At 39.3% G+C, this 112,395-nt stretch overlaps 1 protein-coding gene across 1 annotated transcript; it reads right to left on the bottom strand.

The window, feature by feature from the left end:
* Positions 1-17,512: 17,512 nt before the first annotated feature.
* Positions 17,513-110,040, bottom strand: pmfbp1 (polyamine modulated factor 1 binding protein 1; the record flags this gene model as incomplete). Its single annotated transcript, XM_084404346.1, is given in 29 exon segments — positions 17,513-17,610; positions 19,302-19,331; positions 19,334-19,383; positions 19,531-19,605; positions 20,637-20,809; positions 20,882-21,049; positions 26,068-26,235; positions 26,314-26,481; positions 29,239-29,394; positions 31,446-31,599; positions 38,031-38,220; positions 39,986-40,211; positions 40,295-40,464; positions 40,967-41,063; positions 42,265-42,387; positions 45,990-46,220; positions 47,717-47,947; positions 48,024-48,194; positions 54,952-55,119; positions 59,183-59,263; positions 59,339-59,476; positions 63,473-63,661; positions 66,633-66,689; positions 68,446-68,535; positions 71,823-71,936; positions 98,612-98,683; positions 105,954-106,100; positions 109,019-109,069; positions 109,984-110,040. Coding segments are annotated over 29 exon segments (3,843 nt in total).
* Positions 110,041-112,395: the final 2,355 nt, after the last annotated feature.

The following is a 112,395-nucleotide window of genomic DNA, read 5'->3' as shown; positions in this document are numbered from 1 at the left end:
TTGAAAATTTCCTCTGAAAATATGACAACCGGCAAATCTAATGAACAATCCAGTTATCAGTGGACTGGGAAGCCTGAAGTAGCCCAGCATGGCACATTTTGGATGGCTCCCTGATTTAAAACACATGATCCATATCATCAGTTATTCATCTTCATAGAAACCAAGGTGTCAATCCTTCCACATTTCTGCAGACTTGATCTTCTATCCTAATTAAGCACACAAGAGATTTCTGTTGAAGGTCGCCAGGATTACTCCAATTACAGGCAGGTGTGTTGAGTTAAACTCTGCAGACGCGACTTTACAGAGCTATAACCCCATAATCCAGAATGAGCAATGCTGGGAAACTGAGTTATTACCAGTGCTCGAAGTGTGCCTGTGCGCACCGGTGTTGTTCCGATGTTGCGCGATGTCAACCCTCAGAAGTACCCGCACTTTTTTCTCTTCCACTTCGAGCACTGGTTATTAGCCGACTGATAGCTTTACTATTAAAGATCATTCTAATTTCTTATGGAATATTGCAGTATTTATAATAAATGTTTTTGTAAATTCATGTGCCCTGCCCTCATAATCTTTAACTCTTTCCGCCACTGATGCATTTTCCCCCCCTGTCATTTATAACAACGTTTCCCTTCCATTGAAGGAATTCTCTGCATTCCATGTTTTCACAGTTATGTGGTAGGGGGCGCTATTACACTTCTGAAAGATTAAAGAATCCCAGCATCAAAACCTATAAACACGAGGCAGCAGAAACAAGCGATAGAAGCGTTGCTTATGCACGTGTGAGCTAACGCAATCATCAAACAATAAAGCATAAATAAAAACTGCCTAATGTTACCAAATGAAATGTCTTAAATAAACATTTGGAACAAAAATCTTTTGTTAATGAAACTTACCCACATTGAAGCTCCCGCAGAAATGCATTTTTATGGCATTTTCAGCAGGATAATGTTTTTTTTTTTTTTCAAAGACCAGCATAATAAAAAATAAAAAAAGTTTTCGATGGGAGCACATTAGTAACACTTCTGCGGATATTTTGCATCATAGCAATCAACGCTCTCAAGCTAGGCATTTTCAGCTGGCTAAAAGCGCTTTGCTGGACACATACGCTTCCTTAATCAAAATATTGAATATATCGCTGAGTGATATAACAATCAAGCAGAGGTGATTTTTTTATTTTGTGCAAATCGCTTAATGTGAGTGTAGGTGACTGTATGTATCCGAGTCAGGTTGGATATACTTATAGTAAATGTTATTAATGCGTTAATTAATTTGAGTTATTCGCATGTTCAATGTTCACTAATGAAATCACATTGCAGTATTTATTTATAATTATTATATATAACCATTTTATTTATTTATAAATGATTTATCCATGCACATCATTTTTTTATTATTATTCATGCGCCATTTCTTCTCTTCTCTTCTCTTCTCTTCTCTTCTCTTCTCTTCTCTTCTCTTCTCTTCTCTTCTCTTCTCTAATGATGAGGGCGGGGCAACCTGTCACTCACACGAGATCCACCAATAGCAAACCACAACCTTCCAATCAACCTATCAAGTCCCGCCCTACATATTTTCTCTTTCGAGAAGCCATTTCACTTGGATAACATTATACCTCACAATAAGGAAGACAATCGCAAATTCGTTTACATACCGACTTTAACGTGAATGCACTGAATGTGTTTGGGTAAGGTTGGATAATACAGTTGTATAGTTCGTTATTAATTATTAATTTGAGTACTTAATTCATATGTTCAGTTTATATTGTTACAGTTATGGTTAGGCACTGATGAACATTTCAATTTAGGCCGTAAGGTCAGTGATAAACAATGCTTGTTGTTCAGATTCTCTTTTATTTCCTGCAGATGATCTTTGCTGCAGAATAAAATGAGTAGGAACAGCTCATAACTCTCCCAGAGCGGTCAAGCTGTCTTCAGGCTACATTAACTTTGGTCAGTGAAAACACTGACACCTGCAGGGCTGATCTGAGAACAGCAGTGGACTGAACTGTGCTCATAACTGAAGCACTGAGCTCTCTGTAACCTCTATAAACATGCTTTCATAAGATTTGCTGCTATCCTTTGATCAAAAATTCATTTTAAGTGTCATAAGTTATTTTCCTATTAATTGGTGTTTTTTTTCCTTTCCAATTACATCTGATATTCCAGAGTGCTGTAAAATACCCGGTGAGCTCAAAGAGAAGCCGAAAGATCAACTCTGTATCACTATTAGTGTGATCTCACCAGACAGACTTCCCAGAATTCAATTATTCACCACAGCCAGGGGACATTTAATCAGACATCCATCAGGCAGAGGTGAGGTAATACACTCTGATTATAATTATGATTGATGACCCTGTGTGAGAAAATGTCCTTCGATTCAGAGAGTTTGGCTTTTTATGCATTTTGCAAGGCATTATCATGAACAACACAAGAGGAGCATAATATGTTACATATTACATGATGTTAACCGATTATAATGTTTGTTTTAAGGCTAGACACTACAGCCTAGTAGAATACAGAAATTTTACAAAAGAAATCATAGTTTAATACTACCAGTTGTTTGAGTTTTAGGTCATTGTTTAATGAGTGACATGTTATGTTATGTAATGTTATGGTAGAATGACTTGATTTGAGACACGTACCCCCGGTTTCACAGACAAGGTTTAAGCCAGTCCCAGACTAAAATGCATGTTTGAGCTGTTTTAACTGAAAGCATCTTGCACTGATGTATCTTAAAACATGTCAGTGCCATTGTTTTGTCTCAAAATGCACATCAGTAATGTTTTTTTCTAAGGCACGTTTATAAAAGCTACTTAAATGCCCTTATTGAACTAAGGCCTAATGCTGGCTTAATCTAAGCCCTGTCTGTGAAACTGGGCTGTAGTGTTTTGGTAGTTTTAGGGGATTTTGAGCGTAAAATGAACTGCTGTGTCAAGCTGAAAGTTGGTCATGAGAACCAACTGTGTTTGAAAAGTTTTGAAAAAGTGACCCAAGTAGTGAAGAAATGTGTCCTAGCACAGTGTTTCTCAACTAGTGGATCGCAAGACCAAGTGTGCAGTCAAAGAAACATCAACAACAAAAAACGCAATTCTGAATGTTTTCCTGATGCGAGACTTTTATTTTGAAAGACGAGCATGCGTTGTTGACACTTGTCACTTCTTAGTGCTTTAGGAAAACGCGTTGTACCGAGAATGAGATGTTGTCAGGCTATATGTCAGTCTCATTATTCTATCGTAATTTTCATAACTTGTTACGAAATAAAAAGTCTCTCACCTCAGAAAAAAGAACTTTCCTGTCCTGTCAGTCAGACGTTATACTGTCCTTGTAGCGCGCATTGCGCAATCTTCAATTGCACGCGCAAATGCGACGGGGCGCACTGTATCACTTCAGGCAAAAGAAACTACGAGCATATACACTTTATTGCCAAAGGTGTTGGTACGTCTACTTTTACATGCACATGAACTTTAATGACATACTGTTCTTAATCCGTAGGGTTTTATATGGACTTGGCCCACCCTTTGCAGCTATAACAGCTTCAACTCTTCTGGGAAGGCTTTCCACTAGGTTTAGGAGTGTGTTTATGGGATTTTTTTACCATTCTTCTAGAAGCGCATTTGTGAGGTCAAGACTCTTCATGGACCGGTCAAGGTTTGTGCACTGGTGCGCAGTCATGTTGGAACAGGAAGGGGCCATCCTCAAACTGTGCCCACAACGTTGGGAGCATGAAATTGTCCAAAATGTCTTTGTATGCTGAAGCATTAAGAGTTTCTCTCACTGGAACTAAGGGGCCAAGCCCAACCCCTGAAAAACAGCCCCGCACCATAATCCCCCCTCCACCAAACTTTACACTTGGCAAAATGCAGTCAGGCAAATACTTTTCTCCTGGCAACCGCCAAACCCAGACTCGTCCATCGATTGCCAGACAGAGAAGCGTGATTCGTCACTCCAGAGAACACGTCTCCACTGATCTTGAGTCCAGTGGCGGCGTGCTTTACACCACTGCATCCCACGCATTGCATTGCACTTGGTGATGTAAGGCTTGGATGCAGATGCTCGGCCATGAAAACCCATGCCATGAAGCTCTCTACGCACTGTTCTTGAGCTAATCTGAAGGTCACACAATGTTTGGAGGTCTATAGCTATTGACTCTGCAGAAAGTTGGGCGCCTCAGCATGCGCGGACCCCGCTCTGTGATTTTACGTGGCCTACCTCTTCGTGGCTGAGTTGCTGTTGTTACCAATTGCTTCCTTTTTGTTATAATACCACTAACAGTTGACCGTGGAATATTTAGTAGTGAGGAAATTTCATGAATGGACGAATGCACAGGTGGCAACCTATCACGGTACTGGCAATATAGTGTGTGTGTATATATATATATATATATTGCTTGATGACCATGGGAAAACGTGGGTCACATGGCCATACCAGTTGAGAACCACTGTCCTAGCAATTATAAAACACACAAAAAAACACTGTAATCAACTGAGTAAGATTGGAGATATCTGTTAGTTAAAATTTTTACCTTATTTCCCCTGAAAATAAACCGAGTTTATGGTATTTTTGTGTTTTTAGCAATAAAATAATAGACAGACCACCATACACTATTTTTCTCTCCCCTCTCATGATGGTCTCAGGGAGACGCTCCCCTCACCCTCTTTAATGAGGCAAATCTCTGATATTGGCTGACATTTTAAAATCCTCTTCCTGAATGGCAGTGCCAGCAGTCATCTTTACAAGAGATTTCCGCTGAAGGTCTTTGTGATGATGGAGTGAATTATAATGGCCTTGGTGTCTGTGCGAAGAGGAGCCAGTGGCTTAAGAGTTAAACCTCACCTCACAGATGAGCTCTGGGATCCCAAGATGCTTTGGGTCTTGAAGCCTGTTCATTTTACAAAGGGGTTTAGACCATATGTCCTCCGCTCTGCTCTGAGATTTAGGGTGACTGAAGAGTGAAGGATCATGTCATGTATTTGTCAACAAAGAGAAAAGCAATAAATAGTGAGTCTCCACAAAGACTTTCAATGGGAAAGCCTAATGCCTAAAACATTCAGTTCTGCTTTGTTAACTGACACAGGCAGTTTCAAACAAAGACGCAGATCTTCCAGCAACGCTCGGTAGTGGTGTTTTGTTCCTGAATGAATCAATGGCTGTATCCGAAAACTAAGGGGCTGTTTACACGACACCGTTTTCAACTAAAAAACTTAAGGGTACGTTTACAAGACAACGATATGCTTAAAACTGAGGTTTTTCCTTTGAGTTTTTCGCTTACAGACGACACCATTATCAAAACGATCACCATTCACACGGAGCCGCGAAAACGACTAAAAACGCTGCATTCTGCTGCCAGGCCATTAGATGGCGATGAAACACTATAGATTGAACACGTAATACGCATGTGCATGATGCGTTTTCAGAGATTGGCGTTTTTGATGTTCACGGAGACCGTTTTCAAAAACGTGCACTTTGAATCGTGTCAACAACAAAAACGCAAATCTCTGAAAACTATGATGTCATGCACATGCGTATTAAATGTTCAATCTATAGTCGCCATCTAATGGCCTGGCAGCAGAATACAATGTTTTTAGTCGTTTTCACGGATCCGTGTGAATGGGGATCGTTTTGACAATGTTTGTCAAAAAACTCAGATGTTTTTTCATCTCTATGCAAAAAACTCAAAGTAAAAACATCTCCGTTTTAAGCATATCGTTGTCGTGTGAACGTACCCTTAAGGCCTGTTCACACCGGGACGAATTTCGCGCGCGATATTCGCCGACGTTTAACGCCTCGTGACTAAACAAAGGGCGCCAATGTGAGTGTGCACACCGGCGCGAAAAACGGCACACGTAAAAGCGTAATTTTTTAAAAAACGCCTCGGGTTCGTTTTTTTTGGTTTGACGCGCCGCGTCAAAAACTATCCGACCAATGAGATTGGCGCTTTTGCTCACGTGTCTGGAGCTTCTGAAGTTACAGTAAAACACAACTTGGGGGCGCTCAAACACAAACGGTCTTGCCGTGCACACGTACGTAACGGCAAAGAAGATATACACCAAGTAGCGTCTACACTGCCGGGAAGAAATAAGACGAGGAAGATGCAAGGCAAGATGAGTGTAGAGCTGCTGGTCTCGTTGGTGTCGGAACATAAAGAACTATATGACAAACGCGACAGCGACTACAAAAATCTTGATAAAAGAGAATTGTTATGGAGTGGTTTCTGTTTTACATTAAGCGCCATCTAATCTCAGGGAATGAATTTGCATGTTCACTTGGCTCATCGTCAGCGAAAATCGCTTGGGTGTGAACACAAAAAACGCATTGAAAAACGCTGGCGAATAACGCGCGCCGATATTCGTCCCGGTGTGTAGGGCCCTTTAGGCAGCTGACTTGTTGCCTCGCTGCCCTATAAGGCAATGACTTTGCAGGCAGCGTTTGCGCACAAAGGTTTGTCACGAAACTGATTTTGGACAGATTTATGAGGCAGCGTAACAGTTTAATGATCTACGGCAAAATAGAGAGAATTTTGGTGATAACTAAGAGAATATTTAATTTCTACAATAGTATTACATGTTGCAAATTACATCAAAAGTGGAAAATGTTGGTTTAGGTCAAAAACATCCATTTACTCACAAACTGACCACCAACCGCCAACTTTCAGACGCTATCTTTATTTTTTAGCTCAATTGTCACAGAATGGAAAGCACAGGATTGTGGGATATCAAAGGCAGCAAAGGATACATCTATGCTGGCTTCAAAAATCAATCAAATGAAGGTATCTCAAGAGATTTAAAGTGAAACTAACATTACATTCGGACATGCTTTGATGCCTTCATTTGTCAGGTTTTCCGGATGCAACTAATGTTATTGAACTAGTCGGATTGGAGTGAATGATTCAAAGACTTAGTCATAGCTATTTGTCGCCATCTATTGGCGTAACAATGTAACTTGCTGAAAAATCCTCACTATGCAGACTGACAGGCTGCGTCTGAAATCGAATACTCTGAGTAGGGACTTCTTGTAAATAAACTAACCTCACGACCGTTATATGTTCTATATAGTGCGATTGTAATCCGGACTTAAAACATTCATCATCATATTGCGTTTGACCGCCATTAACAAATCCATTCCCGTGGCCTCATTGGATGCGCACTTTAGAATCTCACCGGAAGTAGTAGGTCTGGTACTTTTGGTCTATTGTTTTGTTTATGATAGTACTATACTAGGCAATAGTATAGTAGTATACTGAGAATTTGGACATACAGTGGGGAGTAATATGTATATGCAATAAAATGCAAATTAATTACTTAAAAATCATACAATGTGATTTTCTGGATTTTTGTTTTAGATTCCGTCATTCACAGTTGAAGAGTACCTATGATAAAAATGACAGACTTCTACATGCTTTCTAAGTGGAAAAACCTGCAAAATCGGCAGTGTATCAAATACTTGTTCTCCTCACTGTAATACTCTTCATATAGGCTACTGGGGAATATGCATATTCAAACGCAGCCACCGCATGTCTTCGGAATAAATAATGTAGGCTGCACTCAAAAAATGGAGGATTTATTTGACAAGTAACACATTGGATTAAATGTGATTTTTTTTTTTTAAGTAGAAAGCCTGAAATAGCAGTTTCTTGTAAACCCTACTCCAATAATCTTTGTTTACCAATTCAAAATATCTTTTTTTTATTTATTTTTTTACAGTGTATACAAGTGATTCAAACTGAAAAGTCCTATATTGGATAACATATTGTGTAAATAAGATATTATTAATAAAGTTTAAGTACCTTCAGCCCTTATTTAAAATATGTAAATATGTCACTGCCTAATTGGAATAATCATAAATGAGTCGTCTATAACGCTGCGTGAATAAAGTAGCATTATTTCCTTTTTTTGGGGGGGGGACACAACCCACTCATATGAGCTTGAAAATGAGATGTGTGTAGATCAACAGTACTACACAAATGCATATGACCCGCATTTTATTTACGCTATTGTTCACAGTCCTTTATTTTATGACATAATCACAACCTTGTTTTGCATGCGATTATGGTTGTGTAGCTTCAGGGCACCAATGTGTTTGTGAAGTCTTTTTCACAAGGATTGGCCTTAAACACAGTGCGCAGGGAAATTCGGAGTATTAATAACATTTATTGGTGTCCCATTAGTTTCTACAGGCACCTTTAGTGTTGGATATAGACCGTTGCCTATTGATTTCGCTGCTTGTCACTTGTGTTCAACTTTCATTGACTCAGAACACTTCAAACAAGCCCTCTCATTCACTGACACGCTCTCCACACACACTCTGCATATTGTGAGCGCAACACAAGTATCAGTACAACTCGAGCAGGAGGATATTATTCTAAATAGCATCATGATCTGAAATAGAAAATGAAAGCATGTGCTTGACATGTTAGGAAAATAGATCGTTTGCTGCTGTCTTCCATGGCATCCACTGAAACGCTTTCATTTAATCCTTACTAGTTACGAAAGCAGCCGAATACAAACATGTATCACTTTTATTGACTGATTTGTGTTTATAGGAAATGCATGATGACAGCAAATAAGGCATGACATTATTTAATAATTTAAAAATGCTATTAATGTCGCTGGCTGACTGATATGACATCACTGAAATCTTTTCATTGCCTCTTCTATGTAAAATCCAATAAAATATTATATATTAGGCCATCACTCATTCAAGGCATTATTATGTGATTGATTAATGTACAAATATGAGTATTACTTTTAACTTTTCTAAACCACAAACTATGACAGAAGCAGCATTGAAACTTTACCTACCATTAGAATGTACACTCACATTCATCTCTGTAAACTATAATGTAATTAGGAAAACAATTCACAGTAGAATGTTCATTAAATATGAGGTATTGTATGTCAACAAATTTCATTTGAAATGCAAAAATAAATCAGCAGCTAATGTCCGTATATAAATGAACACGCGGGGAATCAGATACTTAGCGCAGAGCTATTCAGAAATGAATCAAGTTGTATCAACATAGATGAGATTTTCTCATGTCGAAGATGAGTACATGGATTCTCATGCTGTTCCAGGTTTATTTGTGTTGCTCAGATGCTGGTGAAGCTGGTTGACCAAGAAAGTCTTGCTGGTTATGGCAGTAAAGCGACCAGGGAAAAATCTTAAGCAGCGTAAGATGGTTTGCTGCTCTTCCAATGTGGTTTTCAGTCTTTTTTGACTGGTCAGGCTGGAAGAGATCAGATAAAGACCAGCTTGGTCAGCCTGGGAGGTCATCCTAAACCGGCTTAGACCAGCAAACCATCTTAGATGCTGCCCACTGCTTTTCTAGCACTTGCTGATGTACCTGATTGGAATAAATTACCTCAAATACAGTTGATCATAGAGAAAAACAAAACAAAACTGAATGCTTTTATATCAGGTTATGCTGAAACACTAAGGGGCTGTTTACACGACACCGTTTTCAATTAAAAATGTAAAACTTTTTATGCACTTTGGCCGTTAATTTACACAACAACAGCGTTTTGCGAGCCTGAAAACGCAAACTTTTAAAAACGGGGTTCAAAGTGCAAGTTTTTGAAAACTGTCTCCGTTTAAACAATAAAAACGAATCTCTGAAGACAATGACGTCATGCACATGCGAAAAAGTTTTTCCTTTGAGTTTTCCGCGTTTAGACGACACCACTGTCAAAGCGATCCCAATTCACACGGATCCGCGAAAACGCTGTATTCTGCTGCCACGCCATTAGATGGCGATGAAACACTATAGATTGAACACGTAATACGCATGTGCATGACGTCATTGTCTTCAGAGATTCGTTTTTATTCGGTGGGATCTCAGTTTTAAGTATATCGTTGTCGTGTAAATGTACCCTAAATATAAAGGTAGATGATGAGAGTACAGAATAGAGTATGAGAATATAGTACAATTACATGAGGAAATGTGCTCAAGTGTGAAGTCGTCAGACAGCTGACATACAAATATCAACATTTACAAAAGAAAAAGGAAAAATGTGTAATGGACACTTTCAGCAGATGTAAATAAAGTGTTTTTCTTAAAATAAAGGTAACTTTGGCTGCATACATGTAGTCTTTGTATTTAATTTGGTAAACAAGTGTAAACTGAACACAATGAATGACTGTCATCAGTGCGTTTCGTAAGTCTCTGCAGAGTTGTAGACAGACAGTCAGCGAGAGCCACAAACAAACAGCAGTTTTACAGTTCCTCCTGAACCAAAACAACGAGCTTACGCTGTGACGTTCTACCCGGAGCTGTTCACGTAGACTCGGATTGATGGATTTCTGTGTCAACACTATCAACGAGTAAATGAATCTGAAGCAGTCAGGTGGTACAACTAGAGCTCTGTAAGATGTTTGTGTTCATTAGGGGTTCCTATTGTAATTGTAAGGATTTGTAAAACTGATCCTGCAGGCCAAACCGTAAGGCCTAGAGACTTGAAACCTGGCCAGATGGTAGGCCTCAATTTGGGGACAACCTATCAGAGTATGACCCCGATTGGCCCATAGGTGGCGCTACAGCAACCAAAAGTACAAATCGCTCATAACTCTTAGACCGTTTGTCCTAGGCCCGTTTATCCCTGGCTCGAGGCGGACAAAATGGGTATCTCCAATTTTGATTTAGGCAGGAAAAAATGTCTGCTATGTCGAATTTTGTCCAAAACCTACGTTTGCGAACTAGTCCCTGGTTTTTCGCCCGATCGGAACCAGACCAGTCTAGGACAATTCTCTGGACTCTCTAGATCAATAGTTATCGAAAAAAAGTTTAGCATTTTTCGCATGGCTATAATAGGGTCATTTAGAAAATGGGCGTGGCAAAATGCACTCAAAAGCCTATAAATCCTAAACGAAAACTCAGAACTTCACGAAAATTGGTGGCGCTATAACTGTCAAAAAGCTTTGAAAACCATATATTTCCTATGGTAAATTGCCTGTATTGGCTGTAAATGGACTTTTCCATCTATGATGTCACTGGTTAAAAGTTTGCTAAATAAAACTTAATGTCTTTTGATGCTTGTGTGCTTAAAGGCCTTAACTGCTTGAACCCCGATAAAAGCTGCTTGCGGCTTTAATTATTATTGTAACGCTATAGTCTTTGAGACGCGAGGTAATTTAGCGCTGTCCTTCGTCTCGTAACGCTTTGCAGACTCTGCTGTGCGCGTTGATGTGTTTTGATGGAGGCGTGGCTTTGGAGACGCTCTGAAGGGAGGGTGGGATCTCATGCTTTCAAAGCTAGCTTGCTATAGCTAGCCTCTCCGAAATTGCCTACCCTACCTTTATACCAGTATTGTTGTGGGGCAAATTGAAATAAATGATTCCCCTTTCTAAAAACATCCACCATACTGTATTCCCAGCCCGATCTCATCCCAAGGCGTCATATACTGACGCTTTTGACATTTCGTCTACATCCAACGCACATGGCACCCTTCAGCGTCAATATGAGACGCAGATAGATATGGCCAGAAGACGCCTCCTAGCGGTCTAACCCTAACCCTACCCCAGACCTAAACCTACCCATAACCGAACAAAGCTCTCTGCGTGTCATATTGACGCTAAAGGATGCCATGTGCGTTGGATGTAGACGAAATGTCAAAAGTGTCAGTATATGACGCCCTAGGATGAGAATGCGTTGGTATTCCACAATTTCTTTCCTTAATGCGAATGTAGAGAGTTTAGTTTAAATTTGCAAGTTTAGTAGTTCATGAGGTCTACAGCAGAGCCTGATCCAACGCTTGCATTTTTTGAGATTACCGTGTGGCTTCCGAACAGAGCAAACGAAACTCCATTCACTAGCCTCTCTGAATTACATGTACCATAACAACACCATTTTAACATAAGGTTGGGAATTTGCCCAAAAAGAAGGTTTGTGTGTCACAGACAGTTGAGAAAAATCATGTTTTCCTAGAACTCATCGAGTCAGAAAGGATCCAAGAGATCCGTCCATTGTTGTTCCAGGCACTTGCGTTGCAGGTGATCAGGAAGTGCTTTCTTCTTCCTCTGACGCTTTCTTCACTGTAAGAAGCAAACAACATTGAAATGTATTTACAGCCAACTCATGAACAAGGTCATTACTGATTTAATGGGCTTCCCAATTAACTAAACAGCCATTATGCACATCATAATAACATTTGTGTTGTGTATATGGCATCGGCAAATACATTTTCAAATGCAAACGAGCTTTCATGCTTATATTCTATTCAAACGGCGTCTCTCTGTTTCTCTTGGCTGGCTTTTGTTTCTTCCTACCTCTGCTTTTCATTTCTGAGAGCACTGAGGGTCTGAACACTATTGCATGGAAGACGAAAGGTCAAAGGCTACTGATGATATCTACGCCATGTTCCCTAAATATAATGAGCACTCTCATTCTTGAACAGCTCATCAAGGTTTTTAGTCAAGCCTTTTGCTCTCTGTGGAAAACAAATTCAGCTTATTAGCCAAATACGCATCTCTTTTTTCGCCTTGTCTCTGTGGCTGCATGTAAATTTCACCCTTTATTTAAGGAGAAAATCACCGTTGCACGTATTCCCCGAACTCTTCGCTGTCTCCGTCGGACAGCTTAACATATACAATGGGTTTGTCTGCGATTTCAGCGGCATGGCTAATGCGAGACCTTTTGTGCTGTTTAATTCCGGAAGGATAAACAGGCTTGCGCATGCAAAATTATTCAAACACAGATAATTAACCGGGGAAACAATCAGCTGTATGAATAATAATCCACAGTGGTAGACATTATAACTTTTGAGCATGAGAATAAGATGGATGCGAGTACCTTGGGCATGAGCTTATCAAATAAAGCTCGGTAAATGTACCCTGAATGAAATGAGTCAATCATTTTAATGTGTGAGAGAAGCCCTGAGGAGAACAAATAAGCAATCACTGCATCACGCAGGGCGAGCAAATGAACCTGCTGCACAATTAGGCAGGGTCACATTCAGCAAGGGCTGCAAGCACTCCATGTGCTAATGAGATCCGTGCGTGTCAGAGAGAGAGAGAGAGAGAGACAGTTACCGCCTGAATAAAGAGCTTACAACCAGAGCACTTACGGTGGTATAGATAGCACTTCATTAAGGACACTTTCACACCACAGCTTCTGGTGTGAACGGAAGTCGATTTGACGTCAAGAGTTCGTTTTTCTTTCTTTCTTGGTTATAAAGTGCAACCGTCGAGTTCTCTTCAAAAGGTGGTCTGGGGTGTAATGTATTTGAACTGAGGTACACAGTTGGCAGGAACAGTCTGTTCCAAGTCACAGAAGTGAACTACTAATTCAAGTGCTGCTTTGTTCATTTAAAGATTTGGTGATGAATACAAAGTGACAAAAAACGGAAAATTGTTACAGTGGAAAAACGTGGGCTTTAGTACTCGCAGCGCTAGTGACGCCAATATACTGGGGTTTGGTCAACATTTTATTCAGTAACATAAGGCAGTTTTGATTTATATGCTGTTTAATGTTGATGATCGTGTTATTTTACAAATGCATATGATAACATATGAGATCACTCGTTTCTGCATCTTTTTCACCTGTGTTTTGATCAGGAGATTCTGTACTCGTTTACAAGATGTGTAATAGTGCCCCCTACCGTATAACAGTAAAAACACGTACAGCCGGAAAATGACGTCAATGGCGGGGAAAGAGTTAAACAAAAGCTTGGTAAAAAGTGACAAACTTCAGGATTTGTAAAGGATTTGTTTTGTCGCAGGGCAGCATTTGATCACTTTGACTACCAAAGTAGTCTATAGTTTTGACACGAACGCTTAGTGTGAAGTATATGCTTAGCATGCGCGAACACAGTCAGATTACACACACACATTGGAATGTTTCAAGTTTGTCTAGTGTTATTTCTCTCAAGAAGTTATGAGCGATAAAAATGGTTTTGTATCATTTAAACTACACTAAAAATAATTTTTCGAAGTTGTACATAAAAAAAAGAAATTAATAATAATAATAATAATAATAATAATAATTCGCTCGTCGACGCAGGCTTCTGTTGTTGTTGTTGCATCTCCATTTGTTTGATCGAGTTTTTTGACTGTGAAACAACAGCCCGAGCCAGTGTTGCCACCTTGTGGTCCAAATAATTAGGGCAAATAAAAAAAAGGAAGAAAATCATAGAGCATATATGAGCTAATGAAATGAACATAATAATAATAATAATGCGTTACATTTATATAGCGCTTTTCTGGGTACTCAAAGTGCTTTTACATAGAAGGGGGAATCTCCTCAACCACCACCAATGTGCAGCCTCCACCTGGATGATGCGACGGCAGCCATATTGTGCCAGAACGCCCACCACACACCAGCTTACTGGTGGAGAGGAGACAGTGATGAAGCCAATCAGTATGGGGATGATTAGGAGGCCAAGATGGATAGAGGCCAATGGGCTAATTTGGCCAGGATGCCGGGGTTACACCCCTACTCTTTTTCGAAGGACATCCTGGGATTTTTAATGACCACAGAGAGTCAGGACCTCGGTTTAACGTCTCATCCGAAGGACGGTGCTCTTTGACAGTATAGTGTCCCTGTCACTCTACTGGGGCGTTAGGACCCACACAGACCACAGGTTAGCACCCAATGCTGGCCTCACTAACACCTCTTCCAGCTGCAACCTAGTTTTCCTAGGAGGTCTCCCATCCAGGTACTGACCAGGCTCAACCCTGCTTAGCTTCAGTGGGCAACCAGTCTTGGGCTACAGGGTGATGTGGCTTCTGGCTAACATAACACATGCACTGTACGCACACCCTAGTGTACAGCAAAAAATTACGTTTCGGTATATTTACGGTACTGCAGTGGAACAAAACAAGCCATGTAGGTTTATGATTTAGTTTGAAGTGCAACACTGAGTTTGAGATTACGTTCCGCACACAGAAAAGTTCTGCATGTGCAGCAGTTAAAACAATACTGTATTTTTTCGGTACACATGAATGCTGAAACGATAAGGATGTCAGAACATCACGTGATTGATCACCTAGGGAACGCTGTCAATTGTGACCAGACTAGTCTGAAAAACAAACCGTTGATTTTGCAAAGTCTGCCTAGGCTTTTACCCAAGATCTCACTGGGGTCACATTGTACAATGTGACAAGCAACAATCATAAGAGACACAAAAAAAGCAGCTTAAGAGTGAAAACAGCCTAAAACTCAGACTGATATTAAGATAAAGAGTGGGAGGTGATGTGCAGAGGACACAAATGACTCTGGATGAGCTGTGGGCAAAAGGCTGACAGACAGCCGGTAATAAGAGCAGTTAGCAGCAGACAAACACTCAGGTACACCATGAGGAACCCCAACAGGCCCCATGGCGCAGGCTTTCAAAGCAAAGTCAAAGTTATTAAGTATTCAATCATATAAAAGGGAGAGGAAGGCGTGAAAGGTTGCGGACCAAAGCACTTTTGCTCCAGTGCATTAAGAGGCTATGCAGCCGCTCCAAGTCTGCGTGAAAAGAAATAGATTACCTCCCCAGAAGATGGCAGCTTCTCTGTATCCCCCTCCTTTTCTGCTCTTTAATAACTGCAATCTGCTGTGAAAATCTAATCCCAAGTACCATTTACGCTGCACCCAGATAACTTCTGCTTGGAAAAGCGTACAATATGAATATTTCATTCCCTGATATCCAAATAAACATGACAGGCTTTCCATCAATCAGGGGACGCTGCAAGAAGTGAACTGGAAAGTGGAAATTGCTAATGAATAGCAGGGTTTGGGGGGGAAAGGATGTCTTGTAAAAGCGTCTGTTTTAGTTCTCTTCAAAATGTATACATTAGAGAGAAAAAAAAGCTCAGAGCGCACTGATAAACATCCCTCCCGATGCTATTGATCAAGGCCAGCCATTAAACACGTCCATATATGCCCTCCTCCTCAACGGAATAAACACGGCCATCTTTCTGATGGAGCGACTGAGGCTATTATAAGTTATTTATCACAACAAATCAAGCAGTGATACTGTTCTGTATTTACTAACAGCCAAATCTGCTCATGCAAAGGCCCCTCTTCCCTTCTAGCAAGAGTCCATCCATATACATGTGACCCCGTCCCGGGCTGGATGTCAGGTCTCAGCAGATTTGTAAGGCCACACCTGGCCTAAGAGCTCTAGTAATGACACTTAATGAAAGCTGGGAATCCATGCATGCAGAAGGAGCCTGGCATGTCATAAATAATCCACATGCCTACAAGCCATTTCCTCTCCTATCTATTTATTTGTATTTACTCTGTCTCTCTTAGAGTCCAGAAGGAACTTGGGGTGTCCTAGAAGAACATTAGTTGAGCTTCACTTTGCTACTCAACTTGGCAAATGGGCAGTGTGCTTGGTGTTTGTCCTTTCGAGTGGTTTCACATTTATCAACAAGAATGTGGGATAGTTCAAAAGGTAAATTCAAAATTCCAAACTTTTATCATTATTTACCCTCATGTTAATACAAATCATACTTTTTTTTCTGTAAACCATAAAATAGGTTACACTTTATTTTAAGGTGACGTAGTTACATTGAACTTACTCAAGTACTCAGTAATATTATTATTTTGTAACAGTGTAAATAAGATAACACTGTTACAAAATACTTGGTATTGATTCCATGTGGTGTGACCATCAAGTGCAAAATATTCATTATACCTTAAATACACACAAGTGCACACATCCTTAATATTTTCATAAAAAGTAAATATCATGAAAGAAGACATTTTTGGGAGTCGCACCACATGACATTTTTAACTGAACTAACCTAGAAATTGAAACAAAATGTGACTCTGGATCACAAAACCAGTCACATGTCGCACATGTATATTTGTGGCAATAGCCAAAAATACATTATGGGTCAAAATTATAGATTTTTCTTTTATGCCAAAAATCATTAGGATATTAAGTAAAGATCATGTTCCATGAAGATATTTTGTAAATTTCCTACCATAAATATATAAAACATTTATTTTTGTGAGTGAATGCAGCACAATTGCAAACATAAATGGACAACTTGAAAGGCCATTTTTCTCAATGTTTCGATTTTTTTGCACCCTCAGATTCCAGATTTTCAATAGTTGTTTCTCAGCCAAATATTGTCCTATCCTAACAAACCATACATCAATGGAAAGCTTATTTATTCAACTTTCATATGATGTATAAATCTCAATTTAAAAAAAATGACCCATGTGACTGGTTTTGTGGTCCAGGGTCACATGAGCACTATAAAAATATTTATGTCGTTGGTGGCATTTCAATTAATGCCAAACTTAACTTGTTCTCAAGTGTCGCATGACCAAATATCACCGACATCAAACCTGACGGAGAACATGTAACACCTTTTGTGTTCCAAGGCAGTCATAGAGGTTTGGAACAACATGAGGAATATTTTGAGTGAGCTGTTTCCATACGGGAGAACGTGCGACCTACAACCATAGTATGCATTAAGACTCTTTCTGGGGTAACAAAACCAGCTCTTCAACTTCTCTTTGAATAAAACTTCTGAAGTAGTATAACTCTGTAAAGTCAGGCTCTGAGCAGGTCTCTGACTCTCTAGCTCTTGCTCTCTCTATCATCAATAATGGAATAAGGTGGCATGTGGAGCAGGTTCTGGACCTTCAGAACAAACAGGGAGCAGAATGGATTCCACCCTGCAGGACGGGCTCATCAGCACGGTCAACAATGCCTGGATGATTGGGTTCAGAGCCGCAGCTCCAGCCCTCGGCTTCTACCATGGCCAAAGTTCTCAATCATCTCTAAACTTTTCCTTTCCAATTTCACAAGTGTGAATCAGATCAGACCCTATTACAGAGGATAAGCCTGTACCTACAGAGCCGGATCATTCGGCAGCGAGAGGACAGGCACTCCAGAATGAGATGGCTAATGGTGACACGGACCTTCAACTGTGGTTATAGGACACCTTTTCTCTGCATCTGATAGAAATACCAACCTAATCACGACAAAGACGGTCTCGCTGATGCTATGCATGAGGATGGGATAACCGAGAATGGAGGAAGAGAGAAAAAATAATGAAAGGGAGAGGTGTAATAGGAAATGGCCAGCATTGGGTCATTCAGGAAATATAAGAGGAGGAGAAGAAAGATCAAACTGGACAGGCGATTCGAGGCAAAACCTGCATATAAGACCTGTTTATATGGAAGATTGGGGGCAGAATGTGATACGGCCTGTTAGCCACAAAGGTGAATGTTAATATTCACCCAGTGACGACTGTAACTATATGAGGTGCTGCGGTTAACATGAAATACACTTGATCATTGCAAATAAAATAAGATGAAAAATAAGAATGCTACAGGGCAGATGACAAAATATTTGTGGTAACACTTTACAATAAGGTTCATTAGTTAACTACATTAGTTAGCATGAACTAATAATGAACTTCACTTATACAGCATTTTATTAATGCTTTGTTAATGCTAATTTCAACATTTACTAATACTTTATTAAAATATTGTTAACATTAGTTAATGCACGGTGAACTAACATGAGCAAACAATGATTGTGAATGAAAAGTGACTGAAAATGGTGACCGAGATGTACACTTTCCCCTTACATATTACTATAACATTTAATATAAAAATTAAAGTTGGCATGAAATCAAAATTGATATTTATTAATAGCTATAGCTAGTTGTTACTAGTGTGCATTTATATAACTTTGGGGTTGGTAAAATCGGTACGATTTTCAATAAGGCTGCATTTAATTGATAAAAATACAGTGAAAATGTGTCAATATTTCTACAATTTAAAATATATTTTAAAAGGTAATTCATTTTTGTGATGGCAGAGCTGAAAACCGTGATACATTTTATTTTAGATCAAAAGATCAGAATTGATTTGAAATAGAAATATTTCGAATTTTAAATTTAATTTAACTTTTGAACTGTCTTAACCCATGCAATAATGAGCTGATGAATTGAATCAGGTGTGTTTGATTAGGGAGACAAAGAAAACGTGCAGTGTTGGGGGTCCTTCAGGAGCAGGGTTGTGTATATATTACTTTGTTGACAAATTGTAATAAATCTTTAATCAAAATGTCAAAACTTGCTCTTATGACTAGTTCGACACCCATGAGGTACGCAAGGCCACGCTGCAGTTAGGCCAATCGCATTCCTCTATGCAACGCTCACTTTACAGAAATTCATGCCCCCACCTGTTTTTTTCTTGCTCAAAACTTGTTTCACTCAGAAAATGCGTCGCAATATATACAATATGACTATGACTATGACAATACGGAGTCAAAACTTCCGTTTCATGCCGACTTCAACTTCAATTGAAAAAAATAATAATCTATGGACGTGCGCTGGAGTGTGTCAGGGCTTTACCTTCAGTCGCTCTGCTTCCATTCTCTCTGCTTTCAGCCTCCTGATTTCCCCATGTAAACCCTTCACATTCTCCTGAAGGTGACTGCATGAAAACAGGACAAACATTACAGCCAAATCCCATTTCACACATTTCTCCATATGTTTGCATGCACATTCCCTGCTACTTGGAGTCCATGTTTGTACACACTGGGAGCTGAGAGGAGCGTTGGACAGGGTGAGCGGGGCTTACTCTCTCTCAGCTGTCAGGTGGATGATCTTCCTGCTCTGGTCTTTGATCTTGAGTGCCAGTTTCTCATTAGTGTGCCTGGAGAGGAGCAGGGGCACAGATAATGGGCTGCAGTGAGGAAGCTGTGAGCTGCTGTCACAATCAACCATGATGCTGAATGATAATGATATAGCATTATAACACCGGATGCTAAAGTTCTGATGCGCCACAGACACGCTCTATATTCCGTAAATTTATATACTGGTTCCAACACTGTAACATGTGATACAATCTGTGACATGTTATGCAGTAAGAAGCCAGATTTGATGTTACGTAAGGGGAAACACGCAGCTAGGTCATTATTGCAAAACAAACACCAAAAGGGTAGGTATGATGGGAGTTTATTTTACAATACTGACTGTACAATATGCCATTAATTACACGGTTCCCTACAAAATAGATAATATTTACAAAATGAAATATTGAATTGAGTTAATAATGTGAGAAGATGGAGGTGGAGGGATACCAGAGACATTAAAATAGATACACTGTAAAAACTGATTTTCAAAGTTGTAAATAATGTGCTTTTGTTATTTTTATTCATTTTTTATATTTCTTGTATTTTTATTTTTAGTTGTAGTTTTAGTAATTTTAGTACAACTTCATCAAATTTTGTTGAGGCATATATATATATATATATATATATATATATATATATACACATATAAGACATTCACAATGTTACAAAATATTAATATTTTAAATAAATGCTGTTCAAAGAATCCTGAAAAAATGTAGTATGATGTCCACAAAAAGATTAAGCATCACAATTTTTATATATATTTATTCTTAACAATTAAAATAAATAAGTTGTATATCAGCTCAATTTCAATTACCGAAAATAATTCTTAATAGTTTTAGTTAACAATAACGACACTGCTTGGGATTATTAATTGTATACTTTAGTGGTCATTATGCTACAATATTTGCTTGTCGAATAATTGTTGAATAATCAGCCAATCAGAATCAAGTATTCCAGACACCTGTGTGTTTAGCTGTTTAGACTTACAGAAAGGTGCTGTGGTAAACCAGAAGGCAATATCATGGTACTGAATGATTACATGTCTTACTTTTGCTCCTTTACCCATTGGTTCACATTGGTCACGACTAGTTCACTTTCCCGGTGAAGTCGAGAGCTGTCACTCCGTGCGTCTCCTAAGCACTGCCGCAAAACATCCACCTCACACACAGCTGCGTTATATTTCTGATATACACTGTCCATCTGTGAGTGCAGAGCCTCAACCTGCACATGAAGAGATGAATGAACACAAACACAGCAGAATGATGTGAATGGTGTCAGGACACTGTGGCTGACCTGAGATACTTTATCAGTGTAGTTCTCTCTGAGAGCGGCCGTCTCCATCTTCAGCAGCAACACCTCCTCCTCTCTGTCCCGCAGGACGGTCATGTGCTCCTGTGTCCACTGCTGAGAGCGGGACAGCTGTGTGTGCAGCTCCGCCAGTCGCCTCTCACTCGCACGAGCCTGACGGGACAGACGGAGAGAGAAACTAGGACATCATTAAACGTAAAGTTCTGCTGATGTTAAAATCTCAAACATAATGTGTGTATATATATATATATATATGAGGGGAATATGACTACACATTAGCCATTTATTTGTTGACTTTTCCAAACAGCGTGGCTCTGTGTTAGTTTCAAAACACTGCTTTGGTTTTGGTTTTTTGAAAGAAATTAATACTTGCATTAGAATTCATCAGAAGTGACAATAGAGACATTCACAATGTTACAAAATATTTCGATTTCAAATAAATGTTGTTCTTTTGAACATTCTGTACATCGAAGAATCCTGAAAAACTGTCTCACGATTTCCACAAAAATATTAAGCAGCACAATTGTTTTGAACAATAATAATAAATGTTTCTTGAGCAGCAAATCAGAATATTAGAATGATTTCTGAAGGATCATGTGACACTGAAGACTGGAGTAATGATGCTGAAAATACAGATTTGCATCACAGGAATACGTTACATTTGAAAATATATTCAGATACAAGACAGTTATTTTAAATTGCAATAATATTTCACAATATTACTAAATAATACAAATAAATAAAAAAAATTCTGTATTTTTGATAAAATAAACATCTTGCTATAATATACTGTAGCATTATATATATAATCTCTATATAAATTTGGAATAATTAAGATTTTAAAAATACTACAATGAAAGCATCTTTATAGCAACTAAGTAAATAGTAATAATAATTCAATGTCATCTTTTTAATGTTTTTTTTTTTTTTTTTTTTATCAAATAAATGCAGCCTTTGTGAGCATAAGAGACTTATTTTAAAAACATAAAAAAAACAATAACTTTTGACCAGTTGTGTACACACTGTGTTTTCACGTTTCATGGGGACTTTCCATAGACATAATGATTTTTATACTGCACAAACTGTATATTCTGTCCCCTCACACTAACCCGTCACAGAAAGTATTCTGCATTTTCACATTTTTAAAAAGCTGTTTTCCTCAAGGGGTTAAAAAAATGTCCCACAAGGACAAGGATTTCAGATATTAGCATCTTTGCGGGGACATTTTATCCCCATAACATAGGGTTTACCAGGCCACGCACGCACACACACACACGCAAATTTGGGGTATATAATATGTTGATAATATTCTTCTGCAGGCAAAGAACACACTATATATAAGCGTTGACAATCTTCAGCTGCGTTAAAATCTCTATCCCTCAACAAATCATTGTTACACTCTTATGATGTGGCAAATCTACAGCAGCTCACACAATTTTACCTCATATGAGATCTCAGGTTTTCAGCATATGAGAATTCAGCTTAAATTAAAAGGCAGGCTAGTTTCATGGCTAGTAACGCTGTCAGTGTGCAAGATGGTGGAGCGCAGTGACCTTTACCCAGAGCGCACACACTGCAGACGAGAGCTAATAAAAGGTGGTAAAGAAAAGGAGAAAGACAATTAAAATGCTGTGCGAGAGTGTGTGTGTGTGTGTGTGTGTGTGTGTGTGTGTAAGTGGGTTATGATGTAGTCACCTGTGCAGCTTTATATCCAACTCTAATCCCTCTGTGATCCCACACACACACACACACACACTCAAATGAGATTCTCGACTCATCAGTTTCTTCAATTCACACCTGATTTATAAATGGGGGCTGGAGTATATTTGCAAACACACACACACCCACACACACACACACGCTTATGCAACCATAATTATGTGCCAGGCAGACAAACACACACACAGAAATGATAGCCGCCTTTATTCTGGCGTCTGTCTCGCCCCGCTTCCCCGCATGCTGCGTTCCACACGACTGGCGAGAATCATTACTGGCCTTCCTCTGATACGGCTGCAGAACCAACAGCAATTATTTTTAAAAGCCAGAGCTGAAAACAGACAACCGATGCACAACACGCGCATAATCATTATTTCTGCAGTCCGACCGGTGGCGCGGTGTGTGTATGTTTGTGTGCGCATGTATACATTAGGGCCTGGCCAGTGTGCAGACACCTTATTTTTTTATTTTTCAGTTTTATTGTTATCCTGCAGAGTTTGCTGACCATAAAATGACCAGGATGGTTATCCAAAACCAATTAGAGTTACCCTACAACACTGACAGCACTTAAAGAATGAGAGTGAGTGGTTTAAATAACTCTACTGTCTGCAGGAGCACTGCAGTTTTGCACACATTTCAGGTACTTCAGGATGAAGTGTCACAGAAGGGGTTTGACAAAGTCAGAGAACTCCATACTTATGAACATCATTGTTGGTTCTGGAACAACATTCTCATCAACGGATCAGGCTTTAGGATTAGGTTTGGGTTTGTGGATTCAAAAACATTATTATTAGCCAACCATTTCCCTATACATTTATGAGGTACTTAAAAAGATAGTTCACCCAAAAATTCTGTCATCATATACTCACCCTCATGTCATTCCAAACCCAGAAGACTTTAGACCTGAGAGGTTTCTCTCCCTCCTTTGAATTCCAGATAACCAAAACTTCGTATTGGATATGGATTCGCCGTGAAACAAATCCATATGAAATGAGCAGTTTCATCCAAATCTTGCGAAGAGATAATATCACTTTATATGATGATGACGACGGTTTGCGATGTGCTCTATGAATGTGTGTTTGGTTGATTGGTTCTTAATTAAATCTGTTCATCTTATAATGCAATCGCGACTCTTCTGAAGTCTTGGATTCGACTCTTATAAATTATTTTTGTCTTTATGAAAGTTTTGAAGCTTAAAAGTTTCAGTTGAGGGATAGAAATCTCTCAGTGAAAATATCTTAATTTGTGTTTAGAAGATGAAAATGAATAAAGTCTTATTGGGTTTTGGAATGACATGAGTAAATGATGACAGAATTATTAGTTATTAGTCATTATCTTGGAATGTATTTACAAATCCACATTGAATTTTGGTACACTAATCACCAGAGGTGGGAGTAAGTCACACATGTGCAAGTCACAAGCAAGTCTCAAGTCTTTAACCTTCAAGTCTCAAGCAAGTCCAAGTCAATTTTGAGAAAAGCAAGTCAAGTCAAGTCGTAGCTTGGGTCACAAGTCACTGGCAAGTCATACAAACGTTTGATGATTTCACTGAATTTATATATTAAATAAGTTTTTTTTTATTTTTTATATGCATTTCCACATACAGCTGAGTGGTTACTACAATAAAAAAATAAAAAAAATAAACTAAACCTAAAATGTAAATGTAAATGTAACTGAAATTAGGCCAACATTCAATCATGAAAAAATAAATTTGCCTGAAACATTGCAGAAGACCATTAAAAGGGATTAAAACAATTCACAAAAAGTATGCCACCAAATGGTATTCTTCAAACTGGCATCCCCTTTATATAAGTTATATATATTAAGTTAAATCCGCCTAGGCTAATTATAAAAATAACTCATACTATGGCAATTTTTCCACCACATTTTGAATTTTGGGTGCATATATTAATTCTGCTGGCATTTTGCCCCCAACCCCCTGATAACATCTAACCCTGCTTTAAGAGAAACATAAAACACGACAAAACATTAACATTTTTTATGTTGTTTTTTGTCATTGGAAAGAACGACATATTTGGCTTTAAAGCATGATTGGAAAGAAATGTGGCAAATGTTATACAAAACATATGCCATCATTAATTATCATTTGAATATTGACAACATTAAGCTACATTTGAAAACATAATTGTGTATAAAGAGGCATGCTGTTTTGACCAATATTCTCTCTAGATTTAAATATTTAGCTTTAAAGAAAGTCAAATTAACAAACAGGTTAAACAAGCCATATAGCTTACTTTTAGACGTGGTGAATGAAGTTCGACTGTTCGAGGTTGTGATGGTCGTCCGATATCCCTTGCCAGTTATTATGCGTACAGCAAATCTTCTTGTATGAATATTGTCAATTTTAGTCTTTATATCCAAAAAGAAACGATGCTGGCCTTGAGATGTTTTTGTATTAAGCGCGCGCTCACCGCGATGAGTTTTTTTCTGGGCTTGTGCAGCGTCACGCAATCGCGCAGAATCTGATGACCGGCGTCAATGGTTCCGTTGCTTTCATTTTGTTCATCAATTGATGTTGCGATGATTTATATAAAAATGTATATCAAGTCATTCTCGAGTCATACAGTTCAAGTCAAGTCAAGTCTCGAGTCATTGGATCTCAAGTCAAAGTCAAGTCGAGTCATTTTCTTAATTTAGTCAAGCAAGTCTCAAGTCCTTAAATTTGCGACTCGAGTCTGACTCGAGTCAAGTCATGTGACTCGAGTCCCCCATCTCTGCTAATCACACATAATAAAGATTAATATGGCCTGTAAATAAAAAATAAAAAAAGTGTCGTTGTTATACATGTTAGATGTAATTATACAGTAATAACATACATAATTGCAAGCAACTAACTCTAAACTGAAACCTACTAATCCTAACCCTATAGTAAGTACATGTACTTAATTACTATCGCTCAGTACTTAATTGTATAATTACACTGTAACAATAGTGTAACTTCATTATGAGTAAGGATTTAAATATAAAATAACCATTTTATATATATTTATATCTTATATGTTAATTTTATTTCTATTTTGATTTAGCTAATAATGCATTTAATTTTACGTTTAATTCAATGAATGAAAAGTTCATATGTATTCACATTAATTCATTTTAATTTTCACACCCATATGTGCAACATTTAATGAAAAATGACAATGTCAATTGAAATGCAGAAGTACATTGCCACTTTACATATTGCACCGGCATTTTTGCATATTCATTTTCTAATTAAATTAAGACCATACATATACATCTGCAATACAAAGCTGCAAAAAAACATCAGTAATTACACGAGTGGCTGATGTTCATGTAGATAAGAAAGTATAGCAATACTCGGGAGATAATGGCTTCGATTCCCAGGGAATGCATGAACTAATAATAAAAATGTATACAATGTTGAATGCAATGTAAATCGCTTTGGATTAAAAAAGTGTATCCCAATATCTCACCTCCTCCTGAGAGCTCCTGCTCTCACTGTGCACTCTCTGTAGATCTGCACTCATCTGTGTGACCCGCTCGTCCTGAGCCTTCTTCTCCTCCGTCAGCTGGATCAGGCACTGCTGCAGACGGGCCTGCTCACTCCTCTGGGACGCCACCTCTCTACTGTACTCCGCCAGCTACAACACGCAGAACGCATGTTAAGATTTGTGTGTTAGGAGCGATCACGTTGTCTGTGGCGGTGGAAGAGATCGTACCAGCTCCATATACTCTTTATGAGTGGCCTGTGCTGTGCCGAGCTCCAGTCTCAGCTCTCTGCCTCTCTGATCGGCCTTGGCTGCCTCTCGTACCCCTTGACGCCACTTCTCCCGCTCCTGCTCCAGATCCAGCTTCAGTCTGGACACTGTAGCCTGCAGACTGCTCATCTGAGCCAAAGAGCACTCATCATACACTAGCGCTCAAAAGTCTGGGGTCAGTACGAATTTCTACACATCAAGGATGCATTAAATTAATCAAAAGTGACAGTAAAGACATTTATCATTTCAAATGTTCATCAAAGTTCATAAATCCTGTTCATAAATCCGATTCATCGAGTGTTTTCAACATTGATAATAATGAAGCTAGAAAAGATTTCGATAGGACTTACAGTATTTAATTAATATTAAGTTAAGCATTAAGTTAATGTTAGTTAATGAAAAAACACTGTTCATTGTTAGTGCATGTTAGCTCAGGTCCAATAAAGAATACTAACAGATTCAACTTTTGATTTTATTAATGTATTAGTAAATGTTGAAAATAACACAAACTAAGATTAATAAATGCTTTAAAAGTTAGTAATAAATGTAGTTAAAGGTGCATTGCGCAACATTTCATGTTAAAAATACCCGTTTTTCTAACCCATACATGCTTAAACAATTGCCTGATGGGCTGAATGAGCCCTTCTATGATCACTGCGATTGCCTCTATAATCCTGTACAGTAAAATAAATAAGAGGGATTCGGGACGGAATCGACTGGGCGTGACGTCATGCGCGTTCACGCTCACCTGGCTATGTCTGGCAGATTTGTGTATTCGCCGCCATTATCCGCATCAGCGAAGACAACTCAAGCGACTTTTGCAAATGTAGAAGATGGATTCAAAGAGACCGGCTTCTAGTTCATCCCAAACCCCAACGCAAACTCCACGTAACCGCGTGCACAACTCTGGTTGCAGTTTCGCGTGTCGCCAGAAGGGGGCATAGTTCTGCAAAAACTCAGAGACTTGCGCAATGCACCTTTAACTAATGTTAACAAATGAAAATTTATTGTAAAGTGTTATAAACCAAGATTTCTTCACAGAATCCTGAAAAAAATGTACCATGGTTTCCACAAAAATATTAAGCAGCAACACTGTTTTCAACATTAATTATGATAATAATAATAATAATTATTTTTGTTGTTTCTTGAGCAGCAAATCAGCATATTAGAATGATTTCTGAAGGATCATGTGACACTGAAGACCAGAGCTTAATATCCTCAGTTCTCATCCTGCTGGATCTGTCTGCTGCCTTTGACACAGTTAACCACCAGATCCTCCTGTCAATCCTAAAGATGAAGGGCATCTCGGGAACCGCACTCCAATGGTTCAAGTCTTACCTCTCAGGTAGGTCCTTTAGGGTGTCATGGAGGGGTGAAGTGTCTAAGACCCAACATCTAGCTACTGGGGTGCCTCAGGGATCAGTGCTTGGACCACTTCTCTTCTCCATCTACATGACCATCACTAGCATCTGTGATTCATGGCTTTTCCTATCACTGCTACGCTTATGACACACAACTCTCATTCCAACCTGATGATCCAACGGTAGCTGCTCGCATCTCGGCCTGCCTGAAAGACATTTCTGGCTGGATGAAGGACAACCACCTTCAACTAAACCTTGCGAAGACAGAGCTGCTTGTGGTCCCGGCCAACCCAACACTTCACCACAACTTCTCCATTCAGCTTGGTTCGTCATCTATAACTCCATCAAGGTCAGCCAGGAACTTTGGAGTTGTGATTGATGATCAATTGAACTTCACAGACCACATTGCTACAACTCCCCGGTCCTGCAGATTTGCCTTATACAACATCAGGAGGATCAGCCCTTCCTATAAGAGCAGGCTACACACCACTTGTTCTATCCAGACTGGACTATTGTAATGCTCTCCTGGCAGGTCTTCCAGCTTGCACTGTCAAACCTCTGCAAATGATCAACTGAGACAAAATGCTGCAGCTAGAGTGGTCTTTAACAAGCCAAAGAGAGCACACGTCACTCCTCTCCTCCAAAATTGCACTGGTTGCCAGTTGCCGCTCGCATCGAATTCAAAACACTGACGTTTGCCAACAGAACAACCACTGGCTCTGCTCCCTCCTACCTAAACTCATTACTGCAGACTTACGTGCCATCCAGAAACTTGCGCTCTGCAAGTGAACGTCGTCTTGTGGTGCCATCTCAAAGAGGCACAAAATTTATTTTTCTGGTCTGTTCCCTGCTGGTGGAATAATCTGCCTAACTCAACCAGAGCGGCTGAGTGTGTAGCCATTTCCAAGAATCGGCAACACTTGATCCATTAATACTGACACTTTCTCTTCTATTCTATATCTATTTATAAAAATAAAAATAAATATTACATGTACTGCGTTAGATTAAACTGAGAAGGGTCTTAGCACTTGCATATTGTTGTCCTATTGTTAGTTTAACTGCTTCTATTGTTCTCATTTGTAAGTCGCTTTGGATAAAAGCGTCTGCTAAATGAATAAATGTAAATGGAGTCATGATGCTGAAAATTCAGCTTTGCATCACAGGAATAAATTACATTTTAAAATATATTAAAATAGAAACCAGTTGTTGTAAATTGTAATAATATTTCACAATATTACTGTTTTTACTATATTTTTGGTCAAATAAATGCAGCCTTGATAAGCAGAAGAGATACATTTTTTAAAACATTAAGAAATCTTGTGAACCCCAAACTTTTAACATTAGTGTAGACCATCATAAAATCTCAAAAAATTCCTTTTCCCAGGTTAATCAGTATGGCCAACTTTGACCCTACTAACTCATAGTCCAATGATCAACCACCAGTTTGTATCAGCTTCGGAAGGGTTAGAAATCATGTGAGCAGCAGTTTGGACTAGCTTATTAATATGTGGCGTTCCCGTAATACCTGTTGGTGGTGTTTTTGCTCCTGGTCATCTCTGGTCTCCAGTTGTCTCCTGCACAGCTGAAGCTGAGTCTGGCAGTTCAGTCCTTCCTCCTGCAGTCTGTGTGTGATGAGCTGCAGATCCTGGTGTGTGTTTATAAGCTTCTCCTGTTCACACAGCTACGCAAACAGAGAAGGGCAGCTGACAATCACATTCTTTATCTATATCTATATTCAGGTTTACCTTTCATTTGTTTTAATATTACTGTTTATTGCCGTTGTGAACAAATGTTGCGTTTTGTGAGGGAAACTTTTCAATGTGAAGTACATTATTAGTTGTTCCCATTTTTAGAAACAATAGCATATATTCTGCTTTCTTATTGCTTGTCGGGCAAAGTTTCTGAACAATGAACAGGCATTGTTGATGCGTAAATGTATTCATGTAATTCATTCTTTCTTGCTGACATCAGAAATCCAGTTTTTTTTGGAAAGTACAAAAGTTTTCAATTTAATTTGACAAGTAAATGTTAAGAGGTGAATAAATTTTTGGTCTCCTCCACTACTTCCCAAAGACTTTCAATTAATTTAAGGTCTGGCTTTTTTAAGAAATTAAAATGTACACACATTCCATCACTTAGGTTTAGAAGAACTGTTTCCAAACATATAATAACATGCAAGAAACATAATAATCACTGCAATAATGATCCACTCATAGACTCTTAAGCATTTGCCTATTTAAATCCAAACAGCGACTTTTTTTTTGGCCAGGCGGTGTATGTATGTTTTACAGTCTACCCAATTATGAGTAGAATGTAAAAGATAATGATCACACTGCCTATGGCTTCTTGTGTTGAAAGACTTTTCTCAATATATTGATAGTAATATATATATATTACAGTCTACTCATGTTTGGGAAGACATCAAGTGTTCAAAACTGGTCCACTCCAGCAGTGTATGGTGTTTTTCATGTAGGGTGCTTCACAGTGACCATCTTCAATTTTCCTATACAGTAGTTTAAGGGAAATGTGTTGTTCTGCTTCTTCAAATGAAACACCAGTGTTCACATGGCATCCTCAGCTTGACTTTTGAAAAATTAAAAACCAGAACACCAGGCAAACACGCATCTATGTGATATTGGAATTTGTGCACCCTCCATCGTCATGTGTTAATTAATGAACTCTCATGCGCAAAGAAGAAGACAGCATAAGCTGCGCTCAACAAGTGACAAAAATAATACCAGTTTGAAAACAGCCATTGCATTTTACATGATCAATCAATCAATTATAGTAACAATTTAAATTTTTTTATTTTATTTGAAACAACCATAAATATGGGGGACCGGACATGTAAATGAGGGGGCCTAGTATTAAACACTTTTAGTTTCAAAAGATCAAGGCATTTATGAATCCTCATGATATAACCTGTAATAGTGCAGAGCACAGATAAACTGTGAGCTCCACGACTGACATATTCACTCAGACGGCTCATACTCCTGCATGACAGATATTAAACTGGGATTAGGGAGATTAATTTGAAACTGTTACTGAGCAAGAGACTTTTGCATCAGATCTATGAAAGTTTCTAAATATAGAAAAGTAAATTTACAACTAGAGTGAATAGCTTTGCTTCAGACTAACATCTCTTCAGCACCGAGAGAAGCAATAAAATCAGATTTCCTCATGATCTGTACACGTTTGCAACATTTAAATTATATCATAACTTTGGGGGTGCTAAATTAATTTTCAGTTGAAAACAAAATGATTTGGTTGACATTTTTTTCCAAAATGTTCACTGTGTTCACACCATTATACAGAGGCCACAATGAAAATTAAGACTAATTAAGTCTAATTTAAACCTAACAAATAAAGTTTTAGAATTCAATGGATGTAAAATAAAGAAGAAACATTTAATATTCAGCAAATGTGTGACACTGACCATATGAACTGACGGTAAGATGTTCTTGAAGCACAAGATGGATTATTCTCAAATCATGCTGGATATCACGATCATCAGGTTTTACACGGACATGTGAAGCTCGTGTTCTTCCACGAAGCCAAACACACACATGAGAATGCATCCACCATATACACAGCTTGCACCGTTCCTCAGGCACACAGTAATCAATACAGGGGATCATGTCCTTACAGAGGGCTTGGTGAAACACTTCTGCTTAATAATCCTGCCGTTTAAAGCCCTGAATCAGTGTAGGACGAGTGTGAAATGGCTCTCACCTTAGTCTGCAGGGCTGAGAGGGTCTCTCTGCTGATGTCCAGCTCGTCCTGGATCTGCTGTTTCTCCTGCTGGAGTCTCCCAGCTTCATGCTGAGCGTTCAGCACATCCGATCTGCTACTGCTGGCCTCTGCTCTCAAGCGCTCTACCAGCCTCCTGTAGAGGAGAACATGAGTCTTATTTCAGCAAACTCCCGTCTCCATCAGTCCTGACATGAGCGCGCTATAAAGGAGCAACAGGTGTGTGGATGAAATCACCACACCATCCTGCTGGTCAGCAGTGTATGGTGTTTTACACGAAGGGCCCTGTTTACACCTGGTATTGAGATGCGTTTTGGTCGATCGGATCACAAGTGGACGACGCTAAATACAGGTGTAAACTGGGTCTAAAACATTTTGAGCTTGTCCACTTTTGACCACTTCCAGAGGTAATCGAAAACGCATTTGACCGGATTGCTTTCGGAGTGTAAATGCTCATGTGGTCAAAAGCATTCAAACTCTCCGCCTACTGACCTAATGTGTAAACACTATGGGAAGCGCTCTAGCCAGAGGGGATTTAAACTTGGTAGGCTGAAGACCCAAGATGGGTAAGTTCATATCTAAATTGCACAAGCTTATTTTGTCCATTAGATCTAAAGCCCATACACTAGGCCCATAGACACTCCCTTTCAAAGAAATCAAGAAAGAAGTGGTTGTAAGTGGACAAAAGAGACAGATTAAAACACCAGTTGTAAACAGATACGTGTTTCCTTCGTCTACTTGTGATCCGGTCAACCAAAACACAACCTAATACCAGGTGTAAACAGGCTTAGTTCACTAGGGAAGAACAAAAGGAGGTAGGATCTTACCAAAACCAGCACTAACCAGCATAAACCAGACTGGAATTTATGGTTTGAAATTGAAAAATAGCCTTATGGGTTTGAAACAACATCAGGGTGAGTAAATGATGACAGAATTTTAAATTTTTGGGTGAACTAAGCCTTTAAGCTTAGTCTCTTGCTGCTAGTATAAATCGGGTACACTTTCAATCTTATTCTGGCCAAAAATCAGTCACAGTTTATGTTATTTTTAGAAATCATTTAGTGGCAGATAAATCTAAAATAGTTGATACCACAATAAAAAAGTAATCAAATAATTACACAACAACGAACAACTGCAAAAAAGGGCAAATGTATGACATTGTAATCATAATTTCGAACTCATTAGTTAGTAAGTCATTATTTTACAGATACAGAAAGTACAGTTTTGCTTGTGGATATCCAATTAACTTGCTACCAACAACCCCCCTCTCCAAAAACCTTTGCAAGTAATTTAAAAAAATTAGATGCTACTTGCAAACATTTACAAATCCAGTGATTAATTCTTCCTTGTTGGATTTGTTTCTTGCTTTGTTCCTGTAGCTTAAACAGTAGAGCATGGCTCTAACAGGTTTTTGATTCTCGATGAATGTGTGAACAGATAATATACAGCGGCTCGCTCTCATTGGCTATTGCGGGTATCCCGTTGGAAGCAGCCCGATCAAGAGTCGTAAATATCGCATGTTTGATATTTACAATTTAAGATCGGGGAGGCTAGATCGGGAGCAGTAAAATAATCTTAATACAGCAGCAAATATTTGTAGTGAGTTATTTGATAATACATTTAAGGTTAACATATTTTAAATGTGCTAAATTGTGTGTAATTGCAAATATATTTAAATACGGCATACCAATTTCAATAGAAATAATGGTTGCACTTTATTTTAAGGTGTCCTTGTTACAGTGCAATTATACAAGTACTGAGTAATAAGAATTAACTACATGTACTTACTATAGGGTTAGGCTAGTATTATGGTTTGGTTTAGGGTTAGAATTCTGCATAACTTATTGTTACAACTATAGTAACTACATGCAACGTGTAACAAGGACTGTAAAATATTTTAGTTTGTCATATATATTTGCCAGTATTCAGCAGTAAAATTTAACCATATTTCATAGTCCTACTTAAGTGGGTCAAAACAGTAATGCATTTCTATTTAATTGCAATTAGGATGCATTTAAGTGTCAGAAAACATTACATTCAGTTCACACTTAAAGTATGTTATTTCCATAATAATTTATCTTTTTAAAAAGTATACAATAGTCCTTTTCACAAGGGGTTATTTAACAGCCAACCATTCTCGTGTGCAATATGCATCAGATGATTACTGAACGGACTTTGGGCTGTATGAAGCCAAGTTTATTTTAAGCTGGTCTTTTTAGCAGGGCATGGAGTGCGGGATCTTTATTTACAGAAAAAAAAAAATGTGTATGGGCATGAGAGAGTGGGACACTTCAGTCCACAGCGAAACATCTTCACCTTGACTAGTCAGTGAAACAGACCAGAACGCATCTTAATTGAGGCATGATAACATGTAGGAATGGTAAGCAGGAGAGAGAGGTTCGATTTAATTAGAGTAGGCAAGCGTGAATATTTAATGAGCGGGGCTGAAACTAATTACGAGAGCAGGGCGACGACGAGCTCATGCACCGTTTCAGCATGGATCAACAAATCACACCCAACCACAACAGATCAGACCCACCACAGCGTCTCAAATCACTCCCAAAAGAGAAAAGCTTATCGCAGCGGAAATGAGAGGTGTTGACCAACCCGAACCTCCTCAACCTTCAGATGAAACCCAAACAAGTGAAGGACGGTCCTGCAGAGGGTGTCTGGGCGCCGAAGCGAGCGGTTGACTAGGTGATGTGTCACTTTTTCAGGAGGTGAAGAGCGTGGGGAGATCCTGCAAAAGACCCACGTGGCTCTCTTACCTCTTTCTCTGCCATTGGCGAAGCGGCCACAGTAACAGCTAATCGATCGCTCGCGAAATCCCCCAGCACGCCCTCGCCGGGAATGATCAATATCCCTAGCAATTAGAATCCCCTATCTGCATGGCTGCAGGGACCTCGGGGTAGATCTGTGGCCCGCAAACACCCAATTTAGTCCTCAACTTACCAGTTAATTACTAAATCCTCTGTAATGTGTATTGGCAAACGGGAAGTTGTGCTGCGCACCAGCGGATGGCTGACTGAACAAGAGACCTTTGGCAAGGTGCTAGTTAAGATGCGCTTGCTCGTCCTCTTCCAGCCAGTTAAACATCTGATTTCACACACTGATCCAGACCCACGGTGATTCCTCCATTGAGCGGCACACTTTCTCATAGGAGGGCAGCGCGGGAGGTAAAAGCGGCACGTCAAGGGTCACGAAGACTAAAAGACACTCTGAACCGTCCTGAGAATTGCAGCTTCGCTTAATAAAACTCGGTTAGTGTCAGAGACAGTGGCGCAGTGGACTGTGCACATACTCAGGATACGTAAGAGATGCTCACTGGGAACACGGTTTGAGGTCTCAATCCCATGTCCATGTCCAACTGATGCTGCATGCAAGTCCTCTTGGGATGCTCACACTTATGCTGCACGCACTTGAAGATTGCGAACGATCCTACACTGATTCAGGGCTTTAGATTGCAACGCACCGAATTTGAGGTTTTTTTTGTGCAAAAAAATCCTCAATTGTGTGGTGTCATTATGATTACTTTACTGCTTCCGATCGAGCTGGAGCCTCCCAAATCGTAAATATCAAACGTGATACAGTATTTACGACTCTTGATCGGGCTGCTTCCGACAGGATACCCGCAATAGCCAATGAGAGCGAGCAAGCTATCACCAACCGGATGTTGCATGGTTTTATAGTTGAAACGTCACGAAAGTGGAGTATTGAGAAAGAAGATCGACTTATGGCGACAGTACGAGTGCCTGTACTGTATATTTTTTTTACAGAATGCACGCCAGGAGAGCCAGCTGACACGCCGATCATCCTCCATATTTGTTTTTCTTCTAAAGTAACGCTTGATCACACGAGTTTCTGTGAGATCTCTGCTGCGTCCCAATTCGCATACTATCCATCCTAAATAGTATTCGAAATTAGAATTATTGTGTCCCAAATTGTAGTACTGTTTGTTGAACTGAATGTTTCCGATTCCGAAGTGCAGATCCGTACACACTCAAACTGGCCACAACCTGTTGCGCTTTGGACGAGGATTCAATTAGAACTACAAACACTAATAAAAAAAAGTGTTAAAAAACTACAAACATGGCGGATGTGCGAGTCCGACGGCCAAGGAGAGAGGTTTAGATAAAAGGGGTTTGAGTGATTAACAATCAGTATATAACCTGACAAAAATATATTTATTCAATGTTATCCACATTAAAATTTATCGGCAACAGCATTGTGAACTCTTGTAAATGTTTGATCATTAACTTTTAAATGCATCATTATGCAAATTGAAAACACAAGGAGAGTTCTCCACATGAAAGACCCACGACTGACAGATCACAATGCTACTACATTTCTCTCAGAAACGTTAGACAATTCAATTCAATTTTAACTATGACAAGATGATTGACAGGGCAGTTTAAACGGTGACAGGATGCATGTAACTAAGCGACAGAGTGGTCTGTTAAAGACGCTTTTACAGTATGTCCCAAAGCTTGCCTACTCTTCTGCTACACACTCAAAAGTATGTACTTTTTCTTTAGAAAAACAGTACATACTTTAGGGCATAGTATAAGTAGGCAAATTGGGAAGCAGCACTCGTGTCTGTGGAATTGCCACGGTGAAATCATTACTATAATCGACAGGTTTGTGGTCTCGCGGTCTGCCCGAATCATCTAGTGTGTGCGTTCGTTTATAATGTTAAAAATCTGTAGAAACTGTCCTTATGTCTGTGGACTCCCACGGTTTGAAAATCATCTAGTGTGTCCAAGGCCTTATGGGTTCATAACTATAACTATGCAATTATGACAATGTGTATGTAATGCAAGTGATATTGTTTGGGAACTATTTACACTTATCATTTGTTAATTAAAACTGTTCCATTTACACATTACCCATTAAATGCATTTATGCAAAACTAATATACATTTTATCTTCACTTCGTCACTATATACAAATTCAATGGTGTTCATGTCACCAAAAGCAACAGATGTTCATTGCATTTTATCATCAGCTGATTTCAATAGGAAACTGCCACAAATGAAAATCACAGTGGCATCACAGGTTGGCATCACAGTGTTGATGCCAAGAGAGTGGCATCAACACTGGTGTGAGAATTTAGCATTCACCACTTTTAATGAAGATGACAATGTATTGAGCTCCAGGATGCGATCAACCAAACGCGTTTTACACTTGTATAGTTGAATCTTGAATACATCTCAAACCTCCTCAAGTGGTTTGTTCGTTTCGGAGGGAATTTACACCTGGTCTTTTCATGATCGGATAGAATTTCAGATTTCTTTCCTTCTTTTTCATCTACTGACAGAGCAAAGAAGCGACACAAAATGGAGACAGAATAATGTGTATAAGGTGTGCAATTGATTTTTATTTGAATTTGATCATGACTTCCACAGGTTGCAACAATGCTCACCCATTGGTTCCGCTGTTCCAGAATTATTTTTTCTCATTAAGTCTTTGTTAAAGAGTTGTAAGCCATGAGCCAAACCGGCCAGATACAAGGTGAACATTACAACATTACCAACTTTGAAGCAAAAAATTGAAGACAAAACCACAAAGGTGCAAGACTGTGTTCTTATAACGGCTGTATTAAGAGGAAGAACTACAAATCTATGAAGCATTGCAAATGACAAAGTAAAAAACAATATAAAACTACTGATTTAAAGATGTTGATTATATATAGAAATACATGTTACATTTATTGAAAAAAATATGCATTTTATGCATACAAATATTTAAATTATTATTCGACAATATAAAAAATGACTTGAAATAATATACCTTGATGGCTTCAACGAAAGCATTTATCATTGATTATCAACCTCAGACCTCTCAATAGGTCTGTCTTTAAAGGTTCATCAATGTCCCTATGGAGAAAATGAATGGGATATTTACTTCTGGAACCTGACAGTTGCACTCTATTCTCAGTCTTCCATAGAACATCAAGGGAAATGTAGTTTAAAATTCTAAACTTAATTTTAAATTACTAAATTATTTTCTGTGGCAATCGACAGCTGCCATCCATAAAAATTAGCTTGTATTTGCTCAGGAATATTCCTACAATATTTCAAAACTAGGAAAGTCAGGGCTCAAAAAAAATCCACAGTTCCCCACTGGTAATACTGGCATTGTGGTGGCGTTCATGTGCGCTCATCTGGTAAATACGATCATTTAGACATGACTTGAAGGCAGTATAAAGCTGAGAAATTTGGATTAATCGGCTCATAGCTTCACTTGCAGCCTTAATATGAGTGTGATATGAGAGTGTCATCCTGAGGAACTGAGTTTGGAAAGCTGTCTGCTGTACTATGCAGTCCAAATAATCACTCAAACTGCATTCGAGCACACACAGGCCATGCTGATCTTTTCTCACGGGTTTTCAATTCTGGACACTGAGCCATTTTCAAAACAATAATTTGAGTCATAAACGACCTGTGAGAATACATGGTTACTTTTGAATGGATACAATGTTTTTTCCCCGCCCATATAATGGTGTAGTTATGGTATCTAGGAGCAGGGGCTAACTGGAGCAAGCAGACCTCCTGGTTTGGAGCTTACCGTGAGTCCTGCAGCTCCTGCTGGGTGTTTTCCAGACTGTCTGTTATTCTCTTGAGCTCTGCCTGCAGTCTCCTCTGGGTTTTCTCTGCCCGCACCACCTCGGCCACACGCTCGGAGAGCTGCTCCTGAGCCAGATGTTGACCTCCCTCCAGCATCTGCACCTTCTCCTGCTGCCGCGTCAGCTCCTGGCCTGAAACACACACACATATAAACCATGATATCTGTGAAGACCTCACTTCAAAAGTGTCAGAGTTTTGGATTTGTAAAACAATATATATATATATATATATATATATATATATATATAGACTACTATTCAAAAGTTTGGGGTAGGTACAATTTTTTTGTTTTTTTGAAAGTCTCATTAAGGTAGGGTAGGCATTTTTTTGTTTTGGTTCAGGCGTGAGCAGCTGCGCAGAGGTATGGAAATACGTATGTTGATAGGCAGGTAGGACTTCGTATAATTGCCTTTCAACCAGCATAACAAAAATGTTTCTGGAACAAATCACCTACCCGCCTTTAAGCTCACCAAGGCTGCATTTACTTGATCAAAAATACAGTATAAACATTAATAGTAATAGTGAGAAATATTATCATTTGAAGTAACTGTTTTCTGTTTTAATGTTTTTGAAAAATACAAAAATTGTATTCCTGTGAAGAATTTTCAGCATCATTACTCCAGTTTGCAGTGTCACATGACCCTTTAGAAATAATTATAATATGCTAATTTATGGCTGAATTATTATCACTTATTATTGGTGCTCAATTATTAATAATGATTCTTATTATTAGCAATGTTGAAAAGAGTTTTTGTTGTTTAATATTTTTGTGGAAACCATGATAATTTTTTATAATAATAATAGTAAAAAAAAAGAGAAAGAAAACCTCTTACCAAACTTTTGAATGGTAGTGATAATGTTACAAAAGCTTTCTATTTCAGATAAATGCTGTTCTTTTGAACTTTCTATTCATCAAATAAACCTGAAATCAAATTTTACACAACTGTTTTCAACATTGCTAATAGTAATAAATGTTTCTTGAGCATCAAATCATCATATTAGAATGATTTCTGAAGGATTGTGTGACACTGAAGACTGGAGTAATGATACTGAAAACTCAGCTTTACCAAAACAGAAATAAATTGCATTTTATAATATACTCAAATAGAAAACAGTTATTGTAAAAATATTTCACAATATTAGAGTTTTTGCTGTATTTTGGATAAAATAAATGAAGCCTTGGTGAGCACTTATTTTAAAACATACAAAAATCTTACCGTTCTAATAATTTTGGCCACCACTGTATATGTGTGTGTGTGTATACACAAAACCAGTGTATACACAAAGTCCATGTTTGCTTTTTTATATACCATTCCAGGGTTTACAATGATATATATTGTTGATTGTTTCTAATAAGCATCATTCCCACAGTGGCGTGTGTTAAAATGTTTATGTATCTGATGGCTGGAGGCTCTGAATTGATGGGCTGTTTCATTTCAGATGGGACACTCAGACTGCTGGAGAACACAAACAGGTGCACACACATACTCTGACAAACCCACAGATTTAAATGCAATTGCTTTTCTCTTGCAAAATCAAGAGAAAATCATTGCCCTGCCGAAATGACCAAATTGTACCAGCATGAATTTTCATGGTTGTTAAGCAAGCACTTCTGAGCTTCTGTTTACAATATTTTACAATTTTGTATGCATTAATGTTTGCATCTGATTGTCATATAAAGCGATCACGTCTATTCATAAGACTTGCATGAAAGATGTGCTACCTTTCTTTAAAGTGATTGCCACTTGGCAAAGCAATGACATTCATTTTAAGGGTGGCTTAAAAACTTTTCGGGCCTGCTGCATTTGCAGTTTCAGGTAAGAAAAGCATATATTTACAATTCTTCATATCATGGCAGTCCACCATGTGGGATCTACAGGTGTTGCACTGTGTTACCCGTGTCTCTGCAAGTGGCGTGAGCCTCCTTCAGTTGTTCTCTGAGCTGAAGCAGCTGTGTTTTGAGTGAGACACACTCCTTCTCCCTCTGCCTTTTCTCTTTCTTGGCTCTCTGCAGATCAGCTTCCAGCCCTCGAGCCTCTGCCGCCCTGCTTCGGATCTTCTCCCGCGCTTGCAGAAGATCAGCCTCGGACTGCCTCAGTAGGGCGTCTCTCTTCTGGATAGCCTGAGAGAGAGAGGCTGTGAGATTCTGCCATAGGCAAAGCGTTTCTGATCTGCACCTGTGAGTGTGTGTGTGTACTTGTTTACCTGGTCACACTGCCTTTGAGCTGCCTGTAGTTCTCCTTCCAGATTGGCTACCTTCAGCTCCAGAGTATCAGCTTGTGCTCGTCTCCGGGCCTCGTCCGCTGCATCCGCCTGGAGCTTCTTCGCCTGCTCCTGCAGTCGCTGCATCTCTGCAACACACAGCTGATTGGAATCTGTGGTAGAATCGAGTGAGGAAGTGGCTACGTTTACATGCACAACTTTTGTTTCAATCGGACTGAATTCATTCCGATTGATGAATCCGAACGTAGTGTTTACATGAACGCAAAACATGTGATCGGGTTAAAATCTGCTCCACTTCACAGACACTGGGAGAAAGGAGAATTTTAGAATGACGGGACACTAACATGACACTTTATTCAACAGCTCGTTCCGCACGTCATACGTCATGACGCCATTTCAACGTCATTGCACATGCGCAGTCCTTTCAGTTTCGGTTTTCAATCCGATCAAGTGTTTACGTGTTCTTTCGATCGGATCGGAAAAGGAATAAACCACCCGTTTCAATCGGATCGAAATTTCATTCGGATCGAGCTCAATCGGATCGATTAAGGTGTTTACGTGAAGGCTTTTCCGTTCGATTGAGCCGTCAATCCGTTTACTAATGGATTATTTGGTTGCATGTAAACGTAACCACTGAGTAGCGAGTTCACTCACCTGCCGTACTGTGTTCTCGTTGTCGCGCCAACTCCAGCTGGCAGACCCGCATCTCCTGGGCGCTCTGACCGCAGCGCTCCAGCGACTGGAACAGTGCCTAAGGACAAACACACACACACACCTCCACTAACATGCCAAGTCGTCACATAGCTGTCAAACTTCTGTGACTGTGCCTTGGGGGAGTCGTGTTGATGCCCGGGGCGCTGGAGGGGCCAACCTAAGGTGGATAAGAATCCCCCAAGCTGTCTCCATCCCTAAGGCTATCGCTACGCCCGCTGCTTCCGCTCGCCTCTTCGACTCCATTCCACTCCAGCCCGGCCTTCATTTAGCATCCGCACTGCGGCACGTACACATACACCCGCCGAGGTTGCGACACAAGGTTTATCCCTGACAGGTGTCGCCTCCAATCCGGCGGCATGCGCTTGTGACGCGCTAACCATTCAATTAAGTCTCTGGGATGCTCTGCGTGTGGGTGCCATCTCTTAATTACCCTGGCAACCAGGTTGTGTGTGAACGTCGACCTGACAGCTGAAGCGGCGTGTCACACATACCATGCTCTCGTCTGCTGTGTGCAAACGGGACAGGTTTGAGCGAGATCTGATTGCGAAACTAATAAAGTACAGGCATAATCTGCAAACACGGGCAAGGTCGGGGGCCCTTCGTTTGGCACCATTAAAATAACGAGGTGTCACGAGGCGCTGGGACTCGCCACTCCAATTCGAACATGTGTCAAGACAAATCTATATTTCATGGCCACTTACAGATGTATAAATAGCCAAACGAGGTGCTGGAATCATCTATAAAACTCTGCTAAAAGGTTGCCAGAAGATGGCGGGCACTGTCAGCGGGACCGGAGGGTAATCAATCTGAGAACGGGGAGCGGGTGGGCAGTGGCGCGAGGAGGGCACTAAATCACGTCGCCGTTTGCGTAGAGTGCGACGAACCGCTGACACTTGGGCTGACGTGCGAGCTCTCTGACAGCCTGACGGATCGCTCCACTACACTCCATTAAAGCTGGATGGCTGGCTGCCACGCTGACATAACAAACAATTAGTCACAAAGGTGCCCATGAACTTGCACGAAGCCTCTCCGGATCCAATCAAAGCCTCAGCTCATGACTGATAAATAGTCCCTGAGTTGCACAGTGTCAATGCATACAGTAACGTGTGACACGGGGAGCAGGTGGGTCCATTTAAAGCCCATTTTTGTAACAGGCAGAGATTACAGTGATGGATCCATGCAGATGTGAGTGTAGCATGTGGCGTTTTTCTCAACTACAAAGACAGTGCTTCACTCACCTGCTCAAGTTCCTGAACGCGGGACAGCTGGGATTCGTAGTCTGAGTCGGAGTGGATGTGAGTGGCCCGGTAGATGGAAAAATCAGCCTGTGTCTTCACTAGCGTCTCTTCTTGCTCTTCAGCCTAGAACACACACATACACAATCGGTCACATTCAGCTCTCAAAAGTTCTTTAGATTTACAATCCTGCTGGAAATCCACATTACAGCAACAGACTGTTCACACATTCAAATGTATGTGGTGATAAAAGTGAGAACTGTATTTTTGTAACTATTGGTAAAGCATGGTGCTAGAAACACCATGGTCATGGGTTTCATTCCTAGGGAACATGTATATTAAAAAATATATATCTTGAATAACCCCAAAGGCCACTTGCGCCCAATTACCTGCCTTTTAGTTAAGACTACTAAATATTAAGTAGGTGAAAAATGATCTGTCATCTAATCAATATTCATGAGCCATGATTATGCGGTTTATTGTGTGTTATAAAATAGGGAAATAAGCAGTATTCTGGACAGAAAGACTGGGTAGTTCTTATTCTGAACTGTAAAACAGCATGTAAAACCATAAGCAGCTCTCTCTCGATCTGGTCTTGATCTTCTTCAGTTAGAGTAAGGTCTGATAACTGGACCTAATGCCTGTTAAGTTCTTCCTTATGAGAAAGATAAATCAGTCCAGCACAGTTCTGTCAGAACTGAGGACTGAATATAAAACAGTTCCAAATGGGCTCAGACTTAACGAAGATAATATTTTGTTATGTCACACTGCCTGTTGCTGCTGTTCGGAGAAAGACTAAATCAACGATGAGCTAGGAATAAGCAAGGAAGGTCATATAGAACATGATATTGTACTGGCAGTTCAAGGTGCCTTACACATGAACAATACAGACAAGAAATAAATAGACATAAAATATAGACATAAGAAAAAAAATCTTACATAGAGCATTTGTGGTTAAAAAGTATATAAATGTTTTTTTTTTTTTTTTTTAAAATGACCGATGGTTTCGCTAGATTTGAGGCTACATTGAAACTGCAATTTGGACCTTCAACTCGTTGGTTCCCGTTGAAGTCCACTATATGGAGAAAAATCCTGTAATGTTTTCCTCAAAAACCTTAATTTCTTCTCGACTGAAGAAAGACAGACAGGAACATCTTGGATGACGTGGGGGTGAGTAAATTATCAGGACATTTTAATTCTGAAGTGAACTTCTCCTTTAAGAGTATTATTATTGCCGACAGCTCCCACTGAAGATGAAAAAAGAGTGAGGTGATTGACTGTGATATAAAACATCACATCAAGGAAACTTCCCTTCTCACACTGTTGAAGGTTATGTGCTGTAATGCCGGGGCGCAGCAGGTTCTCAGTAAGAGGGAGCAATTAAGGGAAGCTTAAACGTACAGGAAGGAGACATGGGAGCGAACGGCTGAAGGACGTGTGTTCTGAGGTCCTGACTGGAAACAGTTGGATCAATATAGCATGCATGAGGCTGATGTTTAGGGATTGCTAATGGGACGCTAAGCATCATAGACATCTGAGAGGAGAAGCTGGAGGTGCTAGAGGAGAAAAAGGAACGGGAAGGTAGGGCAGGAAGGTCCTCACACCTAGTGTGCACTGTATCCGACAGAGGTGACTGCACCGCTGGGCTGTAGACAAGGCCTGTCCCTCCACCGCTGAGAGCAATGCCCATTATTTCGACTAGACACCACAGACCCAGCAGGCTTTTCCACTTTATGCCAACCAGCCGCCCCTCCCGGTCAATGTACAGGCAAATCAAAACAACTTCAGGTCCATTTAAACACCAGCCGAGCTGTCTGAAAGGGCCACACACGCAATCTTTACCCAACAACTACAAATCAATAATAACTTCAACTCCCAGAATTCCTCAAGAGAGCCTATCACAGCTCTCCAGCTGACACTGTGGGAAATGAAACACCTGAAAATGCTCTCTCCGCACATAGCACGAAGCGTGAGGGTTCTGACCTGGATCGATACAATCCAGTCAGAACACTCAAACGTATCTGAAGCTCAGACTGGCTTTTGCACCCGTAGAGTGGCGTAGATTCTCTTCCCCATTGTGTTCACACCTCAAGCTGCACTAACAAGCCACTTTCCACCTGTACATGTGGTAACTAGGTTTCATTTGGCTTGATATGCAATCTAAACCCAACAGAATTCAACTCTAGGGAGGAGATGAGTGTGTTATGACTGTTGCATTATGGGGCATTCACAGTGCAAATCTGCAGCATCTCACTGGGACCCAAGATACTCTATTTAATAGCTCACAGGAGTGAAAATATGGTGATTTAGCCAAAGTAGGACACGTTTCTTGGATCAACATTCCTAGAGAAACATTGACACGAGTCAATGACATGATGCTCATAGATTTGTTTGGATCTAAATATTGTTTCAAAAATACATTAAAATGCTATTCATACATACATACAATGTCTTAAATGCAACACTTCTATTATGAGCATGTTTTCATTTACTGAATTAATATTCATTTCTATATTTTATTCAGGACAACTGTCCATATATCATGATGAAAATCGTAAAGCATTTGTCACAATTATGTTCTGTTTAGTCGTTCCTGTCGTGTCTGTATGAGTTCTCAATTAGTTGGTTTCTGTTTAGTTCATCTTTGTCCAGCTGTTTCTGTTTAGTGTCCTCATTTACTTTGTATATTTATACTTCCTGTTCTGTTCAGTCCTTGTCGGTTATTGTTTGTGAACGTGTCGTGAATCTTCTGAGTTTGTTATTTGTTTAAAGACTGTATTGCTTACCATCGCCTTCGTCGTGTGCTTTCTAAGCCAGTAACAGTATTAAAGTTTCCTAGTTTTGTTTTGGAGGTCTCCTACAAAAGATCTCCATGCATCTAAGTCAAAAAACACTTTCATTTTCTCATAATATACATAGCAGCATCACCTCTTTTTCTCACAGTGTCTGAAACGGACTCTGAAACGGGTTCAGACTCTCTAAACCACTCCTTTCCGAGAGCCTACTCTGCTCTGATTGGTCAGATGGCCCAGTCTGTTGTAATTGGTCAACTGCTTACAGCATGTATTGGAAATGAAACGTCCATTACCATATCTGAATTTCAACTCCGGAGACTTCCTCAGTGCTTGATACTAAGTGATACGAATAGTAATGATGGGGTCGGATTTACAATATCAATGTCAGCACGAATCCTCATCATTTGGAAGTGCATGCAAAGTGGATTTGCTTTTGAAGCACAGAAAACAACGTCTTCTCGACATGTTAACAATACGAACCAAACACTTTCAGGCAAAGAAGATGAAGACCATAGGCTGGCATTATGCAAATGTGAGGAAGATGTCAAGAAGTGACACTGAATTTATTCTTTCTTTTAGGAGACAATAACTTTATTTGTCGTGCACTTTGATCTTTAAAATTTTGCAGACCTTTATATAACTGCTATATTACACAAGTAATATTTAAAACTTTGATGATGATATTGATCTAGTTTTGTGTTGAGAATACTGATAATGAAGATGTTTTCATGAAAGTTCTTATTCATCACTGACCCAGCTACCAAATCGTTTCATTCTCTTTGATTTTAGTGGTTCTTAATGCTTAGGATTAGAGGTAGGGTTAGGACTACATTTGTTTGACAGGAATGACCAAGATGTTTGATCTTACTTGGGAAAAATCATGGTCACTGCGAAGAGCTATGGGTTAGTTAACGGTGTTTCCGGTTGGGCTACCTGTCGACGAAGGCTAGCAGCTGTGTCTCTGAGTGTGTTGATGAGCAGCTCACACTCTTGTGTGTGATTACGCCTTTGCTCCAGCTCTTCCAGTGTGTCTCGGAGCTTCTGGCTCAGTGCTGCAAGGGCATCGTCTCCGCTCTCCAGCTGGGTGCAGTGTATCTGCAGATCTCCCTGCAGAGAAATAACCTGAGCTCTCAGACGGAGGACCTGCTCTTCCCTCTGGGCCACCTGAGGAGACCAAATCAGTCAGCCACACACAGACAAAAACATATCACTATCACCACTGATGTCAGCTCTCTCAGTAATTTAATATATAGCCTCTAGCTTCAGGGTACTATAGCTCAAAAATGCTGCAGAAAGCTATATTTTTATAAATCAAGTGCGTGACTGAGACTTTGGTCTTTGTTGACACCAATATGAATCATATCAGTAATAAAATAAGAACAAATAGTCAAATTACAAACAAAAGCACAAATAAATACAATATAACAAATATACAAATGAAATAAGCAGTGCTTTTCAGGTAGGTCTAACAGTAGTTTTCAGCTAACGAAATTTAATAAAGTAAGCAAATGTAAAATAACACTGCATAGTCTGAAAATCAATCCTAATTAAAGTTACAAAAGTTATTCAGTCAAGATCAGTGAGTGATTTTTTTTGGTCAGGAATATAAGGCTGCTGTCACTTTAAGAGCGAATGCACGGGTCTAATATACTGATACACATGCGTTTACTTTCTTAACGGTTTATGTTCACTTAAGACATAACCGACTAGGATATTATTTACTTAATTTTGTGTGAATTTGTCCGCTCAAGCACAAGACGGTGTGAAAGAGCCTAGTTTAGTATTTGCAAGTAACGAAATGAGCTCCCTTTCGTGTCTTCTTGCGCCTGAATATTTAGATTTTCAAGGCTTAAACTTTCATGACGATGCAGCGCTGGCCCGTTAACTGTCCCGAGCGTCGTTCACGTTCACATAAAAATGTTACCGGCTAACTATAGAGTGACACCATTTTATGTACTTGCCAACGCCCATTTTTTACATGGTGAACATCAATTTTAGGCCCTGTTTGCAAGTACAGTACAATGAGACTGATGATGTACAGTAATTTGACGTTTTCTCTGTGCGGTTATGCACTACCAATAAAAGTTTGCTGTCGATAAGATTTTAAAATGTTTTTGCTCACCAAAACTGCATTTATTTGATCAAAGATACAGTAAAAATAGTATATGAACTATTATCACTATTTCAAATAACTGTTTTGCATTTGAACATTTTTCAAAAAGGAATTTATTCCTGTAATAGCAAACGTCTCCAGTCTTTAGTCACATGATCCTTCAGAGATCTAATATGCTGATTTTCTGCTGTCACTTGTCACTTGTAATCACACACTCATGAGTCGAAGATCAACAAAAGTCTTTAAATGAATAAGAAGAACAAACAGTTTGTTTGGAAACTGTGATACTTTTTTTCAGGATAATTTGATGAATAGAAAGATCAAAAGAACAGCATTAATTTGAAATCTTTAGTAACCTCATAAATGTCTTTACTGTCATTTATGATCGATTTATTGCTGAATAAAAGTATTCATTTCTAAAAATATATATATATCGTACTGACCCCAAACGAACGGTAGTGTACGCTGGATGGTAATGACTGAGTCAATATCAATATACCGTGCATGCTTAATTCTAAAGGTAACTAAGACTAATTTAAGTCCAAACCTGATTGTGGGCCTCTTTCAGGTCCTCCTCTCGGCTAAGCAGAGTGTTCTCTAGTTGGGCGATCTTGCTGAGGCAGGCCTGGTACTTGTGTTTGCAGAACTCGAGGGATTCACTAAGAGGTTGTAGTCGAGCCTCAGCATCTGTGGCCAGTTTCTCAGCCTCCAGTAGACCTGCCTTCAGCTGAACCATCTCTGCATTCTGACTGTGGAGAGCTGCTTCCCTGCAGCAGGCCTGACACACACAAACACTTATATTTAGAAACAGAAGTTGGGATATGGTGAAACTGAAGTCGGCTGTGCTGCCTCACCTCGTCCTCGGTGTCTCTCTGCTGCCGGTGCAGACTCTCCAGGTTATCTCTGTGCAGCTGCAGGAGACTCTGCACCTCCTTCACCCGGCTCTCCTTCTGCTCCTGGGTCTCCTGCTGCCAGCGATGCATCTCCTCACGCAGATCACACAGCTCTTCATTTTGACCTATACACTGACACAGAACCAAGACCAAAAACCAACCTAGTAACTTTTCCCTGTTTACATCACTTTGCTTGTCTGTGTTTGTGGCGTCCCAGACCAGAGTATGTGAGCGGTGTGGAATCAGAACGGATTAGTGATGCACTGAAATTGAAATTCTGTCCGATAGCATAAAGTTCTGTATGATTATGTCAAAACAACCAAACACTAAAACCGAATAAAACACTAAAAATAAAATAAGTCATTTTAAATGTAAATTTAGGCATCAGAACATCATAATGTACTGTATAAAAATGGACATTCATTTTGTGAAACCGCGCATAGAGAGACATGGCTGCGCAAGGTATCCAATGCCTTGTCAATGTTTACGTGTTAAATGTGTGGGTTGAAATAATAGTTTCTAGAGGTTTAATGATACGGTTAAACTACTATACAATGCAGAATATATTGTACATTGGGGCAAATATTTGCTAGTCCTATTATTGCCGTATTTCACCAATAGATTAGACATTATTTTACTGTATATGCACTTTTTTTTATATTTCAAGTAAATACCTAGTTCCACAAATGACAAACATTTTGACAAAAGGTGCAGCAATTTCAGCAATTTTCCGGCTGCGAAAATCCGAAGAAATCTCGGTTAGACCGGTTGACATGCAAATTTTTATGCTTTGGCTTCTTCTGGCACTATTTTTATTAGCAAAGCTAATTGTGCTACTTAGTTACTTTTTATGGAAAGAAATGCGTAACTTTTACGTGACGTTTTCTCACGTGGGGTGGGCTTGCTTGTTTGTTTTTTAATAACAAAATAGATATATTTTTGGCAAATGTCAAGGCCCTTTCATGCCAAAAGTGAAATGATTAAGCCTCGAGCTGAAGGAAATGCAAATTCACGCTCAAACAAACCTTTCAGCTGCTGTCATTCTGGATCGCAAAAGAATAGGATGCAAGAAAAGACAAAAAATGTGATGCTATTCTGTGGTTGTGGTTGAATTGGATAATCGAAGCTCATCAACAAAGACATTGGTCAATAAAGTGAGATTAAGTACATTTGTATTATTGAACATACAGTGCAATGCATAAGTGAATACACCCATGCTAAAGTTGACTAAAAAGAGGAATAAAAAATCATATTTTGGAAATTGAACTTAATGCCTTAATTTAAAAAATTAGGAAAAATCCAACCTTTAAGGACACCAATTTTCTTTGTGAATGAATAATGTATCGTAAATAAATAAATGTTCTTCCTTAAAATACATGGTGCATAAGTGAGTACACCCCTATGTTAAATTCCCATAGAGGCAGGCAGATTTTTATTTTTAAGTATTTAAAAAAAAAAAAATTTAGGATACTATGCATCCTGATAAATTTCCCTTGGCCTTTGGAATTAAAATAGCCCCACATCATCACATAGCCTTCACCATACCTAGAGATTGGCATGGGGTACTTTCCATAAGATCATCTCTCAATGCAAATCAAACTAGCTTTTAGGCTAACTGAAATAAAATCATGCCAATCTCTAGGTATGGTGAAGGCTATGTGATGATGTGGGGCTATTTTAATTCCAAAGGCCAAGGGAACTTTATCAGGATGCATAGTATCCTAAAAAAAATATATAAAAAAATACTTAAAAATAAAAATCTGCCTGCCTCTATGGGAATTTAACATAGGGGTGTACTCACTTATGCACCATGTATTTTAAGGAAGAACATTTATTTATTTACGATACATTATTCATTCACAAAGAAAATTGGTGTCCTTAAAGGTTGGATTTTTCCTAATTTTTTAAATTAAGGCATTAAGTTCAATTTCCAAAATATGATTTTTTATTCCTCTTTTTAGTCAACTTTAGCATGGGTGTATTCACTTATGCATTGCACTGTATTTAATTGTTGCAGATTTGCGTAATATTCCGAGCTCGCATTTCACTGTTTTTATTCATTTTGAGGAATACTGAATCTGTTTTTCTGCATTTGAGATAAGTAAATGCATGCTCGCATTTAGTCTAGAACTATAATAAGCATGTTGTTTAGACAGCGCACACAACGCCTCAGCACAGAACTGTCGTATGAAAAGCATCACCACACTCACAACAATTACCTGTTCTTATATTCAGTACAACAGCACTAACGTGTGTGATATTCCTTAATTAGCATCAGTACATCTCAAATGCAGCTCATTGAATATCATTTATGGTCGGAACCATCCTATTATAACTCTATATTTACAGACTCACTTCTACAGTCACACACAGGCATATATAATGAATGCTAGAGATTCTGAGACAGAAATCACGAAGCCTGTTTGCTCCCTGAAGCGTGTCTGTGGTGGCTCACTGATAGCAGCTCTACATTAGATTATTAGACTCCAGAGAGAGCTGATCCCAGATTGGATAATATTATTTTTTCCCCTGGCTGATGATGCATTACAAAAATAAGGAGCACTGTAACAGATGTCTCGCAGGGTGAAAATAATAAATCACACAGACTACTGTGCGCACACACATGCGGTATATTAGTTTTGTGAGTTAACTTGCGTGATTTATTAGGTTGGTGAAGGCCCTGGATGGAGTCTCCTCAGTGCACTGAACTTCCCTTTGCAAGCATCATTAAGACTGCAGCGCTAATTGTGTTGTTTTAAACGAGTGGAACCTGATAATGACTCCATTAGTGATTCACCTACGCTTCTGTTTTCTTGGAGTCGAGCCGGGAGGAGGCGCATGGACATGCACATGGGAAAACTACTGACAGATGAATGGGATAAATGAAGCAAGAAAGCAGAGGAAAGGAGAGCATATGAATGTTTCTTAAGTTGATGAAAGCTAGAAAAAGGTGGTATAGTGGAGGAAGGGCTTGACAACCACAAGAAATATTAGGACAATTGATCCTTCGAGGATGCCTGATTGGACAACTAAATTGATTTACACTGCAGATGTGGCACAGAAAAGCTGCTTTGACACATATGGCATGTACTATACATGCCTATAAACAGGAAAAAGTGTGGTTAAATGCTGATTCTCAATATTAGTATTAATATTAATATTCCATGGTCCAGATTGGTTAGCTGAAAACGTACATTATACTCCAGGATCATTCTGAACATAATTCCAATTATTAAAAGTTAATCTAACATGAGACAATGGAACTTCACCAACATTTTCATTCAGTTGCATTGAATGAAATCTAGAGGGTTTAACCAGTCAGCATTGCAAGGCCATGTAAAATCGACATACTATTATTATTATTATTAATAGCAGGTAATTGTACTTTTAATGTCACTAACACCAATTACATAAGTACATCATGATTATTGGTGGGTGTTTTTTTTTTACTGAAAAATGACCCAAAAATTACAACATGAATGAATTAATGAATGAATGTTTTGTGTACAATTCAGTTACGAAATGTTTTGAGAACACTGGATGACGGTTTCGGAGAAGTAAACACAAGTTGGCTCATACAATAGGACTTTTGAAAAGTGAGCTTTTTCAGTGTATCAGTAGCCTAATAAAATGTTTTATTTTACATGGAGTGGACATGTTCACATGACCCCAAATCACTTTATCTCTGTAACCCCTCTTTTTTTTTTACATGTTCTCTTGTAGAATAAATGAATCATGGCTTGACTGAGAATAGTGCATTTCTACAATAATGACATTATTAACTAAAAGCTTTTCTGTGACACTTCATCCACACCTCTAGGTGTCAGTATAAGTCCAAGATGACAAATGGGCAAGAGCAACGTAAACAAAAAATGATCACCTTCTCGAGTCCCTGTATGTTGTCTGACGGCAGTGTGTTGCGTGGCGGCATTACAGCATGAATCAGTGCTAAGCTCAGTGTAATTTTCAAAATCTCCATTTCAGTCCCAAACTCATCACACAGACAACAGCCCATGGCTATTTCAGATGAGACTCAGACAGAGAGAGGAAGGGTAGACCCATTTTATGGAGCTCTCTCGTTCTTTTCCGCCGCTGATTAATTTCATACTAGATCGGTTGGCCAGCAGTGTTATTAGCATAAAATTTCCATGGATCAGGCCCTGCAATAAAACCCTGTCATCAAGTCACTTGTCAAACACACAATTTCAAATCTCATTTAGTTTCTAATATCATTTTCATACCAGGCGGAGGGGTGCTGAGAGAGGTGGAGCGGTAGAACAGAGACGGGAATGTGTTATGTAAAGGATAAACGGAGTCATCGATCAAAATTAAAAGAGCTGAGCTTCGCTTCATGATTAAAAATTCTACGGATCAGCATCAAGTGTTTATCAGGTGAAGCAAACAGCAGGAGGTTGAGATGCTCGCTGTGGCAGAACTGGATCTTCTCTAGAGGACCTCGAGTGTCAGACAAGCAGTCAGCGTTCGCTGAAACAACAATCTACTATGATAATCTAATGCCACAGCGAAAGATAAAGCAAACAAAATCAGTGTTGACTGCCTGTGTAAAATTTGCCAACAAGACACTAAGGGCCAGATTAACTAACAGCTTACTCCAGCGCAAACCCTCTTGCAGTGAAAAATTTGCGCTGAAAAGCCGTGGACAGGGTTATTTTTGCAGTTGACCTTATTGCATATGCATTTGTAGGATTTTCCTTTTCATGCGCAAAATTTATGGGAGGAGAGTTTTTAAATGAATCACGCAACACGATTTACTAAGGTTTGCGCTCGGCAATGTACTGGCCAAAAAAAGCAAGTCTTAAACCAGACGCTACCTGGTAGATTGTGTTGGTCATTATGGAAACGATCTGACTGCATCTGTGTTCTTTAATGTGCGCGTCAGATCACGCACAGAACTTTCCACTCACATCGGCGCTGTTTTGAAATTGCGCTCTCACGCTATTTGCCCTGTTTAGTAAATCTGGCCCTTAAGGCCCATTCCCATCAAGGACTTTAATTAACGTTCTAATTCCGTGAGAATACAGTTGTCCAACCCTAACTATAACGATAATGACACATACAAACTACTTTGTTGGAATTACTTTTTTTCCCCAGCCAACAAGAATCTACCAATGCTTTTAAAAACGCAAGCATTTAAACTGTGTAACTCCCTAAAAAAGTAACTGATTGTGTTACTTAGTTACTTTTTATGGAAAGTAATGTTGTTACTTTTGTGTTACTTTTTCTCCCATGGGTTGGACTTGCTTGGTTGTTTTTTAATTAAAAAATTAAAAAGATCCAAAGATGTAAACAACAAAAGTGAAATGAATAAGCCTCAGACTGAAGGAAATGTAAATCCACGCCTGTACAGTAGAGGGCGCCGCTCAAACAAAGCTTTCAGCTGCTGCCATTCTGGATCGCAGAATAGTTGGAGGAGAAAGTTTAACACAATAAGAAAAAAAATTCTAGGCTATGCGTGTGGTTTGTGTGTGATTTTATGTGCCATTTGGAGGGGGTGTGGCCTTGATTACACCTTGTTGGACGGCGAGTTAATTGTCGCTGAAACTGTTCATGTGGGAGGTTGTTTTGGGCGATCGCCTATGGCATGGTGTTCAACGGTCTGCGCTATGTGAGTGTCCTGACATGTTTCTTTGTTTATGTTACATTTACGTTTGTTTTCCTTGAGTTGAGTATATGCCTGCTCACATTAGTCTAAAACTACAAGAACCTTCATGTTCACACCCAGCGAAACAACGCCTCTGCACTTACTCCTGATTTCTCTCAACATGGACAGGAGAGGTGTCAGTCAATAAATGGAAAAACAAAGAAATTTGCGTTACTTACTTGAAAAAGTAACTCAGCTACTTTGTTGTAAATTTAAAAGTAATGCGTTACTTTACTAGTTACTTAAAAAAGTAATCTGATTACATGTTACTTGAACTGCGTTATCTCCGACGAGACTTGGTTGTTATGGAGTGTAGTTACAAGTAGTTACTGTAGTACTAAACCAACCCCTATTCCTAACCCTATAGTAAGCACATGTAGTTAATTATTATTACTCAGTACTTCAGTGTATAATTACACTGTAACACGGACAGCTTAAAATAAAGTGTAACCTAAAACACTTACTAATAAAAGATAAAATATTTGATGAGTTTACTTGCACGTCATGTGACCATTAAACAACATCAGAGAACGGTGAACATGTGAATGTGTTGTTACGTTATTTAAATATTAACTAAAAGGAAAATAAAAAATAAAATTGAAACAAAACAAACACAGTATTCTTTGGTTTAATGTAGTTCGGAGCAATTCTGTAAGAAACTGCGACTAATAAACAGCACACAAGCTTCTAATGAAACCTCTGCTCGCTCATGAAGTGGTTGCCAATACAACAGACTTTCAGATGCTGTAATAAAGTATGATAAACATTATTTTCATAACACACACACACACAGACACTTAAAGCCAAGCTGAAGGCACAACCACTAATAATGAAAAATAACACCAGTTTGGAGAGAGTAAAGTGGGGGGGTGGGGGTATTTTAATAAGGACAGAGAATCAATGCAATTTAATCAATCTTGCCTAATTAAAAAAAATCTATATTGTGAAACAATCAAGGTGCATAAACAAGATTAAAATAAATGAAGGAACTGTGCCATGAGCAAGGGAGGGCCTAATTAAAGGGAGTTAATTGGAATTCCATGCCTATGTGTGGTTTGTCGATGCAGCCGACAGGAAATATTACACGCGAGTGCGCTCACCGGAGACCTCACAAACACCCTTCAGCTGAACACACAGAAAAAACACCACCAAACTCATGCTTACTCCATGTTTTCTTTCAGGTCTCAATACCCAGACTGGCCAATTTGTGATTTTTAGTGTGTTTACCTGTTTGTGAAGAGAGTCTACCTCTCGCTGGAGCCGTGTCGTGTTGTGTTTGTTCTTCTCTATCACCTCCTCTCTCTGTTTCAGGATCTCCTGAAGTCTGCTCAACTCCTTCTGCAGGGCCACAACCTCCTTTCTCCTAGACGGGACCTCCTGCATCTGCTCTGCGAGCTAAACACACGCCACAGCCACACAATGACAATATTAAATGCATGTTAATAGTCAAGTAATGTGGATTTTTGATAGCCAGTGCCAGTATCTAGAGAGCAGGAACTCATAATCGCCTAGATGAAATCTCCGAATTCTGCTTTACGCATTTTAAGTCGTGATATTGGGGGAAAATCTGATAACAAATAAATCTCAGTATAAAAATGACTAAATAATAAGTATGGAACAACAAGGTAAACTGTGTTTTTGGCTTAGATTCCTTAGTATTATGATTATTGGTGGCTGTTAATAAAGTATAGTGAAGCCATAGATCTAAGCTAAAAACTTTTACGCGTTTTTTTTTGTTTGTTTCTGAAAGAAGTCTCTAATGCTCTCTAAGGCTGCATTTATTTGATTTAAAATACAGTAAAAACAGTAATATTGAGAAAAATATTATTCTATTTTTGTTTTCTATTTTTAGTATATTTATTAATTTCAAGTAATTTATTCCTGTGATGGCAAAGCTGAATTTTCAGCATCATTACTCCAGTCTTCAGTGTCACATGATCCTTTAAAAATCATTCTAATATGCTTCAATATGTTTGAGGTAAGTAAAAAAAAAAAAAAAACTTTATTCAGCAAGGACACATAAAATTGATCTAAAGTGACAGTAAAGACATTTATAATGTTACATAAGACTTCAAATTCAAATCAATTCTGTTCTTTTGAACTTTTTATTAAAAAAATATTATGAATAACCACAAGCATTTTACACATCAAAAACTGTTTCCAACATTCAAAATAATAAGAACAACTTTTTCCGAGGTAAATTCAAGGCTTATTCCTTACAGTTTCTTCCAAACTCAATGAAAAGCAGAGAATATTCCATATGACTAATGACTAACTTTAAAAGTACACTTCAAGCTTTCTAAATGCATATCTCTCATGTCTGTGTGGCAAGTATTCATTGAGTTTCAGTTTCTTTTTGTCGTGTTTCAGAAAGAAGTGAGACGGCAGAGAGTGCACCCTGTTTGTGTTCTTTATTTTACAGTATTTTAAGTCGATTTTGCTGCTAGGTGTACCAAAACAGGAATAAATTAAATTTTATAATATATTCAAAAGAAAGCTTTAATTTAGATCGTAATAATATTTCAGAATATTACGTTTTTTACTGTATTTTTGATCAAATAAACACTGCCTTCATAAGATAGTTCTTTCAAAAACATATAAAAAAATTCTAAAGTTTAGTCCGGTAGGTAACATATATAGTAGATAATATATAATGCTCTGTGGAAAATTTTTAAGCATGGCAAACTCTGTTAAATTCAGCTGAGATTACCTTTATTGACTTCTGATATAAGCATAATAAAGCCTTTTTTTATTTTTATAAATAAATATGGCCAGAAAAGGCAGGACAGCACAGAGGCCTGAGGGAATTCAGCATGAAGCACGGCTGTGGCACAGAGACATGCAGAGCCGTGGATATATAAGGCCTGTCAAATTCATCCCTCTTTCATTAAATGTCTCTCTATAATCACGCACCATCACCTCTATAGTGCAAAAAGAGTACTCTCGTTCTCTTTCTCTCTGTGTCTGTCTCTTCAGCCGTCTGCTTGGATTAAAATGACATCTCCCCTTGAGTCTTAGGAAATGCCACATGAAGCAGTTACTAACAAACCTTCATGCAAGAGGAGGTGGAGCGGATTGAGGTGTGGTGGTGGGGGGGGGTTGGATGTGCCCTTCAGCAAAAATGAATTTTCCAATTGCAGTTAGTTCTGCCATGAATAAATAAACAAATGAATAATTGAGAGGGCAACATAAATAAATAACATCACAAACATTTCACAGGCACTCATAAGTTCGGAAGATAACTGGGGCTGAATGCTAATGATAAAAACAGTACATGGAGCAGAATCCAATGCATTATTCACTGCACGCTCGCTCGCTCTAAAAAAAAAAAAAAAAGTCAAAATAAATTAATAAATATGAAAAAGAAAATCTCTCAAAGAACTCAAAACATCCAGTCAGCACTGAAGTGACAGGTTTGTCCCATTTAAAACATCCAAGGACACTCTGCCAAACAAATAACTGACCAGTGAGAGATGTATAAATAAACCAGCACAGGCTTCTACTTCAACTGACAAGTTATGCAAAAGTTTGGCACACAGGGAAGAGGGAGACGTGCGGGCGTCGGGTCCATCTTATTGTATGTTTGTGTGCGAGTGTGGATGGACTGGACGGCCCGTGTCCTTGATCCTGTCCGAGACCTTCAGATGCAGCCTTCTGATCGAAGGCCACATTTACACTGCAGGTCTTGATGCCCAATTCCGATATGTTGACTATATCTGATTTGTTGTACATCTTCTTTTAAAAGTGACCCATATCCCTGCATTTACACTCGGCGAAAAAACCCAAGGTAGACGCACTGACCCGGAAAAGCTTAGGCCGAAAAGGAAGTAAAAACGGCACGATTTGCAATGGACGCAGACTAAATAATATCATGTTTTGCTTTCTGCACCATCTTTAAAGGTCAGCAAAACATTGAGTTGAGCCTTCATCCTCCATTGCGTCATTGAAAGAAGTCATGTGATCGTGGTTGGTGTCCACCTGAGTTGACATCATTTGCCACTGTCAATGACTTACTTCAGTCGGATTCACGTCAGATTAATTTCCACATATGCGGCCTAAAACCGATCTGAGAGTATCGGAATCATGTGCTTTGTGTCATATCTGATCTGTGCCACATGGGTGGACAAAATCAAATTGGGTCACTTGAACCATGTAATGTAAATGCGGCCTATGAGTTATATATGCACATGAGCTACATCTTAGCACCAAAATAAATGAATAATCAACACTGATATGATCAAGGTAAAATGAAACAATGTTTACAAGCATGGCTTCTGCTTCTGGCACAAACCCTTGCAATACCCTTAACATGCAGTGTGACCGACCACGTTTACTCACTGTAAAAATGATTTTTCAAAGTTGTAAACAAAACAAAGCTTATTGGAGGACTTTTTACAAAAAATATATATTTTCAGTTTTCTCTGATCAGTGTGTGAATTATGCAAGTATGCTGAGGCTGAGGTTAGCCTATACTAAAATAAGCTATTTATATAAAGAAGTCTTAAAGGTACCGTAGCAAAAACCGTCTATTTAATTCTCAGAGTCAGAGAGAGGATACGAAAGTGGTCGTGACGAGATGGATTATGACTTTTTTGGTGCGGGAAAGCTTGATCAAAAGATTTCAGGTCAAAAGCACTTCTTACAGCCTTCTTAAATGTAAAGAATTTTAAGTAATATACCAAGTAAAGATTCAAGCGAGGCTCTATTTACAGGATCCGTAACAAATAATTTAAACTTGGCCAACAGTTAAAATGTTTTTAAAATAAAATATAAAATAAAGAATAACCCTTCACTAAGCTCCACCTGTTGGGTTACTAACTAAATAAGACAAGCTATCTGGTTACTATCGGAGCAAAAACTTGTCTGAGAAAATGGAGGTTTGGTGTCAGTCAGATTAGAACAAAACTAATATATATTTTTTTTTATTAAGGACACAAACAATTTATCGAGATTTATAATGTTACAAAAGATTTCAAATAAATACTGTTCTTTTGAACTTTCTGTTCATCAAAGAATCCTGAAAAATGTATCATGGTCTCCACAAAATATTAAGTAGCACAACTGTTTTAAATATAGATAATAATAAATCATGTTTCTTTAGCAGCAAATCAGCATAGAATCATTTCTGAAGGATCATGTGACACTGAATACTGGAGGAATGATGCTGAAAATACAACTTTACCATCAATTACATTAAAAAAAATATTAAAATAGAAAACAGTTCTTTTAAATTGTAATAATATTTCACAATATTAATGGTTTCCACTGTATTTGTTACCGTATTTATAAAAGCAGCTTTAGTGTGCATAAGAGTTTTTTTTTTTTAAACACTATAAAAAGTCATTCTGAACCCCAAACATTTGAAAGATAGTGTAGGTGACTATATTTTCAATATGTGTATGCCTTAAAAAACAGACAAAAGGTGAGTGGACCAAATGATTGACAGGTTTCCCCTCACCTCCTCTTGTGTAGAGGTCAGACTCTCCTGAGCGGACCACATGTCTGCCGTCAGTCTCTGAACCTCATCTCTATCGGACACCTACCACACAGACAGGTTTCACTCTACAGGAGCCTTACCAGACACAGTTTTACCAAAGTATGTGGTGCGTTGTACCTCGTCCTGCTCTGCTCTTTGCTGCTCTATGAGCCACTTGCAGTCTTCCTCCTGATGCTGGATGTCACAGTTCAGCTCAGCTATTCCGGAGGCCAGAAGATCACGTAGCCTGGAGACCGTGGACTCCTCTTCATCCAGCTGTTCGTGCATAGGAACAGAGATGCAAGATCTGTTATTGTAGGTCAGGTTGCATCATGCCGGTCAGTGGATGTGTTTATTGATGTGTAGATCATGGCGGCTGGAGAGGGTGTAGTATCAGGTAGTGTATCGATGCTCATCAGTCTTTAAGCTCTCTCTGATCTCTCTCTGATCTAGACCTGCTAGCGGCTTCCCTTGCACAACACATTATACTGCACTTGTTTATTCCAATTGAGCGGCAGACTGGATAAACAGTCAATAAAACTAGTTCAAAGTAAAACATGCAAAAGTAAAAAAGGCAGGTTCGTGGCAACAAGTATTGAAGAACTTCAAGTATTGAAGAAAGTGGTAAGCAGTAGCGGTTTGTGCTATATTTCACTTGAAACGGGCCTCGCAACAGAAGAGCCCTGGCCCCTGCCAACACGGAAATTAACTGGGGCTTGGGGCAAAAATGCCACCAAAATGAATAAAAATGCCCCTCAAAAATCAAGATATATGAGGCTAAATGTCCCTATTTGAGTTCTTGTTTTTAATATTTGTATCAGGATATAGAGTGCCGGTTTCACCAATATCAGCATGATTGCAAATGGTGTCGATTTTATACAACAGGTCAATAAACAAGAAGTTAAAGGGTAAGTTCGGTATTTTACACTTAAAGCCCTGTTTACAGATCGTTTCTGATGAAATAGAACGGTTAAGATTAAAATTTGGACACATGCTGCTGTCCCGAGAATTTTAGGTTTATTTCACTTCCCCCCCCCCCCCACCTACACAATGGCAGCCTATGGGCACTGGAACAACCCTTCATAAAACGCATTAAACTTTCGTTTACAAAGACGTGAAACTCACCGAGTGGTCAGGGGTGTTCACTGATTTGCTCACAAAAAAAATCGCTGCAAAAGATGCTTTCCAACAGGTGTTTTACCATTCGTTGTAAAACTGTGGATCTATTTTTCCAAACGCCTCACACCCGTAGATTCTTCCGTTGAGAGCTTGAATAATAGACACTCCAGCCCAGTTGGTGGCGATAATGCACCTTTGCCAATTGCAAGCAAACCACTGGCATTTAATTGAATACACAGAAGAAGCAGAAGAAGAAGCGGCGGAGTAATACCAGAGAATGTCTAATAGGAAGAGAATTGGCACTCTCTGCTTACTTCCGGGTTCTGGATTGGTTGCAGTAACACGTCTCTGTCCATGCGGGGGCGCTCGCGAGCGAGTGCAGAATGAATGGAGGTCTATGGCGAAAACCCCTCAAAATCCACTTTTCTCAGGATATAATTTTTTGTCTAGTAATTTGAATGTTGTATTCGAAAGGAGATGCAAAGAAATTACACATTGCTGGGTGTTAGATTTTTTAGAGCCACTTATTTGGTTTAAAAAGTCTTTTAAAATGTCAATGACGTCAGAATGCTAGCGTGTTATGGGCAACAACAACTCAACCTGTAAGAAATCGAAAAGAAATAAGTACTCGTTCATTCAACTTTCGACCTATAACCTATGTTGAACTTGCAAAGCCTACAATCAAATCTGAGATTTCTCAACGGCAATCGGGTGAAAGAGACACATTTAGCCGTATAGCCCCATTGACTCCCATTCAGTCTGCACTCGCTCGCGATCACCCCCAGTGGAATTCTAATGGAACTGCAACCAAAATCAATACAATGGGGCTGAATAGGGAGTGCCAAGGCTCTCCGTAGACGGGCTCTGGTAATACCGTACCTCACACAGCTCGTCCAATACAAGTCAATGGAGTTGGACAAAAACTACGATAAAACCTGTTGGAAAGCATCTTTTGCAGCGATTTTTGTGTGAGCATATCAGTGAACACTCGGTGAGTTTCACGTCTTTGTAATCGAAAGTTGAATGCGTTTTAGGAAGGATTGTTCCAGTGCCCATAGGCTGCCATTGTGTAGGTGGCGGGGAAAGCGAAATAAACCTAAAATTCTCGGGACAGCAGCATGTGTCCAAAGTTTAATCTTAACCGTTCTATATCATCAGAAACGATCTGTAAACAGGGCTTTAAGTGTAAAATACCGAACTTGTCCTTTAATGTAAGGTGACTTTCATTTTAGACTTAGAACCTGTTTTTGCTCTGTTTTGCAACAAATCCACAGTAGAACCATTGTGCGTCCTTAGCAACTGAATGAGTCAGTTGAACAAGACGTTATGAGATCGCTGAGGGGCTGAGAGTGAGACGAAGACTGAATGTTGATTTTGTTTTGGATCAAATAAATGCAACCTCGATGAGCATAACAGAGTTATAGTATCTCTCAAGAATTCTGCTTCCTGTCTCAAAGCTTCCAGTGTGTCCTCATGCTGACCAGGCTAAAAGACCCAGAACAGGCTTCAATTAAAAACAGCAGGGTTCAAAACAAAGAAAGAGAGAGAGAAAAAAAAAAAATCATCTTCCATTTCTATATGAGGACAGTACTGGAATATAATGTTCCATTCTTTCTGCCCTCCATGCTTTCTGGATGCAGGGCAAATTGACAATTTAAGGAAATGGTTACATTTTTAGGGAGCGAGCAACAGCCTTTCTCACATTAAATGGCAAATTGGATAACGTGGGCTCAAACCACTTTGTCTGTTATTATTGGAAATGATTGTGGATTACACATAATTATCTGCTAAAGTACCATTCCCCCCTTTATTCCAAACAGAATGATCCAACTTCAAATAAAATATGATTTTAGTGCATTTCTGTGAGTGTATGCAGGATATAAAGCAGAGAATAGACCGTCTACTCATATTGCCTACAGTAATCGTAAAGGAAGAAGACACAACACAAATTCAAGCAGCAGGGGTCCATGGAGCATTCTGTCATGATTTGTGGTGAGTCAGGTTGGTATTTGGGGTCGTGTGAAGGGTATAAGCTTAAGTAATAAGTGAATTCCTTGAGTTTAAGAGCAGTAAGGTCAATAACATGTATTTAGAAAATAGATTGGGTTCATTTACATTTCTTGCTGACATTAAGGACTTTTTAATCAAAATCTAAATATACTTGAAACTAAACTTTATGATTGAAAATACAGCTTTTGGTAACACTTTCTACAGACTATAAGTAACTTTGCAAGCACATGTCAACTAATTCTACTAACCAAAAACCTAACCTAACAGTTTACTAAAACTCTAATGAGAGTTAGTTGCCTTGACATGTAGTTGCAAAGTTACTTGTTATTGTTAGTGGAATGTCTAAAGTGGATTATCAGAATAAAGTGTTACCCAGCTTAAAAAAAATCCCTGTCCTGATCGTTAGCAAACTGAACAAAAACTCCAACTTACTGGCCATCATTAATAGACTGCATTTCTTCGGTTCCTTCCGCCTGTTAAAGATTGGAACTAAACTATTGTCTAGGTGCAAAATGATGATTTAAAAACCCTGTGCTCATGTACATTAAGCATGTTTTAAAGTGTGTGTGTGTGTGTGTGTGTGTGTGTAGGTGGAGCTGAAAAAGCTAATTTCCTTTGCTGGTCCACCGATTGGAGCTGAGCTTAATTGGTCCCCAGTGTGCTGATGTGTGAATGAGGAGAGGTCACAGGGTCACAGGGTCACAGGGTCACAGTCAGGCGACCTGTAGACCTCTAGCCACCCACTCGCCCCTGTTCTTTCTCATTTATTGCCTTCAGTCTTTCCTCTGGTCTCCATCACAGCTCTTCACCTGCCCCCATCCTTAGCTTTACATCTATAATCTCACTCCTCTTCTACATTTGGCATTTTGAGTAGGCTGTAAAAAGTTAACAGGTTAAAGCATGTATATTAATCAAATGTTTAACGCCTTCTTTTTTTTTTTAAATGCCATGAATGCATTTATTGAAATTATAACCCCTTCATTCTGTTTGTATGATTTCAAACTGATCACACAAAAGTCCTTCCGTTAAATATGTGAATTTAATGATTTTTTTACCTCTGAATGTTGACCTTGACCATTATCCGTTAATTCTACTCTCTGTTTTCCCCTGCCCTCACCGCTATATGCAGTGTGTCCACATCACCTTCTCCTGCTGTAGTTTCAGGCTGCTGACGGCCCGGTCTCGGCTGTCCTGGGTCTGCTGGAGCTGTGTGTGTGCGTGCCGGAGGCTCTCTGAGACGGAGTACCATCGCTCTTTCCATTCCTTCAGCTCTTTCTCCTTCTGGTCAAATCCTCTCTGCAGCTCTGCAGTCAGCTCTTCCTGATGCCTGACCTACACACACATGTACAGGAAGATACACTGTATGATATTTGATATGCGTATTGCTAAGTCTACTAAATGATCAATATGATCAAAACTTGGCTGAAAAACCTGTTGTACACAATCTACTACATCCCTTCGTTGTCAGATTGATAGCTTATAATTTTTAGTAACTAAAAGGTCTTTTAGTATCATTCTGAAACGGTCCACGTTCAGGTCGTGGTTCATGTGTCTTTTTGCTGTGAAATCTTTACTGATTTTTATAAAGTAAATGTAAGAATAACTTTTATATTGCTGTTTCATGATGAACACTTTCTGGACAGAAGCTACTTAGGTTTACTTGATTATCCATGCATTATTTTTTTTTGTCAAATCATGTTAAAATATGAGTATCAAATATGATTCTGAGGAATGTTTATTTGTTCATGTCTCAATCTTCATTGCATTATTGTTTTAAAACTACAGATCTTTGCATTTAAATATTATCTTACTAAGACATACTATTGTAAGATATAGAGTGACAACGATGCATTTTATGTACGGCAAGTAATCTGATATACTATTATAAAGATCTCATTGACTTACATTACAAGCTATCAGAATTTTCAAGCAAAATATTTTGCGAAATTAAGTTTGTTAGGTTTTAATTTATACAGGGTTTCCATATGTTCTGACCAATACATGACCATGTATTGACCATGACAGAGTGGATTTCTGTCTCCAGATTATATAAATAAAAAAACTAAAACACATCTACTCTGTTGGAGCTTTGGCCCTACGTGTTGACACATTGATCCATTGTGTTCATGTGGGCAAATCAAATTTGAATCTGGCTTGCAACATTTCCGGATATCATTCAACTTTGCCATAATCTCCTGTCCTATCTATCACTGTCCGTACAAATAAAAGTAGCAAAAAGGCCAACACACTGAGCTAAAGAGTTTAAGACAGCTGAGACCATATACAGTATGTACATTACAGCTTCAGCTCCAAATATACAGAATCCTCAGTAAGAAGTTCCACATTTACATAAACCTTTCAATGAATGTCGCATCACTACGTGACTGACGTCCACACACAGATGAGAAGTGACCTTGTCCATCAGCTCTCAAACACATCTAGAATCTTCCAGAGTCTTCACAGACAGCCTCAAAGGGCCGTATGTATTTTATGAACCGACGGACTCCTGCGGTGAAAGGATCAGCGCATGAAAGTCTATGCGAATGAAATAAGTGTGAAAATATACTGCGGGCACCTCGGCGGACCCCTCTATTAATCAAGCTGTCTGCGTTGTGTTTGGAAAGTAATCTTGTCCGAGGAGCGGAGGAAAACGCAGCAGTAAGTGGCGGTTGGTCGCACTTTGAAGCAGCTGCTTTGCTAAGGTCCCAAAGCGCATGGAGGCCAAAGTGTAAAAACAAGAGAGAGTGAGCGCTCACCCTCAGGTTACCCTCCTCACGCTTACACGGGTCCAGCCTACCTAAGGCCAAAAGCATGCTTCCCTTGTCCTCGTCTCACAGACAGTCCGTGTGACGAACCTTTCGCCATTGGCACAGTCCACTGATGTCCACACATACCATCCGCATACAGTCCAATTTTTGTGTCCGTACGGACTTGTGTGAGGAAAACAATACACCTGTGCAAGTAAACTGAGCGCTTGAAAAGAAAAGTGGACCATCTGCGCTCAAGGTCAATGGGTCAAAGTCAAAGGCTTGTGCGCTCAACTGTGCACAGGTGGAAAACAACCTTAACACTTCCTCTGTGTACTTCACCCTTCAGGGAAAGGATGGATTAGAATGGACAACTAGTCTTCCAACAAACAACTAGTCAGTTAGTGAGGTCGGCTAGTTTATAGTGCTTCCTTAAGACCTGATTAGCTGACTAGTTAAAATTGAGTACAGGGACCCTCAGAGGACCGCAAGGGATCAGTGGAAAAGTTCAGAAAAAATTGTGTCAAAAATAATTAAATTAATCAAATTTGATGTTTTTTATTATTATTATCATTATTATTATTTCAACTTCATGAATTTTCAAACTGGTGTCCAGTAAAGGTTGAAAAGGTTGTTAGGGGGGATCCACAGAGAATATTCAGAATTTATTTTTAGGAATAAATAAATTAAATTTTCCAAATTAAATATTATTTTATTCATTCTTCTTTCTAAAGACTGGTCAGAAATTATGAGATTAGCCATACTTATTTTATTCTATTGAGAGCTATAGTTTCTTTTGGGGTTTGTATATTAAACAGGGGTAAAAAGTAAATACAAATAAAAAATATGGTAACACTTTATTTTAAGGTGTACAGTGTAATTACAAATACAGTATAATTACAGTGTAATTATACATTTAAGTACTGAGTAATTACTGATGTACTTACTATAGGGCTAGGATTAGGGTCTGGATTAGGATTATAAATAATAGTAACTACATGTATCATGTTACATGGACACTGCAAAATACAGTAAAATAAATTATACATATAGTATATCAAATTAAAATATATAGTTATAATATAAAATATATAGTATAAAATATGTCGTAAATATATAAAATATATATATATATATATTAAATATATAGTTTCCTTGATATTTTAGGAAGGGGGTCATCGTAAGAGAATCATAATATTTGGGGTTATGGGGCTCTATTAACTTGGAAAATATGTCGTTTTGCACGTCAGTTTTTTCAGAGCATCTTTTCAATAGTGGCCTGTTGAGCGTGACTGCCCTTAACTGTACCTCCTGATGCTGAGATCTGGCCTCTGCAGCACATTAATATTACATCTCATTTTAGGGCCAGTCATAATATTAGACGTTGTTTTGAGCGGAGCCATCACTGGCGATTGTGTAGGCGTGTGTGGGGGGTCTCGGTGTTAAAAACACGTGCTGTTGCAGCTCTAATTCAAATTATGGCAAGGTTATGACTGGCACTTAACTGCGGTGAGGAAGACATTGCTTAGAAGCTAATAGGTGGATTGTTGAGAGACCTTGTCCTTGAGTTTATCTTCTCTCAGTCGTTTCAGCTCCTCGGCCTTTACACAATCCTGCAGCAAGAGAGAGGGAGAGAAGAAGAGAACAGAGAGGTGCTGAGGGATGAATGCGTAAGAACAACAGTAAAAGAAAGTAAAGAAAATGCACAGTCCTTCAGAGTGTGTCCTAGAGAAGTTGATCTATCTGAGCTCTGCCCCTTAGGTAAACTGCAGGAGAATGTAACAATGGCTTTTTGTTGTATTGTCTCGTTCTTCTTTTGAAGGGAAAAACACACGTAAGGTCTCATGCAAGGCATGAGTGTTACACAAGTGCTGAAACACACATTTCACATTTATTTTCTGGCCATTTTTTAATAAAACTTCAAGTGCATATCCTGTGTTATGATGATTAGTTAAAAGTTGGATAGAACATGAAAACTAAGATACACAATGAAGCAATAGAATGTGACAAAATGGAAGGCCATCATTATAGGCTACACAATAAACGGAACTAAAACAAAACACAACATACTAGAAAGCTACTATAAATGAATGTTACAAGGAGATGACAACTGTTAATCATAGCAGACAGGCTGAAAACAAAACAAAACAAAACAAAACAAAATGAAACAAAACAAAAAAACACAAAACAAAACCAAAATGAAACAAAACAAAAAAACACAAAACTAAACAATACAAAATGAAACAAAACAAAACAAAACAAAACAAAACAAGAAACACAAAACAAAACATAAATCAAGCCTTGAAATACACAAAAATAAATAAATATCAATGATTAATTTGGTCAATTAAATATTTAGGCAAGCAAACCATCCCAATTTGAGGTAAAGATGTATCAGTTCACTGTAATACATCAGGCTTACTGTGAAAATTCAGTGCATTAATTGCAGTGACTAAATAACTGATTATATTTGTCCAATTTATTATGCATTCGTATAAAAAACTAAACAATTGTTGTGGTTATGAATGTAAAATCTGGTGTTTCATTTGTTGTCAATATTCCACAAAAATTTACATTGTCCCTACAACTATTTGTGCCGAATTTGTGCGTTCGGCATATGTTAAGAGGGAGCATAATTTTTATTTAATAGTAGATAAATCAATTATTTATTATTTATAATAAATAAAAATGAATCAAATTAAACCATGATGCATTACATCATTGTGCAAAGAATCATAATCAAATGAATTACTTATATCTCATTTACTAAATTTGATCTTTTCTTTCAATATAATTTGACTATGAGAGAAAGACAACTCGGATTCTAGACGTCACTGAAAACAAACGGAGTGTGAAAGCTCTCGACAGGCGCTTGAAATGGCACTGAGTTCCACTGTTCGCAATACTTGTAGCATAAAAACAGTCAATCTTAGGTCTGAAGGTCAAACTGAGAAATCAGACAACAAAGTATGATCCCTGAGCTTCCTCTCAACCAGTGTATTAACAATACCAACATAACTAAGCAGCAGATGTTCAGAGCTCAGGTGAGCTGAGGTAGAGAATGCAGATAATAAACCAGCATGTCAATGCGGCGAACTGTTCTATTTGATCTCAGTGCGCATAACACGCTGCTATTTTCTGAGGATTTGAGCACTATCAAGGGTACGAGGGCACAGCAAGAGTCTCAAGGATTTCAGAGACCCAGCAGGCCCAAACTTCTAAGACCCTTTTACTTTGAAAAAGAAATAAAAATAAGCAAAGAAAGAAGTATGAACTGCAAGTGCACGGCGATGGGAGGTACATCCTTACGTTTTCGCATGGCATGCGTAAAAGGGCATGTGAGCGGCTATTAAGAACGGGTTTGCTGACCTCTCTCTCCTTTTCAAGCAGTGCCAGTGTCTTGTCAACCTCTCTTTGGAGTTCATCAATCTGCAGCACTTTCAGCCGATGCTCCTCTTCCTACACACACACACACACACACACACGCATGAAGAAAGGCAACTGAAGGTGAGACACACAGGGAGGAAAGACTTCGTTAAAAGTGTCAAGTGGATGCCTTTGCATAATGCATATCACACCTTTGAGATGATCCATTAGCAGGTTGTGTTGTGGGAGCCGCTAAATAAGCTGACTTGACTCCACAGAAAAGACACAATATCCTCCCTTCTTTCTTTACGAGTGGACAGTGGATGAACGATCAAAGCCCGGTGGATTTAGATTAGCCCTAGTCATGAGGGGACCTTTAACCCCCGCCCCCCATCCGTTCCTTCTACCCAGACATTGATTTATAATTTTAATATCTCTAATTTCCACCGCAGCGGCGCTTTCCAAATGTCATTTTCCAATTTGTGTCAAACCGCGTGACCATTTTTCTTAATACGGCTTATGACAATCTCAGCGGCAGGGCGGATATGCAATTCAGATGGAGTGTCGTACAGACACGGACGTAGCCGCCGCGGCCTGTTTGTGTGTTTATCATTATCAACGGTTCGACGTTTTGGGAGGGGGGCGCAGACTAAGAAGCAGTCTGTTTACGACAGAGGAAAAATTGGGTTTGCTGAGCAAAATGGCTGCAGGGGACGGAAATAATATTCCGCCGTAAATCTGGTAATTACGTCTACAGTAATAAGAGTTACGACGGCCGTAATGATAATCTATTAAAATATGCATCAACAGAGCCGGGAATGGAATGTGGGATGGGCTGGTGGTCGTTATATGAATATTTATGATAATTAAAACAAGGCTTCCCCCTTTTGAGCAGCATGAACCCCACGTTTCTACAGTTATTAACATTGTAAATCTAGCAACTTTTTTTATGTTTTCATTTTTTTTTTAAACGTACATTTATAACACACTTTCTGCTATGTGAGTGTTTCTAATACAACGGCTGAGGGAGTGACTGCAAATTTTACATCTTTCTCACCACTACAATCGATCTCTTAAAACATTTCTTTTGTAAAGTCATAGAAACGCTACTGTGGATTATTATTATTTTTTTCATCATTTAACTATAGGAGTAAATGGGAATGCAAAAATTATATTTGGGGAACTGCCCAGGGGGCCCACTAAATCAAGAAGTTATGCTATATATTCCCCTACTGTTATGAAACATTATAGTATAAACATACTGAGTTTAATGATAACCACAAAAACATTCTATTTAGTAAAAGCAGCTTTCAAAATATCTCTTTTTTCTGCTGTAAAGTTGGGCATATTAAAGTGGCGCTATGCAGTTTAAACAGTATAAGAAATGGACACAGCGACCCCATAGACTTCAAAGGAGAAAAGTGAAGTCAATTAGAAGCTCTCACTTCCTGATGGCTGAGCGTACTGCGCAGCCTCAAACTGAGCTTGATGACGTAGATGTGACGTGAGCAAGCTGTCTGACAGTTGTAAGTCTTCTAGTAGCTGTGCCAATAGAAATCTGAATCATTCCCTTCCGAATCTTGCAGAGATGGAGAGCGTGAGTAGGAGCTGTCCGTGAGCTAGGAGCAGGAGCAACTTTATGACTCTCTATGGGCTTCTCCCTTGACTTTATCGGACTTTATGCCTGCACGTCCCCCCGACTGCCTGCGAGCTTCTCCTGTCTATATGGTAATTTCTCTACTGTGCGACAGCGAGTCGCGTGGTTATGACGTTAGCCTATTTTTACAAAAACTGCTTCTACGGGGCCATTACGTAAGATACAAGGTAATGGAGCCTTTAATACATTGTCGTGTTTCTTTAGAAATAAGCAATGGATAAATAGAGTCTTTAAACGCCTCAGATGTAAAGTTATTCGCTGTCAAAGTGACGCCAAAATGAATGGGAGTCAATGGATTGCTAACAGCAGGTGATGGCTTGCTAACCAATGGCAGCCCCCAGGGAAGGTACGCTTTGCGGTTTACAATTATTTCGCTGTTTTCGCTTTTTGCTCGCAGGTTTCTCTATAGAGCTCCCCCTACAGCTTCGGAATAGATATTTGACAACACTGTCGTCAAAACTCGTTGGCGACTCTCCCCCCTCCCGTCTTCTCCCTCTGATCATGTGCATTTGTTTTCAAAGAAGCTGGTGAACGCACAGAGCCATTTCCACTGAGGTATGTATGATACACAGGAGGCTAGCATATAAATGTTTAGATAGTGTATCGCAATTCATTACATCGCAAGACCTGATATCACGCGATACTTCCTGTGGCCCGCCGGCCCAAAGTTGCAAGGGTGGTTTTTCCGCTCACAGGCGCTAGGGGGGTGCGAGAAGACCACCATTCAACCCCAAAAAAAGTCATATAACCATTCCAATGACTCCGAAGCTGTTCAGTAAAGGTAAATTAAGCTAAAAAAAAACTGCATAGTTCCCCTTTAACATGGGGGTGTATATAGAATTGACTCTCTTTTGGAGCTCTCTAACGGTCAGTCGATAAATTGCAATTTAAGTCACTTGAAGTGAAGTCACATGAAGTTGGCTTCAAGAGAGAGACCGGAAGGTTGCCGCTCGGGAGGGACCAATAAAATCACAAGTCCCGCCCAGCTGAACAGAACCAATCAGAGTTGAGGCTACTCTGAGAACAGTTGAAGAAGTAAAGTTACAGTGGAAGTGAGACTGACTGAAAATGTTGGGGGGAAAATCTGGGTACCAGTAACGTGAGAAGGAGAGGTACGCAAGGAGATCAGTCTATTATCAAAAAGTTATTTAACACTGCAGATTAGCATAATGGGATGCATTTCGCTGCACAATTTACTTTCCCGGGAATAGGACACCTAATAAAAATTATTTTTAATAAGAGCTGCCGCCTGCACACTCCTGCCGGTACTGTACTGTACATATCATTACTGTGTACATATCATTACTGAACAATTACGCGCTCAAAGTCCCTGTCTTTTTGTACTATTATGTAGTTTATTGTTTTGTATAACACGCAGAAAAAAAGGATTATTGCTGATGTGTCAAGAAAACGTGAATACAACTCACTGCTCTTGATGGATACATTTAGTAGCTTTATTTAATAAACGAAAAGAAAATGAAGACAATGAGAAATTTAAGTGGTTTTATTTTGCATTTGACTGCATTCTTTTTAATTTCTGAATGTCTTCCTCAGCTGTTAGACAGAATTTACAAGCTACGGCACTGTTCACCGGTATAGAAGTTCACCCTGAAGTAGAAGTTCAACTTATTGATGAATCTGATGGTTCTGAGAACACTTGAAATGTGAAAAAAAGGGTCTATTATATCTCAGACTAATGGGAGGAAAGATTGGGCGTCAGTACCCTGATGGTGGCGCTGTGGAGCTCCTCTCTGACGCTGTTGAGCTGCTCCTGAAGAAAAGATCTCTCTTCTCTCGCCGTCAGCTCCTCTCGTGCCCTCTGGAGCCCACACGATTCCTGGAGTTAGACACACAATGGGTCATTCAAACATTAGCACAAAAAACAGATTCTATGACACCTCGTTTTGATCATATTCGCCCCTCATGGCAGTGCTTCACATACAGTAAAGGCCCTCATTAGTGCAGTTCACCTCTACTGACCTCTACCTTCAGCCTTCATGTGGCTATTGACCCACGCTGAGTCTTGCTTCTCGTAAGAAAAAAAAAGTACAAATAAAAGGAACAAGTTGTCGGAAATGAAATTTCAATTCATCCAGTCCCTTTATATACTGGTGCAAGAGCTGGCGAGGAGAGCAGGAGGATCAATAGTGTTTAGACAGCAGAGCAGATTTTCTAAGAGCCGAATCAATAGGAAGGAGAGAGGGAAAAATACCTTGGCTTTTCTTTGGGTGTTGCAGTAAATACGAACAAATCAGTGGCCTCAGGCTAAATGGATTGACTAGCCGTTTCCGACTCCTGTGCTGTAAATAAAGATCTATTGGGAAAGCTCTGCCCGGGTCCCTGAGAGGGGGGGAGAGACGCCACCGTGCCGAAGCTGTCTCACACTCACCTGCACTTAACCTGCTTGAACACGCCGGTCTGACACACGAAGGAACGAATCGCCACATCCCTCTGACTAAATGTATTTAAGGGATTGTTCACCCAAAATTGAAAATTTGCTGTTGATTTACTCACCCTCAGGCCATCCAAAATCTAGGTGTCAGTTTTCCTCAGTAAAAAAGTAAAGAAGATTTTTAGCTGAAACCGTGGTCTTTGGTGATTTCGTATAATGCAAGTCAATGGCTACCGTCACTTTGAGAGTCAACAAACATATACAGGTAAAACAAAATCAATACCCATGGCTCCTGATGATACACTGAGGTCTTAGTGAAACGATCAGTCTGTGCAAGAAACTGAACATTATTTACAACATTATTACCTGTAATACAGGCCTCGGCAAACGGTCCTGTGCGTGCTCACTACAGTCGCGAGCTTCCTGTCACATAGTGACGTTTGCAGTAGCAAACTCACACCTGAGCTGACGGTGTTCGTTTACAGAGAGGAAAGAATTCCTGTGTTGTATTGTTCATCAAAATTGTACTTACTTGTACCTGGATGCAGCAACCTATATATATGCGTGATCTCAATTGGAGAGATTGAATTTTCACAGATTCCCAACATTTGAGCTCCTGCGTATACGTCATTATGCGACAGGAAGCTCGCGCTCCAGACTATTGTGAACCGTCAGGACCGTTTGCAGAGGCTGTGGATTACAGGTAATAATGTTGTAAATAATGTTCAGTTTCTTGCACAGGCCGATCGTTTCACTTCATAAGACCTCAATGTATTGTCAGGAGACACGGGTATTAATTTGGTTTTGCCTGTATGTTTTTTTTACTCTCAAAGTGATGGTAGCCATTGACTTGCATTATACGAATCACCAAGGACCACGGTTTCAGCAAAACAAATCTTTACAGTTCTCCTAAAGAAAAAAAGAGTCACCTACATCTTGGATGGCCTAAGGGTGAGTAAATGAACAGATTTTCATTTTGGGGTGAACAATCCCTTTAATCATGCGCTGTGGTGATTCTAACTAAACTCTTATCTTTAACTTCTGCCACCTTGATTAAAACTAACACATTAACCTTTATATATACATATATATGAAGATCACATTAAAATGGACTTGGAAGCATTTGATCATGCCTTCAACATTTATTCTTGCTATTTTTCAAAGGCCTTGGCCATATGTATAGATTTGTTCTACCCTTGGCCCAGATCTAGACTATTCATCTTAAACTATGGAGAAAAAATAAATAAATCCATCATAAAAATATAAAGTTGCTGCATCATTTTCACCATGACCAATTACTCAGTGAACCATTTCACAATGACTCCTTATTTTCCAAGGAGACAACATACTTGAGATATGAGACAAAAGTAAAAAAAATATATATATAATTCACGGTAATTATAACAATTTTTTTTTTATTGTAGTTTATTTCCAATCAATATTCAAGACACAACATGCTAGCTATGAAATGAGCTCCAATAAGCAAGATGAAGGGATTGGCCATTTTATTAAAATAAATAAATAAATAAAAAGTTCCTTTCTTAATTCTGGCACATAATACTTAATTTAACTAAATAATATTTTTCAACATTATTTTATTTACAAAAAATAAAATACATTTGATTTAATTCTAAAACAAATAATATAAAATAAAATCCTGTGCATATATATGTCCACTGTTGGATAGTGTTAGTGGGGAGTTAGTTAGCTAATTTCAGTGTGGTCTCAGACTTTCGGATGCCACTGTAAATGTATTTAAAATTTCCACACAGCACCTCAGAATGATAGTTCTCTCTCCATTTGTTGCCGTGAGGAGAGGAACCTTAATGAAGAGGTTGAACTTGGCCACCTCAGTGACTTTGGTCTAATTACTGACGAACACCACGGGCTAGCGAAGGCAAACTGTGCAGAAGTTCATGATATACGAGCGCGCTCCGCACTCCTCAGCCAAAACAAAAACATATCACAAAAGCCAAAGCAATAAAAGTACCGTCTCGCTCCGAAAGAAAACATTAATCAATAAAATGGAGAGAAATGTGGAAATAAAAGTATGAACTGTGCTATTGACCTTCCCAGCAGGACTGAGGGTGGACTCACTGACTTGCCCATGTTTGGTCAGGTTACATGGATTAAGATGAGGTCGTCTTAAGTGTCATGATCAGACTATTCCACAAAGAGAATGAGTGAGAATGTCTGAAACATGAAGTAAAATAAAATTAGTGTTACATGGATTAAGATGAGGTATTCTTCTACAGTGTCAAGTTCAGCCCATTCCACGAAGATAATGAGTGAGAATGTCTGAAACATTCTGAAACATCAAAACAAAACAAAAAATAAAAGCAAGTTTGTGCACTGTTGGATACAGAGCCACTTTAATGAATTTAACTGTGGCGGCTGAGAAACCGCGCAGTGAAATGGGCTGATGCCGCAATACGGCTGTGTCCTATTTGCCAAGTTCGAGGGTCGTTAACAAATACTGGTACAGTGAAAAGTGCTCAAAATTTGGCTTTTGGTAAAGCAGTACTTCTAATTTCATTCCATTATGTCCGCTATAACGAATTTAACTCTTTGGTGGCTGAGAAACCGCGCTGCGAAATGGGCTGACGATGCAATACGGCTGTCTGCACTGTCCTATTTGCCAAGTTCAAGGGGCAAAAAAAGAAAGAAAAAAAAAATAGGCTGATACAATAAAAAGTGCTCAAAATGTGGCTATTGGTCGAGCGGTACTTCTACATTCATGCCCTTATGTGGCGTAATATGTGGCTCAGTGTGCATTGTCCCACAGCGTAATTTCAATGGTTCATATAAAAAGACTGGTACAGAAATAATTCTCAGAATTTGGACTTTGTAAGAGCAGTTTGTCTAATACGAGGCTGAATCCAGCTGTTTATTTGTTTGTTACTTATTGATGCGTGAACCTTCCCTATATATACCACAATGCTTTCTAAAGTGCTCTGTGTCTATGGCACTGCTCGCAATAAGCGCTGTTGGAATTGAATGAAGAAATTACAGGTGATGAAAGCACCTGTAAGAATGCATTAAATCTGACAAAGAGGCTTAATAAAGGGTGTATTGATCTTGTAAAATGCGATTTTTTTAGAACATTTTAATGTACCATTATTTTTTATGGGCGATGGGACAATACAAATATACTGCCTTAAAGGGATACTCCACTTTTTTTGGAAATAGGCTCATTTTACAACTCCCCCAGAGTTAAACAGTTGAGTTTTACCGTTTTCTAATCCATTCAGCCGATCTCCGGGTCTGGCGGTACCACTTTTAGCATAGCTTAGCATAGATCATTGAATCGGACAGGACCATTAGCATCTCTCTCAAAAAAATTACCAAAGAGTTTCGATATTTTTCCTATTTAAAACTTGACTCTTCTGTAGTTACATCATGTACTAAGACCGACGGAAAATGTAAAGTTGCGATTTTCTAGGCTTATATGGCTAGGAACTACAGTATACTCTCATTCCTGCGTAATAATCAAGAAACTTTGCTGCCGTACCATGAGTCCAGCAGGCGTAATGATATGACGCAGCGCCTGAAAATACAGACCCTTTCCAAATAATTAGAATATCATGAAAAAGTTTATTTATTTCCATAATTCCATTCAAAACGTTAAACTTCCATAGATTATAGATTCAGGGCCCACAACTTAAACGATTTCAAGTATTTAGTTGTTTATTTGTACATAATTTGGGCTTCCAGCTCATAAAACCCACGAAAAATGGATTTAAAATTTTTTGAATATTACATGAAATCACACAGTAATTACACAGTGACACCATGGTCATTGAACCAGGTTTTGGTTCTTTTGGCAGTGTGGGCAGGTGCAAATCCTGCTGGAAAATGAAGTCAGCATCTCCATAAAGCTTGTCTGCTGAAGGAAACATGAAGCGCTCTGAAAATGTCCTGGTAGACGGCTGCGTTGAGTGGACAGCACAGTGGACCAACACCAGCCGATGACCAACACAGACTGTGGAAACTGTCTACCAGGACATTTTCAGAGCACTTCATGCTTCCTTTAACGTTTTGAATGGAATTATGGAAATAAATAAACTTTTCCATGATATTCTAATTTTTTGGAAAGGGTCTGTAGGTCTAATAGGTTAGACAAACTTAGTCCCGGTCACGTTGGAAGTTACTGAGCTGGGGACTATTTTCAGGCGCTGCGTCACATCATTACGCCTGCTGGACTCATGGTATGGCAGCAAAGTTTCTTGATTATTACGCAGGAATGAGAGTACAGTTCCTAGCCATATCAGCCTAGAAAATCGCAACTTTACATTTTCCGTCGGTCTTAGTACACGATGTAACTACAGAAGAGTCAAGTTTTAAATAGGAAAAATATCGAAACTCTTTGGTCATTTTTTTGAGAGAGATGCTAATGGTCCTGTCCGATTCAATGATCTATGCTAAGCTATGCTAAAAGTGGTACCGTCAGACCCGGAGATCGGCTGAATGGATTCGAAAACGGTAAAACTCAACTGTTTAACTCTGGGGGAATTGTAAAATGAGCCTATTTCCAAAAAAAGTGGAGTATCCCTTTAACAAAATCCAAATTTTGAAAAAAAAAAAAATTAAAGCACCAACTTTTTTTTATGAATTATTACACTATTATGGACCCTTGAACTTCGTTAATAGGCCACCACAGAGAATGCGTTTAAGGGGACATAAGGCCTTGATATTAAAAGAAGTACTGCCCTAACAAAATCATGTGCATACAATAGTTTCTCATGAGCATGCAAAAAGTTTCTTGTTTTTTTGCAAAGGTCCCTTTAGAGGCTCTATAGCACGACAGTGTTAGTGAACAATTTAAATATTGAGAGTGTGAATTATTATAGTTTTTTTAATCCACATTGCAAAAAATGCTCGTAACAGAAAAAACAACACCATTATGAAATTCAGCTGTGTGTCATTCTATAGCACCAAGTACAAAGTTGAAGAATTCAACTTTCCCGGGCTGAAATGAATGTGGAACATGGTAAGATTTTTTTTGTGTGTTAATGAACAGAATGCAGGAAGAGGCTGTGCTTGTAAGCATAAGGTCTTTTTTGACTTTGTGAAGTGTCATTTGGTTTAGGATGCGTTTGCATATTCACTGCTGATATATTCTGCTGCAAAGGTCAGTGTAGATTGGGCTGTGACTGCGGCTGCTGGAGGAGCAGAGGGACATCACAGTTCAGCCAAATGTCCTCTCAAGAACATTACCTTAATGATACCATTCCTCACACACTAGCAGAGGGAAAGAGAAAGAAATGAGTCAAAAAGGACATTCTTTGACCCAGATTCCTTGATTGGAGAGAGGTGTTTAAAAGCACACTTTCAAAGTCTGGCTTAACAAACTAGGAAAGTTGAACTTTTTTCAGTAAAAAAAAAGAAAAAAGAAAAAAAGATGACATGAGTCCAACTCATTTGGACTCATTTGGACTCATGTAGAAAAAAAAAAAAAAAAAAAACATCCACTGTTCACTGTGGGTACATATTCAGGATATATATTAGTTTAGTAACGGCTTCATTCGATGTTTATTAGTGTTGCTTGCTAAACCAAACCACTATTACACGGCTTTCTGTAATATTTAACTCTGATTCGTCGATCCTGGAATTCTGTGGTTTTACTGTATATTTTGTGATTGTATATTTGACCGCTGCTCATGTCAACCAGTTTCCTACATAAATAAATAATAAAAAATTAATTGTAATAGATTGCTCAACTTTCCTGCCCCATTTTGTGCTATGGACTTTAATGATAGTCAGGGTTATTATCGCTAAAACCAAAACATTAAAGAACACTATCATTACTTGAAATAAAAAAACATTACCTGAAATAAAAATTCTCATTTTCATTTAGTTCAAATTGAAGTACTAAAACATCTAAAACTAAATAAACTAAAAATATATCGACATATAAAAAAATACTAATACAAATGACAAAACACAGTGTTAATTACTTTTATATTAACTATTATTCATAGAATATATATATACACAGTATATATTATATTCTATGAATATATGAATCTAGCTTTTTACATTTGCTTCATTTGAATGTTTTTTTTTTTTTTTTTTTTTTAAATTTTACTTCAACTTCAACTTAAAGTTTATTTTTATTTCTTTGTAATGTTTTAAGATTAGATTTTATTTCAGATTTATTTCAAAATTATTTGTAATTATTAGTCTTCTAATAAAAAAATTAAATAAAATTGTGATTAACATGATCTCTTTGCTTTGCTAACCCTCTTCTAAAACATCCAGTGCACTTTACTGTCACTTTCGGTTGGATAAAATCATAAAAGTTAATGCTTGACAGATTTGTATGGTCTATCAGACACTTTTGAAACACAGAAGCACATTGGAGACAATGATTTCATCTAAACAGTCCTCACTGTGAGGTCCGTCTGCAGATGTTTCTTGGGTCTGTACAGTAGCTTGTGTCCAGAGGCACTGCAGCCGCCCCGGGCCGTTCTCTAAGTGGTCTTTACTTTGAAAACACAGGTGGTCTCCGGGGGCCAGGATGAGTGGCTCTCCCAGCCCCACACAACACTTTGAATAATAAATCCATACATCATAAGGACATGTCAGAGCTTGATTCACGGCGGTAAAGCGCTGAGGTATTAGCTTTAATAACACAGGCTTGAGTCAGGCACTTGCTCTTTCCTGACAAATACGGGCAAATCAATTAATTCCACTGACATTCCCGCCGAAAGCACACAATATAAATTCCACGTGGCCGCGACTTTCGTGTTTTTTGTTTTCGGAAGAAGGGGCGAATGTGAGAGTCATTTCTTACTTTTATGCCCTCATTTATGAAATATTCCACCACCTTCCACATTTGTTTTTGTTGAGAACTTTCTCGTAAAAGGTTACAGGATCTGGAGCGCAGGAGAAAGACAAGTAGCTCCAGCTGAAGCTCTCTGTTATCAGAAGGCGTAAGGTGCTTTATTCTCTCGCTGTTGATATTCTCCACATAATGATGGATAGAAGCATCAGCCTGGCCTATCAATCCCTGGAGAGTTATGCAGCTTCGAGGGTAAAACATACCTCAGAATCTGAGCGCTAGTGCTAATGGTCGTAGTAAGGAATCATGGGAGTCACTGAAAACACTGAAGGATGACCATTATAGTGACAGGAGAACAGAAAATCCCTAGAATCTTTTGAAATAGACTCATTGTTCTGACGTCACCAGCTCAGGTCATACACTACCATTCAAAAGACTGGTGTCGGTTTTGAAAGAAGCCCCTTGTGCTGCAAGGCTGCTTTTTTATCATAAATAAAGTCAACAAATAATACTAATATTGTGTAATATTATACAAATTTAAATGAAATGTTTAATATTTTAATATATGTTCAAATGTAATTTATTCGTGTGATGGCAATGCTGAATTTTTAGCATCATTACTTCAGTCTTCAGTGTCACATGATCCTCCAGAAATCATTCTAATATGCTGGGCTGCGTTTCCTGAAACCCTCTTAACGCTACGTCGTTCTTAAAGGTATAGTGGAGGATCTTTCCGAATTTTAGATAAGACCCGCCCTCTCCAGTTTTTGAATAAGTTTGATTGATTCACCAGAATGATTGACAATTAGGAGGACCAATAGTATAGGTGATCCACCCGGAAGTAAAAAATCCTCCATTATACCTTTAAGTTACACCTTAAGCTGTACCTTATCGTTAATACGTGTTTCCCAAAACGTTCTTAGTTAAGGATACCTTCTGTAAGTCATATGTTCGGAAGGTTGGTCTGGATCACTCTTAGCTTTACCTGATCACTGTTGCAGGTCTATACGAATATAATTCAGAAGTTTTAATACACCCAGACAGTGTTCAATTAGGCGAATTCAAGTGTTTTCATGCAAAGAATAAAATTGCCATTACACTGATTGTTGTTAGATTTTTAATTATATTATCCAAAGGTACATCAGCTGGCAAACCATTAAAGGCTTAATAGTCTATTTAAAGGGAATGATTGTGGTGGGGAGTTTGCTCAAACTATGGCAGCGATACAGCGAATAGTTGTGCTAAAAGACGGCGCCGTCTGTGGAGCGCTTTTAAAGGCCAGTGAAAGCATAGGCTACTGTCAATTAAGTCCTATTCGGACGCTAATTGTTTCTCATGGGCTCGTACGGTATTTTAAACATTTACAGGGGTAAGTCTGTGATTTTATTGCCGTCCGAATCTATAATATCAGTGTTTTTTCTCACCCAACCCGCGTAAAAATCCCTGGCTAAATTAGCCTACCTACTGTTTTTTGACAAACAGGTCCCCCAGGTCTGAGTTTACAAGAAGAGATTATAAATTCACTGTTTGAATCCTTTTTGATCATTGCCGAGCACCGTACGTAAGATGATTTACAAGAACAATATTTCATCGCAGCTCCACCTCAACGAACAAAAATGGGAAAGAGAAGAAAGCACGTAAAAATTTGGTTATTATGGCAGCAATATATCATACAATAGCCTACCCTACAATTTTATGTAGGCTAGGCTATTATAGTTTGGATTATTTTTTGAGTCCTAATAATACAATTTCAACTATTTCTGAAGTGCTTCTTTTATAAAGAACACCACTTTCTCGCATAATGCATTGAAGCAGCCCCTGCACAAGAGAATAATTGATTCTCGAGCCATCGATGTCAACCAATTCAGCACCATCGCCACGGACAGCGCCGGGTAACGTCGCACGTAAGGTATGGTTCGGGGAACACGCCTAGAAATGGTATACCTTTAGTTAAGTTATACCTTAAGAGTCTTCGTAGCGCGCTAAGAGACAACGTTATCGGGAAACGCAGCCCTGGTTTGCTTCCAAATTATTATTGGTACTCTGCTCAATTATTAATAATGGTTCTTTATTATTATCAATGTTCAAAACACTTGTGCAGCTTAATATTTTATTGGAAACCATGATACATTTTTTTCAGGGTTCTTTGATTAATAGAAAGCTCAAAAGAACATAATTTATTCATTGTTTATGATACTTTACAATAAATATCCATTCGTTTACATTAGTTAACTACATTAATTAACAGGAACAAAAAAATGACAAATATTCTAACACATTTTTTAATCTTTGATCATGTTGATTTCATAGGTAAAAAGTAATTAATTGCAGAATTGTCAACTAATGTTATACCATGGTCTGGGTGAATACTCGATTCTGATTGGCTGCAGGGTGTCCATTAAAAAGTGATTGAGGACACCTAGTAAAGGAGTTCTGGTGAAACTGACTGTTTACCGTTCGAAATTAATAAATAAATGCCGCAGGCTACATCAGCTGTGAGTAACCATAGCAACAGGCGGTCAAAGTATCCGTTTACAATTTATTGTATCAAAACAAAACTGAAGGGTTCTACGAGCTGAGCGGACTATAAATATCTCCGAAACCAAGATATTGTTTGTAAAAACTTTAGATTTCGATTGTAAAACTAATTAAAATATAAACTAATGTTTTAAAAATGTGTTATTTGGCAAGTGACCATGGTATAAGCGGGTTAATGCCCTTCGAGGTGTCCATTGTCAGGTATTAATGGACTTCGGCGAGTGCGCGTCGGACGGTTCACGCCTCGCCGTCGTCCATTAATACCTGACAATGGACACCTTGTCGGGCATTAACCCTTACTTAAGTAATGGAATGTTATTGGTGTTACTCAGTTTCACTTGAGTTGTGCTGCAATTCAGACAATGTGTTGAAGCATTTCTGTCACTATTACTGTGAATCATTATCATTTCCTTCATTGTAATCACAGTAGGCTAGATTGTGTTTGCTTTAACCTGATGTTAACCTTTCCAATACGTCAGTGCTGTTGATCTATCTGGATGAGCCGAATGCGGTCTCTTCTGTCCAGCTGATCAGTCATCTTTACACCAGCTACTAGTGACCATAAATGTCCAGCTTGGACCACCATGTAAAACCATTAACCATCTGTATTTGTTTTCCAGCATTGTCACCCTTTGAATTGTGCCTCTCCATCCGCTGTCCACTAATACACAGTTCATAAATATTGTCTTATCACTCTCGTCATCATCATCATTTTCCCCCAATACTCTCAGAGACAGGGAAATTCTGAGGCAATTACCGAAGTGACAAGTGAAATGGGAACAAGAAGCACTAGAAAGAGAAGGTTGCCATGGAAACCATGCAAGGAGATCAGATTACATGCGCATTGGTCAGGTGAACCTCCAGCCTTACTGCATACAGAGGCCTGGCAGCACACGACAGACCAAAGGGCACTTAACCTCAATCACTGCGCACAATCCTCAGCCAATCAGGCTGGATGTAATTGCTATTTTTGTCCAAAGGTCAGATGGTTGTGTGCATCTGGAGCTGTGGAACACACAGTACACTTTCCACCCAAAGCCATGGACAAAACTGATGGCATTTGCAAGGAGGTACAAGCCTAATATCTTGCAAATCAGTGGTGTTTCCTCCGAGGATGAGAAAACTGGATGAGAAAATAATACTAATACTAATTTATAATAATAATAAATAAAACAATGCAAATATTACAAAATGTGACATTACAAAGTGTAAAAAAGTCACTCGTTTTTTATAAAGTAACACTGTCCAGTTTGGACCGTTTGCAAAGACCCGCCCCCTTTAGTTACTGTTGCTATGTCCGACAAGCCATGCCACTCTCACGCCACACAACATACATTGCGGTGTTTGCATACTTTACCACAGCTGAAGTGAAATGCAACATGTGAATACTCAGAGACATTTTCATTCAATACTTGATGTACTGCTTCATACAGCGTCTGTTTGAACAAGAATAAAGTTCAACATAAGCCTACAGCTACTATAAGTGGAGTCGACGTTTTTTAATCTGTTTTATTTTGATAAACAATATAACCCAATAGGCACAATATATATATTTCTAACCGGCATGCACTGCTTCAAATCAGCCACCAATCGGTCTGCGCAGAGCTGCATGAATTCGAACAAGCCTAATGAATAGGAGAAAATCAATGCCTCCATCGCGATATGATTGGTTCACGCGATAAATCCCGCCTCTTGATTTCGTGTGCGTTCTCGAATCGGCCTGAAAGGGATAGTTCACCCAAAAATAATTCCATAATTTACTCACCTCAAGCCATCCTAGGATGTATATTACTTTCTTCTTTCAGCCAAACACAATCAGAGTTATATTAAAAAATACCCTGGCTCTTCCAAGCTTTATAATGCGAGCGAGTAGAACCTGAGTTTCTGAAGCTCCAAAAAGCACATCCATCCATCATAAGTGATATTTGTAGTAGTAAATCTTGAAGTTTGATGGTTGGACGTCTCTTTTACCCAGCAGAGAGGAAAATCTTCCCATTTACATTATCTACACATTTACATGCTTCATTCCAGCCCTGATGTTATTTAATCAAGATTTAATTTCATTTAATCTAGAGCAATCTCCATTTAATCAAGCACAGCTAAATGTGAGACGCATGTGCTAATCAGGCAGAAGAGCGAGCGGTTAGAGTTCAGGCATTCATTAGCACCGCTATTAACACGTCACCTCAGAGTGTTTTGCAAACATCTTCAAACCGGCGCGATTGTCTATTCACCGTGAAACGTTTGTATACGTGCATTTCAATAAGACACCTTAAAAAGGCTCGTGTCTCATTTACAAGCCTCCTGTTATTATTCTGTTTCATTTTAAAAACTTGTTCTGACTAGAACGTGTGACAAACACCTTAAAGGTTGACAGCAAAGACATTAAACCCCCAGGACGAGCGTCTCCGCGCCACTGGCAAATTACCACTGATTAGCATTGATTTGAAAACAAAAACCACAGCGTGACACAAATCAAAAGTGCAGTCAATGTTGATGCACAAGTGATATGGCAAATCTCAAAATAGCTCAATAAATATGTCGGAAAGTTACGAACGAGAAAGACGGAGGGCGAGAGAGGGGAAAAAAATCAGAGTGAAGCAATTACAGATCTAATCAGAGCTTTCTGCATGAAGGTACGGCTCTCCTATCTCCCTCCCATTTGCATCATAACACAGCGTGCAATATTAATTTCCGAGTTTACTGCTTATTGGAAGTGCAAAGTATGAAAAGCCATTAAGGCTGCAAATGGGAAAGCAATTTGCTGTCACACGGATTCGGCTCTATTCGGCTCTTGTTAACCATTTGGAATTAGAGTCATTTGGCGAGAGGCATTCTACAGCAGTCCACTAAAATAAGTAATTATGCTTGCCTTCTCTCTCCCTCCATCTCCCCGCCTCTCGCTCTTTCATTTGCGCGGGCGAGGAAAGCGGGATGGGTGGATGAGGTTGAAGGGCGTTAGGGGTGAGTAAGTGGATGCAGAGGCAATTAAAGTTGGTAGCTATCTGTTTGGCTAATGCAGGCACACACACACTGTATAATGCTCGAACACTGCCTGAGGGCCAGGAGGAAAGAGGGAGAACAGATGCTGGGCGGCCATCTCCTTTTACTGCCAGTGTAACTCTTAATCTAATCTCACGCGCTCCAGAACGGCGCGCCTCATTTCAGCCCTCTCTGTTTCACGCGCCAAATCACGACTGTGTGCGTTCTTATTGCGAAGCGCCTTGAAGGTAAAAATCACTCGTAATGATTCACGCTGGGACTTGGAGAACCTCTTCAGCTACAAATGATTTTCGTTTTACAAACATCTCATCAACAGTCAAGCTTTTCCTGCTGAAAAGATCAGCTTAGACGGCATGCATTTTGACGACTGTAATTTCACCAAGCAGGACGTGATCAACATCTTTTGTTGGTCCAAGAGCAACATTCGTGTCTAAGAAAAATAGACCTAAACACTAAATACCCCTATTACTAGGTAAACCCTAGCAACCTTTAAGAACAACTTAGAAACCATATAGTGACGCCCTGGCAACAATCAGCAACAAAGAATAGGAATCGTAAGTCTGAGCCACTCTGAATAATGAGCTGAATTATTCAACTGAATTGCGAGCTGCTTGCGTGTAAAAGTTCATAGTGACGCCTCACTCGGAAAAGCAAAGCATATAATTGTTTAATTAAAGGGGCTATATGTAAGAATTGTCATGTATTAATAGCTTTTTTAATTGCCAATATGTGAACAGCTTGTAATGAAACGTAAAAAATGAGTGCGAGCACAAGCTGGCTGCAGTTCACCAAGCGGCCACTGGTGTCACTGATAACAAGGGTTTCTGAATTCTACAGGTCTATACAGCCACTTTAAATAAGCCTTTGCGATTTGATAATGGAGAAGTTTTTCCTTTGAGTTTTCCGCATACAGACGACACCATTGTCAAAATGATCCCCATTCACATGGATCCGCGGAAAAAACGACTAAAAACGCTGTATTCTGCTGCCAGGCCATTAGATGGCGATGAAACGCTATAGACTGAACACGTAATACGCATGTGCATGACGCCATCGTCTTCAGAGATTTGCGTTTTTGTTGTTCACACGGAAGACCGTTTTCAAAAACTTGCACTCTGAAACTCGTTTTCAAAAGTTTGCGTTTTCAGGCACCCACGTGTAAACGAACGGACAAAATAAATAAAAAGTTCTACGTTTTTAGTTGAAACAGCCCCTAAGAAATATCACAATTTTGGATTTATTTTGATTAATCGTGCAGCTCTAAGTAATGAATTGCCGTTCAGTGAGCGAGTCAGACTAACTGAGAAACTAATTCATAAGTGTTTCTTATTCACTAAAAAGACAAATCTAGTGAAGACAAATTCACTAACAAGAACCAGCTCATAAGAGTCATTTGCTCTACACTGAACACTAATGTAGGGAACACTTTCAGAGTGTTTTAGTACATTTTATACATTGTCGGAAGAACAAATGTTCAAGAACAACTCGCAGAACCAAAGGTCATGAAATTCATTCGGTTGCAGAGTATTGACATAAAAATTTAATTTGTCTTGCTGGTTAAGCTAGTTTAGATGACAAGGGGGAAAACAAGTATCCAACGCTAGAGAAAGAAAAATAGGAAACATTCCCAATCCTTTCCTTTCAAGCTACACGTTCAAACCTGTTCAGGCGAGCCCTTGTGCCGCCCAGCATGACTCTGTTTCAACCACAACCCCATGCGGCTGCATTCAGTCCCACTCCATCTTGCAGAGACAGAGAGAGAGAGAGAGAGAGAGAGAGAGAGAGAGAGAGAGAGAAATTTATGAAGCCCCTGGTCCTCAGGTCTGTAGAGGTGTTTTATGGTAGGACCTGCAGGACCTATTAAGGCAGTGCGGATCTCTCCTATCCGAGCGCGGGTATCGATCGACAGCAGCACCAGGCCCGGGCCTGCCAGCCTAGTTAAAGCCCTGCGTATATGTGTGTGTGTGTGTGTGCGCGACAGTACGCAGTAGGAAATGAAAATGGGGTCTTGGTGTGTAATGATCTGTGTGTGAATAAAATGAGCAGACTGGAGAGACAAAAAGGAAGATAAATTAAATTATCCCTCTGTTCCTGCAGGAGCTGCACTGCAATCGCCCATGCTTAGCTGCTTCACCGAGGATATGTTTGGGAGGAGGAAATGAAAGGAAGGCAGATGGGGAGAAAATGGTAAGGATGTGAGAAAGGAGTTGAGGAGACGTGTTGAGAAAGACGCACTTATCGGTAAGCTTTGTTACCAAACCTAGTGAGTTGACATAGGCAGCTTCCCTCTAAGACAGCATAACCTAATTCAAATGGATCTTCATAAGTGACTGATGTGGAATGGTCTGAATAGGCAGAAACGTCACACATTGTACACAAAGTGCATGGGAGACTCAAAAGAAGCATGGCAGGTCTTGGAACAGCGCAATACACTTGAATCCCATTTACTTTAGAGGGGACACATCTGCACGCATCTAAAAGATCAACATGAGCACGAGAAAATGGCATGTCTACATCAACATCTTTAAAAATAGTTGCCATGATATCTTAATCATATTTATGATACTACACCAGCTAACATGTCATAATTCCAAAGTTTAATTTAATTCCATCAGGAGCTGAATGATGGCTAGTTGACAAAAGCTGCAGTCTTTTAATATTGCTGTTTATTATTTTTTTATTATTGCAAATAGCAGTAGTCTATACCTCAGTAGTTATGTTGCCTTCATTATGTGCACGTCATATCTACCATATGGAAACTTTGAATTCTTAATAATATTTGAGTTGTTGAGTTGGAAGCGAGTCAAGAGTATCGGTATTATAGACGGCGGGAGGCATATATACAGCAGAGGCATAAAAGAAGATATTTTGAGAAATTTCCCAGTGTTTTTTGTACATACAATGGAAGTAAATGATCACCAAACTGTTTGGTTACCAACAATCTTCAAAATATCTTCTTTTGTGTTTATCGCAAAAGAAAGTAATTCAGGTTTGGAATGACATGAGGGTGAGTAAATGATGACAGAATTTTCAGTTTGAGGTTTTGTGTATGACAGAGCACAAAGTTGTGGTGTTTTATGCAAATATTTATAATATTTATGCAATCTTCCAATGTGCAACTTCTGTTAATTACCACGTTGACAGTTATTTGTCAATGCCAATAATCTCAAAATTACCACATATCAGCTGATATATTAGCCTGTCACATACCATTGCGCCATGTTATGGTAATACCATGGTATTTGGATATGCATCATTGTATTCGTTAAAGTACCTTGGACTACTATGTAATGCATTGGTATAAATATGGTAATAAAAGCACATATATCAAAGTTCCCACTACCATCTAGTACTAGCACTGTACCATAGTACCACCATTTTTTGAATTGGCATTGTGGATACTAGAAAAGACTTTACACTGAGCCTCAGAACCTACAGCAGCTGGAACAAAGCAAACACATACATGCGAAGAGAGAGAGAGGAAGGGAGAGCTTTTGGGGGCTAGTAGTGAAGGGGAGTCTTATAGTGGTCCTATAGGTCCAGACCCCCCTGAACCCCACCCCCAGCTTCTTTCTCTATCCCCTGCTCTAATTAATGCACACCTCGCACATCATTAAGACATTTGCTGTAGAATTAATAGAAAGACAGATTAAAAATAAATTAAGAAAAATGCGTTGGAGAATGCCTGCACGCACTTCATAAATCACCCGGGCAAAGGCAGGCGCTGGCTCCCTATAATTAACTGCAGACTATTTATTTTATCCTGACGGTATAAATTAGAATTCAGACACACAGATTATATTAGGGGTGTCTGTCATGCGGAACTGCAGCGAGATGTGCGGAATATTTTAAGGATACAAAGAGGAGAGTGGAGAAGAGAAATGAGAAAGAAAAAAGGGGGATGGTAAAAATTTTCCTCTGCACTCTGCAAAGAAACATATTTTTAGTTTTACAAAAAGATACTACCAAAATAATTGCATGAATAAAAAAAAACTATATATATATATATATATATATATATATGCTGAATCACAGAACTCTGACTTTTCAACCGATAACTGGCAGGTCAAATGTGTTTAACCCTAAAGGTGTGGTCACATTTACCATTGCTCAGGGAATTTTCACCGGCGAAATCCAGTCATTCCGATAGGAATCGGGAGTTTTGCATAAGGGCAAAAAGTTCCCCAAGCAGATATTGCTCATGTTCACCGGGCTGATCAACAGAAAGCTGCTTGGTTTGAAAGTGCTTCATACTATTGACAATAGAAATTTTATTGCATGTTATATTTCGCTGAAATTTCGGTAATGTGATCATATCCTAACGCTTGCATATTTGCAGTCCAACACAGCAACATTGGCTAAACCGGGAGGGAGGGAGTATTTGAAAACAATCATAATTTTTGCAATTATGTTTGGTAATGATAGTCCATTATCGTGGTGCAGTTAAAAAGCAGCATTTGGCTAATTTGATCAGGCATTCAACTATAATAAAAATGTATGCTCGTCATATTTTGGTTTTCATGGACTTTTAGTTTGTATTTTTTCGATGGTTACCGTTTATGTTCTTCACCTGTGTCTTGTTTGGTTGCTCGTTTGCTCTAGTACTGTATAAATTGCACTGTGTTTCTGTCTTGAGTTCTCGGTTATTTGTCTTTGTTTAGAGTTGATTTGCCTGTTTGAGTTGTCTTTATTTATTAAAACTGCTTTCATAATGACATAAGTTAAAATAGTAAACTAAAACTAAAACCTTTTTTTATCTAGATGCCAAATACTGCTCATTTTCAGTTTAACTTGATGTACTAAAATAACTAAATGTCCCCTATATTCTCATTAACAATTACCTACATTAGTCTATTAATACAGTTCACGCTAGGGAGTGAATGAAAATTAGCAAGTGATTTTGGACACTGAGTGCGCCAGAACTGCTGCGGCTTTTGCATAGTTTGTGCTTGCTGTTTAATAATTTGAAACTTAGCAAAATAGCCACTCCAATAGTTAGATGAAAAGATTTATCTTGAACTCTGTCATGGCAACTATGTATAAACCTTAGTTAAACAATTTAAAAACCGATTAAAAAAGAATTTATACCTGTATATTACAACGTACTCACATTGGACCAGCGGTTTGGAAAATGGATGGATGAATGATTCAGCTGTGAGCGCCATCTTCTGGCGAGACGTGAGAATTAATTCGCCACGACCTTCACTGTGCATTATGGGTATTCTCTAGCTGCCGAGCATACAACGGTTGTACTCATTCACGCAGTGCATTGTGGGATTAAATGAGAGCACTCAATAACGGCCACTATGGTTTCGAACACCGCTACAAATGGCTGTCCCCTCAAATAGAGCCCTATTTAAGGGTATTGAGGTGAATTCGGACACTGCTTAAAACTGAAACAAAAAACAGAAATATTTAAAACAAAAACTCAATGACAAAATTGACAAAACTAAAATCTAAATGTAATGTAATGAAAATGTAAGATACAAAAATAAAAACTAATTCAAAGTATTAATAACAACTAAAAGAGTATCTCAGTGATACTAAAATAACACTGGCTCCGTCCATTGCGAAATTGAACTGGTCCATAATCCTTCTCCACATCTGAATATTAAACATTAAGGGCCAGATTTACTAAATAGGGCAAATTAGCGTGAGAGCGTAATCTGTTAAAAGCGCAGATGAGAGTGGAAAGTTCTGTGCGTGATCTTCTGACGACGCGACGCGCACATTAATGAACAGAGGCGGTCGAAACATTTTCATAATGACCAATGCAATCTACCAAGAGCAGCACAAATTAGCGTCTGGTTTAAGACATGCTTTTTTGGGCGGTAAATAGTGTAGCAAATACCAGTAAACTGACTAGCGCAAACCTTAGTCAATCGTGTTGCGTGATTCATTTAAAAACTCTCCTCCCATAAATTTTGAGAAAGGGAAACTCCCACAACTGAATATGCCACAAAAATAACCCTGTCCACGTCTTTTCAGCGCTAATTTTTCACTGCGTTTCTTTAGTAAATCCTGACAGTAGTTTTTAAATGCCAAAAGAGGATTTGCATTGGAGCAAGCTGTTAGTAAACCTGGCCCTAAATATGTTCTGATTGGCTATGATTTGCATATTCGCTTCCAGTGAGGACAAACTTGCAGCTGGAAACCTATCCTGTTGCGTCTGGTTGGAGCATGACATGAGCGCCAACTTCTCGTTTTTGATGATTCTGAGCAGCACAGTCGATCAACAGGTCACATCCACTAGTACTGAAGCCACAAATACCCTTGACAGCTCGACCCATTTATTAGCCCATCCATGTTTATGAATGTTTGTGTGCCTCAAAGATACTTTCGTCCTCGTTCGCTGCCATAAACGCGCAAAGAGGAAAGGATCCTTCTCAGGAAGCAAGACACGTCCGCAGCGGCCTCTTCATGAAAGAGAAGTAAAGACACAGGCTCCTGTCCTCCTCGTTCACATTCCCCCGCTCTGCCGGTGCATTAAGTCAGTCCACTGAAGACAGGTATCTTAAAACAAACCCCACCGCTCTCATAATCAATGACAAAAACAGACGCACCGGACCAAAGGCTTTTTACTCACACATTTTCTTCTAAGGACACAAAAAAGTATTTTTTCTCCATCTTTATCATTGGTCGAGGCCTTTATGGAGAGGATAATGCATTTGGTCCCTGTCGCGTCACAGCCCTCACAAAGCTCAGCGGCAATTTCAGGCTTCCATCCCATTTTTGCATTTAGTCCCTTTAGTCCTGCACCGCAGAGACTTTGCTTTGCTTGATACGGGGTGTACGAATACACAAGCAAGCCAAAAACTGACAAAAAACAGTCACAATGTAGTCATAAAAAGGATCGTACTGGGCAAAAAAAAAAAACAGTATGATCCGATACATCAAGCTCATTTCTCCAGACTCCAATGCAGATGGTTGTTCTCCTCTCCCTCCTCCAAGCCAGGAGAGAGTATATCAGTCTGGAGGAAATAAATACACACTTATTACATTCTACGTGCTGCATACATTCACCTCCATAATGCATTGCAACGTTCGGTGTGGTGCATGCTGGGGTGAAAAATGAGAATGCAGAAGCACTGCAGAAAGAAAAAAAGGATGTTTAGTGAGACTGAGCTTGGTTGCTACACACTACGGTAACAAATTTGACTATACTATGATAATGAGGGACTATAGATGTGCATAAAAAAAATAGCATTGCTTTTATTAGAGCAACCGGACGTGACTTCTTTTTCGGACCTAGATTGCTTAAAATGTCCGCGATTTGGGTTTGTTTAGATATTGACGTGCCTCCAGAATTCTCATTCATTCTATGTACACATATTTTGTATTGATTTGACTGTTCTTTGTAGATCCCGCCTTCTCGCTAACCACAATTGGTCGATTAGGTACAATGCCTGATGCTATTGGTCAAACTACTTTTCAGCAAATATGCTTTCACACTGTCGTGTCCCAGAATTTGTCCCATTCGCCAAAATGAAAATGCCTCACTCAAGCTGTATGTGTGGACAGGTTCAGGTAGAGTAGTCTCCATACTGCCCAAATGAAAATTTTAATTCATGAAAAAATTAAACAAGAATTCCTGCGCTTTCATCCCGGCCAAAAAAAGAGAAAATACAAACCATTTAGAAGCACAAAACATTAGCTGAGTTTGTGAGCTAAATTAAACACTAGTTAACATTAGTTAATTCATTAAGTATGAACTAGCAATGAACAATTTTTTGGTAACACTTTACAATAAGGTTCACAAGTTAACATTATGTATTAACTAACCATGAGCAATACATTTGTTACTGTATTTGTTCATCTTTGTTAATGTTAGTTAATAAAAATAAAGCTGTTCATTGTTTGTTCATGTTAGTTCACAGTGAATTAACTAATGTTAACAAGATTTTTTTTTAAGTATTAGTAAATGTTGAAATTAACACGAACAAAGATTAATAAATGCTGTATAAGTGCAGGTCATTATTAGTCCATGCTAACTAATGTAGTTAACTAATGAACCTTGTTGTAAAGTGTTACCAATTTTTTTGTTATAAATGTATAAATAGAAAATAATGTCAATTTAAGCATATACCAATAAATGTTTAACAAGTTGCATATTTATGCAAATAGCATTTATGCCTAGTTTAATGATTGCTAATGCATCAAATAACGTATTAATTAATGCTAACAATTTCAGTTTCATCTTACTTTGAAAAGCACAACATGGTCACCCAGTAGTTTTATTCATTTTCATAGAGTCTGGCTATCTTTCACTGTGCTGTACCATGAATAGTATATAGTTGATAAAGAAACTGTGATTCTCAGAGTGCGAAGCTGTCCACAGTCGCAACCACGTAACGGCTCACACGCAAGCCAATCACACGTCTGTCATGCAACCGTCAAACCACAGCGTCCCGGCAGTTCTGCCTGCAAACAGCAGGTGTCTCTCTTTCACTGTGCATGGCCCTCATCCACCGCCGGCCCCCTCCCCTGCCTCAAAAACTCCATCTCCACATAATATATACACCATCATTTGAAAATGGCAGCTTTTTGAAAATTCACCTTGATTATCAGACATTAAAAGTGACTTGAGCAGCGCTGAGTGTCTGGCTGGGGAGATGGTTGCAGACAGCCGAACAATGCGGCGGGAACGGCATTAACGCCTCGCTGGGCCATGCAGCCGCGCAGCCCTTTGTTCTCTCCCTCATCCAATTATTTTTAACGTGCGCCTCTTTCACAACAACAAGAGAGAATTTAATTTTAATGCACTCTGTAAGAAAAGCCCCCCAAAATACATCTATTCTTAAAAGGAGGAGGAAAGAATACGGACAAGGGGTTAAGAATTAATCAGGGAGCGTGCATGAGGCTGTAAAGTGCAGGCATTGCAATGTCTACAACTGTAACCCTTAGAAAAACAAAAATACCAGATAAAATGGGTTTTGAGAATAATAATAAAAAAATACAAAAATCCAGGGACTCTTGCAGGAAGGTATGCGCCCAAATATTTTTCTAATTGGACGAGCACTTTATCTTGCTGTCAGTGAGGTTATAAAAATGCGCACAGTTCCCAGAAGGAGAGAAGCAGCTCTATAGCCGGCCCTTTATTACTGCACGCTAGTGTCTGATATATGCTCCTGCCTTAACCTTTCATCTAAGCCCAACACACACACACACACACACACACAAGCGTGTGTTTTATGCAGAAATGCACTGAAATTCTGTGTTGTTGTGAACGTTACAGGGGATTGTGGTGATTATATACTGGAAGTGCAGCAAAAAGGCATTTAGTAAATCATACGTTACATTAATATACTGTAGCCGTCTGGATGCAGTCACGTAAATGCACGCACACACACCTCAAAAACACGATTCAACCTGACAGAAAAAGCAAATTAGAATCCTGCGTGTTCTGCACAAGGCTGTTGCCATCTAAGCTGCACTACGGCCAATTTTCTCAGCAGTATGAAATGATTGTTTTTTTTCTTTCTTATCAGCGTCGAGGCAGCATCTACAGCAGTGAGAATTTAAAATGAAAAGCCCTTAGTTTTTGTCCCCAGGAACACAAAATAGACAAACATCCGAACGTGCACACGCACACACACAAAATTAGATCTTGGGTTCTAGGCTAGACAACTAACTGTTTGTGAGTAAGCCTCGCTCTGCGGCACAGCAAAAGCAATTCTCTGGAGATGCTGAAATTAAAGGGCAGAATCCAGCCTGTTTATGGTTGGCACTCCGCTCTCCTCTCAATCAAATGTTTTATTAGCAATCATTCGGCACTCTCCGGGCCCTAACACTCCTCCGCCGGAGGAAGGAGGGGGTTTCGGGATGGTGACCCCCGCTCCCACAGCTGCCTACAGATGCTGGACTACACACAGCTGATTACTCCCACCTGGAGCCAGAGTCACCATTAACCTCCACGAGGGCTCAAGCGGCCAGCCGTCCCTACAGCTTCCCCAAGAGGACGGAGGGTTACGAGACACAACCAGTGAGACGCAAAGAATTGAGAGAAGAATAAGAAGAAAGGGTCGCAAGGCAGTTAGCGCTATCGTGCTCATGTGGGACATGCAGGTTCAATTCTGGCAATACTTTCACCCTGAAGTATGCGATGTGAAATCTGCCACATTTGGAACATAGAACTTTTAGTCTCTAATTGAGCTGCATCCCAATTCGCCTACATAAACTATGTAAAAAGTACATACCTCTGAGTGTGTAGGAGAAAGGTAGGTTCTTTTACAACATACTACCACATCATTATTGTGGGCCCTAACATACACCCAGCACAATGCAGTGCCTGGCGTGGCGCAAGTGTTTTTTGTTAGTTTCAGCCTGACGCAGTTATCATTTTCACGTCTTGCGCCATGTTGTTTAAATAGCAAATGCATTTCTGCCCATTAGTGCGCCCGTGGAAAACGAAGTGTGTTTAGGCGCATTGTTGGGGCGTTGCTATTTTGAAGCAACTGAAATAGACTGCGCCATTGACCAACAAAAATATGACAAACAAATATTGGAGCAATATTGTTTTTATCCACAACGCGCGTACACTTTGTCCCTTGCTTAGATGGTCTGCTGGCGCGCTTTAACCTCGTGCACGAGCAGATCCGTTTCCTCGCTAGAGAAGCGCTCAGTCTTCCCGCTTGCAAATTCCTCCATGTAAATAGCAATCGGCCATGGCGCGAGCGCAACTAGCTTTTAAAGGGAACAGGTGAGACTCTGATTGGTCATGGTCACGTCATGGCCAAAACACACCCATTTCTCATTAAGGGCCCTATTTTAACGATCTGAAACGCAAGTGTCAAAGCGCAAAGCGCAAGTAACTTTGTGGGCGGGTCTTGGCGCTGTTGCTATTTTCCCGGCGGGATAAATGACTCTTGCGCCAGGCGCAAATCTAAAATGGGTTGGTCTGAAGTAGCTTCTTTATTCATAGGTGTGGTTTGGGCGTAACGTGAAATAAACCAATCAGAGCGTCAGCTCACATTCCCTTTAAGAGCAGGCGCGCTTGTTCTAAAGCGGATTCCTATAATAACGGCGGATTTGCCAGGCGCGCGCCAGGAGCGGTTCACAGCCAAGGAGAGCAACACTCTCGTCAGGGACGTTGGGGATGGAGAAACCCACCCAAATTAACTTCGGTTAAAAAGGCGTATGATAATTTGGGTAAATGTGTAAGCTAGATGTATGCTTTTATAATAAATTGTCTATCTATCTATCTATCTATCTATCTATCTATCTATCTATCTATCTATCTATCTATCTATCTATCTATCTATCGTAATAATGTATGATTTGCAAAAATGAAAACTGCTGCTTCTGTGTAGATGAGAGAGTGTATGCGCGTTGTGCACACGCTACATTGATTATGGCCAAGCATGCGCCCTTAAAATAGCATATGAATAACATGCGCAACGCGCCACTGACTTTAAACTGTTTTTTCCTGGTTAGTGGCGCAATTGTTTTCTAAACCTGCAAAATAGCATGAAGGAACGTTTGCGCCGAAACACGCCTCCTTTTTTGCGCTGAACCGCCCAGGGAGCGCAAGTTTTTTCCCTAGTTTAGCGACGTGCTTCTGTGGAGGGAAAAGCGCGCTTTGCGCGGGTGCAAAATAGGAATGATACATGCGTCAGTGTACAAAGTCAATTGCGCTGGTTGCAAGATAGGGCCCTAAGAGAATAGGGACAACCCTTTTAGACCATGCACCGCGCGTGCCGACCATTTTTCCCGTCGTTAAACTAGCAAAAGTGGATTCGGACACGCCCTAAGTGAACTTGCACCGTGTGCTTTAGACCATGCGCTTAGATCATTAAAATAGGGCCCTGTGACTTTAACGGACCACATATGTACGTGCATCCTGGCACCGTAAACTGGCCCTGGTATCCAGTCGAAGATCTTTCATGTGAAGAACTCTCCTCATGTTTTTGCATGATGCATCAAAAAGTTGCATAGCCAAAAGGTAATGGCCAAACACATCTTTATATCTTGCAGCTGAAATAAATATTATCAATTATGGTAACACTTTATTTTGATGTCCACTTTAGACAATCTACTAACTATAAGTAACTTTGCAACTACATGTCAACTTACTCTCATTAGAGTATTAGTAGACTAGTTTGCTTAAAATCTGCAAAAAAAAAATATTTTGATGCTCCCCCAATAGACATTCTACTGACTATAAGTAACTTTGTAAGTACAAGTACATAGTAACTACTAACATTAACCCTAACACCTAACAGTCTACTACTGTCTACTAATACTCTAATGAGAGTTAGATGACATGTAGTTGCAAAGTTCCATCAAAATAAAGTGTAAACTTGATTATTAAATACTCAATGTTCAATGGATAGTTTGCGAATTGGGACGTAGCAATGGATGTCATAACTTTGCTGATGGCTATTGGCACCACAAGAATGTGCACTGTCCCAAACACTTCACTAGCGACTATCCTCAGCTGTGACAAGAAAGGGGTAAAATATCCATTTTGCACTTTTAAGAGCTTCCAAAAAGAATTGAGCACTTATCAAACTTTTACTATATTAAAATTATATAGGCCAATGTGAGGATGAAATATATATTGGGCAAGGCTAACCAGCTAACCTTGCAATGCTCAATATTGAAAAAAGTTAAAAGAATCAATCACTTCATTCATAAAAGCAACCATCTTTTGCTCTAAGTCATGCTAGGAAACATGATCTGTTGGGGTGTGTTCACACTTGTCATGTTTGGTTAGATTACAGCTCGTGGTGTGATTGCTCTGTTAGTGTGGTTCATTTGAATAAGTGTGAACGCTGCCATCTGAACCCTGGTGCACACCAAACAAGCGGACCGAGACCACTGAAAAGATGGGTCTCTGTCTGCTTCCAAACAAACTCTGGTGCGATTCGAATGGAATATGAACACAACACGGACAAATAAAAAAGAAAAAATGACAGAATGCTTAAGCATACCTGTTTTTTCTTGTTATAGTCACAATGTTGCCCAACACAGTTCAGTACAGGATCGCAGCAGATCTTGGTTTGTGTTTGTGACGGAGGGATTCCTGTTGCTGTTTTGACTCCTTTACACATTTTATAAGTTCTTCACGAGTTCTCAGCTTGTGAAAATATCATCATATGTGGGCTACGCACATACAACAAGCTCATTTAGCCCAGCACACAGCATTGTTTTGGATGTTCGGTAATTTCCGTCGCAAAATCTACGTAATAAAAGCAGTCTAATCAGGTTGTGAACGTATCTCTATGCCTTTAGGTTCGGTATCTTTAGTTGCCAAAAACAGACTAGGACTAAATGTTTTTTTGTTTGTTTGTTTTTTGTCAGTTTCATGGCCCCCAAAATATTTTGTTGTATGAATATCTGAACATGCAATATATCAAAAGAAAGCTATTTCTTCTAGCCTCATGCATTCTTTTTTTAGCAAAAAACTGAGAAAATCATGACTACATCTGGATCGGATTCATACCAATGATCAAAACATAGATTGAGTAGTTCGAGTAGATCGAGTCCATCAATACACCTAATGCTTGCACAGTCCTGTACCTTCCTATAAACCACAGTTCTATAATTCAGTAACATTGATTTATATGCTGTTTAATGTGGATGATCGCGTTATTTTACATATGCATATGCTTACATATGCTATCACTTGTTTCTGCTGCTTCTTCACCTGTGTTTTGATCAGGAGATTCTGTACTCTTTCAGAAGATGCATAAAAGCGCTCCCTACTGTATAACAGTGAAGACACGGAAAGCCGGGAATTTCAGTCAATGGCGAGGAAAGGGTTAAAAAAGTGTGGGGTCGTAAAGACAGTTACCTGCTGACAGACTGAACTATGCTGAGATTTCAGCCTGGACACTTTCTCCTCCAGCCACTGTATCTGCTCAGCCTGTGAACACACATGCACAAAGATCATGAAATTCACATCACAAATGTTTACCATCAAACACAGATATGTTTTGAGAAGGAGACAATAACCAGAGCAAAGATGGTAGCTCAGAACAAACAAAGCAGTGAGAAAATGGCTGCACTGTTCAGTCATAATGAGAAGCGGAGGTGTGTGTGTGTGTGTGTGGTGTGTCAGGTTCCCTGCTCTGCTCTCATCACATCTGCTGTCAGTAATCTGTTCCTGAGCCAGCAGTGCTGGGATTAAGTGCAGTCTGCAGATAAAGGATGTATGCGTCATTAAAACACGCAAGACCGACACGTACACACTCACAGACCCACCGGTGAGTAATAATGCAGCCACAGTTTCAATCACAAACGCAGCTTCATTTCTATGTGAAAATCATGGCCGTTCAGAGTGTGGAAGTCTCAGATGTGAAGTTTCTTTCGAACAGCAAACTGTCCAGCTGTGCATTGGAGAAATAGTGATTTTAAAAGGGATAGATCACCCACATTTTTTATTCTTGGTAACACTTTATTTAACAGTGTCTTTGTTACAAGTTACATGTACTTGCTATAGTAATAACAGAAAATGATGCATAATTAAATGCAACAAACCCTAATCCTAACCCTAATTACTGGTTGTTAATTAATATTACTTTGTACACTTAAATGTATAATTACACTGTAACAAGGACACCTTAAAATAAAGTGTAACCAAATTCTCTTGTGTACTCACCATAATGTATTTCTTTCTTTCCAAAAAAGGACAAAACTCTCCGTAAAGTAGTCCATGTGACTTGTGGCCTGTTTACACCTGGTCACTTCATGTGTTTTTACTGATCGGATAGCTATCTGATTTGTTAAAACAGTTCCATTTACACTTGGCCACATAGATGTCTCTGCAAAAACAAATATAAATCCAATCTTCAATTCCCGCTCTATATGCAAATTTAACAGAGTTCTTGATGTGTATTGAGAAAAGCGCTATAGAAATAAATGTGAATTGAATCTGCAGCTATGCGTGTTGCACTAGACCTGTCATATCTGGCTATAACATGTCATATAGCATCTCCAATAATGCTCTCACACGCTTATTTTTTAACATTTTGGGATGAGAAAAATTTACATATGTGCCTTCAACCTCCAAATACATTTAAATCCATCTCGAAAGCGTTTCAGAGGGCATTTACTCCTGGTGACCAGGTGTAAACAGTTATATGTCATATAAGTATGAGATTTGAGTACGATGATGGGGAATTTACGATGACTAGGAATTTTGATCTGTCCCTCACATCATGCTATTAAATGGCTTTAGAAAATGTGGAATATAGAGTAAAGGACTTATGGACCACTTCATGGTACTTTTATGGTTCCTTTTAGACATTTTTTCGAGTTTGACAATCTAAAGTCACGGTATGATTGTTAAAAAAAAAACTTCATTTTATGTTCCACATAAGAAATTAAGTTTGGGACGTCATGAGAAATAATGAACACAGTTTAATTTTAGGGTGAGTTTTACCTTTAAGGAAACAATGATGTCCATGTGTATACATTTTAGGTCTGATTCTTTGCAGGAAATGCTGAAAAAGACTATGCTTCTCAATAGAGGAAATTTGATTAAGGCTCCAGATCATGAACAAAAGACAATAGTCACAGAGAATAAGCGCACATGAACTCTCACTGATATCCTGACAAGGAGATCAAAAGCTTTCTGCCATGCACTATTTCATTTAATACAAAAATCAGCCCTTCTGGAAAAAAATCAAAATAAAAGGCAATTCTGAACAAAATAAAGAACACAAATTTAAAAACAAATTTATATTTTAACTACTGGCCTGTAAATATTAATATACCAAACTTTTTTTCTACTAATTTTATTGTCAAATTAGTGTAACGGAGGTCAGCTAGTAAGAGCTGTGCAAGTAAACCTCACTCCCTTGGCCTCAAGAGGCATGCTAGCGACTAGAGACTGTGTTTTTTATCTTCCATGTTAACGCGCCCGCCTCTCATGCCGGAAACGTATGTTCGAATGTAGAACCAGAGTGGTTAAACTGATGCCGTGACTTAGGGTAGGAGTGAGGTTTAGCAGGGTGAGTGTAATGGAGGCCAGCTAGTAAGAGCTGTGCATGTAAACCTCACTCCCTTGGCCTCAAGAGGTGCGTTAGAGGCTGCGTTCTTTACCGTCCCATGCCGGAAACACCCGTTCGAATCCTGCTCGGAGTGGGGCGGCTAGAACTGAATGAGTTACATTAGCATGAATAAAATCAAATCAAATTCTAACATCTGCAAGAACATAAAAGACAGTACACTGGTAAGCGTAACAACTCTCCCCTGTCTGCTGATATTATTAGTTTTTTCTTTATTGTCAAGTTTCAAGTTTCTCTATCTTAAACAAGTTTCTCTATCTTAAACATCTGTCAGTATAATGTGTGTTCAGAAAAAAAATGGAATAAAAAAACGTTTTAAAAAATGAAAAGTAAAGTCTGTAGAATTGCTTAAGACATCTCAGTAAAACGAGTAGAGGTCAACTGGATAAACAGAATAGCATTAACCGCAGTAATGACTCCCAGACCATGTGACATTACAGAGAGGTGAGAGCCTATGAGCAAGCAGCAGATGGTATATGAATGACAGAAACTGTAAGAAACTTGTTTGACATAAAAACAAGTACTACAGTATTTCCATGGTTTCTTGGACATATCCCATGGTATTCACTGAAGTACCCTGGAATACCATGTATATACTATGGTTTATAAATATTTATCATTCAGGACTATGGTATCACCAGCTGATAGCATCATTGCACCATGGTACCAGTGTTATTTTATTATATTTGTATACATTATATTTTATGTTAATATTTTAAATTAGACTTTTTAATTTTCAGTTTTCACTTTGTTTAGTTTGAGTTCTTTAAGTACTTCAAGGTAAAGGGGTGGTTGATTATGATTTCACTTTTTTAACTTTAGTATGTGTAATGTTGCTGTTTGCACATAAACATCTGCAAAGTTACGACACTCAAAGTTCAAAGCAAAGGGAGATATTTTCTTTTACAGAAATAGCTTTTTAAGGACTACAACAAATGGCTGGGACTACAATGAGGTTCTTCACGGGTTAGTGAAATCACTAACCCTAAAATTTACATAAACCCCGCCCCCGGGAACACGATTTATAGATTATCATGACAGAACACGCTAATCAATGACTAGAAGATAACTACACATCAGCTACATAAATTCATCAACTAACCATTCAGAAATGTCCTGTTGCATTCTACATGTTGTCACTTCTTCTTGAGTCTCTCCATCATTGTCTGACTCCGGTTTGAACATAAAAGGCTGTCTGTGTGAGGTAATCGCTAACACAAGAGCTCTTGAAGCTCCGCCCTCTGTGACGGGAGCAGCATCAGATTATTTGCATTTAAAGGGACACACACAAAAACGGGCGTGTTTTTGTTACCCTCAAAAAGTGACTATTTTAACATACTATTAAAAAATATCTGTGGGGTATTTTGAGCTAAAACTTCACATACACACTCCATCAGAGACATCAGAGGCTTATTTTACATCTTGTGAAAAGGGCATTATATGACCTCTTTAAACTAAACAAAAATGAGAAACCTTGCCTTGGCAACTAGCTGAAATAAAATAAGAAATTTATATAGAAATAAACAAAGTATATTTTATTTTAAGTTAACGTTTATTTTTAATGTAAACATTAAAGGTGCATTAAGCAACTTTTCATGTTAAAAATACCCGTTTTTCTAACCCATACATGCTTAAACAATTGCCTGATGGGCTGAATGAGCCCTTCTATGATCACTGCGATTGCCTCTATAATCCTGTACAGTAAAATAAATAAGAGGGATTCGGGTCGGAATCGACTGGGCGTGACGTCATGCGCGTTCACGCTCACCTGGCTATGTCTGGCAGGTTTGTGTATTCGCCGCCATTATCCGCATCAGCGAAGACAACTCAAGCGACTTTTGCAAAAGTAGAAGATGGATTCAAAGAGACCGGCTTCTAGTTCATCCCAAACCCCAACGCAAACTCCACGTAACCGCGTGCACAACTCTGGTTGCAGTTTCGCGTGTCGCCAGAAGGGGGCATAGTTCTGCAAAAATTCAGAGACTTGCGCAATGCACCTTTAAAGTAACTTTTTTTTAATGGTTTTAGTTCCTGGCTCCGGCTCAGCTGGGCTCGAACAACGGACAGCTCATTCTACAGTTCGTGACATTTCTTCCTAGCTTCTTGGGCCTCTTTGCACTTTTCCAACACCGTGAACCGGACCAAACTAAGCTCCGCAGTGATTCTGTCCACCTACAGGGCGGCGCCAGACATGAGAAACATAATGCAATAGAATCTTCTTTCCAAGGGCACATATAGACACACTCATTCAATCTGACCCTTGGTGGAGGTGACCTCCTTGCAATCAGCCCCGTGGAACACTTATTTCCCAGCTATAATCAGACTCGCTCACTAAGGCCTGACCTTTTCTCAGCAGCCCCTCAGCCATGGCTATGTATAACTCCAATATAAAACCCAGCCCCCTAGAGAGAGACATCTGCTAGAGCTCAGATCCACGGCCATACAGGTTAATTAGGGAGAGAGAGCACAAGCACACCGCTGCACAAACAAGCTAGAAAGATCTCGGACTATATGAAAGGAATGATATATGTAAGTTGCACCTACTATCAAAGTATTTACTGTGGCACAGGGTTATATTTTCTAATATTTTTGCACCATTCTCATGGTAACAAACTAAATGAAAGAAACAGCTTGGAACCTATAAAGCAAGGTGGCCTTCAAGTTCATTATGCGGTCCTCTTTATAACATTTCAAGCACTTATTTTCTAATTATGCTGGTATAGCTCCTAAATTCTTGAATTGTGATGACAGACCAAATTCTACAAAATTGGTGGCTGAGCTTACATGTCAATAAAGCTCCAATAAAATATGACATTATGATAAATGCAAATTTTTTTGTGAATATTTGACATCAACAACGGTACTTAGTGGCCTGGTGCCGTTTAATTTCCAGAAGAGCTTCATTCTCCACCTGCACCTTCACCAGATTCCCTTTCACCTCTGAGAGCTACAAGAGAGCAGACACACTTCATATAGCTCTCATACAGTATGCAATTTTACTAAAGCAATAAATACTTTTGACAGATCATGTGCACTTGAAGGCAAGTGGCCTAGAATAGCTGTTTTATTCTACATAGAGTGGATAGTATGATCAGAGCATTACATCCTCTGGCTTTATTTAGAGCTGATATTAACATCCTGTTCAGGTGATCTGACTTTGAAAATGTATAATGCTAAATATAAATAGAAATTGGGTTCTAAATGTTTTGAGATTAGTTTACTTCAACCACATTCTAAAGTGGACAAAAACGCACATGACCACATTGCAAACCAAGGCCATAACCACTCCTGACAAAGAGCAGGGAAAATCCACCTATAATAATTTACTCTTCACAGATACTGGATATGAATTCCAGTGCGACACTTCACTTTTAACGGTGAAAGAGTAAGATGTAAGTAGCTAAACACTTTTTGCGGTGGAAATGTTAAGCGAACGACAGTAATATCCAGTAATGCAAACAACTTGACTTTTTTGGTCAAATTTCTCAGGATCAACTGATTACGGAACTAAACATCCAGAGATAGTTCTCCCCAGCTCATTTATTTCAGAGTAACTGAATCAGTCACATGCCTGTGAATACGATATTTAAAATGGCATTGGTAACCAAAACCGTGATCACCGAATCATGAAGAAAAAAAAAATGCTTAGTGCACCTTATATAGTGCACTTATATTCTTGCTCAAGTCTTTGGAACTGAAAATATTACACATGTAATTCAGTCTCACAAAGTAATGAATCTCATTTAAAAGAGTTTGAAGCTGTGATAATAAAGGTGCCTCACATGATAACAAACAAGCTGCGTCTGGAGCGTAAAAAGGCCGTGAACTTAAATGTGAGAGTGTTAGTAAACAAGGGCACTGTGAGTGTGAGGTTGTTCTCTCAGCAATCAGTGTAGAGCTCCCCTAACAAGTCTGCCATGACGCCTAGCGACAGGTGACACAGCCCCTGGTGACGGACAGCACTGGCCTGAGCTCTGATTGGTCAGCAGTCCGATCCAGGAGGGGAGGGCTGAGAGTCTCACTGCAGCAAACACTAGCTCGTAGCAACATGTCTAATATCACAAACTGTTCGATACATTTAAATTATGCATGTATTACATTGTACAACCTAAAAGAAAGAAAAATCACAATATTCAGAAGAGATCTATAAAATATCTCACTGCGTTCAGATTTACAAAGATTCCAAAGTCTGCAAAAATCTAACTTCAACCTGTATTCTCATCATTCTCAGATCAAGATCACACACACATATAAATACAACTGACTCATTTGAGAAATATCTTAGATAAAAGTTGAAACATAAAAGAAACATTATACTTAGTCTCCTGAGCTGGGTTTTGTGTCATGTTTTAAGTATCTATCTGCATTTTTGGGATCTCTGGGATCATGTTCCCTGGCATCTGGCAAGAAAAAATTCGGAGACCCTCCTCACCTCAACAGGGGAGGGGCGAACACCTGTCTCAAAGAACTCTCACTTCAGTCCAGCTGCCAGCTGTTCAACACATGTACTGCACGTTCTACAGCTAACATGGAATATAACAAGTTTAGCAGAGTTACTTAGGCAAACAAAGAGTTTACTTGATACATAAAAAAGATTTCAGACCCCAAAAAACTGCATATTAAGCATTTTACCATCATGTGCAAGTCAAAACAATCGTCCTCAAGTCAAAGTAACGACTGCAGCTCAAAAGCCGCTGTCATTAGAGCAAGTACCACTTGTAATGAATGAAAAAACAGAAGCTTTCAGTTCATTATGGTAGCTTGGATTGGGATCATTTCATTCGTGTTTTTTTTTTTTTTTCAAAGCCTTTTCAAAATCATCCCTGACTGAACATTTGCTCTTGGTAAACTTTGTGTGTAACAGCACAAGCCAATTTGTTATAATTACAGCTATTCTTCTTATGTGAAATCATCCTTCTTAGAAGAAGAGAAAAATACACAAATTACTGCAAATGCAGTGGTCTGAGATCAAAGTATCTCACAAAGAAGAGCCCAAAACGAAAGCATGGAGATTGAGAGAGCGAGTGAGAGAGAGAGAGAGAGAGAGAGAGAGAGAGAGAGAGAGAGAGAGAGAGAGAGAGAGAAAGGGCCTGAGCAGCCTGGGCCTGGCCGTGAAGCTTTTACCTGAGCTTGTAGCTCCTGATCTTTCTTCCTGGCATCTTGTAGCTGCCCGTGAAGCTGCTGGTTGCGATCGTGTCCCCTCTGGAGCTCCTGCTGGCTTTCTTGCAGCTCTCTCTGCAGATCCCACAGCCTCTGCTCTTGGACGTCCAGCTATCCAACCACAATAGAGGGCAGGGCGCAGAGGAAGAGAAAATCAATCCACTACAAAGAGTCTCCTTCTCTGCTCGCCTGCCCGTTTCGCAGAACCCGCCATGACTAGAGCTCCGGCAAAGAGGAACTGGTGTCCATCTGGCCCTCATCGCATCCCAAACATTGAGCAACCTTGAGCGGTTCTACCCTTCACATACACCCAGACACTCTAGACAGGCTAGGACAGCCCTGCACTGAATGCAGAAACAAAAATCAATGCTTCTTAAACAAATGCGAAATCGCAGCTCTTTGTTTGAAAGAAAGAGCAAGAGAACAAGCAACACTTCTGCAGACAAATCTTTACAATTTCCGGTTACATACACAAGCAGTCTGCGACACGTCAATCCATTACCCACTTTTTGCAACAAAAAGTATTCATTAATGGTGTTATTTTTCAAATCATTACAGCAAGGCCCACCACGTCACATCAAAAATAAATAATTATTATTGTAATTAGCACAATATGGTCACCTGCGAAAGAGAACGGAGAGGCGGGGAAGATGGGAGTCAAGAAAAGGAGAAAGGAGGAGGTTTGGCAAACCCCTTGTTCCGGTCCAGTCCGACATTATCAAGCATCCTCATCTGCATTTCAAGTTGTCGCACGATGACAGCCACATATCCAAGATGGGGGCCCAGGGACTCCCCGCAACGATCAATTAATCAGCCGCACTCATTAGAGGCCCAAGAGTAATCCACAAATTCGCCTAAGTCACCTAAATCAAACGGTCGCCCCTCGCTTTACCCATTGATTGTGGTCTGGTGACAAGCACTTCAAACCTTGCCTCGTCTTCTCATCCGTCTGTTGGCACAGCGAAAGCTCGAATTCCTGCCAGATTGTAGACTAAAACGATGAGGGAAGAATGAGAATCGTTTCCCTTTAATCCTAAAAACCCAGCTCATCCTTTTGCTCTGCTTTTCGGTGTGTGATGCAAGCCGATAACCCTGCTCTTTCTTTGCCTTACAATTGCGCTCTCTCTCCATTCTCCCCTCCTAAACTGATCAATACTTCATTTAAATCATGACATTAGCACACTACAACTGGAAAAAAGCTGAAAGGAATAGCAAAACGCTTCTTGTGGCAAATGGAGGGTTGGAAAATGGATCATACATTCGAATAGTAACCATAATTGTTTGTTTATATGTAAAAACAAAGGTTGAAATGCATGTGACGCTCAGGACCGACATCATTGTTTTATTTTCAGCTCCCAAGACTGACTGATCAATATCGCATTTGAATCCAGAGAGAGGGGCAATACCGCTTTAGCTCTCAACGTTAAATGAAATGCAAATAGCTCTGCCGTAATCAACACGTATTTCAGACGTTATCATCCCGTCCCGCTGAAACAAACCCTAATGATATTTCATACACAAAGAACATGTAGCCATACGCATTGGCGGTGGCGTGGTATGCGCCGTCATGCATTTGTTTATTCATGCAGGATGCTGTAAGAATAATCAGAGCGCTATGCAAACACTCCACACTTAAGACTTGAAGGGACGGTAATCATCGACGCGGGGGGGGGGGGTGTGGGAGCAGAAAGAAGAAGAAGAAGAAGAAAAAAGGTAATTTCCTGTCGCGGATCTGCATAACAGGCGCACGAGAGAGTCTTATCTGCCTAATGGTCATTAGCGGAGCTTATTTACCTGAACGCTTTGGGCGTCACGGGCCTGATGAGAGAGGAGCAGGTCTTGCCGGAGTCTTTGGATGCTCGCGTCCCGAAGTGACAACTGCGGTTCGGGTTTCACATCCCAAACGTGGCGGTGAGGAAGGAATGGAGGGCGTGAGGGGTTTTTGAGAGTAAAGAGAGGGAGGTGGAGAGAGAGGGAAGGGAAGAGTGAATCACTCCAGGAACATGCACTTACATATAGTCGGGTGCCAATGTCAACCAATGAGCAATTAGGCAGACAAGACCAAAGTTATTGATCGGGTTTGGGGCTCTTTCCCAGGCTAACTAAGCTGAGTATGTGTGATGGCTGAAGAAGCAGTAGGGAAAAAGAGGAGGGGGAGAATTTCGAAGGGCTACTCCCTCTAGCTCTCACTGGGCCTGTGGTCTCGAAGAGGGCCAGGTCATTTAACCTTCTATTGATCTTCCTCCTAAATAACCCCCTTTCCTAAACAGATGTGCATGTAAAATGTATACACTTAATGTAGGTCACACACCTGTCAATACATTACACAGTCAGATGTGTCTGCAAGACTGCTGGGGAAATGGTCCCATGTTTTGCAGACATCAGGGTTCTTGGGAAGATACAGTATAACCCTGAGTGTGCATCATAGGTTACCAACCAGATCGCAGACTTTAGCATTGCTTATGGATGTGCTTGAGGGTACAGACCATTAATATGAGATGAGTGAAACCAAGATTGTAAGGGATAGAAGTAGAGTCTTTTCAATTGGCTGTAGAGACTTTATGGGATAGTTCACCCAAAAATGGAAATTCTGTCATCATTTACTCGCCCTCATGTTGTTCCAAAACTGCATGATGTTCTTTCTTCCGGATAACATAAAGAAAGGTATTTTGAAGATTGGTTTAATGTCAGTGGGGTCCTTATTGATTTTGGTTGTATGAAAAAAGAAAAGAAAAAAAAGACATTTTGTGTTTCACTGAAGAAAGAAAGTCATACAATACAACATGAGGAAAATGTTTAATTTTTGGGTGAACTATTCCTGTAGGCTCACATGTAATTTCCATGTCACAGTCAGGTTCCAAAACTTCTTTTAAATTTTGGATTTTAGGTGTCTGTCATTCTCACATCTATAAAGGTGATGAATGAATTATTAGAATAATTTGTGCACTGCTAATAAAAGGTCTAAGGACAGAAAATTAAGAGCATTGAGTGTCAAAAACTGTGTCTAACAGTGTGAATTGTGGCCGTACCTCAGTCTTCAACAGCTGTGTTCCTCTGAGGGCTGTGAGATCAGTGGAAGCCTAAAGAGGAAGACAATGCATCCGATGAGACTATGAAAGAAAAATGACCATTAATGTCTCTACATTAGCTCAATTGTTTCTGCTAGACAGGGAATAAATGGAAAGTAAATTGAGACCATCATTAAACAGGACAGGTCATAAAAAGATTAGATAGTTTGACAGTTTAATGATAATGTAAGGTTAGTTCATGTTGTAAAAGTCATGTGATGCAAATCCCTTAAAAAATAATTAATTCATGATGATTGTAAAATATACCTTGAAAATATAGTTTAAAACTTAAAAAAAAAATAATGCAAACATGGATTCTAGTACTTTTAACTTGATGGTTACACCACATGAGATCTGTAGAGTCATTAAGTTTTTGTTTTTAAATAATAACATTTTATACATTTTCAAAAAGATTTTCTACAACTTGGCACATGCATTTTTTTATCTCTTACATTATAATATATACATTATATAATATTTTCTGAGCTGCTACCCACATCATTTTACAGCTCTATGTTCCTTCCTACTGTATATCAACAACATTTGTTTCTTTTCTCTTTTTTTTTTTTTCTCCAAAGAAGTTTTAGGAGAAACATCAGAGATAGAGTTGATTAGAATAACACTGAAGAGATGTACTATAAACACGTCCAACGATACGGAGACGAAAGAGAATGAACTCAATAAGACAGGGAAAAACATCTATTCTCCCAGAGAGTGTGTAATTGAAGACATGTCTTTCATGAGATATGCTTTGTTGTGAAAGCAGAAAATTCATAAGAAAGTTTTACAAGAAAGAAGGCAGAAGAGTTCACAAGTGCTGGTGAGAGGAGATGAAGACGACACGCTCGTATTGACCCTTTCCTCAATAATGTCTCTGGAGAACAGTTAGTTAACACTGATTGTCTACAATCCTGCTCAATCCTGACAAGTGTGGCCTCGGCCAACTCCACTTCAACACAATCAATTATTTCCTCACTACCCATGGCCAAGAACATCCTTAAAGCACACAATCTGCACCAGAGAAACACTCCATTAGGAAGGTGAGGAAAGAACATTAGGAACCTGCTTTTCTCATTGCCGGGAAAATGCTGCCTTGTGATGCTGCATTATGTTGTGGATTCGTTTTTAATAGCGACATTCTGATTACATCATCGAAACGATGTTTACTCCTTCCACAGATTCATACAGAGATATAGAATAGTGATGTTCAGGTATTTACTAGAAAGCCATGCTCTTTTGCATAGCTTTTTGTCTCTCCGAGTTTTTCCGTCGGTGTGTTTTTGAAAATCAATGGTGATATTTCCAGAGAGGCAGACATGATAATGAAAGAGAGAGGCGAGAAAATGCAACCCTCAGAGGTGATTGCTCATTCCGAGCGGCTTCAAACATCCCTGTGTTAGAAGGACACCTTAAATATTCGGACTTTTTGCGTCACTCCAGACTAAATCCCTAGCAACCACCATAGCAACACACTTCCTCTTGGACGTGAAATGCATTGTAAGTTCCCCCCTGCCACCAGAGATGGAAGAGGGGAGGGAGGGTGCGAGCAGGACGACAGACAGAGAAAAACAGCATCACAAAATGAAAGCATGAGAGGCGAAAGGAGAAAAACAAGTCAGGAAGACTTCATTCATATTAATAGCACAAACAAAACAGCCACATAAGCAAACACACTGAGGAGGGAAAATCAGCTATTTTTATTTTTCATCTGCAACACGTTTATCGTTTTCTGTATGCAAGGGATGTAATATGTCCTGAACTACCATGTCTGAAAAGCCACTGCAATGCCAGACTAACTTTTAACCGTAACTCATTACCATTCAAGCCATTCAAACCCATTTTACTTCAATAATGTGATTTACGTCTTGTGTGGTGTGTGAAAAGTTGGCTTTCTAAACCAAAATGGAGCCAGACCAAATGCCAGTTTGCTAAACAGCAATTTGACTATAGAGTGGTGCAGGGATGACGTATTTTTGTAGGACCAATAAGTTTGCATCACACTGGTTCCCTCGACAAAAGCCCAAAAGCTTATGATTTTCATTGTGCGCACATTTTTGAAGCGTAAATACAAGAAGTCAAAAGCTAAAGTTCACACCACAAGAACTAAATAACTACACCACAATCGCATGGCTTCAACGTCACCATCACTAGGTTTCCGGCAACTCTTTCAGTCTTTGTTTAAACACGATTTCACTGAAAGTTCGAGATATAATAGTTTGCAAGAGCGCGATTATAAACACAACAAGGCTATAAAAGCGGACTAATGAGTAGATGAGTCTATCCCTTCGGCTGATGACGTTTAATGTCCCAGACAGACTGTAGTCCCATTTAGCCACTTGTTAGCGCATTTTTCAAGACAAATAAAAGCTTTAAAAGAATCACAAGAAGACACTCCTAATGTATTTTATGTCAGAATAAAACGTGAAAATATCTTGAGCTTGTGTTCACCATAGAGCTTATTTCAGGCATTTAACCAAATCCGTTAAAAAATCCCATTGACTCCGGGATGAAGGAACCGGAAGTGCTAAAATGCTAATTTATGGCTTTTGGGTTACAAAAATACATCATCCCTGCACCAACCTATTAGTCAAAATGATCAAATAGCCCATGCGGCCTAAGTGATATCAGCGGAAAAGAAAGTCGTTTTGCTTCTTATAATTAGGGGCCAAGCACTGAAAGTGCGTAGGCACCTCTTGAAATCATTGGCGTTCCTCTTATTATTATTCTTCCGTATGGAAGTCTATGGCAGCCTATGATGTAATTTTTCATCATGAAAAAATTTCCGCCATTTTGAATTTTTTTATAAACCTACTTTTTCGAACTCATCCTAGACAGTTGCTCCGATTTTCATGAAAATTTAACCAGATCATATTCAGACCATGCCGAAAAAAAGTTAAGGAATTCAAGTTGATTCGTCAAACCGTTCTCGAATACGGCGCAAACTAATTTTACGTAGCGCTTGCAAAAACAGACTTAAGGCTGTATCTCTGCAACGTTTTATCACATTCAGACCAATCTTGGTACATTTAATCACAAGCATGACGTGAGGCAATATGCTGCGTTTCGGCGCAACGGCACCTACTGGTCCCGGAATACAAAAATGGCTATTTTTGCTTATAACTTCTGAACGGTTTGTCCAAAAATCATAAAATTGGTCTCGATAGATTCAGGGCATCATGCCGTTATTCCCATAACGTCCATTTTAGTCGTCAACCATTTAGAATTTTGTACCAAACTGCTGTATTTTATGAACGCATTAACGTATCGTTACTAAACTCGGTATGAGTCATCAGTACGATGCCCTGAAGGAGCCTAGGAAGTTTCAAACCAGCGCCACC

The sequence above is a fragment of the Rutilus rutilus genome (genome assembly GCF_951802725.1).
Source record: "Rutilus rutilus genome assembly, chromosome: 3".
NCBI classification, from domain to species: Eukaryota; Metazoa; Chordata; class Actinopteri; order Cypriniformes; family Leuciscidae; genus Rutilus; species Rutilus rutilus.
This window is presented reverse-complemented; position numbering and strand designations above follow the sequence as displayed.